Source organism: Syngnathoides biaculeatus, chromosome 2 (genome assembly GCF_019802595.1).
Source record: "Syngnathoides biaculeatus isolate LvHL_M chromosome 2, ASM1980259v1, whole genome shotgun sequence".
NCBI lineage: Eukaryota > Metazoa > Chordata > Actinopteri > Syngnathiformes > Syngnathidae > Syngnathoides > Syngnathoides biaculeatus.
This window is the reverse complement of record NC_084641.1, coordinates 9610341-9727377: the sequence shown is the minus strand read 5'-3', so window position 1 is coordinate 9727377 and position 117037 is coordinate 9610341. Positions and strand designations below refer to the sequence as shown.

Genomic DNA, 117037 nt, shown 5'->3' with positions numbered 1-117037 from the left:
ACTCTAAATTGCCCCTTGGTGTGATTGTGAATGTGGCTGTTTGTCTCTGTGTGCCCTGCGATTGGCTGACAACCAGTTCAGGGTGTACCCTGCTTCCTGCCTGTTGACAGCTGCAATAGGCTCCAGCTCTCCCATGAGCTTCGTGAGGATAAGGTTGAAGAAAATGGATGGATATTTAAGTTTTTTCATCTCAACTGAGTTCTTGCCACACTACCCGTGGGACTCAGATGTGAAGAAAATTGAAGATTTAAAAAAAAAAAGTTATTTAACTTTTCTTTAATCAGGTAAAGCAAATGAGAACAGATTCTCATTTGCAACGCTGACTTAGCTGCAGACAGCAGGGTAAAACAAAGCAAAGGTACTTCTCAACCTTCTCTCAGTGAGTCACTCATCCTGTCTACTTTGCCTTTTTAACCATCCATGATCCAGTCCCTGTATCGCATAGACGGCCGAGGGCCACGGATGTGCTGAACCCCGTCCCGGCTGACTTTGGGAGAAGCGGGCTGCACCCTGAACTGATCGGCGGCCAATCACAGGGCACATATAAACAAACAACCATTCATACTTACATTCACACACATGGACATTTTAGAGTCAAGGGTTTTTGGAATGTGGGAGGAAACCGGAGTCCCTGGAGAAAAGCCACGCAGACGCAGGGAGAACATGCCAACTCCATAGAAGACAGGCGAATTGGATTCGGACCAATGACCTCTTAACTGTGAGGCAGATATGGTAAGGAGTCGAATAGCACGCCACCCATTTCGATTCAAATTTGTAAACGTCAAAGCAAGCCAACTTAATTAGAATTGGATTCATAAACTTACAAGGAATCCAAATTAACAGTGAATAAGTCATACAGTGTCTAGTCAATTTCTCCAGTCAGGCAGGAACCATGCAAAGTAATCAGGATCACAGTGAGCAAGTGGTTAGCATGTCTATGTCACAGTTTAGAGGTCGGTGGTTCGAATCTGGGCTCTAGCCATCCTGTGTAGTTTTCTGCAGGTACTCCAGCTTTCTCCCACATTCCAAACACGCCCTCGGCTGACAGCCTGTTATCACTTGAGCTAAATGGTGCTCTCATCATGCGGCTTTCACCACCATGAGTTTTCATTGGAACACTTCAACGCAAAGACAATGGCTTGATTTCTAACTACTATACATTGAAGCCTGCTATTTCATTTAATTTGTCGTGCATATTAGAACATCAGCAGCATGTACTTGTTTGGCTTTTCCACCAGGCAAAATTAAATGCATTAGTTTGAACCAACATCAAATATAGCTGATGAAAAGGAGTTGCGAAGGATATTATTATAGTTTGTTGTCTAGATTGTTTAACTACGGAGAGCAACAAAAGTTAAAAAGAAGGAATCGGAATGCTTTAAAAACAAATAATATACATACAGTCAATTATGGTGGGGTCCTCTTGAGTACGTGAACAACTTGGCTTGGAAAACCGCCACTTATGTCACCATTCTCACCAGGTCTTTGGCCATGTAACTTGATCACCTCTCTTATCTTTTAAACTAATTGTACATTCCCAAAAATTACATCATCAAACCAGTAACATTTTGTGTTTGCCAACACTCCATAACGAATCACAATGCAAGTCAAAACGAGCAGGCATTCGAACAGTTTTTTCTCTGTAATTCTTGATCAGCGAACCTACTATTTTCTGCCTTGTACCATTGTTGAGACACACCCTCACATCCTGCTAGTCTAATCAGTATTAGTATTAGTAATATATTTTGTAGACTATCGGATGATTGGTCACTTGAAACTCCTCCCTTAACACAGTTGTCATTGCACTGGTCTATCACGGGAACCGCAAACAGGTAAGGGCACTCTGTACAAACTTTACCCAATGTGGGGCGTTGACACACACTTATCTCTTACCTGTTCTCAATGAAGAGGACTTTACATCTAACGCATCTGTGACTCTTCTCAGGAATAGTCCCTATCAACAGAAATGTCTCCTGTTCTTTGTTCTTGTCACTTTGTTGTTCTTTGTTCTGAATGCCGTACCAGGGCAGCACCGACTGCCAGATAAAATTCCTTGTGTGTTTTTACACACTTGGCCAAAAAAGCTGATTCTGATAGGCCATGCTAGCAATGTAGCTGCTATTCATAGTGACCAGTGGATTTTTTTGATATGGGCAATATGGGCAGGCCCCCAGGGTGGCATTCAGAGGGCGGTGGCCCCCGACACGTTCCCCGCTGACGGTTGGCCAGAGGTGTGCAATTGATGGTGGCATACACTTCGAACTGCTCTTTGGAAAGCAAACCAAAACCAAAACATCAACAGTGTCTGCTGCCCTCTTCTTACGTTGGTCCAAAGGTGTGGACCATAGTGGTTGAATGCAGCCTCTCCGTACATTTTTTGTTCTAGCCAGAGGAATAATTGAAAGGCAGGTGCCAGAGAAGCTCAGGATTGCGAGGATGATCAAAGCATATCAGATAGACACGATGGCCCAAGACTATTGGGACATTTGAAAACTAGTAAAAGAACCATAAAATTGATCCTAATAATGTGCTCCTACCCTTTGGTCTTCGTCAGCACACGAGCAGCTGAGTTCTGTGATAATTGTGCAAGAGAGAGAGTCTTGTTTGGAAGACCAGAGGGCAGGGTATTCATTGCTCTAGTCTCAACGACAGGAGATTAAAAAAAATATGCATTACCACCTCAGGGTTAGCCTGAGAAAGAAAATGGGGAACTCTAGCAGGATTTCTTAAAATGGTAGAAATATATTTCAGTTCCATTCTTCATGTGGGGAATAAAAAAATGACACTGTGATAGTTTAAAATCAGTGGCAGTAATTGAAATGTGAAAAGTGAGCAATCACGCAAGGCAGTATTCTCGGGACTGCATTTACAATTTCTTTAGCTTGCCTTCAGGAGCATTAACTATAAACTGTTGTGTCCTGGTTGAGCTCTCAATATTTCATCGCCCTATCTAAAATACGAGAAGGGTATTCAGGTTCTTTGTCATACTCCTCCTTTCATGCACCCTCATGGCCATAAATGACGAGTTGTCCAGAGTGACTCACATGTATTAAGCTGTAACCACAACAAAGGAGATTAAGAGTTGTGAAATGGTCTCTGCTCATGTCACAGTAACTATGCAGCAGATTTAATATAATCCACTTCTCTCAGATTATAGCAGGTCAAATCATAGAAAGCCTTGTGTGTTAACATCAGCCGGCATACATTTTGCCCTATTCTAAGATTTTCATGAATCATAAGAGCATTCTTGTGGAATTTGTGCTTTACTTTCTTTGGTAATTTGAAAACGAGAAAAGCAACACTGACACTCCAGAAAACTCAATTCTTGTGTTGGTCTGTTTGAAACCAGGCATCAGGATTGTGTCTGAGGTGCAGCCCGTCTGCCCTCATTTTGAGTTCGAACTGGAATACAGTTACAACACATATAGACAAAAAAAACATTAGCACTCACCACTGTGTCTCCAGTGGTAGCCACTGTCGCACGAGATACATTTGGCGTATGACAACAGACACACTGTCAATTGACAGAATATTTTTAAGACATAAAGATATTGGATTAACAGTCACGGAATAATGAGAATGTCTAGTAATCTGGCAATGACTAAACACTTTTTTGGCTTGTGCAAATGATGCACAGTCTCGAGCATTTAGGCCAGTATGAATGGCATATAGAGCAAGTCTAGTGCAATGACCATTGCGTCAGGTTTTCAAGCAATCTAGGCAGTTTAAAGTGACTAGTCGTTGATAGTGCAAGTGTTGCAGATGCTCCTCAGTCTATTATGCGAGTGGTGCAGATGCAACTAAGGTACGAGAGGCGAGTATTGGTCAACAACAGAAGTGCAGATGGTGCAGCATGGTGAAACTACGTACAAAAGTGAGTGCATGAGTATTGTACAGTATAATGGATAATAATAATTAGCAGTTCTGATTGTCACACTCAGATTTTGCTCTTTTTTGTGGTAGGCCCAAACCAGACTCTGATGGAGGTACACAGTACTGATTTGATGACCGCTGGGTAGAACTGTTTTAACAGCTCTCATGGCAGGCCGTGCTTCCTTAGGAGCCGCGGAAAATACCTCCTCTGATGGGCCTTTTTGCGGATGGAGTTTATGTTTGTCTCCCACTTCAAGTCCTTTGAGACTGTAATTCCCAGTAACTTGAATGTCTCGACAATAGACAATTGGACAGTGTGAGGGGCAGCTGTGGTGAAGGACGACTCCTGAAGTCCACAATCATCTCTACAGTCTAATGCGCTCAGCCCCAGGTTATGTTGGCGACACCAAAGCTCCAGCCTCTCTATTTCCTGTTAATACGCAGACTCGTCACTGTCTTTGATGAGCCCAATGACTGTGGTGTCATCTCGAAACTTCTCGAAAGAGTTGGACAGCTGGGTTCATTGAGCCAGAGTCGTTTGCAGTGAGCAAATGAGAAATAATTGATCAATAAAAGTACTGAAGTGTTTTTCTGATCTCATCAACTCCTTTGACTCCAAAGCAGGTCCTTATGCACAGGTGAAACCTCAGGCCAACATCTCTGTGTGGAAATGAGCTTCCAGCATTGTAGGAGTAGAGTACAGTGACAGTGAACCCCCAGAAAAAAAGCCACCGGATCCATACGATTCACAGAAATAGGCAATTTTGAGCGCAAAATGGTGTGCAAAGCCAACTGGCACAGACCAAGAGACGCAGCTCAATGTGACTGAACTGGATGATTGCAAATTGATTACAGTTATCGACTCAAACCTGCACACTTGTCAACTGACCCTCGCACACATAAAAACTGCTACCCCTGGTGCTCTTATCGGTTAGTAACGTTGTCAGGAACGACATACATGTATAGTGAGCTGTAGTATTTATGAAACCACAAACACCATGGCACACTTGTCAAGGAAGAAGCTAATTGCTTTGGTCGCGAAAGCTACAGTATATATTGATACAAAATATTAAAAAGGCGGGAAACTGGTGGGACTTAAAGGAGACAGTGTATCTATTTGAAAAGTCTGTTGCCAATGACAGCCCCAATTGTAACAGAGGAATGGTATTCCACAACCACTGGATCAGGAGCAGGGATGCACTGGACCCAAACTTCAGTTTGGGAATTCAGATGGAGATGCCCTGGTGCGCACTACCGAAGGCCACAATTTTCATTTTGTTCCTCCTGTCTTGCAAGAAAGTCCTGAATAATAACCAAAGAGCAGTGACCATGATTTAAGGTCCCATCTTTTTTGCAGTATCCACTCTATGCCTACCTGACATTGCCATAATTTTGGTACCTCTATCTGTTAGATCATTGCTGCTTCTTGCTCATTTCTCTTCCTTCTTCTCCAATGAGACAACCACATCTTCCTCCTCCACCTCCTCCTCCTCATTCTCTAAGACTAGAACCACCTCCTCCAAACCATTGTGGGGTAACACAGTTCCTCGATATCTTCTCTGCTAGTGAGCTTAACCCCTGAGGCTGCTGCTAATAATAATAAGCATCATCGTGATCATCATAAGAGGTTTTGCTCTTAATGCATAAAGGCAATCTGTGTAAGAAAATTCCATAAATACTATATGCACACCCTGTTGGAGGGTTTAAGCGTTCTTATGAATAGTCCTGAAATTCCCAATTGCCATCCCATGTGTGTGGGCCCCGCTCTCTAGGTCCACACACATTGTACAGAGCACTAAATAGTACAGTAGTGATGCTACTAGAGGGCACCATGACACCAGTATGGTTGCTTGCTCCAGGTTGTGTGGGGTGTGTATGCATCACTGGGCTGTTGATGGATTGTAGATTAGATCAGTGGTTGCTAAACCTTGTTGAGCCAAGGCACTTTTTCTTTTCTTTTTTGCAATATTTCTGGGCATAAGTCCAAACAAAAATATCAAAAGCATATAGACTGCAATTGTGATAATCTCATCTCAATTCAATTCCCCAATGAGAAATGTGGGCCTGTTTAGTTGAATACAAAGTTAATTTGTTGTATTCATGGATAGAAGTTGTCAAACTGGTTAAATTTTACCATCTGCCATCTAGTGGAAGAGCATGCAGTTGCTAATTGCTCTCCTTGTCAATGTACATTGCGGCCACAGATAGTTGAACAAAGACGTCATTGAAGTCAATTATTTTTGAGACCAAACACAGTAAATGAAGTTGCTAAAATTGGAATGAGTTTCCTGTGACGCACAAGAACTGAAATTGAATATGCAAAGGAGAACAGACAAGAAAACATTAGCGAGTGACTTTGGATCTTAATGATCTCCCTATGCGACGATTACATTCAATCTTGGTCCAACTGAATACAGTAACAATCATGCTGAAGTAAAGTGATTGCTACACGCCCATCTTATATTTTTGCATCTATTGGAGTCATTGAGATTTGGGTATATATTTCCTGATTTTAGGTTTGAAAGAGGAAACATAAAGCAATCCATCTTCTGTTTGCTTGAAGTTTTGAAATTTGCCACTTCCTTCAAGCTGTTAACAACCGATGCTAAGTTCATCCTCAGCGGTCATCTGAATGGCACCCAACACCCAAGTGGCCAGGTTGAGGTCAGGAACGTGCGCCTTCAGTATATCTGTCATTCTTACATTAGCTGCTTCCTGAAGTCAAAGTCAACAAAACTGCGTACAAGGAAACCGACGTTCATCGGTTACATGCAGTATGTTGTAGATGGCAATGTGCAACACGGTGCGGTTTCATCTGCTTACTACAAATGACTTTCCAAGTTGGTAGTGAAGAAATTCCTCCGCGAACATGACATCACTTAACTGCCAAAGAACATTTCACGAGTGGCATCTTTCGGTCCACTTCCCCATTTGCTCCAGACAAAAAGGTTAACGCTTTAAGGTTGCATTTAGTGTTCTCTTCTCTTGTAGCACCACACTCACAACATGGGAAATTTGGCAGCCAACGAGGGACTCTCCATCTTTGTCATTGTAAGAATGTTACCCTTTCTACAATCTGAACTCGTTGACTTAAGTCTACTGTATACTGATGTAAAAGATGCTAGTGTTACAAAGGTTTACGATATATATGTACGTAGGTTGTATATATGGTATTGTATTGTACTGTATATTGGCAGGGATTTGTGATGCAACAAAGTACACCGAGATAAATCCTTTCCAAATAATGTTTCGCTTTGATTTGTAGCTTGTAAAGCTCAATGGGTTCGAAGAAAATATATTTTTAAGGGGGAAGTGAAAATAAGCAACACTTCTCGTGTCATTGCACAAGTGCAAACACCCTCTTGGTGGTGTGATCAGAATCAACTGATCACATTCAAATTCAAACTCATGTTAAATGTGTGTCAGCACACAACTGCCACCATTTAAAGTGCCTCTGATTAAATCAAAATAAGGTTCAAATGTTCTAGTAAACTTTTCCTTTTTTTTTTTTTTGCTTTATATTAGATAGACTGAAGGTTTTCTGCTATCGGTTGGTTTCTTTCGGCTTGTCCCTTTCGGGGTCGCCACAGCGTGTCATCTCAGATGAACGCACATATGTTTGGCACAAGGGTTACAGGGAGTGCTGGAGCCTATCCCAGCTGTCAACGGGCAGGAGGCGGGGTACACCCTGAACTGGTTGCCAGCCAATCACGGGACACATCGAGACAAACAGCCACACTCACAATCATACCTAGGGGGAATTTAGAGTGTTCATCTAATGTTGCATGTTTTTGGGATGTGGGAGGAAACCAGAATGCCGGAGGAAAACCTACGCAGGCACGGGGAGAACATGCAAACTCCATACAGGCGGGGCCAGGATCGAATCCGGGTCCTCAGAACTGTGAGGCCAACGCTTTACCAGCTGAGCCACAGTGACGCCTGTACTGTTCCTAATTACACTTAAAAAAAAAATCATATATTTTATTTGTAACTGCCTTTTGTGGGCCTCAGAGGCATTGTACATCAATAAAACAACATTAAAGAGATTTATAAATAAATGAATTAAATACATATAATATATAAAAAATGTATAATGTAACTATAATCATATAATTAAATAATTAAATTAAATAAAATAAAGAAAAAAAATACAGGGCAGTGCAAGTAGTAGGCGAGATTGAACAGGTGGGTTTAAAGTTTGGAATTAAAAGTGGTGAAAGAGACTAAGTTGTACAGATCTGGTGGCAAAAAGAGTTCCAGAGCTGGGGAGCAAAGCGGTTGAGGGCTCTGCTGCCTGTGGTGCTGAGACCACCCGGTGGATGGACAAGGAGGACCTGAGGGGGTGAACGGCGATGTGGGGGAGGTAAAATAAATATGGAAACGGCCTTAAAGGTGAAAACGGACCGTTTGAAATCAATTCTGTATTTTACTGGGAGCCAGTGAAGTTGCTCAAGGGCAGGGGTGATGTCATGGAAAGAGGGGGGTTTTGGTGATGATACGAGCAGTGGCGTTTTGGAGCAGTTCGAGCTTATGGAGGGACTTTTGAAGGCGGTCAAAAAGGAGAGCGGTGCAGTAAACGAGAGGGGAGCTGACAAGGCTGTGAATAAGGACAGCGGCAGTTTTGGGGGCTAGGCAGGGGACAAGTTGGTTGATGTCACTCAGGTGAAAGTAAGTTGACTGAGTAATGATGGGAATATTGGAAAGATAGTGTGCTGGTGAGGATGAAACCCAGACTGAAGGGAAAACTTAAATTAAATCAGATGGCGAAGCTGTCAACTTCGGAAAATGTAGACTTCGTGCAACAAGCAGAACGCCTGTTGTGTTATTGTTTCATTTTATGAAGTTGGAAGCCACCCAGGTGTTAATTTCACATAAACAGGAGGTGAAGGAGGAGGGAGTAAGTGTCATGTTGAGTTGACAGGAGAGGTCCTGAACAGTTGGGTGTCATCCACAAAGCAGTAAAAGAGTATTCTGAATTTATGGAAACCCAGCACCAAAGCACAATCACATGCTTCTCTGTCCGTTTGGTGTCGTCTGTTGGTGTTTTTGTGTGTTGATTTTGTCCCCCAAATACCTTTTGAAATTAAGGGTAAAAAGTTCAACCTTGGTTTCAGGGGACCACAACACTTTTTCCCACACATTTGGGAGTTTTGGTCTGGTGAAATCTAGGAAATTATGAACAGTTCAGTGCCAACCCAAAACCTGCAGCCTCTTTCAAGAAAGGGGAAACATTCTCAGAAGAGCTTACTACAAACCACAAAACTTTATTTGGGGTTAATCAGCGACACTTTGAATGATGAAAGGTGTCTGGTGGCTCTGAACACAACCATATTATCTTAGCTTACACTCCTGGGGGGGGGGGGGGGGGGGTTAAATCAAGTGAGTTGTAAATGTTACTGGTCACATGAATGGTGGAACAAGTTTTGAACTTATTTATCCCTGTCTTTGTAAGACCAACCCGAAAAATAGCATTATAACTGGGATGTGCACAGTTTTAACCACCCCCCCCCCCCCCGAGTAACACAAGTATAGCATAAAACATGGAGCTTTGTGGTTGTCCTCAGGCAAAATAATCAAGTGTTGCCTCAAAAGGAAATTATCTGTAGCGAGACACACAAATGAACGCAGTCCAATTCATTAACAATATTGGAATGGAAAAACAGTGCTATCAGATGGACTGGAAATGCTTGTTCATGTTTGTTTCAGCTGGTTTGGCTCGGGATTAACGCCTTCCTCTTCGTCCATTTTTACATGGCCTTTCTGGTCGAAAAATGGTTCTACACACGTGTGCTGCTCGGGGTAAGTCCAAGTGCTTCAGCGCTTTAATATTTGTTCATTTTAGTATCACATCACATCTCTGATTTACAGTACTTGAACTTTATCAACACCATCCTTTCATTTTAAATGTAGTTCAAATGCAGTTGCTCTCTAAGAGAGATGTATGAAATCCAAGATGCAGAGTCGAATTTAGCACCGAAGGGTGACCACATGACACCATAAAAAAAACTAGATTGTGGATTTATTCCACAAGCAGGCATCAGACCATTTCCTGTTCGCTGCTGGTGTGATTTCACTGGAGGTAAATGGCGTCTGTGACTTGCAGCATGCTCTTTCATGGGCCCGGGCTCCAGCCGCCTGCCTCAACTTTAACTGCATGCTCATCCTGCTTCCCGTCTGCAGGAATCTACTCTCATTCATGCGTGGCTCCATCCAGGTAGCAAATATTCCAACTCTTTTCACCTTTTATGAATTTTTCTCCTAACTGAACAAGTGTTTAGTTCTGCAGCCGCACAGCCGCTCGGCAGCTGGACCGAAACATCACTTTCCACAAGCTGGTGGCATATATGATTGCCTTTCACACAGGTATTGCCTGTTCCAGATGTTAACATGATGTGCCACGTCACACCTATGACCTTGTCCTGACCTCAATTTTTAGCTGTGCATATCATTGCACATTTGTTCAACTTTGAGTATTTCATGGACGCTCAGCTAAACCGCAACAGCAGCCTCCTGCCCTTCGTTCTCTCTGAATTTGGCAATGACGACAATGCGTCCTTCCTCAACCCCATCAGGTCCAATGAAACGGTGGGTAAGACACATTTCACGAAAGGTGGTGACAAAAGCAGAGCGTTGTTTGCAAATGACGGGTTTTTTTTAGAACCCAACCATCGTCATGTTTACAACCATCGCTGGTGTGACAGGCGTGGTTATCACGCTGGCCCTCATCCTCATCATCACCTCATCCATGGAGGTCATCCGCCGATCGTACTTCGAGGTGTTCTGGTACACCCATCACCTTTTTGTCCTCTTCTTCATCGGGCTGGTATTCCACGGCTTTGGGTAGGAGAACGCAGACATCAAATAAATGTATTCTTTCTTCTGTTATGACGCACATCAATATTTGTGCTTTACCCCTTAGGCGGATAGTGCGAGGACAGACAGCCGCCAGTCTGACAACAAATGACCCACAGTTCTGTGCGGAGCAGTTTGAGCACTGGGGAAAAAATGGAACAGACTGTGCGGTTCCAGAGTTTGCTGGGAACCCACCAATGGTAAACCACTAAGGCTGCAGGCTTTAGGTGAAATTGCCTATGTCATGCTTTCATGTTGTATTTTTCCAGACTTGGAAGTGGATCGTAGGACCCATGATTCTTTACATATGTGAGAGGCTTGTTAGAATCTACCGATCTCACCAAAAAGTTGTCATTACTAAGGTGTGCACACATTAATAAGAAATGAAATGAAGAAAGTTGTGACGTTAGCAAAGTCAATCTGACAAAATGGTGCCCACAGGTGGTGATGCATCCCTCCAAAACTCTGGAGCTGCAGATGAAGAGGAAAGGTTTCCACATGGAGGTGGGCCAGTACGTCTTTATCCAGTGCCCATCTGTCTCCAGGATGGAGTGGCACCCTTTTACCCTGACCTCGGCCCCAGAGGAGGACTACTTCAGTGCCCACATTCGAATTGTTGGGGACTGGACTCAGGCGTTGTACGAAGCCTGTGGAGGAGACAAAACGGAACCTCAGGAGGCCTGGAAACTGCCAAAGTATGAAAACACTATCTTTTCTTGAAATTGTGTCTGATTATGTTTGATTGCAACAACCAGCAGTTGTTGGAGAAGGCTCATCTTCACTCAGGGAGGCCCATTGTGCCACTGTAATTGTTCCCAACTAAAGAGCGTTGCAGACGGAAGCGATGCCAACAAAATCATCAATAGGAATAATGTGATCAAAGCGGCATCAAATGGGTGTTGCGCTGCAATCCTAGTAGAAAATATCAAGCATTATTCTTTTTGGACAAGAAAACCCCAGTGATTTAAAAAGGCATAACACAATGACTCGTCTCTGAAAATCTTCCACAAAAAAAAAAAAAAAAAAAAAAACAAAGATTTAAGTATGTTGACAATTCAGCTACTTGGTAATGCTTTTAAGGAGTACATGGGTTCTTACAGGATGGCCATCGACGGGCCATTTGGCACTGCCAGTGAGGACGTGTTTCGATACGAAGTGGTCATGCTGGTGGGGGCCGGAATCGGGGTCACACCTTTTGCATCCATCCTCAAGTCTGTGTGGTACAAACGTATCCAGAACCGGGATGTCTTCACCAAAAAGGTAAGAATGCTCTCCAAGTCTACTAGATAAAATGATTTCACAGCTGCATGAGAACTTGAAGGTTTACAACCAGCATCACTGTTTGTGATGCTTTCTGGTTAAAATTCAGGCACAAGATATGAAATCAATTTATCATTGGGAAGTTAAGGAATTGGGATTGTTGACTACAATCATTTAGTCAACAGCATGAGACCAGACCTGGTGAACAAAATCATTTTTGTAGAGAAAATAAACCCAGATTATTTGCATCATTTGCTTTCCAGATCTACTTCTACTGGCTTTGTCCGGAGACACAGGCCTTTGAGTGGTTTGCGGACTTGCTCCAGTCGCTGGAGAGCCAAATGGCGGCGAAGAGTGTGACTGACTTCCTGAGCTACAACATCTACCTAACCCGATGGAAGGAGGCAGAGGTGTCTGATATAAAGCAGTTTTTCTGAACTTTCAAAGCAGAATAGTTCCTTATTCAATCATGTTGTTTATAGGCGGCCCACTTCTGGGTGCACCACGAGGCAGAGAATGACCCAATCACGGGACTCAAGCAGAAAACTCTTTATGGGAAGCCTAACTGGGACACTGAGTTTACCAGCATTGCGTCCAAGCATCCCGGGTGAGATCACATTTGCCTTGAGCAAAGTTATCTATCCGGACTCCGAGAAGGAGACTTTGCAATGAGCCACTTGAATTTGTGCTTTTACAGAACTAAAGTTGGGGTGTTTCTGTGTGGGCCACCACAGCTGGGCAAGTCTCTGGAGAAACAGTGTTTGTCACACTCAGAAGCAGATGTCAAGTTCATCTTTAACAAAGAAAACTTTTAACATGCAAATCGACACCTGGGTTTAAAGTCTTAAAGATGTGCTTTGACATGCCTGTGAATATTCTTATTCACCCTGGTTATTATAATAACGAGTCATTAAATCGATCTAAACTAGACTGGTTGTCTTAGAAGACGTTTCACCATTCATCCGAGCAACTACAGTTGTCCGACCTAGATAGAGTTGTTCTATCTAGCATTGGTGCTGAAGAAGGCTTCCCAGGAGAGAGGCTAAACCAGTACAGACAAGTTGGGATCAATTCAATGCCTTAAAAATGTACTCTTACATAGAGTAAAAACTATTACCTATCTTAAGAGTGAACTCCTCTAAGAAACTATGAGGAACAAGACTTTTTTTTTTTTTTTTTAATCTTAGTGAGCATGTAGGCAGAGTTGGCCTTGTTGTTAGGTATCACATACTTTTAAACACTGAAGAAAAAAAAAACCCTCACTCACATAATAGCTTTCTTCTACATATAATAAATGTCATTATTGTCTGTCTATTCAGTTTTGTTCATGCCAAATATGTAATTGCGCTTCCAAACAGTGACATCACTGCCAACAAACAGGATTCCTGCATAATCCAATCCAGGGGTCACCAAAATTTTTGAGGCTGAGGGCTACTTTGTGAGCACCGATCGTATGAAGGACTACATAGCCTGTTTACAGCAAACTTCCAAAATAAGAAAACTCCTTACACTTTACAAATATTGATATACTTGATACTAAACGTTATTTAAAAAATTCATTAATGCAAGACTCACGGGCACCTTAAGTGGTCCTCCCTGAGCGAATCTGTAGTGTTTTATAATTACTCATCTACAGTAAACGACAAGTAATTTGTCAACTATTTTAGCCTCTGAAGTGTCCTTTTTATTCTTTGCATTTCCTAAAATGCTTTGGGAACAGCTTTTTTTACCTTTCCAAGGAGAAATCTTGGAATTGCAGGTGTGTTCCCTGAAAATTCTGGACTTGGCTTTTAAGAATGCCATCAAGAGGAGCTAGCCTTTGGTCTCGGAGTCTTTAAGGAAAGGGACACAGAGTGAGCCTGATCTTTCTTGATTTCAATTTGAGGAAGCTCATGTCAAAACTCTGAGATCTGCCTTTACCAGATGTTTTGCAAATGTGCCATTGTTGCGCAAAAGCAGTGAAATCAACTTGGCGGTACTTTCCACGTTGACATTGTTCTGCTTTAGCGCTGCATCCATCGTTGGTTTCACAACCTCGCTTCTGTTTTTCCTCATTCAAATGCCTCTTTTCTACTCTCTTTACTCACTTATATCTCACCAGTCACCATCGATACAAAGTTCATCTGAAAGCAGCAACATTTTCACTTCTTCCTTCTGAGACGGATATACCAGAATTCACCAATTTGATGTGAACAATACATTTTTATACTACGAAACAGGTATGTTGCCTCGAGCAGCATCTTGATTATATGAGAAGCCTGAATGACCCTCCGAGGGACTTCTGGGGATTGTGATTCACAATGCGTCTCCATTTTCGAACTGAACATTTTTTTAAATAAAAAAAAAAATTGGTAAGGCTGTGCACTTTGGGCAAATTTGTTTCCTACCTAGTAAGTCTTGAACTTTTTTTCTTTTCGAGTACATTATCTAATAGAAACATGCACAAATATATTTTCTTTCAAAATACAGAAACTGACAATTTCCTGAAAACTAAACTGCAAAAAACTTTGACAGATGTAGGATTGAATCCCAACTGCTGTTTGAATTGTAGAATTTCTGTGGACATTTTTGTCATGCTGTTTCTCATTTCTGTTTAGATCACTGATATCAATCGCCAAAAAGTTTGAGAGGATCAATTGACAAGGTTACATCTGTTGAACTGTCAACTACACATTTATTCCAGTACTCAGTGCTTTTACCTCCCGATGTGTGTTTTCCAAGGTGAATTAAAAAAGAAATCTTCGTAAATGCAAGTAGTACTTTGCTTATATGTCCCCTGAGATTGCCTGATGACCACATCTTTGTGTCCTGCGCCTCTCGCCCGAAATCAGGTGGGATGGGCACCAGCGTACAGAAAATTGAATGGATGGATGATTAGGTGTTAGTCATCTGTAGTTTTTAGAGAAAGAAAAATCCAGTTTATTATAGAGCCTAATAAAATCATGATTAAATATTGGATTCACTGAATTTCTATTCATTGATAAATAAAAAAATGCATAAACCTGATAATTTGGAACACAATGATGAGACTAAATAAGGTGAACACCATCAGAATAAATACAAACATGAAAATTAAAAAAACCCAGTTAAAAACAAAACCATAAAAACCATAAACAAATAAATCAAGAGTGCTTATTCTTTTAATTGGGAAATCAGATGCATCATGACAGAAATTCCTTCTGATGTGTTTCACATCTAAGACAATAAAGACCAGAATAGAACAGAATAAAATAGAATACAGTGGGGCAAAAAAGTATTTTGTCAGCCAGCAATTGTGCTTAAGTTTTCCCACTCAAAAAGATGACTATTATCTGATTTTTAAAGAAATTACTTATGACGGTGGAAAATAAACATTTGGTCACCTAAAAGCAAGCGGAATTCTGTCTCTCACAGACCTGTAACTTGTTCTTTGCTACCTAATTGAACTCGTTATCAGTACAAAAGACCCCTGTCCACAACCTCAAACAGCCACCGTGGCCAAGACCAAAGAACTGTCAAAGGACATCAGAAACAAAATTGCAGTCCTGCAGAACGCTAGGAAGACTGAATCTGCAATAGGCGTGAAGAAATCAACTGTGGGAGCAAATGGAAAATGGAAGACATACAAGACCACTGATAATAAACCTCAATCTAGGGCTCCACGCAAGAACTCACCCCATAGGGTCAAAATCATCACAAGAATGGCGAGGAAAAATCCCAGAACCACACCGTGGGGACCTAGTGAATGACTTCCAGAGAGCTGGAACCAAGTAACAAAGACTAACATCAGTAACACACAGCCACATACAGGGACTCTAATCCTGCAGTGCCAGACACGCCCCGTCTGGAACTTTCTAGAGAGCATTTGCATAATCCAGACGAGGATTGGGAGAACGTCATATGGTCAGATGAAACCAAACTCAACTTGTGTTTGGAGGAGAAGGAATGGTGAGTTGGATCGAAAGAACACCATACCTACTGTGAAGCATGGGGTGGAAACTGTTTTTCTACCAAAGGGACCAGGGCAATTGATCCAGGTATTACAGTATGAGACTTTGTAGCCAGCCCCCAGAAAGAAGACAGTCTATCGTTGACCTTCACCACAGACATTCAGTCATCTGATGTTAGCCCCATGTCACTTCTGAGTTTGACAGCCCAGTGGGGGAAAGCCAAATTCAAACTACGAAAAGCGGTCCTACACTGCTACAGCGTGAGTGACCAAACACGACAACATACTCCAAGCGTGGCAGATCGCGAGAGAGAGAGTTCATGTCGTACTTTGGGACAACGCCCCAAACATAGCGAAGTGCACGTGAAAAGTGGGGCTCCTGACTTTGCCATGCTGAGAACCTGCCACGGCCTGGTTCCTTGATGTCGATGCCGGGTGAGATCATACAAGAACAACGGCCGGAGAAGGTGATCCAGGCATTGTCCCAGATAAATATCCACCTATCAGAGCCAGTCATCCATCGGGAGGCTGACTCACTGGCTTACTGGAGATCCAATCAGGATGGCTTTTGCAGCTAGAGTGTACCTCTCTTCACCATGTGCAAGTGTGGACAGTGAACGTCTACTTAGCACCGCATCCAACATCCTGGATGAACGTAGAAGCAGGCTTTCGGCCAGCAAAGCTGCTCATCTTTGTTAGAATCTGCCATTGATGCTAAAATTTGCATAGAAATTCGGCTCAATTAATGGTGCAAGTTTAAACCCCTTTCCTAATTTAAATTAATGTTTCTTTTGCCTGGTGGCCGTTGTTTATATTTTGTTTAGTACATGTACTATACTACTGAGTTATTGATTAGAAAAGTATATACTGCCTCCATGCTTTATTTTGACTTGATCTGGTTGTCAGTTCATTTTAGAGCTATTCGTTGTGGTGTAGCATTACTGCTCTTTATTTGCGGCAGTGCGTTAATTTCATTGTTTTGTATGAATGTTCTAAGGCAGTCTTACAAATACTCCTCTAATTTGCACATTTATGATTGATTGAGGGGCAACATTACCTTCTGTTTTCACTGCGACTGTTTGCATTGCAGTATATGATAAGAAATTTAATTACGTGAAACTAATATAATTAAGTTACCATCCATTATTTTTGTCATGTAATGTTGGCCTGACCTGACTTATAAGGATACATGATCTGACTAGAGCAGTGACTTCCAACCATTATAGATCCATGGAGGATAGTTTACAATTGGAAAATCAATACAATCCAATCGGAAAGTGGATACAATAATAATAATTAACCATCATGTTATAGAAGCAGATTTATTTCTTCTATCACTATGCCTCACTGGCATAAATTGATGAACAAAGATACATTATTTATTGCCAACAAAGTGTACATAAATATTGTGATGAACTTTTGTAACTGACCAAATATTTATTTTCAACCATAATTTGCGAATAAATTCTTCAAAAATTTGCTGTAATTTTCTTCATTTTTTTCCCTTATTGTCTCTCATAAGTGAGGCATACCTATGGTGACATATACAGGCCTTTATCATTTATTTAAAGTGGGAGAACTTGCACAATTGGTGGCTGACTAGTTTTTTTTGCCCCACTGTACTCAACAACATGGATGGATAACTTGTTTGGAGTCAGTGATAACTGTTCAACTATTGTTCAACATTTTTTGCTCCACTGTAGAACAGAACAGAATAGCTTTGTTGATTAATCATTTGTGGAAAAATGGGTGATCGGGGCTGCAGTATGTGGTATGTGGTCCAACTTTTGATTATTCTTTTCAATATTATGCATAATACAGTCCAAAAACAATACACACGTACTGTGCGCTCACAGCCTGTATGTATGGAAGTGGCACTTGGAGGTCTTCTATTCTTTCCCACGGGTTGCATTCTACGCAGTGGCAATGGCAAACACGCTGACCACACAGTACATGGTCCGGCTTTCCCATCTCACCGTGGAACTACCTATAAAGACAAGATTATATTAGAAAACATGAAAGAGTCATTTAGGTAAGACTGGCTGATTGTCCTCAAGTACCATCCATTGCCGTGTCCCAGTAGCAGGAGTTAGCTGTGTGGAGCCCGGCACCAGTTTTCTGCATCAGGGCACACGTCACTACAAACAATTTAATACACACATTTCAGTTTAGACAAAGTGAAATTCCAAAATATAAAATGGGACTACAGTATACATCCATTGTTATTATTGTATGCTGAAACAACGGCTTGGGCAGGATTCTCAAACAGTTCAATGGAACCTTGACAGACGAGTTTAATTTCCTCACGGACCATACTTGTTCCTCTTATCCTTCATAACTCAGATCAATGTTCCCCATTCAAAAGACTGGGAATGCAATTAACCCATGAATTATCTTAGCTGCTTATCCTTATGAGGGTCGCGGGAGTGCCAGAGCCTATCTCAGCTGTCAACGGGCAGGAAGCAGGGTACTCCCTGAACTGGTTGCCAGCCAATCGCAGGGCACATGGAGACAGACAACAGTCGCACTCACAATCACACTTACAGGCAATTTAGAGTCTCCAATGAATGCATGTTTTTGGGATGTGGGAGGAAACAATCGTGCCCAGCACAGAGAAAACCCACGCAGGAACGAGGAGAACATGCAAAGTCCACAGAGGTAGGGACGGGATTTGAACCCCAGTCCTCAGAACTGTGAGGCCAACACCTTACAGCTATGCCACCTTGCCGACACAAATAATATTTTCTCAACAAACAAGTAAAATGCAAACAAATGCAAAACCTATAGCTGTTGCTTAAAGCACTATAATACTGCTTCAAAGAAGTCTGTGAACCAAACTGCGGATCTTTGTGAAGTGATTTCAGTTCACCGCCAACCTAGCACTCGTATCTCACATTTTTTGGTTGTAACTCAAAACAAAGAACTGGCTGAGCGATGACTCATATCTTCAGAAACTCCCAAGTCATGTCACTTGGAAGTCAAGGTACCACTGTATAGCCTTAATGACTCCCTATGCTTCACTGAAGTTAGTAAGTTAGTACATGTGATACACGTACGAGACCAGAAACTCACTCCTTAATCAAATTTTGCCATGCAAGACAAAAAAAAAAAAAAAAAAAGAACTGATGAAGTGATTTTATAATCAAACACACCAATGAACTTAGACTGTTTTCCAAGTTTGACCAGCTGTGTGAGACAGCGCTCCACTATAGCAGAGGTCCATTTGTTCACCAGATTCTGGTTGTAATCATTGTTTCCCACCACGCTGTCGATGCACTGAAACACAAAGCGCACATGTCAGATGACTGCACCGGATGGATTGTGCAGCCACAAACACAACTTCTTTTAAAACGTGCCTCAGGCATCCTGCGTGGGGGAAAATGCAGCAACTAATCAGTAATGGAATAGTAAAGTGAAAAGCAATTAGGAAAATGTCATCTTTGCAATCCCCCTACCAAAAGAGCGACATTTTAACATATTCTCACACAGCAATAAAATCATTTTGGCAACATCCATTTCAGTGAAAACATGTTACCTCTTTGACAATGTTATCAGCTTCTTCGGTGTTGAACGAGCCCTGAAAATACGAAGGTATGATAAGCAGTGCAAAACTACTTTATTCCAATATCATTCATTACTCCTTCGGGCCTAATGTAACGCTTGGATTTGAGGGGAAAAGAGCTAATAATACAGAACATTACGCAGTAAGCAAAAGGCGCCAGAGAAAAAACACAGAATATAGATGATAATTTCAAACTACATATATAAACAGTATATTAGTAGTTGTAGTAATGTATCACTTTGGCAATTATATAAAGGACCATTGATAAAAGGGTAATAGTATGTTCAGTTGTGTACATATTCCTAAACAAGTATTACCTACTCCAACGCGTTTACGAACGATACAATTACGAACCCCGTTTTGATGTTCGTCCATCCTTTTAGTTTCCTTACTCTTGAAAACGATCACAAGTTTTTACTGTTGTTAATAATAGCAACAACAACAACAACAAAAGAAAAATCAGGGCGCTGGTTCCGATGAAATTAAGTCAACGATGTGCTCAGAAGTAAAACTTCAAAAGGGCGCTTGTATGACGAGTGCCATCTGCTGGTGGGAGGACTAATTTCCTTTTCAAATTTTCAACAAGACTTCCAAGATGAAAGCTCTTGATGGCCTTGTGGTCTGGAAAAAGAAAAGGACGACTGCAGGACCTCTCGTGGTGTGCTGGTTGAACATCTTGCCCATGATGAAGGGGAAAGAAAATAGGTTGGGTTTGAAATATCTTTTGTGACATACAATCCTGGAACCTTCAGTCGCCGCTAACAGATTACTCTTATCACGACAAGCAGACAATCGACTTGAAAAATGTCATGAAATCTGTCAGGATGAGTGACACTGTTGCTATTTGTTCAGATTTATATCGTAATGCATTACTGATCTCCCCTATTGCCAAGTAAAATTGCAAAATGTCATGACATCAGTCAGGTTGTGTGCCACTGCTATTTATTCAGATTTACTGTACAGTATAAAAAAGGCTTTACTGAATCACCAAAATCAAATGATTTGTCAAATTAATGACACTGTATATGTATAAAAAATGCAATATCTCACCAACATGCAGACAGCTCACATTATAAGTGCAAATTTGCTCAGAAAATATTGTCATGAAAAAATATTCACGGATAAACGCTCAGACGGACAGACAGAGGAAAACTCAGAGGAGGTAGCAGGCTCCGGAGCGAGGTTCTCCGGTACCACTGGTACCAGATGACTGGCTCCTTGTCATCTTTTTGCTGGAGCTGGCAAATTGAGCAGACGTAGCCTGCGGTGACCTTGATCTTAACCGCCGCCTGAAAAGAGGCAGCTGAAACAGAAAGACACAGAGAAATTCACCCCAGATTAAAGTCACATGGAATTACCATGTTTTTTCATATTCTTAAATATCTGTCATTATGTAAATGTAGCGTGTGACAAAAGTCGATACTGTATACACTTCCTTTTTCTGATTGGGTCCAGCTATCACTCAGAGGAACGTGAGGCCGTCAGCATTTGAGAGCTTAGGTTTAGCAGTTTTTGGAAGCATATGCCGATGGCTCAGCAACTGACACAGGAGCGGGGTTGCAAAATTGCCACCTGTTGCCAACTGCACTTCACATCAGTTTGAGAAGATTAATGGCCATCGCATTGCTCCCGAAATAACACTTTCATTACCCATGCCAAGTTTCTCCAAAAAATCTGTTCTTGACAAACCACACAGCGGAAGGCCTGCTACCACCACCGTCACTAATGAAAACACCAGACAGGCAATCATGCAAAGCCACTGGAAGTCTTTCTGGGAGGCTGGACTGGAACTCAGGAGACACTTTTGATCAGTGAAAGAGCTTTACCTTTATGTCATCCATCAATGTTAACTGTTGCTTCGGGAGTATGCGTTACTGAAGCCCCTGATATGGGATGTTCGGTCCAGTCTGACTGGTGTCAGAGTTTGGTCTGAATTATCGGCAGTAAATCGAAGTTCTTTCCGGGCTCAGATTAGAGCGGCTGTCCCCTACCCCCGCATTGAGAGGAGCAATAAGAGGGAGTTGGAGCATCTGATTCGTGTGCTCCCTGGATGCCCCGGCGACGACCCAGGACACGGTGGAGAAACTCCGTGTCTCAGCCGGCCTGGAAATGCCTCGGGATCCCTCTTGAAGAGTTGAATGAAGTGGCTGGGGAATCGGAAGTTTGGGCATCTCTGCTAAAGCGACTGCACCCGCGACCCGACCTCGGACAAGGGGTAGAAGATGGATGGATGCATTGGTTAACTGTGGGCCTGTGAAACCTGTTGAGACTCATTCATTCATTCATTCATGGCCCAGTCCCCTCATCTGGCTCATCTCAATGTGGAGGAGGAGCAGCTCTACGCTGAGCTCCTCCCGGATGACCGAGCTTCTCATCCTATCTCTAAGGGAAAGCCTGGATACCCTACGGAGGAAACTTATTTCGGCCTCTTCTATCCCGGGATCTTCTTCTTTTGGTCATGACCCACAGCTCGTGACCATAGGTAAGGGTACGAACGGAGATGGGCTGGTAAATTGAGAGGTTTGCCTTTCGACTTAGCTCCTTCTTACCAAAATACACTGATATAAAGTCCGCACCTGTGCAGACACTACACCGATCGGCCTGTCAGTCTTCCATTCCATTCTTCCATTACTCATGAACAAGACCCCAAGTTTCTTGAACTCCTCCACTTGGGACCGGAGAGGGTACACCACCCTTTTCCGACTGAGGACCATGGTCTCCGATTTGGAGGTGTTGATTCTCCTCCCAGCAGCTTCAAACTTGACTATGAACTGGATCACGGCTTGATCAAACCAACAGAACCACCTTATTTACAAAAAGCAGAGATGCAATACAGAGGCCAGAATACCGGACCCCCTCTATGCCTTGGCTGTGTCTAGAAATTCTGTCCATAAATGTCCTGAACGGAATCTGTGACAAAGAGCAGCCTTGGTGGAGTCCAACTCTCACCGGAAAGGAGTTTGATTTACTGCTGACAATGTGGACCAAACTCTTTTGACACCTGTTGTACAGGGACCAAACAGCCCGTAATAGAGGTGGTCCTCTAGTCCACGGCCAGGACGAAAACCACTTGGTTCCTCCTGAATCTGAGATTCGACTTCCCGACTTCCCTCCTCTCTAGCACCGCTGAATGGACCTTAGCAGGTAGGCTGAGGAGTGTGATCCCCTGTAGTTGGAAAATACCCTCTGGCCCACCTTCTTAAAAAGGGGGACCACAATCCCAGTCTAGCAATCCAAAGGCACGGTCCTCGAAGTCCATGCAATGTTGCAGAGGCGTGTCAAATAGGACAGCCCCACAACATCCAGCCTTGATGAACTCTGAGCAAATCTCGTCCACCCCCGGGTCCTTGCCACCGAGGAGCTTTTTAACCACTTCGGTGACCTCCACCCCAGAGATAGGAGAGCCCACCTCAGAGACCCCAGACTCTGCTTTCTCATGGGAAGGTGCGTCAGAGGAATTGAGGTCTTCCACGTATTCTCCCCACCGACCCACAAAGTCCCAGGTCAAGGTCAGCAGCACTGCATCCTCACTATCCAGTGTTGATGGTGCACTGCTACTGCCTCCTGAGACGCCGGATGGTGGCCCAGAATTTCCTCGAAGCCGTCTGTTGACTCTTTTGTGATTAATGGCGATACAAATAAACTCAACCAAATCCAAAAAGAGGAAGTGTATAGAGACTTTTGTTACTTTTTGTCTGCACCTTCATTTTAACCGAGCCTGATTGGCTCTTTGGGACAATTTCGGTCATCCCATTGGCAGGGTGACTGGGACCGAGTGTCTTTTCTTCAAATGACGTCTCAGCCTCGTTGACCCCAGAGACTGCGTTTGAAAGCTCCGGTGCTTCGTTGTGCGGATCCCCACAGGGAGCCCATTCTTCCGGAAGCTTGTCAACATTCTGCGGAGCTTCTTCCAAACTCTGCACAGACACACCTCCTGCATCCTCATCATAGTCATCCTGATCAGACTCATCGTCTTCATCTTCCTCACCTTCGTTGCCAGTCTGACCAGATTCTTTGGTGAAATCCTGACAAAAAGTGTGTGAATTAAACAAATGAGTGCAGTTACGGAGCATTTGTTTTCATTTGCACTCGCAGTCAAGGGCGGAGTCAAGAGGTAAAATACGAGGGAGGAAGGACATCTTAAGACAAAGTATTTCTATACCTAAGTGAGCCGAACGCAACAGCGCAGCAAGAAATCTCAGCAGGAAACGGAAATCAACTAAAGGAAGGGATTGGGATGACTAGCAGGATGATCCGATTGAAGGAACAAAACGAGTCAGAAACTGGCCAATCGCAATGTTTGTCCTGCAGCATTAGCTTGTGACTCCAGACTGAATTTTTACAATACTGCAGTAGTGACAAAGTGGACACAGTCACGTAGACAAACCTCCGAAATTAATCAAAGTATTACATACAACAATAAAAGACGGTTTATTTATAAAAAAAAAAAAAAAAAAAAATGCAGATTCAAAATCATATACAGTCCAACCAAAGTAGTACATGTGGTTATTTCAGGTTGAGGTACTGAGGTAGAACATCATCCCAGAACTCTTCAGACTCTCCAGCTCCATGGCCTTTGACTCCTGACCTGGGTTTTCTCTGAGTTTTGGCACTTTTTTTCTTTTGAACCTCTTCTTCTTCTTCTTCCTCCTCTTCACTTTCTTGCTCCTCTTCTTCACTCTCTTCTTCATCCTCCTCTTCACTTTCTAGCTCCTCCTTGTCACTTTCTTCTTCCTCCTCCTCGCCTTCGTTCAGTTCTTCCTCTTCATCCTCTTTTTCTTCCTCTTCCTCACTCTCTTCCTCATCACTCTCATCCTCCGCTTCTCCACTTTCTTCTTCATCTTCCTCCTGTTTTCTTCCTCCTCCTCCTCCTCCTCCTCTTCCTCTTTTTCTGTCTCCTCCTCCTCTTCCTCATCTTCCATGTCGCTTTCTAATTCCTCACTACTTTCCCCCTCTTCACCTTCCTCATGCACATTATCATCACTTCCCTTCGAAGACACAGAATCCTGTTCCTCGCCCTCCTCTTCATCCCCACTTCCACCATCCTCCTTTTCTTCATCACCTTCTGATTCATGACCTGACTCGTCCTCCCCTTCCTCTGTCTCTTCGTCAACTTTGCTCTCTTTCTCTTCATTCTGACTTGCCCTTTGAGCGGTCTGAGTTTTCTCACCTTCTTCCTCCTCCTCCTCTTCCTCCTCCTGAGCACTTTGACCTTCTTCTTCATCATCAGTTCCTGTCTTGTTTTCTGCCTCAACAGTGTCACTGCCCTCTTCTTCGATGACATTTTCAGAGGTCTGAGTTGCCTCCTCCTCTTCCTCACTTGCACTTCTTACCTTCCCTACCTGCTCTTCCTCTTCCTCCCCGGTTTCTGTGCTTGTCTGTCCATCCTGGTCATCCTCCTCCTTGTTCTGTGTAACTGAGTCGTTAATGCTTTGTCTTCCTCTTTTGATTGAAGGGCTGCTGCCGATACTTAGTGCAGATTGCTCGCTGTTCGATGGAGTCGCTCTGTCCCCGGTGTCATGGTGGCTGCTGTCAGATGGCGTGGGCAAGCTGAAGGCCGCCACCTCCTGGAGCAAGGAAGCAGCTCCAGCAAGCAGGTGCAAAGATGGCGCTTCTTCTTCATTTTCTGACTTTTGGTCTTTTTTGTTTCTCTTATTTTTTGATGTTTTAGGATCTTTGGAGCAGATTTTCTCAGCCTTGGATTTCCCCTTATGGTGCTGTTCTGGGCTCATTTCAAAGGCATCACTTAAACTGAAGTCTGACGAGCGCTTTGTGACTAGCGTAGGTTTTCCTGTACCCAGTTTTGAACATGTTTTATGGTCCAATTCCAGTTTCTTGCCAGCATCTATCTTCTGACATCTGGAGGCCGATGGCTGAAGTTGCCGTCTGGCTGTCACTTTCTTTAAGTCTCTTGAACCCTCCCGAGGCTCCTTCGACCCTGTGATGCGATTCTCCTTGTTCTGCTTGGTCATCTTCTGAGAGCGAATACTGGAGCTCATGAGTTTGGTGGGTGCTGCTTTGTGAGCAGCCAGAACCTCACAGTTATGCGATAGGGACGTTGAAGGGAAACCAGGTCGCTTTGAGAGTTTTCTCTCTTTAAATGGTTTCTCTTTCATTCTTGTTAAGGTCTTACCATGTTTACCCTTCTTCTATTCCAGGAACCAGAGTGCAAGAAGATAGAGAAGAGGCATGCATTAGAAAGGGAAGAAATGCAGCTAAGAATAATAATACTACAAGATCAAGTTATAAAACCTGAAGATAAAGACTACAAGCTTGGAGTCAGCAGTTTTCTGGGAGCTGACGCTTGTTAAGCATGCCATTATATATCACTATGAAAGAGAAATATTTAGTCAAATATCCAATGGGAAAATAGATTTTGTATACAACCTAAGGTACAGCGCTGTGAAAAATGTTTTGCCCTCTTCTCAAATTCTTATTTTTTGGCATAGCTTCTTCGCTTGAATGTTTAAGGTGATCGAACGAAATACCAGAGACAGAGACGTGGGTCACACCCTGAACTGGTCACCAGCCAATCGAAGGGCACGTACAAGCAAACAACCATTCGGACTTACAGTCACACTTTGGACATTTTAGAGTCTCCAAATAAAATATAGCATGCATGTTTTTGGGGATGCGGGAGGAAACCCGAGTGCCCGGAGAAAATCCACAGAGGCATGGGGAGAACATGCAAACTACACGCAGGTGGCAAGGATTTAAACATGAGTCTTCAGGACTGTGGGGCAGAAGTGCTAACCAGTTGTCCACTTTTCTACTAGAGTTTCATGATTAATAAAACAATAATTTATATGGAATTATAATTCATAATGAATTTATTTGGAAATATACTACTATCATGTTAAGAAAATACAATGGCCTTGAGTATCAATCAAGCAAAATGTAAGCACATCTTGATGGGTTGTTAACCAATGGCCACAATTTAAATGTATGGTATCTGGAGTGTTTGTTTTGTTGTTGTTGTTTTTGTGGGGTGAATAGCAACAAGTCTAAAACGCAGGTGTTACAGAAAAATCTGTGAGCAGACAAAATTGCAACCGGGAGGCGATGCGGGGGGCAATGTCAGCCAATTGTTTAGTCTGTTACAATATGGCTGCGTGTTAACATTAAAAAATGAATAGCTGTGGAAAATGAAATATGTATCTGCTTTGTTCAATCATTTATCTCAGCTTTCCAAAAAGTGTGATTAGGTACAGCTAATTCATGACTTTATAAGAGGACATTTACTTTTCACACAAGGGACCGATAACATTGAATCGTTTTTTTCCTTAATAAATAAAATCCCCATTGAAAAACTGTATTTTACGTTTATTTTTGTTTTACATGTGTTTGATGAGCTTAAACAAAGTCAGGAAACTGTGCGGGTAAAATAAGAACTCGAGAGCGGGGCAAGAGCATTGTATCAACATATCCAATGGTAATGGAAAAAAAGTCACTCACCTTGTGAACTGGAGAAAGTGTGAACGTTTTATCACCAGGGTCTATCTTCATTATATGTGTCTATTTGTCAGAAAACACGAGGGGAGACATGAGCAGAGACATGACGGTTGCACACTTGGTCACATCGTTTAGCAGGTACTTCTCTCACCATGTTGAGGAAATCTGTGGTTTCTCCCAAACCTTTCACGCTGTCTGTGTCACTCAGACTCTCCACCACGTCATCAACCTGGCCCTTAGACGGTTCTGATCATGTGGAGCACAGTGTGACAAACAGCCATCAGCCAGTAAAATCTTCTGAAAGCTGTGGAACTCTTCAATTAGGACGACATTACGAGCAAAATGCCGCACGTGGACCAGCACAGATGAAAATGTACGCATTCTATCACATCTTTTACCATTTGTGGGTGTTTGCTGGTCAATGAACTATGAACTACAGTCCACACTACAACAAAGTAACTAAGAGGACCAGAAGATAGAGGTGAGGTACCTACCCTTGTTGCCATGCCGACGAATGCTTTGGTGCACCTTTCTGTGAGCCAGCTCTGATGAAGATTGGCTGGGCAGGTTCGTGTTGTTGCTGGAAACAGGAAGTGGTGGCTGGAGATAGCCTGATGTCATGGTGGGTAATGTACAGGATATGTTGCCAAACTGCTCCGGTGACTGTTCCTTTGGGGGTAAAATTGAGAACGCACATGTCCAAAAACATATTTAGTAAAAAGACGTGCATGTGTTTCAAACTCACCCTCTCTCTACGGCGAACACGGGCCGGGTTGGAGGTGTCGCCCATGTCCCCCAGCAGCTCAACATATGGCCTCTCCAGGTACTCTTCAGACACGTCGTTGTCTTCCAGCAACACTGCACCGCTGCTCGCGTCCCTGGGTCGCGCCAGCACGACCATGTGACAACCGCCGCAAACTACCTGCCGGCGGTATTGTCGAAAAAGTTTGGCAATTCCAGCTTGTGCATGATCTAATAGGAAAACATACACATACTTCCTGGACGTTACACTTGATGAAGCGTGGACACAGAGTCGGCTTGAACTGGTTGGTGAAGTTTTCTTCGCCCAGACCAAGTTTGCCGTGTCTGCCGTCACCAAAAGTGTAAAGCAGACCACTGTCTAAAAACAGAAAAAAAAACAATAACTTCCATTTTAAAATCCAAACTTGTCACAGGAACTGAGTAACGTTTACCTAATTTGTAACAGGCTGAACTTAAGATATGGAATTTTGCACTGTCCATGTCAAATAAAGACACTAATAAACACACATTGGTCTAAAACAATGTGAGACACAGTCACAAGTACAAATAAAAAAAAGATACAGGCAACAACTTTCATATAAAACCAATCGAAGAGCCCATCCAATCCAAGAACCCAACAACAGGAAGTTGTGAGCAGGAGATTTGCTTGTGGGATGATAAAGTCCACCCATTCCTCCATCAATTTTCTTTGCCGCTTATCCTCACGAGGGTTGCGAGGAGTGCTGGAGCCTGTCCCAGCTGTCAACGGGCAGGAGGCAGTGTATACCCTGAACTGATTGCTAGCCAATCGCAGGGCACTGAGACAAACAGCCGCACTCCCAATCACGCCTAGCGGCAATTAAGAGGGCATGTTTCTGGGATGTGGGAGGAAACCGGAGTGCCCGGAGAAAACCCACGCAGTGACGGAGAGAACATGCAAACTCCACACAGGCGGGTCCGGGAATGAACCCGGGACCTCAGAACTGTGAGGCCAACATTTGACCGGCTGATCCACCGTGTCGCAGGATGATAAAGTAAAAAATAAAATGATTAAAAAACTGAAGGAAATAGAATACGTGTTTGTGTAATTCCGTAAAAGTGAGTTGTAAAACAGTGATGAAGATTATGGCCCTGATTTTACGCGAACAAACGATATGAGAAGGAAGAAGAGCAAAGCTTTCCGGCACCTGTGACGACGGCTGAGTGGTTCTCGCCGCATGCCACTTGCCGAACTCGACCCTTCTTGAAGTGCTCTATCTGGCGCGGCAGCCGAGACTCAAATATGAACGTCCCGTGTCCCAACTGACCGAACTGACCCAGGCCGAAGGCGTAAACACCATTCTCTAAAAGGCAGGGGAAGAGTGCGTGCTGCCAAATAGTCAACTCGTCGTATTTTTTTTTCCTTACCTGTAATGGCCAGAGTGTGCCCGCCACCACAGGCCACCTGGGTGACCGGCTCAGGCATGCTCTTCACCAGCTGAGGGACTCGATGACGAGCCAGCTGGTCTGTTCCCAAACCCAGCTTACCACAGTCACGCTCTCCGAATGTGTACAGAGCTCCGTCCGCTACCGCTCACAAAAATTACATTTGACAAGAAAATGGAAGGGGAAAAAAAAGTGAGGGTTGATTGACTAAAATCACAAAAAGTAGGCACCAAATTGCGTGCTCGCTCACAAACCGATCGCACATGCATTTTACAGAGGGTGTAAATGTGGTGGAAACTGCTGTGTTTAAAAGAGCCTTTCATTCTTTCGCTAGCTCAATTTGGGACATTTGGAGAGAGCATCACAAACGTGAAGTTTGAAATGAAATTTTAGTGGACATTACTGAGTTACAAAAAAAGACATATATATATATATATATATATATATATATATATATATATATAGTGACATGATCATTTCAGGGAAGCCAGTAGCCACACAATAGCCATGTTTTGTTTGACTTAAATGGGAATAGGGTGCATCTGCACATCCTGTGTAACATTTCATTTCAAACTTGGGAAAGTACACCTGAAAAACTGCTCTTGGATAGGCCAGTACCAGTTGCCACAGTGCATTAAAATGACCGACGCAGACCCAAGGAAATGCAAAGTTGATGCCGTTTGTCATCGGTGACTGGCTTAGATCATAAGAATTACAAAATGGCATTTCAGAATAAAACATGTGTCACAATAATTTTAGTTTCTGGTAATCCCAATATTGTTTACATGAACGAAAAAAAAATCTGATCTCCTCATTAGTCTGTTTTTTTGCCTTTGCCCAACAATCCCAGTCTCGGTTAAGAGCACCTGTGCCAGTTTACTGCAACCATTCAGGCACTATTTCGAAGCATAATCAGCCAGTGTAATTCATCTGGGGTCTAATAAATCACATTGCATCTGCTACATTCATCTATTTGCTGGACTCCTCGCAGAACATGCTAAATTTTGCAAATTTCTCAGTCGCATCCAGTTCGCGGATCTGTCTGCGTAAGCAATCAACTTTGCACTTGTTTTTGTACGCACAAACCTTTAGTAAATCAGGCGCATGGTGTCTACTTTAAATGCTGATGCTTTTCAGCTATTCCAGCTCACCTGTAACATAGGCAGAGTGGTAGTACCCGCAGGACACCCAGGCGATGGGCTGTCCTGCGCTGACCTCCTGTGGCGAGCAGACGTGGCTCTCCTTCCCCAAGCCGACTTGACCCTCGGAGTTGTCCCCCCACATGAACAGCTCACCGTTTTCTGAAACCAGGAGATGGAAATAAAAAAAAAAGAGCAGCGGCTACTGTTCACATTTATCTGTGTGTAGGCTCCAACACTCCCGTGACCCTTGTGAGCATAAGTGGCTGGGAAAGTAGATGTATGTATGTATGTATGAGGCCACAGTTTTGTGGGGAGCGGATCGGTATTATCATGGTACTATAACTGTTGTTGATACAGCTGTTGGCGTAGCCATTGTTCCCTTGTCACGCAACTCCTTTGTCCTGTTTTCTTTCTCTATTTACCCTTTCTCTTTATTTTTCTTTTTTTATGTATGAGGGGTGGGCTTCTTGACCTGCTCAATGTGTGACATTCATTGACGTAGCTTCTCTTGTGAATTGGCGCTACAGAAATAAAATCAACTTGAGTCCCATGAGTCATTTCAGCTGTAGCTGCCGTGAACAGCTGACACGCGTGACCTCAAGTCTCTCACCAGTGAGGGCAGCTGACGTGTTTGAACCAGCAGCAAGCATTCTGATTGGCCCGCAGGAGTCAAAGAACTCCAGTCTCTGGAAGGAAGTCCTCTCATCGCAGTCGCCGAGGCCCAGTTGACCCTCGCTGTTGCCCCCGGTGGCGTACACATTGCCCTGAGCTTGGGTGGAAAGAAGGACATGGGAAGACACAGGCAAGAAGAATTTAACGTGATCATATGATGCTGACCTGTATAAATGAGTGTATGGTTTCTTCCACAGGCCACGAGCTGTACATTCTGCATCTTCAGGGCTTGGGACAAAAAAAACACACATGAAGTGCATAAATCCGTGCACATTCATCAGTATGTTCATCACAGATGCTTGGTGAAAGGCAGACCTCTGACACAAGTGGGCTTGTTCACGGTGACTTTTGACCCGAGGCCGAGCTGGCCCCAGTTGTTGCTGCCAAACATAAAGAGTTTCCCATTTTCTGTGAAAAATAAATAAATAAATAAATAAAACCAGCTGGTGTGCCTCGATGGCTTTTCAACTCGTAAATAACAAGACTTGAGTTAAATATGCTGAAGCTACTGCTCATAATAAGAACATGTGAGCAAGTACCTGTTATTAATGCGCTGTGTTCATCCCCACAGGCTATTGTTCGCGGGGTATCATTTTTAAGCCAAAATTTACTGGGAATGTTGTCAGCAAATTTACTCTTCCCAAATGTGAAAACTGCTCCGGATTCTGCAAGACAATAAAAGAAGATGTTTTTTTTCTTTTGCATGAATTACCCATCACATTATATATAATTTATACGATGTTGTTTTTAATCATATTGATCAGAAAAGGGTTTAAAAGTAAATGAAAAACTGAATTTAGCTACGTGGGGGGGGGGTGGATCAGTTATCCGACAATAAGTTTTTACGGTGCAAAACAGTACATGATAATGTATCATATAGACGAGTTATTTGCCAGTATTTAAATGCAATTCGTTTTTATATTAAAGTTGCTTTGAAAGTATCATACTGGACTGTATACCAATGGCCACTGCAACGAGGACAGGTCATAGCGAACAGTAACTTGATTCAAACACATGTGAAAATGCGCAAGAAGCACTTTATTTACCAGGCATCTCATCCACATCCTCCCCTGCCATCTCCGCGGCACTTTAATCCGCTTTGCTCCGCGTCCTGGGCGTGTTTGCGTCCCTCTTCTTTGTGACCTGCAACCCGGAAGTAAACACAATGTCGCCTTGGCTACAGTCATGTGGTTTTTAAAGGGACAGTGCGCATTTTACCCGCGGTACTATCCTTGCGAGTTTTTTGGGGAGGTTGACGTTCGTGCAACTTAAATCAAGTTTGGTCAGGCAGGGTCGCTCATCAACGTTCGTTAACACAACGTCAGGACGAAATAACGGATAATCTTCAAAAGGTGTGAGACAATGGAACAGGTTTCGAGGGCAATACAATCATGCCGAGTTCAGTTACGCTCCAAATTAATTCACTGTAATTGTTTTTCATGTGTTTAAACATCCATCCATTTTCTTTTGCCGCTTATCCTCACGAGGGTCGCGGGAGTGCTGGAGCCAATCCCACCTGTCATCGGGCAGGAGGTGGGATACACCCTGAACTTGTTTCCAGCCAATCACAGTGCACATGGAGAGTCTCACTCACAATCACACCAAGGGGCCATTTAGAATTTCCAATGAATGCATGTTTTTGGGATGTGGGAGGAAACCGGAGTGCCCGGAGGAAACCCACGCAGACACGGGGGAGGGCATGCAAACTCCGCACAGGTGGGTCCGGGATTCGAACCCCGGTTCTCAGGACTGTGAGACCAAGGATCTAACCAGATGATCCACTGTTCCGCCCTGTTTTGAACAGTAAATTTCAGGTTAAAAATGCATTTTGACTCAAGTATTTGTGGACTTGTGCTTGGATTATTTTAAATTTAATGGAAGGGGTTTAAAAAAAAAAAAAGTGTTTTCTTCCAATTCTGGAATTCTGCAATGGTCATTGCACTGGACTATTGCTCTAATAAGCAGTCGAAGTGGCCTGAGTGCGAGATCTTTAATGGGAAAAAAAAAAGCATCCCGATGTCTCGAAAAAATTCTCCATCACCTGACTATACGTCTGCTGCCGTACTCAACATGCATGTCATACTAGGGTGGCTCCAACTACGGGAGACAAATTTCTGGTGTTATTTGCATACTTGGCAAATAAAAATGTTTCTGATTCTGCTCTTCTTGCATTTGGACGTGGTACAAGAAACCCAAATCCATCCAACCATTTTCTTCACGGTTAACCTCACAAGGGTCACGGGGAGTGCTGGAGCCTATCCCAGCTGTCAACAGGCAGGAGGGGGCGTCCACCCCGAACTGGTTGCCAGCCAATCGTAGGGCACATTGAGACAAACAGCCGCACTGACAATCACACCTAGGGGGAATTTAGAGTGTCCAATTAATGTCGCGTGTTTTGGGGATGTGGGAGGAAACCGGAGTGCCCGGATGAAACCCACGCAGGCACGGGGAGAACATGCAAACTCCACACAGGCAGGTCCCGGATTGAACCCGGGACCTCAGAACTGTGAGGGCAACGCTTTACCAGCTGTTCCACCGTGCCGTCCAACGCAAATTTCTCTTTTAAATCACAATGTCCATCTGAGCCACTTATCCACACAAAGGTTGTGGAAGTGCTAACTTCGCGCAGGATGCGCAGTACAGCCAGATAGTATCATTATTAAAAACCAAGACATGAAACGCAAAAAGAATTTGAGAGGATTTATTCACAAATACAAACTTGTGTTGGGGAGAGACGGAGGACGGCAATTAAACAATTCATGTTTCATCGTTCTTGTGGGCTCTCACAGGTCACCTGGCAACTGAACTTGTTGGTTCACCTGAGCTGTGGTTTGAGCTTGTTGTTAAGAAACCTTACAAGTGGAGGAGAGCAGGACAAACATGAGATTGCCTTTTGCATCAGTTAGAGGTGACGCCCTACAATATGTCGAAAACTGAAACATTTAAATGACCATTTCACATGTGACAGAACAAAAGAGAGAATGTTTCATAGTGATTGCTTCTACATTTAATACTCTTCCCCGTCTTCCTCTTCTTCATCCCCAATAGTGTCTGTGCCCACCTCCTCGTAGTCCTTCTCCAGGGCAGCCATGTCCTCCCTGGCCTCTGAGAACTCTCCCTCCTCCATCCCTTCGCCAACGTACCAATGCACAAAAGCCCTCTTGGCGTACATCAGGTCAAACTTGTGGTCCAGTCGGGCCCAGGCCTCTGCGATGGCGGTGGTGTTGCTCAGCATGCACACGGCCCTCTGGACCTTGGCCAGGTCTCCCCCGGGAACCACAGTGGGGGGCTGGTAGTTGATGCCTACCTTGAAACCGGTGGGACACCAGTCCACAAACTGGATGGTCCGCTTGGTTTTGATGGTGGCAATGGCAGAGTTGACATCTTTCGGCACCACATCACCGCGGTACAGCAGACAACACGCCATGTACTTGCCGTGGCGAGGGTCACATTTCACCATCTGATTGGCTGGCTCAAAACAGGCATTGGTGATCTCTGCGACAGACAGCTGCTCATGGTACGCCTTCTCTGCCGAGATGACGGGGGCATAGGTCGCCAGAGGGAAGTGGATGCGCGGGTAGGGCACCAGGTTGGTCTGGAACTCTGTCAGGTCCACATTCAGAGCGCCATCAAAACGCAGCGAGGCTGTAATGGAAGAGACAATCTGACCAATCAGCCTGTTGAGGTTGGTGTACGTGGGACGTTCAATGTCCAGGTTCCTGCGGCAGATATCGTAGATGGCCTCGTTGTCCACCATGAAAGCGCAGTCCGAGTGCTCCAGGGTGGTGTGTGTGGTCAGAATGGAGTTGTAAGGCTCCACGACTGCAGTGGACACCTGGGGAGCAGGATAGATGGCGAACTCCAGTTTGGACTTCTTGCCATAATCCACTGAGAGACGCTCCATCAGCAGAGATGTGAAGCCAGAACCGGTTCCTCCTCCGAAGGAGTGGAAGATGAGAAAACCTTGGAGTCCAGTGCATTGGTCCGCCTACCAGAGTTTAAAAAAAAAAAAAAACAAGAAAGAAAAAAAACCCTTCATTAGTCGGAAAGCATAAATGTGTCATCAAATTATCCAACAACGCTCACCAGTTTTCGAACCCTATCCAGAACCAGGTCAATGATCTCCTTGCCGATAGTGTAGTGACCACGGGCGTAGTTGTTGGCTGCATCCTCCTTTCCTGTGATGAGCTGCTCAGGATGGAAGAGCTGACGGTAGGTTCCTGTTCGCACTTCATCTAAAAGGCAAATATTGACAGGCACAGATTTTGACGGTTAGTTGTACTGCGAAACTACTCGTGTTAGTGTTGTCTCACCGATGACTGTGGGCTCCAAATCCACAAAGACCGCCCTAGGAACATGTTTGCCAGCTCCGGTCTCGCTGAAGAAGGTGTTGAAGGAGTCATCTCCTCCTCCGATGGTCTTGTCACTGGGCATCTGCCCGTCCGGCTGGATGCCGTGCTCCAGGCAATACAGCTCCCAGCATGCATTGCCAATCTGGGCCCCAGCCTGGCCGACGTGGACGGAGATACACTCACGCTGCAGGAAGATGTTCAGAAGTTAAGAACTGGAAGCAGAGTGCACACTTTTGTTCAGCTAACACAATCTTAAAATGATTTATATATGTGAATTGATCAGAATGCTTGTGTTGATTTCTCACCATGACTCGACTTGCAGAGGTCTCTTGTTCACCTGAGATGAGAGCTCGGGGATGTTGTTGGCGTGCAAAAGCAGGATGCTGCTTTATATTGCAGTGTTGCCTGGCAACAACTTGGCATGTTGTGGCAACCAAGAGGAGCTACTGAGGCAAACACTACTCAAGGGGAAGCACAGAAAAGCTCACATAGGTCGGACCTCTGACAATGGTTGTTGTTAGCAACCGGCCGTGAGTGGACGTGCTGTGAAATGTGACACGCAACTGATGGATCTCCTCATGTTTCACTTCTTGCAAATGGTCAGAGTACAAATAGTTGTGTAAAAAAATATATCTAGATACTTTTTTTAATGACATCCTGTGGAGCATCCCAAAGTTATAGATTTCATTTTAGGGTTGGGAGGCTTTTGGTTGTGGAAAAATCCACATTTTCTACGAGACTTTAGTATAAGCAAGCATGAAAGGTGAAACATTATGTATACAGCGGCACATTGGTTTTCATATGCGATAATTTTTTAGGCCACTCCAGTATCAGCATGCACATCATCGCAAATTATTATTCTCTTTTTAACCCTTGACGGATAACTTGACATGGCAAATAGGAGTAAAATATAGTTACATGAGGCAAATTAAGGCCAATTGGAAATTTTTTTTATCTTGATTTTAAAGTGTTATGACAAACAATGGTTACATTATCTGTACATGTCCATGGTTAACAATTCAAAAGTGACTTAAAAATGCGGCCCGTGACATCCACCCCTTTTTTTTGGCTTTGGTTACCCGATGGCTCGCAACCTCACCTTTGTTAATTTTCCCCTCCAAAACATGAAACCCCATTTGTAATAAACACACAGCATAACTGTTTTCATCAATCTTTAATGATAAGAATGTGAATAACATGACCGCTTCATGGAGATTTTCCACCTGATTGAACATTGCCCAAAATATTTTATGTCCTTTAAAAAAAGGAAAGACAATCCACGGAAGCAAAGATATCAACGTGACAAAACATGATCAAACTAAAGACGAAATATCAAAAGGTTATATGAGATTTCCCCCCCCCCCATCATTGGCCAATCTCAGTTATTCTCACTCTTGTGAGGTGACATCAGCATCACACAAGTGTGAGCTTTACTTTCCATGCCACTGCCACACATATATTTTTTATTACGGTCTTGTTCATTTGTCACCAAAGCTTGTGTGTGAACTCTCCACAAATATAAAACAAGGAATGAGAACTCCCCCCCAAAAAAGTGACTCAAGATTCCTTGTAACAAATCAGATACCTTCAGTTGACTTCAATCTTATAGAAGTTCTCCACTTGATAAATGTCAAAGACTCACAAATAAATAATTTGACATTTCATGTTTTATTCCAAATAACTCAGTGAGCACCTTGCGGACGACCATGTGAACTTTAAAGCTTCTGCGTGAAGTTTTCAGGGAAGACACCTTTGGATGAAATATCTTTATTACGTATCCAGAGAGATTCCTGCACCCCCATGAGCCAACCGTCATCCTATACAACACACACACACACACACACACACACACACACACACACACACACACACACACACACGACAGTAGTCACACACACTGACAAATCAGTGCGCAAATTCTGGTGGGACATTACTGACTTGCTCATCGGGGTTGTCAAAGGCCAAAACGAGGACAATGTCTCCAACATTGAGTTCCAGCTCATCCCCATCAGTGGAAGCATATTCGTGGACGGCTTTGACCTGGAGCAGGACGTTTGTGTCAATAAATAAAGGTAAAGTCACGCGTTTCATCGGAAGTGTCATGGCACACCTTGTAGAGAAATCCAGGAGGGAGCTTGTATTCTGAGCTGTTGGATTCAGAACCCTGCCAAGAGAGGAAAAAGTCATTTGTGAGTTATTTGAGAAGAATATGTGAATCACATTGTTCACCCCCCCACCCCCACCACCACACACACACACAAAAAAACAAAAACAAAAGTCAGATAAAAGCACACCAAGCTTAGCAAAAATCACTAAGTCATTAACGGCCACCTACAAAAGGTTTAAAGTGAATTCACACACTTACAGTTCGGCATTGACAGTTCCACTGAATTTATTTTTTTTTTTTAAACATGTCCTCAGGCGTACTTTTTTTTTTTAAACATGTCCTCAGGCGTACTTTTTTTTTTTAAATCATTCGTTTGCCATTTTGCGCCATGGCAAAGTCGAGAAAATGGCTCATTAAGATATTGCTTTGGCGCCATCGTGTGGCAATTACATATTGAACCCATGCTACTGGTGTGAGATCGCGACTGAGACCTACCACAAATCATGAAAAATTATTGGTAATTGGCACCACTCAATGACGTAGCATAAAAATTAGACTGCGCACAGACCCCTTTCACGTAGTAATTCGGTTTTAACTTCCGGTCAGGGCAAAACATTGCTTTGGGTACTACTTCATGTCAAAGTTGACATCCTTCGCTATCCATACAATTGTACATTGTGAAACATAATACTGGAATACGTTGGGTTCAGCTTTTTTGGTGTCAATATGGTTAATTCTTTTTGCCTGTTAGCTGTCAAAACTGTGCAGGCGGTCGCAAAGCAGTAACTTTTCACCGGTAAGTGTGTTTCAGTTTAACCATGGGAATTATTATAATTATGAATGTGGAAAATATATCATTACAATATTATGAAGGTCTGTACCTCCTATTACATATGTACAGTGAAGAAAATGAGTATTTGAACACCCTGCTATGTTGCAAGTTTTCCCACATAAAAATCATGGAGGGGTCTGAAATTATCATCTTAGGTGCATGTGCACTGTGAGAGAGATAATCTAAAAAGAAAAATCTAGAAATCACAATGTATGATTTTTTTACCATCTTATTTGTGTGATACAGCTGCAAATAAGTATTTGAACATCTGTCTATCAGCAAGAACTCTGACCCTCAAAGACCTGTTAGTCCACCTTTGAAAATCCACTTCCACTCCATGTATTATCCTAAATCAGATGCACATGCCTTCATGGGCCACATAAAATCATGTGGTGAGCCGCATCTGGCCCCCAGGACTTGAGTTTAACACCTGTGGTCTAAATGAATCTCCTCAACTCACTTCAACATAGTTCCTTGACACAGAGACAGCAGTAAAGCACTATATTAAGACCCTCCTCAGTTCACTTCAATTATTTTCCGAAAAACCAAGATGGTGATACAATGATCGCATTACTTTTGTCGATCAGAAGCTGCTCAATGCATTTCAACTAAGTTCCTTGGAACCGAAATGGCAGCAAAAGAACACTTTTGTATAAAAGAAGCTCCTCCATTCACTTCAACTCACTTTCTTCAACTCAAGATGGCGGCATGTAGCAGCAAAGACAAAATGAGTAGCTTAATAAGCCCATCTAAGCTTATTGAGGCTAAAGAGCACCAAATACAGTTAAAGAAAAACAACAAACAGAAGAGATGTGGGTGGTATTAATATCAGATTTCAGTGGTGGGAAGGGAACAAACAGAGTGTGCAGTATTTATTAGTTCTTTCCAGTTGTATCTGTGTGTGAGTGATGGAGCCACCAATGCAGCCATGTCTTTCACCTAAGCCCCACCCACATGGGGACCACATGGGAACATGTGATGGGTTGTAAAACATCCAAATCCAGCAGGCTGATCTGGGCTCACACGACCTCACACACATGTGGACAGACAGGTGTCCAACTCAAGGCTGGGGGGCCAGATACACCCCGCCTGCTCATTTAATATGGCCTCAAAAATTATGGCATATGAAAACCAACGTGCCGCTGTATACATAATATGTTTAGGCAATTATACGTTTATATGATTTCTCAGACAAAACAGCCCTCTGTGGTGAACCATAACTACAATGTGGCTTTCAACTAAAATTACTTTGACATGACTGCATTAAGGTTACGGCAGTTTACTAAACATCTGGCATTTTATGTAGCCTCAGTCCAACCGCCAGCTGACCTGAATTCTGGACTCTTTGTTAATGTCAGAGGTGTCGTCATCGAGCGGCTCATCATGCTGCGGAGGCCGGCTGGGCAGCGGGTTGGGCCTCTTCCAAACACATGCGTGAGCACACACTTCAGCACACAGTGGTAACTTGACTTATGAGCGAAACTTGTACCTTGATGAAGCTTGTAAATCAATTTACTCGTTTGTCAAATCAATTTCGCCCATTTAAACGTATTGAATTGCCGCTAATCTGTTGCAACCCCACCCAAGAAGAAAACACATTTTCCTGTTTTTGATGTCTAAATAATATAGCACTATTATTGTATGTAAAAACAAAATGTAGTAAAAGAGAAGGTATAGAAAATAATTTTATCTATGTATTTATATTTAGCTCTTGATTTAAAAAAAAAGAATAAATAAAGAACATTGGGACATTCCTACAAGTGCTGGTACACCACAATAAATAAGAGTTAAAAGATTAATTTTTTGAGGTAGTTCAATTCAAAAATGGAAACTCATATGTTAGGAATGCACTATACTTGCACAAAATGGAAACTAGAATATTACCGAAATAATGAATATTTTAAATGTAGAAATTAGGCAGGTTCTTGCACTCGGATCAGAAAAATTGTCGTTTTCTCAAGTGTTGAATGAATCTATATAATGTATGAGTAGTGAAATAAATTGACTTTTCAACGATATTCTAAATTACTGAGATGGTCCAGTAAGTCGGGGTACCACTGTACACGCATAACATCGGACTGAGGTGTTAGGAGAAATGAAGCCAAAGTACAAAGAGGGATTTTTTTTTTTCTTGTTACCGCTGGTGGCAAGCTGGCTGCCTGGTTGTGGTTGGCTTCCTCACTGCAAGACACAAAGACAAGTGGGGAGAAGTGACAAAAAGGTACAGCATGATTCTGCAAAATGAAGGGAAAGATGACTTGTCTAATCACAAAATCACTCCCATGTCTGATCCTGTTGTAGCATACAATGGAAATAAAGTAGACGGTCACAAGTCCCGACGAAGCTGCAGGAATATTACTTTTCTTGTTGTTGTTTATAGGCTGTATTTTACAGAGTCTAAAGAATAACTGCCTCCGTTTGTTGTTAAAATATCTGCCCAAATATCTGTTTAAAATGGTTATAAACAGCAAGATTGATGATATTCGCTGGCCTCTCAGTGGAGTTTTACTTTGACTTTTAGCATTAAGTAGGGCATGTTTGTTTAAGGCAAAGTTATGTGATTATTTTAGATAAACATGGAATTCTTTGTTTTATGTTTAATATGGCAGTAAACTTCAACCGATGATGGCATTCAACAGTTTGAAGAAAGCACTATAATCTATTTGAAGAATTATTCACTCGCCGTCAAACTGCTGGCAGGGAGACCATGCAAACTCCACACATGCAGGGCTGGGATTTGAACCCCAATCCTCAGAACTGTGAGGCGGATGTGTTAAGTAGTCGGCCACCATGCTGCCATTGTCTAATTTTTAAAGACTTTATAAGGAAATTATGGAGGAAAAAAGTATTGGGTCAGATTTCTGTTTTTCACAGACTTGGAACTTCTTTAAGAGACATCTCCATCCTCCACTTGTTACCTGTAATAATGGCACCTATTTGAACTTGGTATCAAAACAAGAAACACCTGTCCAAAACCTTAGTCACACTACAAACTCCAATATGGCCAATACCAAAGAACTGTCAATGGACATCACAAAAAAAATTGTCAACCTACACCAGGCTAGAAAGACTGAATCTGCAATAGATAAGCAGCTTGGTGTCAAGATATCAAGTGTGGGAGCGATTATTACAAAATGGAAGACTGATAATCTTCCTTGATCTGGGGCGCCACGCAAGATCTCAAGCTGTTGGGTCAAAATGATTACAAGAATGGTGAGTAAAAATCCCAGAATCCCCCCAAAACGAGTAGAGAGCACCTACTATGGAAGATCCAGAAAGCAGCAGTTCGTTTTCGTGGAAAAACTCCACCAGACTATCCTCAACAGCCCGGTCCTGGATCCTTCAATCCTTTCTCTGCTTCTTTTGTCTCTTTGTCGGACCGTCCTCACTGGGGTTTGCAAGGTGTTTAGGGTTCCCAGGGGGTGTCACATGGTGCGTGACTTCACGGATGTGCTCTTCCTCCTGCTGTTGTTTTTCCTCCAAACACATTGCTCGTGATGAAAGAGGTTTAGCTTTTTAACTTGCAGCGCTAGTTGCTGAAGTCCGCGTCCTAACTTTTTTTTCTCTTCTCGGCGGCATGATGCTCACTGTTCTAACTCACGACAACAACTGAAGTGACTATGAACTTTCCAACGTTTTAGTGCCGGTTCCACTGTAAAAATTACACACCAGCAAAACGCTTTTCTGTCGTTATTCACCCATTGGTCACACGCTCAACACACTCGTCTTACGTTGACAAATCGCTCGTCGCGCCCCAACGACGCGTTTGCACACGCTAATGGTTTTTAGGGGCATCTTATTTGGTCGCTGTTACACGCTTTTCGTGCGTTAGACACGCTTTTCGTGCATTAGACACACGTTAAGTCATGCATTAGACACACGCGAATCACACGCCACATGTGTCATCCGCGTTTGAAAACCCTGAAAAATAGAACAATTGAAATGTTCAGAGGACGTTGACCAGAACGTCATGGTGTGACGGAGCCTTAACATACTACCCCGCTAGGTACTCAAATCCCGCAATGCCAGACATGTACTTTTGCTTAAGCCAGTACACGTCCCGTCTGAAGATTGCTAGAGAGCATTTGGATGATCCAGAAGAGGATTGGAAGATGAATGAAAAGGAGAAAGAATGATGAATTGCATCCTAAGAACACCATACCTACTGTGAATCACCAGTGTGGAAACCTCGTGCGATGGCCTTTGCTTTGCTCTCTGCAAAGGGATAAGGATGACTGAACCGTGAAATGAAAAGAATGAATGCGTTGCAAGAGTTTCAGTGAAAACCTCGTTCATCAGCAAGGGCACTAAAGATGAAACATTGTTGGGTCCTTCAGGATAACAATGATCCAAAAACACAGCTGGGGCAACGAAGAAGTGGCTTTGTAAGAACCATTTCAAGGTCCTGGATTGGCCTAGCTGGTCTCCAGATCTTAAACTCATAGAAAATCTTTGAAGGGAGTTGAAAGTCTGTGTTGTCCAGCGACAGCACCAAAACATCACTGCTGGATAACTCTTCAATTAGTCTTCAACGTACTTTAAAAGGGGTTTCGTAACAAACAAGCTCTCAGTACCTCAAGGTTTGTTATTATTGTTGACCATTTAAAATTTTGGTAACTATTTTAGCAAGAGACATGGAATTCGACGCAACAGATTTGCTTTCATGGGCCACAAAAAAAAAAAAAAACGATGCGGCAGGACCAAAGTGGCACACGTCTCTGGATGACACACCCAAACGTGACTCAGTTGTTGAAGGAAAAAAAACATGCAGCAGCCATGCCAGTTACCTCTTTGCGTTGTCTCCAGCCTTGGCTGCTGCAACATCTTTTCTACAGTAGGGGGTGAGGGACATTACTCTGTGGCTCAAAAATGTTACTGTGATCGCCTCTAAAACCGGACCGACTTACTTGAGCTGCCTCTGCTCTTCAAGTTTGGACATGATGTCATTCAGGTTTTGACTCAGCTGAGGATGAGGAAGGAGGATCATAAAGAATCACGGATTAACCCATGGACAAGGAAGTTCCAACTGTTAGCCGACTGACTCACCTTGCTCATCTCCTTATGAAACTTCTCTTGGTGACTCGCCAGACTCTGGAATGCGTTAACATAGACGCCAACACGACTATCCATGTGTACACAGACATACACCAATACACACAGTCACAGGTTGAATGGTTATAAATACTGGTACCTGGTAAGTTCAGCTTCCACTGTATTTATGGCTTGAATTAAAAAAAAAAAATAATTGGTGTAACATAAACAGTTGTTGTCCCAATGTACAGTATAGTCATTGGATTGATAAAGTCTGTTGATTACTTTGTTTTCCTACAATCTGGTGCTGTTCTTCTTTATTAAAACACAAAGAAAAATGGTAGTGTTTTTTGGGGGTACTGAAATGGATTACAGTGGACCCCTGTAAATACCTGGGGATAAAAATGTGGGGATAATTGCATTACCTTGAAAAAAAATAAACATATGGCTGAACTGCAAGCCTGTAATGGTATTGAATTAATTTCAGTGAGGAAAACTGATTTATGAGTACAACGAACCCCTGCATAATGATGGTTTAGCATTTAAGAATTTGCCTCATCAATTTTTTTTTTAAACTTGTCCTCAATTATTCACATTTTTAACAACAGTGTCATTTGGCGCTGCTGGCGTGCCGCCCCGTAGCAAATGTCGCCCTGGGCAGCTGTCCATATCGCTCCTGTGAATAGTTTTAATGATGAGGCATAAATTACTCGGGGATTATTGTCTATTTGCGGCAGGGCTGTGCCCCGCCAATAGAGGAGGTTTCAATTGAGTTTCCAGACCAGTCCCAGAACAAACCATTCTGTCATGTTTGAATGTCGTGATGTCGTTTCACCTGTCCCAAAGCACAGGAAGCTGGTCTTGCAATTCCACGTTCAGCTCTTCGAAAACCTTCTGAGAGCGACCGAGCTCCTCCTCAGCCTGCAAGCACATGAACATGCAAACAAACGATCATCCATAACTCAGGTTCAACATGATCCTGTCATGTGCATGCACATAAAAATGGAGTCACATCGATTCACAATGACACGCCGTCAGCTGACATTTCCACAGACCCAACAAAGGCTTAAACACGAGACATTTCATAATATTTAGAAACAAAAGACTCCAGGATACTTATTGGTGGCAGAACATACATGACTACGCCTACATTAAATCAATTTACCAGTCAGAATATAAGTTATTGCCGCCATTGGGCATCACGCCAAGCAGCCTACCTCACGTGACATCTTTTTAAATGACATGTTACACATTCGAATGAGGCGAAACTCCTTCTTGAAGCCATTTAGCCCGCTTTCTCAACAGGTCTGCCTTGGTCAAACTTTTGTATATTTCCAAGCTTGGGTTAAGTACGTGTGACGTCACGGTGAAATGTCCTTTACATTCGTACATAGGGTCAGTCATCACCTGGTTGTAGGAGAGGTTAGTCTGAGCCACCTGGTGGGCTGAGAGCAAACCCTGAGCCCAGCTTGGCGCCGCCATCTCCAACAAGGCTGCAGGCTGGCCACGCACACCATGCAAATGAAGAGGAGCAGGAACAGGAGTGGGGACAAAGGTCAAGGGATCAGGAGGGGGAAAGCGGGAGCATAAAGACGAGCAGGAGGAAGCAGAAGTGAAGGAAGAACAGCACCAAAGCCAGAGCCGACAACAGCAATTGTGTTAATTCGTTTTTGGTAAGTGAACAGCAAGCTAGTAACAAGGCAACATTCAAACATAAATCCCAAAGGCCAAAATCTGGCCCCAGGATGGATTTGAAAGAATTGGAGTAAAAGATGATCCATTCATCCATTGTTTTCTGTAGCTCTTAGTGGGCTGGAGCCTACCCTGGTTGACTTTGGGCAAGACTCGAATTTGGGTCAGAGGACCCTGGGCCGGTCCCCAGTTAATTGCGCCACACAAGGAGACTGAGGGGGGTAGTAACTCGCTACAGTTACAGGGGTTTGTTACATTTACTCAAGAGATATTATGAGAAAATTATACTTATATAAGTTGGAGTAGTTTGACTGTACCATAGTTTGTGCTTTTCCTTTCGGATTCAAGTGAAAGAGAATGGATACTTTTACTCCGCTACATTGATAATGACATGGTGCTCTCCAACTTTGTTTATCCATTATTGTGTGCACGATCGGGATTTGAACCCCGGTCCTCAGAATGTTCTATTGGCAGTTGCGCCACTGTTCCCCCCTTTCTTAAGTAAATATTTGGAGGATTACTTTTTATTTTTACTTGCGCTGTATTATTCTACAGTAACATTATTCTTACATGAGTACAATAGTTGGCAATGTTACCCACCGCTGCAAATAGACAAACATGTTTCCTGTAAAAACACCACACGCTCACGGAGTTACCTTCGCGATCTTGGCCTCATCCTTTTTCTTTCCTTTCTGCAAGGAGGCAAAGTGGTGCCTGGCGCTGTCAAAGTCCACCATTTTACGGTCCCGCTTTGCAATTCGGGCCTGTAGGGGGCCGCAGACGAGTCAGCAGGTGCTTGTTAGCCACTGGACTCACCAGGTGCTCAATTACACAATTTCTTTCACGGTATTTACAGTGAACCCATGTCTTAGTACATTATAATGTTGATAAATCCATTAAAAATGATCTTATTGGAGCTAGGCGCAGTCCAAAAAAAACAAAAACAACCAAAAAACGTAGGTTTAAACGTAGCTGGGCCGTGAAAATTGAACCGCAAAATGTGGCTGGAGACTGGGGGTCACTGTACAGCATTATCTATGAACATAACCTCGATACTGTATGGGGGCAATAATGCACATTATTCAGGATTAGCTCTCACACTTTCTATTCATGAGCTCTCTCACACAATCCTGAAAGGCCTCCCAAACACTCGTCACACACGCTTAAGAAAACATGTCAAATGCTCTTACAAACGCTAGTTAAACACTTATCATACGGATGACAGAAAGTCTTTTTCTCATAAACACTAATCAAACGCACTAACACAAGCGCGTCACTGATACTCACAGACAAGTCAAAAACGTTCATGTGTGCGTGACAATCCTGCTCACGTGAATACGGTCAGTCTTATATTAGTTAACTATTGCAATTCCTAAAGTGTGTTGTGTTATGTGTTATTTTAGCTTGTATAGATGGGGGATATGCTGTTTTTGTTAGCTATGAGCTACAATCATCAAAATTATATGTACATATTTTGAATATGAAGTATTTCACTCTGTGTGTGTGCCGCGCATCTCAATGAGTTTCACATTTTGAATGGAAATATGCAACGAGGCGGCACGGTGGATCAGCTAGAAAGCATTGGCCTCACAGTTCTGAGGTCCAGGGTTGAATCCCGGCCCCGCCTGTGTGGAGTTTGCATGTTCTCCCCGTGTCTGCATGGGTTTTCTACGGGCACTTCGGTTTCATCCTACATCCCCAAAACATGCAACATTAATTGGACACTCTAAACTACCCCGAGGTGTGATTGTGAGTGCGGCTGTTTGTCTCTATGTGCCCTGCGATTGGATGGCAACCAGTTCAGGGTGTACCCTGCCTCCTGCCCATTGACAGCTGGGATAGACTCCAGCACTCCCCGCGACCCTCGTGAGGATAAGCGGCGAAGAAAATGGATGGATGGATTATGGAACTGAATTAAGATTTAAAGTCCAAGCTTGAGCATAATCGACAAACACGTGACATCCGCATGCCCGTGTAAACTTGATTGACGAGCGTGCATGAGTGTCAATGACGAACATGTGACCACCTGCGCGCGTGAGCACCAATGAAATGCTTCTGTGACCACGTTTGACTAGTATTGTAAGAACAAGACTTTCAGTAGTAGGCATGAGTGTTTGACATGTGTTCAGGAGAGTGGTTCACTTGCGTTTATCAGAGACTTTGAGTGGTTTGTGTGCATGAGAGCGTTCGAATAGTAAGTGCGAGAGCTAATTCTGAATATTGTCGCATTTAAACATAACAACAAATAAGTACCCTGATTTCAGGGAACTGAGCCAGGTAAGAATCAATGGAGAGCATCGAGTTGTCGGTGATATTCTGATGGAAGTCCAACCACAGTGTGTCTGTGTCCTACAACGCACACACAAACACACAATACAACAAATAAAAGCACAAGATTTGCATTTGGTGTACTGCATTAGAACTCTGTCTTCTCACTAAAACCCCTACAAACAAAAAATCACTGTTGCATGTTGATTCTGCTGGACCGACTTTCTGGTTGTGACATTTTCCAACCAATCTACATTTTACCTCCAAGTTATTGTCCATCTCCTTCTCTATCATCTCCTTCAGCAGGAAGGACACACGCATGCAGTGAAAGCAAAGAAAGTAAAACAAAAATGGGGTGATGCCCAAGTTACAAAGAAGAAAGTGGGGAAATTCATCACAGCCGCAGAAATATCCGGTGAGGATCTCACCTCCACCATGGCATCCATCTCCTCCTTGCCGAACCACTCGGGCTCGTACATGTCAGCCAGGCAGTCCTGCAGCCTCCGTGACGCGTCGTGCAAAGCTGAAACACGTCAGAGAAGAGCAGGTGGCAGACGCAATCTTTAAAAATATTCGTCTGATGTTCTTGGACTCAATTAACTGCATCCCATCCCACTTGAAACCAGGACAAATGCATTTTGTCCTGTAATTGAAATGAGTTCGAACAAAGTGCCGCTACAGAATTTTCATGTTTCTGCACTTTATGGCAACCTTCACCTTTACATCAACGTGTCCTTAAATTAAATTAAATGATGGGTGATGTATGCCTGAACAGTGGCACACAAGTGGAGGAAAGATCCTGCCCGCCAATAATGAAGCACGCAATTTACCCCCCGAGGAGTACTGACAACTTTTGACAAGACGGAAACACCTGCTGCTGACTCTGTCACTCACACAACATCAGCAGCAGACGACGACCAAAACGACCACAATGTTGAACTCGTGAGGATAACTTTACACACTTATGGGCATATATACAGGAAGGCTTTTTGGCATGGAGAATGTCCCCATCTAACCTGAAGAAGTACATGGATGTAGATTAAACTGATATTAACCACTTTCTTTAAGAACACCTTTACTTCAAAGCTTGTGTACGGTACATTGAAGAGAAATCAGTTATATTTTACAAGGGGACTTTTACTTCAACCCAAGTTATTTTCTTCTAAGATACAGGGAGTCCTCGGTCTACGACTGACATCCGTTCCTACAGTAGCGACTTAACTCGAATTTTGACTTAAGTCGGATTCCACCATCAAAGTCAGAATTGACATCAAAATACTTTGTATAAAAAAACAAATACATTGAGATAAACAAGATGATGTACTTAGCATTACTGCTGAGAGGTGGATGGAGAAGAAGAAGGGGAGGCTGCGATTGGCTATTGCTATCTCAACAAGTACCAGAACCTTGTTTTGTGATCATTGTATCCGACACAGCAACGGAACCCCTCACATGCACTAAAATATGGGCTTTGTCTTTAATAACTGTCACCATGACTGAAGCCTTGGTGGTCTTGGTGTCTCTCCTTCTTCCAATCGTTTTATGATCATGAAGTTTGTTTCCATGGATTTTCTTTCGGCTGCAGAAACTTTGCAAAAACACACAGCTTTCTTCTTTGGGGCCATAATATCTAAAAAGGAGGGCAAAAAATGCGAAGATACTCCCGGCGCACAAGCACAGAGAAGAATTAGCTAGACAAAATGGCGGCCGGGGGGTGGGGGGGTGGGGGTGTAAAGTTCAAACGTCTTAGGTCGAGACCGTCTTAACTCGAGGACTCCCTGTACTTGTACTTTTACCCAACAATCACATCCAGGTACTTTATACAAAACTCCGATAAGCATTTATAAGGGGGGTGGGGGGGTGTACTCTGTCTTACTCTTCACTGCTGTCAAATACGCTTTCATATCCTTCTGCAGCTTGGTGCCTTCTCCCTGGTTGTGAGAAAGTTCAGAGAGCAACAGCAAAGTGAAACAAGATTCTATTTGAAGCGCAAAGGTGGCAAACAAGTGTTAACAACAAAAAGTGTATTGTGACAAAGTACTCGTGGTAATGACCATCTGTTTGTTGAAGTTGGCCACCATTTCCTCAAAGACGACATCTCTGGTCTCGTCCGCTTTGCCGAGTTTCTGCAAAACCTGAAAAGCACAGACACGTTTTACGATGGTGGGACAGGGAGTTCTCGGGGCGGGGGAGTGGTCACTGACCTTAAACCGTTACATAGTATCATGAGCGAGTTGCAACAGAGAGACCAGAGGGATCACAGAAAGGCATAGAAGTGGTTCACCATGAAGCTGAATATCCATGAGTTTTAATCAGTAGTTTCATTAATTAAATTAATTTGGCGCTAATATTCACACGAATGGACCGTTAGGACTGAAGTACTTTCATGTGGGAGGAAGCTCGATTAGCAAGAGAAAACACAGGGAGACTCCGCACATGCTAACTGCTATTCCATCATGCTACCTCACACAAAAATAAGAATATTAAGTTTGGTTTTCATGTCGAGTCAATTTTATGTAGGTGGTGTCTTCAGTTTGCTTGAGGATTTATTATTTCATGAAAAATACATTTAAGATAATGAATGAGAACATGGCCACCGGATAAAATAAGGGCGCTTGGTGTGTATATAGTGGAGGAGGGCCACACCCCCAGCCCGGTGATGTTACGGGGCGATCTTTTAGCCTTTCCCGCAAAATAAAATCCACCCCAAAGGGATGAAGAACAAGATTATTGAGCAATAGCTCAACAATGCAGTGCTATATTGTTAGGCCTTTGCTCTTTTTCATCCCTTTAAGGATCTATCCATCCATTTTCGGATCCGCTTATCCTCACAGGGTTCGCGGGAGTCCTGGAGCCAATCCTGGCTATTTTAGGGCAGGAGGCGGGGTGCACCCTGAACTGGTTGCCAGCCAATCGCAGGGCTGATAGAAGCAAACAACCATTCGCAGTTACATTCAGACCTCACACAATCTAGCCCTCAATTAACCTCCAATGCGTGTTTTGTGAATGTGGGAGGAAACCGGAGTGCCCGGAGAAAACCCACCCAGGTAAGGGGAGAACAGGCAAACTTCACACAGACAAGGCCGGGATTTGAACCCTAGACCTCAGAACTGCGAGGCAGACGCTCTTACCGGTATTTAAACATATTTAATGTATTTAGAAACAAAACGAGGATATGAGTCTGGTGGCACTTTAAGTGAAACCCAGATGTGGTTGTTGTGAGTGTGACCATGTGGTCAGATGACCAATGCCACGAGCTTCCCCACAGCCTGCTCCACGAGCTCATATTTCGTCCTCTACCGCCACCGTGGGGGTTGACCTTGACGTTGCAGGTAGGCCTTGAGCCAACATTCGTCCATCCATTTTCTTTGTTGCTTACCCTCATTCAGGTCACTGTTGACCTGGAGCCCATCTCAGCTGTATTGGAGCGAGAGGCGGGTAACAAGCTGGACTGGTCGTCTGCCAACGGGATGGCAAATACATTACCCCCAAAAACTTCATGATATTTGGCTTTCCAGAGGAATCTAAAATGCAATAAAACCTTTACACTTCATTTTACCTTATGCAAAGTTCTGAATGCACAGGTCCAACTCAATATCTATTTTGTTGGATTTTTTTGCAAGACTTCTACAACCAAGCATTGAATGGCAAAATTTACAAACGGTGTTTGATCACTGGACAGATCAATACATTTATTGGTTCAATTAGACGTGGCATTTAAAGTCTTCATCATGGGGCTCATATTTTGACATGATGAGACTAAGTCGGCGTAACAAAAAAGACAACGCTTGAAACAGGAAGTGGCCGATGAGTTTAGAGTCTCACAAAGTGCTGCGATAGAGATACAAAGGGACTGTACACTCCTTTGTAGAAAAACAGCGAGTCCAGCAAAAAGTACTGAAACACTGAAAAGAAGGTCAAATTAAGGACACCTGTAAAGATTACAGAATTCTAGTATTATTCAGAAATTTCACCCAACAGGCCAAAATTCAGACTTTTTTTTTTTTTTAAGTAGTGTGTAGACATAAATTCACACTCACAATCACACCTATACAAAATTTAGGGTCTTCAATGAAACTAACATTCATGTCTTTGAAATGTTGGAGAAAGCCAGAGTACCCAGAGAAAAGCCACACAAGCCCAGAGAGAACACTTTGAGTCTCAACACCAAGCCTGGCAGTGAGAGTCCAAAACCTGATCCTTCGAACTGTGAGGCAGACATGCTACCCACTATTGTGTCGGATGTACAATTAAAAACTATTCAGCAAGATCCGTCTTATGTGGAGCTTCAGTGCCTCAACACATGCTCGCAATGTACTGGTGTCCGATTTCTGAAGCCAAAAATACGCACAGACACTTTGTGGCTATGAGAGAAATGGGGAAGCAGGATTGGGGGGGGGGGGGGTCTATTCATAGATGTATATCTCCTCCCCCAAGCCTCCCTGACACTGAGGCATACTGGGAGTCCTGGGAGAAAAGACGGACAGGTGCGGGTCATAGATTCATGTGAGGCTGGACAGACACAAAATGGCCCATAGATGATTTTTCACTCGCCAATGTACAGTCAGAGCGGTGAGCAATGAGAGAGCCTTCGTGGCTGCGAGGCGATGCCAGCGAACAAACAGCTGCAGCTCACACCCAACAGCCCCTGACGACAGCCGGGCCCCCCCACAACGAGGATGAAACTTTGACCTACCTTGCTAGCAGCATAAAGCTGCTTTTTCTGACATCCTCTAATAGGAAATGTTCATTTCGACATTATTTTGTTTCGTGGCTGACTACACATTTGCTGTATTTTATGAAGCAAATCCAATTTGTGAATCATTGTGTGTTGTCCGTACAGGGATGCGGGATTTGTGGCCCGATGGGAAAAACAAAATACACTTTGGGCCCCACTACGAATTGATCGTGCTATTTTCCGAGAGCTCCCGAGAATGGCCATCCGTTGTCCGCCCTGTGTGTGTGCACACGAAAGTTGATTTGATGCTATAACATCAGCAGGCATTCAGTTAACTTAGCACGAAGTGATTACATAGGACAGAAGAATTTGCTTCACACTGAGGACCTGGGTCACAGTGGTTTTGGGGTGTACATTTCCTTTGTGGATCAATCAATCAATCATCTCTAGATAGATAGATAGATAGATAGATAGATAGATAGATAGCAAGCTATCGACCGTCTATCTGCCTTCATTTTACATTTTAATGCTCCTTCTGTGTAAGAACCAGTTTGTATAAAAACACACACGTAGGGCATGAATATATAATGCACATAAAGTATACTGCACTAAATGTTTTTTTATATTTTTCATAGATTACAATTTCTTTTTTTTTTTTTTTTTACTGTGGAGTCACTTGCTTTTCCTCATGAGCACAAATTTAACTTGTAATTTTGTCCCAATGTAACGTAGCAATTTCCTACACTATTGTAGTTTTTTTTAAATCCCTAACATATTCCATCACACCTCATTTGTGCAAGGTTTGAGCATAAATTTCTTCCTCTTTATGCATCTCCTCGTCTCAGTGTCTTCCTCTGCTGGTTAAACAGCGACCCTGCAGCAATTTGAGGGATTTTTTTTTTTTTTTTTTTTTTGCACATGGACAATCCTCAAACAAGTTTGAAAAGCACAAGTGCACTTTGACTGGATATCAGAAACCCTTTAAAAAAAAAAAAAAAAAACTGGATGAGCAAACTTCTCGACTGACATGATTGATGTTATGTGGTTCAAATAAGTGAGTTTAAATCGAATATCTGACACAAAGTGCCTTGTAAAATAACTTGACTATAATCAATCTTTTCCACGTAAATGTGGCCAAGAAGTGACCATATGGGGTGGGTGGGGGGGGGGGGTGCTCAAAATTTTCTCGTACCTTCTCCTGCGCTCTGCTCAGCCTCTTCTGGACCGTGATGGCCAGTTTCCCGGCGGTGACCCCCTTTCCACTATTCCCAGTATCGGCCATGACTCGTTGCGTTCTGGACTGAGGCGGTACCGACCCAGTACCGTGTGACAAGTGTCTCCCGTGGGAACGAAGTGTGCGTAGAAGCCACCGGACGCCGAATTGGCTCGTTGCGAGTAACTCTAATCCCGTTGGATCTTCTTAAAGGAGCAGTGCGTAATTTAATCCCGTTTTATTTATTTTTTTGTGTGTGTGAGTGCACAAGAGTAAGAGGGGGGGAAAACTGGAGGTGGAAAACAGCCCTTCTGGTCTCCTAATTCATGGAGACTTGCGCTCTAAATGTGGACCTATTAGGTTTCCTCCTCGTCTTGCTCTTAAAGGCGTAGCGCTGCCCGCTGGTATTATTAGGCGACACCTGGTGTGAGGCAGCTTTCGGGCCCATGCTGGATGTTTATTTGTGTCCGCGCACTTTTCCACTTTGATGGGAGTTTATGTAAGCAACGCCACCAGAGGGCAGTAATGAAACAATGCATTCCTTTTCACAGATTTATTCCCCCCAAAATAAATATTTTCTCCAACCACGACTTCATGTTGACTTTTCTGTAAACAAGAAGATATTAAATACATTGGCAAAACATATTTAATTGTTGCATACGAGTTTTACAAAAGGTATCTGCCGCATATCACTGGAAACAGTATATTGACCAAAAATTTAAATGCACTTTTGTTTTTGCTCCTATTTGCTCCATGAGCTGAACTTGAAGATCAAGACTTATTCTATGACACAAAAGCCTTTTTATCGGAAATATTGTGCACACGGTGGATCAGCTGGTGAAGCGTTGGCCTCACAGTTTTGAGGTCCAGGGTTTGATCCCGGCCCCACCTGTGTGGAGTTTGCATGCTCTCTCCGTGCCTGCATGGGTTCTCTCTGGGCACTCGGGTTTCCTCCCACATTCCAAAAACATGCAACATTAATTGGACACTCTAAATTGCCCCGAGGTGTGATTGTGAGTGTGGCTGTTTGTCTCTATGTGCCCTGCGATTGGGTGGCGACCAGTTCATGGTGTTCCCCGCCTTGTGCCTGTTGACACCTGGGATAGTCTCCAGCACTCCCCGCAACCCTCGTGAGGATAAGCGGCTAAAGAAAATGGATGGATGGATATTGTGCACAAATTTGTCTTGGTCAGAGTTTGTGAGCACTTCGGCTTTGGCAAAATCCACTTTGTCACAAAACGGCTCAGTATCTGCTGTGACGTCATGCAGTGTAACACGTTTATGCCTTTTGTTGTCTACAAAGTGTGGCCACTCGAAAATGTGCAGTTTCATGGATTAGGGATGTGGGTGTGTTCAGTGTAAGGCAAAATAAAGGTATTATGAAAATAGTGGTCACACCAGATACTGATGGGTTTTCTAGCAAAGTAGAAGTGCTCACAAACGCTGATTTAAACTGATTTGTGAACAAAATATTTAAGATAAATGGGCCTTTTGTGCACATTGATAGTCAATCAAAAATGCGAGCAGAGACAAAAGCGCTCATATTTTTGTTCAGTGTGTTTAGTGTGCAACCTTTCCTTTCAGTAGGACTCCATAATAGATAGTATTATAAATACTGAAACTACGCTTTTGTGATGACATTTGTTTTCATCTGTCAACAATGCTTTTTTTTTTTTTTCCATTCCTCTACATCAGGAGATTAAGACCAGTTTACATGTTAGAACATAAGCGATAGTCAGTCTGTCTGATGAATTGGGACTTCCGGGCTGTTCTGTCGCAACCCAGGCGATACTCCAACGAGGCTTAGCAGCGATCCAAACACGCGTCACAAAGTTCTATTGTCTGATCTTTTTTGCAATTTTCGTCCTCACCTGTGGGCTGAAGTCACGCCCAGCGGGTGGAGGTGTCCGGAGTCCAGCAGCATCTCCCCGAGCCGGTGTAAAAGCTCAGCGTACCAGTGGACCCCGTCGCCACGGTAACAACTGGTGCCAGTCCAGCTGTGCATCAGCCTGAGTGGCAAGAAGGCCCAGTGAGCCAAGGAATGCTGTCCCACCACCGCATAGCAGGATGCCGCCACCTCATCCACCACCAGAGTGCCCTGTGCCGTCAGAGGGGCGAACACCCCCCTCCTCTCAGTCACAGTGACACTCGAGATCCGAGAAAGGGTTCCCAATCCGCCACGGGCCACCAGCACGCACTGGCCCGGCCGAGCCTCGCAAGCATACGCCGTCCTCAGGGAGCTAGGAGTGGGCTGCCCCCCCTCTGAACAGTTACCCTGAGACACAAACAGCAAGTGGGCGGCGGTCAGCGAAAGGTGCGCCCCACCTTCGGTCGTGAGGGTGTAGAAGAGCTTGTGTATTCCTGGGTCACGGTCCAGAAAGGTCAGGACTTGGCTGTACACCAGTTCAGCGCGACCTTTTTCGCCGGACAGAGTCAAGACTCGTTCACCGGGCCGCAGGTCACGGATGGACTTCCGGATGCCGTTTTCCACGATGACCGAGGCGTCGCCCGGGAAACAACCTCCAGACTTGGCTGCCACTGAGTGGTCTGAAAGGCAGGAAGATTCAATGATTGCGATTAGTCGGGGATTTATAGCTTATTGTTTTGATTCAATTTTTCCAGAACAGGTGACATCGTACCCTTTAGAGGATTTTCTTTTTTTTTTTTTTTTTTTTTTTTAATCTCTGGGCTCTATGCTGGCAATTTGTGTCTGCCTCGCTTCCATTTTTTTCTTTCTTAAATTAAACTTCTTTAGCTGTGTTAATGTAAATGCATTAAAACTTTTCAAGAGTGGGATTTTTTTTTTCCTTTAGATTTTAGAATTTCCAACTCCAGCTCTGTCATTATTTCAATAATACACCTTTACATCAAACTGTAACTGCGTCGGCGGCATCGTGACCACAGTTGACCAATTGAAACCCAATAGGACGCCATTTTTCAATTTCTCATCATTTACTGGACTTAATCATACAATTTGTTTCAATCTAGATCAAACACATTTTTTGTGTGTATTTTAAAAATTCCATCATTTATAAATTTTGGGGTAAGGGGGGAATTTCATGTACCATTCTTGATTTCCAAAAGAAGTGTTTACTGGCTTTTGAATGGCAAAGTTCTAATACACTTTGTTGACCATAGAAAAGAATTATATTATTATATTATATTAACTTGGGAAGTGGAAGTGTACTCTGTTGGATGTAGAAGATGATACAGCACATAATGAATACATTGTATATTAAGAAAAAAAAACTGCAAAGGGTTGAACAATAAATTTGAATGGCTATTTTATACTTATTACAATAACTGATGTGAATTTAATACTATGCAATAAAAGAAGCAAAACTTATTATTATTTTTTTAAATGTCAGAGTTTCTAATTATGACAATAAAAAGAGCAGAGCAACATCAGGAGTGACTCTCAGTAAGGTCCTCTTCAAAACATTATTTGCTGGATCTTGTTCATAACAAAAATGATTTCTTTGCCGGTCTCAGTTTTAGGAAAATAAAAAGAGAACCCAAAAAAGATACCAACTTGATTGGTTGGCCTTGTAATCAGGTCAAGGACTGCACCCTCGCAACCCGATCTGGGAGGGAAGGAGAGAAAAAAGGAGGAAAAGAGGGAGGAAAGAAGAGGAGAATCTTAGTTACTACTCAAAGTATACGGTGGTGTACTTGGGCTTCAAGTGGTGTATCGGCATCTGTTTTTCACAGCACGTTTGGGTCTCACACACACGGCACGGGTCAGTTTGGCAAAGCCGCTGCGTCATGATCATCATCATGAAGAGGTTAGCGAGATGGAGAAAGGGAGGGAGGGAAAAGACGACAGTGCAGATATGTTAGTGAGGAGAGACCGTGAAACTAGGGACAGGACAGAGGAAGCAGCGGTCGGTCCAGGTAGTCTTGCGTCGTCTGCGTGTTGCTCGACTGACTTTCAAGGTCACACCTGTTTTATTTTTTGTTGTTTTTTTACTCAGCGGGCATGAAGCGACATAACATTCAGTGCTGACAATTGTGACAGGGACAGCCTTGAGAAGTACACGAGTGCAGCCCATTTCGCGCTAAAGGGGCTTCCTTTATGTACTGTTGGCATTTACGGCACTTGGGTCACTTGGGTGTTTAGGGTGCTTTCACACAAGCAGGCTTCAGTCTATTCTAATTCAACTCGCCCCGACCTCCTTATTGTGATCCATTTGGGACGATGTAAACGGTTATCAAATGGTTTGGGGGTTATGACCACATAAAACGATCCACTGAGGACGAAACCGAGCTAAATCTGTTTAGTCATTTTTAAGATAAGACATCTTTATGAGGAACATCAAGGATTACTTCCAATTTGGACATGGGGGGGCCAGTCCATTACCGCATTCATCACATTTCCCGATTCATCATTACAAGGGGGCGGCACGGTGGGGGAGCTGGAAAGCATTGCCCTCGCAGTTCTGAGGTCCCGGGTTCAATCCCAGTCCCGCCTGTGTGGAGTCTGCATGTTCTCCCCGTGCCGACGTGGGTTTTCTACGGGCACTCCGCTTTCTCCCACATCCCAGAAACATCCAAAATTAATTGGATACTCTAAATTGGCCTTAGGTGTGATTGTGAGTGTGACTGTTGTCTGTGTCCATGTGCCCTGCGATTGGCTGGCAACCAGTTCAGGGTGTACCCCGCCTCCCGCCCGTTGACGGCTGGGAAAGGCTCCAGCACTCCCCGTGACCCTCGTGAGGATAAGCGGTGAAGAAAACGCATGGATGGATTTCTAAGATTACTGCGGTCCTGAATCCAAACTTCATCCCCTGCAAAAACATCCGAGGAAGTGAGTTTTCCATGTTCTGTCTCGTACTTTCTGCTTATTGCTGTTTCTTCTTGATTTTTGTTGGATCACGTTTGAGATGCCGATTTCTGTCATGGTAGTGTCCAGATCGGTGGTGGAAAAGAATGTTTTTGGATGTTACGCATGGTACTGCCAAGACTGTTGAAGGCCTGAGTTTTTTGGGGTTTTTTTTAACCTTCAAACGTGTTTAAGGATAAACAATCTATTCACATGTAAAAAAATCCTTTTTGTGTGTACCAGCCGCAAGTTGTGTTTTACCTTGGGTGCCAGTGGGAACTGGATATTATTAATCATCTTTCATGATCTATTAATCCATTCGACTGATGTTTGGATTTGAAACAACATCAACAAATGATCTGATAAAACCTGTGAATTCATTTTTCGATTGGCATAAGTATGCTGTCCATGCCCTGAGTAAGAAAAGCACCCCCCTTCCACCATGTTTCACAGATACAATACGGTTTTGATGTTGGTGTGTCCTGTTCAAACATTCATTTCAACTTTGGTTTCATCTGTCCACAGAATATTTGCCGTTAGTGCTGTGCTCCTTAACAAATGTCAGACATGCACCATTTTTTTTTTAAGACAGCAAAGGCATCCTCTTTGGTGTTCTCCCACAAACTTCTTCTTCTTTAATGTTTTATATACAGTAGATTTGTCAACAAAGATGCTGCCATGTACCGGTGATTTCTTTAAGTCTTCAGCTGACAACTATAGGATCATCTATTTATTTATTTGACCTCATTGAGCATTCAATACTGTATTTTTGCAATCATCTTTACAGGACGCTTGGTTACTCCTTAAAAGAAAAGCAAAAGTGCTGAACATTATTCATTTATATTTAAAAAAAAAAAAAAAGTCCAATAAACATCAAGACTTTAAAACTTTTTTACATTTATACAATTCCATCCATCCCCCTGTTTTCCAAGCTGCTTATCCACACAAGGGTCACAGGAGTGCAGGAGCCTAAGCTAACTTTGGGTGAAAGGCAGACGACACCCTGAACTGGTCACCAATCAGTCGCAGGGCACATATCGAGAGCATCACTGAGCGGGAATTGAACCCACACTGACCGCACCACAGTCAGGCATGTGTACCACGAGTGTATACAAATCAACAATTCTTAATCATCTTTTAGGTCTACTGAGAGCGAGGCAAGGAACACATCAGCCAATACTTCTTGACAGAAGACAATTTGAACCTTGTGTGTTTTGTCCTGGCAAAGCAGCTTTAAACCACACCGTGAATTTTAATGAATTGATTGGATTAGAGGCAGCACGCTGAGTGACTGGTTAGCATATTTGCCTCACAGTTCTCAGGACCGCGGTTCAAATCCCGGTCCTACCTGTGTGGAGTTTGCGTGATTTCTTGGCAAAAGATGGTGTGTTTTCTCCTGGCTTGTGAGGAGAAGAGACTCAGAAAATGGATGGATGGAACTACATTCCAACCCTCATCTGCGATCACAACCTGTGGGTCGTGACCGACAGAAAAAGATCCCAGGTTTGAGTGTCCAAAATGAGTTTTAGTTCACAAGGTGTCCGTCCGGTCACTCTCTTAGACAGAAAAGCCTGGTCAGAGTGGAGCCAGATGAGGGGGGAGGGGCTTGGGGATCTGATTAGGATGCCTGCTAGACACCCTCTTGATGAGGTTTCCTGGGCATGCCCCGGCCGGAGGAGACAATGGGGATGACCCAGGGCACATAAGAGATATTATGTCTAATGGCTAGCCTGGGAATGAGCTGCATGAAGTGGTGGGGGAAAAGGAAGTCTGGAGGTCCCTGCTAAGGCTATGTGGAAGAAAATGGACGGATGGATTACGTACAGACTGTTAGTACTTTTGTCACCTCAGAAGATTGGCGTGTGTGTGTGTGTGTGTGTGTGTGTGTGTGTGTGTGTGTGTGTCTGTACACCACGTTAAAAAAGGGTTCTGGTTTCCCCTGTAGTGTACTCAACAATATGCTGATGTATTGTGGCGCGATAGACTGTCTGGATGTTTATGTCCATCCATCCATCCATCCATTTTCTTGGTTTCCAGCCAATCGCAGGGCAAATTGAGACAAACAGCCACACTCACAATCACACCTAAGGGCAATTTAGAGTGTCCAATTAATGCTGCAAGTTTTTGGAATGTGGGAAGAAACCGGAGGCCCCCGAAGGAAACCCACGCAGGTACGGGGAGAACATGCAAACGCCACACAGGTGGGTCCGGGATTGAACCCGGGACCTCAGAACAGTGAGGCCAATGCTTTACCAGCTGGTCCACCATGCCGCCTGCATGTTTATGTAAGTACTGTAATTAAGTTAATAAAAACAAAACACAAGTTTTGCTTTTTTTAAATGTTTTTTTTTTTTTTTTTTGGATAAATTGTAGATCCCCATCCGTTAGAGTATCTCAAATGAACAGACCAGGTTGATAAAACCATGAACTGATTTGAATCAGAGAACGCAAACTACTGTATCGGTGAGAAAGCACGCTTGACTTAACATGTGGATCCACGTTGCTACTTGTGCTGACCCGAAACACACCTGACTTGACACTGCAGTGGATGTGGGCCTTGGACTCATAGTAGACCCAGTCGAAGCCCGCCTCCACCGCCAACCGAGCCAACATGGCGTACTTGTTCCTATCCCGGTCCGAGGTGGTGATGTCCACCGCCCTCCCCTCGTAGTGGAGCGACTCCTCCGAGTGGTGGCCGTCCTCGTCCCAGCCCTCGGTGACCCGCAGACGGACCCCGGGCCAAAGGTTCATCACAGAGATGGCCAGAGAGTTCAGCTTGTCTTTGCAGCGCTGTGGCACAGAAACACACTTTGGATTTGCCCTTATGCAGCCATCTTTTCAAATAAACTCTACATCCGTGCTGACCACACTTCAATCCAAGGGCCATGTGTGGCCCATTGTTTTCTTTTTAAATAGACATGAAGAATATATTAAAAACAGAATTAGATACAGCGTGCATTGTAATTTAAAAAAAAAAAAAAACACTACACCCAGGTTCTCAGGGTGGATGGATTAAACATTAGCCATCAAAAAAAAAGTAAGAAAAAAGTTGCCTGTTGAGCGTGATTGGCTCTCAGTAAAGTTGACGAGTGCCACTTTATGACTGACGCTGTCGGGGTTTTGTGTGGCCCTTAGTTGTCTGGTTAAGCAGCCACAAGGTGAGAGGGGCCATTGACTGCTCCCCACCCCACCCCTCATTTCCTCACTCCGAATGCTGTTAATAAAGGCGTCGTCTGCGCTGTTCATCCAGGTAGTGGGTGCCAGCCTTTACCGTGACCCGATTGTTCATGCCAAGAGCAACAAAGTCCATTTCTCCTCATGTGAGATATGATTGGCTGACAGACATTATGACAATTACCTAAAGCATGTTGCCATTTAAACACGCATAAATATGAACAAAAGGACTAAAACAGGGCTGTCCGTATTAAGGCTCTGGGACAATTTTGACACTAGTCGTCCATTTTTTTTGCATCCCATGCCACATACTAAAATTAGCAATTGACACAGTTTGTCATTTGCCTGCAATGCACTACTTACTTTTTTCACCCTTACTAGCATTTATGATAATGTTAAATTTCCAACAATATTTTGACAACATCAAATGAGCCACTGAGAACTAGAATTGTCATTTCAAGTCATCAGAACCTGCCGCCGCCGAAAAAAGGAAAATCCGCTAAGATGCGACAATATATTATGACATTATAAAGCTTTGTACATAGTGCTGACTGGCGACCAATTCTGGGTGTAGTCCACCTTTCGCTTGATGACAGCTGGGCTAGGCTTCTCACATGACCCACAAGGATAAGCGACTTGGAAAACAGACTTGGATAATGAACAAAATGTACATGTGACATGCAAGAGATTATTTTTATCCACTTGAGGTGACTGAATGTGTGTAGCTCTAAAGGGCGGTGCCTGGTCTGCTGAGGGACAAGAGAGTCAGCAAATGAGAGTGTAGAGTTGGCTTGGCGTCATTTGTTTTGCGTTTATTTTGTTACTGTTTGTCCAATGAAGTGATTGAAAGTGCACTGCTGGGTGTGTCTATCCTTGATTTACCTGTGAAGAGATTATAATTCATTGCAACTAGCCGTGGTAGACTAGACTAGATGTGTCATCTGATTATGCTTTGCAGTAAACCTTTTGCACTTTTGTCAGATCGTCTATCTTTTAAGCTGTCTTTTCCTCGTGGCTCACACTTGCTGTTACATGACCCTACAGTAATAAAATGGTACCATCAAAATCCCATGAAATCTGATATGTAACATCAGAAATGTATGATTTGAAAATCTTGATAAAGACCACAAAAATTAACCTCTACATGGCAATAAAATACAATAATTGTGTTGAATAAATGAAGATCTTCAACTAAATGCAGCACCAAGATGTCAACAAAAAAAAAAGTTTTGCCCTGAGCACCAAAAAAAAAAAAAAATCCCAAATCTGCATGGGTTCAATGGACATATATATAAAATATGCAATTAATCACATGCGGACTGGTTTTAGTGGTAACTACATTAAAAGTGAGCAATGTAAAGTTCCATTTTTCCATGGCGGTGGCTCTTGGACAAAAAAAAGTTTGGAAACCCCTGGTCTAAGATGATCAGATGATAACCATTTGGACAAAAGTTGCTAAATCTTGATGGCAAGTACTTGAATATACAGTAGGTTACAGTGTGGGGGGGTAGTTTTTGCTTTTTATTTAGAACAGATATTGTCTGTCTGTCCGCACGTTGATAATTTCGGATTAAAGCCAATACAACTCGGCGGCTGTGATAAGAATAGCCCGCCCCGGTGACCACAGTTGCCTTTTCACAGGTCCCGTGGATTCATACATCGGTGTTTTCTCTGTGCGGTAAGACTTCATAAATTAGACGCTCCATTTAGCACACACGCACAGCGGTTCGTGCACTAAACCGCTGGCTGCACAAACATTGCACACGCAGGCAGACAATCCGCACCTTTGCGCACCTTCTGCGTCTGATCAATGCGCCAATGATGGCTCGCTCTCTCAAAGTCAAACGTGTTGACAGTTTCTCCTCTGCGGTGATAACATGAATTTGACCGCAGTAAAGTTGCACGTTTGTGTCGCCACTTTGCGCCACAAAAGTGATTAAGTGTGCTTCTGGAACAGAGCTTCTGTATGTGCAGTAGCACGCAGGAAACGCGAATAAAAAAAAAGCCAAGAGGTGAAAAATTCACTTTCATTGCGCTTTGAAAGAGCCCAACTGCGATCGCTATTTCTGTCCGTGCGCGTTGAGAAAACAACCTAAAAGTAACACGGAACAGTCAAAGATAAACAGTCGGACTGTGTGCTCCGTACTGGGGCTCGTAAATTACGCGAACGTGCTTTAAAATAATATGCAGCCTAAAAATAATGTCTGCATCTGATGAATGTACAGCAAAATTGCGGGAATCGGCTTTGCGTACGTGCCAATCAACAGAGAAGGGCTCCAAGACGTGCGGTTGTGCATTAGACGTGCACTCTTAATGCACAAAGTATTTCTTGCTGTGCGCTTTTTTTTTTTTTTGGGGGGGGGGGGCGCTGATAGGAGCTCGTGTGTCCGACAGAAGCCGGCGCGATGTGAACACGGGACTGCAACGATCACCTCTCCACGAATCTCAGTTTGCGTGTCATGAATAAACAATGATTGCAATCAGATTGAAAGAGGCGACCGCGCGCTGCTTTTGGCAGCAGAGACACAACAAGACGCTCTCTCGGCCTTGAGTCAACAGGGAATGTGGAGGTGAAAAAGATAAGCGCATTCACGCGTCTAAAGACTGGTCAAAGTGCAGCATGCAAGTCCCAAGCACCTCGGAAGCTACAACATGTGGCCGGAGATCCGCGTGTCGGTCTCACCTGTGTCATCATGCGGTCTGCACCTGTGTTCTCCTCATCCTTGAAGATGATGTCAGGGTTGTAGTTAGGGGTGAGCTCCTTGAAGCGCTCGGAGTTGCGAGTTATTTTCCCTTCGTACCTCCCGCTGGCCCCTAACGTCTTCTCGGCCACGTTGGGGCTGAACTGCTTGTAGGCGAGCGGTGCCAACTTCCGCGGCGAGCGCCTCTTGCCGTAACCTCGACCCGGCCCGCAGCCCCCGCAGCCCGGCGTCAGGAGCAAGGCGCACGCGGCGACACACGTCAGCAGCCTTGGGAGCAGCATTCCAGCCCGGACCGATGTCCAGCTCCCCCGCCCCTCCCCGCCACCCTCGGGCAGGTGGTCAGAGGGTCAAATGCCGAAGCGAGACACTACAGTATGGACCTTCAGAATGCTGGAAGAAGAGCAGGAGTCCCACCCGAGTCCCCCAAAGTTGCCATTGCAGGCGCGTAAAAAAAAAAAAAAAAAAAAAAGGTGCGCGCCGCAGACGAGATGCAAAGAGGGAACCTGCCAGCCTGCTGCCGACAACCTCGTGTCCCGAGGCCACATGGAGGCAGGGGCATAAATAGGCGAGGTGAGTTTGTCTTGGCAGGCGCGTTCAAAGCGCTCTCTCAGTCAGACGCGGAGGCGCGAGGCGGTCGAAGGGTGTCCCCGCGTACAACTCAATGTTCCCCTGTGGCCCCGTCTCCTCCCTGCGTCAGGTGCTGCAGGTGAGTCACGTCGTCACTTCGATTCCTATAGCTCGGTCTCATCTTGAGTGGCACCAGATGGCTTGGAACCTGTCCTCTCCATGTTTTAATAAGTGTCAATTATTTCCCATCAATCCCCAAGACCCCAAAGCCCCACCCTGTATCTCTTCTCCAGAGGGAGAATCCACAAGCAGGGGGCAAATTCCTCATATAAACGCTAATGACTGACACGACCTTCCCAGTTCAAGCGGCATTTTTTTTTTTGGGGGGGGGGGGGGGGGGGTTTGGGTTTTCCATAATGCACTTACCAGAAACCACCACTATGTACCCCCTTACCCTCTCTTGAGTAAAGGGGCAGGCCAAACTGGCTGGACAGCTCCTTTCCTTGGGCAAGTAAGTGTTAGTTTAAAAAAAAAAAAAAAAAAAAAAAGCACAACAAAACCAGCAAGCATTCTCTTCTTCCGCCTTTCACCTTGTTGAACATTTGACTTTTTTTTTTTTGAAATAGTGAAAGCTTGACATTTTGCTTTTCTCTTTCGGGACATTGTTACTGTAGTTCTTGTTGCAATTCTACATCATTTGCACATTTGTTGATTACTATTCTGCATCATTGGGCACTTCTCTATTGCTGAATGACACTCCATACTTTGTTAAAGTCCCACTGACATCCCTATATAAATTGTAAAATAGATATTGTACTTAAAAATACATATAACATTGTTCAATTCAATGTCTATAGAAAAAAATAAATATGAGCGGAGAGTGTGTCATCCATGCGCAAAGTTGTGGAAGTCTCACTCGACTCCAAGTGGTAGCCATATTGCCTGCTACATCATTTACAGCTGTCACACTGGTACAGTCGCCATTGAGAAGACACTGTTCCACCAGCTATTGGAGATGAACAACAGACATTTTCAGATTTTTCCAACACCCGTCTGAGACTGAAGCTCTTTTCGAAGAATTTAGTGAAGTGACCAGGGCAATATTACCCTATCATTTCGAGCCATATTTAGATGATATGCGGATCACTTCTTACTAACAGACTCCCCAACAGTATGTATGACAGTAAGTAGTGTACTCAGGAGGACCCATGCGCAGCCAAACCACCTCCCCGCCCGATCCGCCTCTGCGGCGGCGATGAACATCGCCGACACCGTTGGCGATAAACAACGCAGATACCGCGATGAACAATGGCGATGGTGGCGGCCATGAACAACACCAATGGATGAACGTCGCCGCCGTTCCCCTTAACAACGCCAACATGGTCAATGTGAAGACTGAATCCATCCTTGTGAGTGTTGGAGTAATATCCAGCAATACAAGCAGGCATTTTTGGTTAACATGAAGGAACAAAGAGCTACTTTCCCGCAGGTAAAACTGGTATGAGCACACGAACCCGCCTGATTGGGCGTCTAAAAATAACGTCACTTCCTGCTTCTTCTTCAAAACAAATCCCTCGAGAGGATTTTCATGGCGCTAGCTACAAAAAGCCACATGTCAAATTATGTGTGGTTAAAAAACAGATGGGTCCATTCCAGCTGCCATTTTTTTAAAAACGTACTAAAAATCATGCTTTTGGTGTCAGTGGGACTTTAAACTTGTGTTGTATGTAGAGAGGGGGGCCAAACTGACAGTGGAAAACATACTGTATATGCATTATCAACTCATTATATTACATATACCCCAGCAATTAATTGTTGTATATTTTTTAGCGATAGATTAGATTACATAGCGCTCTCAGTGCCACAAGGCACACTAGGATGCATTTGCAAATTCTGTAATCCTTTATTTTAGTTATTTATTTATTTTGCACAAGCAGGGGATTGGCCTACCGCCTATGTGGTTTCCCATCCAAGTACTAACCAGGACTGACCCTGATTACCTTCCGAGATTGGGCATTCTCAGGGTATTCGCTGGCAAAAAGCAAAGAAAACGTGCACAGAAGTCAACTGATCTTCTGCCGAAATGAAAAGGATACTGAAGCAGAAACATTAAGTAGACAAACTATTTGCTTTAGTGGGCTACAAAAAAAATGTGGAGGAACATACTTGGCCCCTGGCCTTCAAGCTTGACAGTAGTAAAAGAGTGACTCCAACTCCCAGGGACAAATTTCACGTGTTTTCACATTCCTGGACAAAACAATGATTTTGATTCCTTCATTTGTGACTGACTCCTGTATTAAATCCTGCATAGTTCCAGGGTGATGAGTGATAAATAGCCACTGTTATCAGCTCTTATTGTCACCTGAACCTCAGCAACACACAAGAAAATGTTTTCAAAATAAATAAATAAAAAGGTACCAAAGCCACAGTATCTTTTAAATATTATCCATGTGTTGAGTCTATGCTGGCCATCTGTTAACCCCCCCAAAACATTTTAGCTGTGTTAAATGCACATGAAATGAAACTTCCCAAGAGTAACAATTTTTGCCTGCATTTGCCATGCTAACTTCAGCTCTTTAACCATATCAACAGTTTTACATCAAATTTGTACCTTTGGGCTCTATCGTGGCCATTTTTTGGCCAATTAAAATCCATGAAAAGTAAAAAAAAAAATTGAAAAAAATCCTAATTAAGTTGCCTGTGTTATGGGGGAAATGGGCTGTATTCTAGACTCAACACTATGTTTTTGCTGGGGTTAAGTTGTTTTATGAGTATTTTTGTTTGCACCACATTCAGCAAATATGATTATTCTGACAGCTTGTATAGTTCAATAGAATAATTTATTTTAAAAACGCATTTACAGATAAAAGCCCAAGCTCCCACGATAAAAATCATTAAAATCATGGATTGAGTCTAAAAGTTTTAAAATCTATCTAAAAGCATTTCATTTAAATTGTCCATGCATTTAAAATGGCATTTTCCTCTCCTGCCGCTCATCTGAACAAGCCCACCACTTTCTTCTTCTTTGCTTTGGAAGACGCTCGCTCAGCACGATCACAGGCAACGAGCTGTGGAACATTTACAGATCAGCATTCAACACTATAAGCTTCTTTGTTTGGCGCGTTCAAAGATCGGAACAAACGCTGAACTTCACAGGGTAACATCCAACGTGTCCACACTAACACAGGTATTTTATTTGAAGTCGTTGTTACTATGGCTGGAGTTTTCTCAGAAATAAGTAACATGCAGTTCATGTGCAAAGTGAAAGGTTAAAATATGTCTCCAAATAAAATATACAATGTTTTACCTGTGTTTGCCTGGACGTGGCCGTGAGACAATTCTCACTTTTATGACAAGACTGCCATACCTGCGGTGCCTTGGCGGTGTGGACCATGTGGTCTCCAACTTCCTCCACTGGACTTATGTGGTTCGACTCACTGTCAGCTTTTCCACCCTCGGCACCGGCTTCAGCGCCTGGATGTTGTAGAATTAAATGGTTTTAAACCCTCAGGCCATGTAGGAATTTACCACCCTTTCAAGTCGTACAAAAACAATTAATTTGAAAGATTTAAGATTTAAAGCTACTTTTACTGTTGAACATTTTAACCAACATCAGTTCTTGAGAGTATAAATTAGAGGTATGGACTTGAGTCATGAATGACTCGCAGCTTCTCTTGGACTTGAAACCATTGGCTTGAAAGACTTTCTACTTTGACCAAAGCACTGAGAAATCAGCACTTTGTAACCTTTTGAAAATTATTTAATTTTGTTAAAGGCCGCAATAATGAGAGAGAATTTAATATTTATCAAAGGTCAAAAGTTAAAATACGCAAAAAATATCTCCTGAAAGACCGTGGGGAAGCCCAGATGATAAGGTCATAGCTTTGGAAGCTCCCTATAGGTTAATTGATAACATGCGAGTTAGTTGATGGCACACCTGGAAGTACAGTGAAGAAAATAAGTATTTGAACACCCTGCTATATTGCAAGTCCTCCCACTTGGAAATCATGGAGGTGTCTGAAATTTTCATCGTAGGTGCAAGTCCACTGTGAGAGAGATAATCCAAAAATAAAAATCCAGAAATCACAATGTATGATTTTTTTAACAAATTATTTATGTGATACAGCTGCAAATAAGTATTTGAACACCTGAGAAAACCAATGTTAATATTTGGTACAGTAGCCTTTGTTTGCAATTACAGAGGTCAAACGTTTCCTGTAGTTGTTCACCAGGTCTGCAGATACTCCAGGAGGGATTTTGGCCCACTCCTCCACACAGATCTTCTCTATATCAGACATGTTTCTGGATTGCCGCTGAGAAACACAGAGTTTCAGCTCCCTCCAAGGATTTTCTATTGGGTTTAAGTCTGGAGACTGGCTAGGCCACGCCAGAACCTTGATGTGCTTCTTTCGAAGCCTGGCTGTGTGTTTTGGGTCATTGTCATGTTGGAAAAAAAACAGCCATGACCCATCTTCAATACTGAGGGAAAGACGTTGTTCCCCAAAATCTCACAATACATCGCTGCAGTCATCCTCTCCTTAGTGCAGTGTAGTTGTCCTGTCCCATGTGCAGGAAAACACCCCCAAAGCATGAAGCTACCACCCCCATGCTTCACAGTAGGGATGGTGTTCTTCGAATGGAACTCATCATTCATCTTCCTCCAAACACGGTGAGTGGAATTATCACCAAAAAGTTCCATTTTGGTCTCATCTGACCACAAAACCTTCTCCCATGACTCCTCTGTATCATCCAGGTGGTCATTGGCAAACTTAAGACGGGCCTTGACATGTGCTGCTTTAAGCAGGGGAACCTTCTGTGCCATTCATGATTTCAAACCATGACGGCTTAGTGGATTACCAACAACTTTTTTCAGGTCATTGATCAAGTCCTGTCATGTAGTCCTGGGCCGATTCCTCACCTTTCCAAGGATCATTGAGACCCCGCAAAGTGATATCTTGCATTGGGCCCCAGTCCGATTGAGATTGACCGTCATGTTTAGCTTCTTCCATTTTCTAATGATTGCTCCAACAGTGGACCTTTTTTCACCAAGCTGCTTGGCAATTTCTCCGTAGCGCTTTCCAGCTGTGTGGGGTTGTACAATTTTGTCTCTGGTGTCTTTGGACAGCTCTTTGGTCCTGGCCATGTTACAAGTTTGAGTCTTACTGATTGTATGGGGTGACAGGTGCAATGTTCCCTCTAAGCTGCGCAACTGCGGATTTGCACACACTCTCAGCGCAGATAAAAACAGGTCCAGCGAACTACAGCATGACTTTTTTTTTTTTTTTTTAACACGGCAACACACTGCCTCTCACAACGAGCTGCTGCTCAGCCACACCGGGCCACACACACTACTTCCTACTTTACCTGACCCTGCCCACCTCCGCTCTTCAAGTGGTATACTCATAATTACAAACACGGCCCACCACCAGTCTGGGCAATGTAGAGCAAAGAGTTAGACATTCTGCTTACGTTTACTCTCGATAATAATAGTAAACTTGAATGTCGGAGTATGTGAATAATAGAAGAAAAAGTGGTGAAACTGGATGAGATTTTCTCTTCTCTGAGAAAAAAGGTCTGGTCTAAAGCCAAAGTAGAAAGTGCAGGATGAGATGGTGTCTAATGTTAAAATTCTACCTTGGCACAGCCTGATCAAGGATGAAAGCACAGATGATACAGTGCACAAAAAAACTAATTCTCTATTTTAAAAATAAGAGGCAACATAACAACCTCAAAACTGTTTGGGAGCATCAATCAGCTTTCAACATGCATTGTGAAAGATATTATCCAAGCAATAATTCAGTTTTACGCCAAGAAAAACAGATGGGGATATCATTGTGGGTTGAAAAAAAAAAAATGAAACAAAGTTGGAAGCAACATTTGAAATTTATAGTTCATAGTCGGCTTGGTTTGGTTAGCAATGTATTCTTTAGTTTGTTGACATTTTTCAATTTTTCAAGTTTGCAAAAACACAAAATTGTTCTTAAAAATGTTCTGATGGGAATGTAATCTGAACCTTTTAATGAGCCATGTAGCTTCAATGGCTGACAATGACTGACCAGAGTGCATACGTGTGATGTTGCTCACAGTGGTCAAAGGGAGTGCTCACAGCCTTAGTGCGTTTGCTCAGACACATAAAATATTAGAGGGAACAGTGTCTTTATGCAGCTAACAGCCTCACACAGGTGCATCTGATTCAGGATAATACATACAGTGGAGTTGGACTTTTAAAACCGGACTAACAGGTCTTTGAGGGTCAGAATTCTACCTGATAGACAGGTGTTCAAATACTTATTTGCAGATGTGTCACACAAATCGTTAAAAAAAAATCATACATTGTGATGTCTGGATTTTTCTCTTTATATTTTCTCTCTCACAGTGGACATGCACCTACGAGGAAAATTTCAGACCCCTCCGTGATTTCTAAGTGGGAGAACTTGCGATATAGTAGGGTGTTCAAATCCTTATTTTCTTCAGTGTATATATGGCCACAGCTCAAACACACTGCTTCCTTGCTTGAAATCATGAGAAAAATTAAAGGAAACCATGCAGGAAATCAGAAAAAGACTAATCTGGCTCGACAAATTGGGTTCATCCTTGAGTGAATTTGCCAGAACAGAACAATCGCCAGATTGAGGGTCCCAGGTCCATCCGTTCAAAAAATATTATAAGCAGGTATAAACATCACGGAAATATCTAGCAACCACACCACACAAGAGGGAGACGGGCTCCGTGTCCCAGAGCTGAACGTGTTTTGGTCTGAAACGTGCGAATCAACCCCAGAGCAAAAGCTAAAGACCCTGTGAGGATGCTGGAGGAAGCTTGTAAGAAAGTATCATGATCCACAGTTAAACGAGTTCTGCACCAAAATGGATGAAAGGCCACTCACAAAGAATGAAGCCATTAGTCCTAAAGAAACATTAAAAAGCCAGAATACAGTTTGCAAAAATACGTACACCAAGATCTTAACTTCTGGAGACATGTCCTGTGGTCTGACGAAACTAAAGCGGAGGTGTTTGGCCATAATGACCAATGTTACATCTGGAGGAAAAAGGATGAATCTCCTAGACCTGAGAACGCCATACAAATTGTGAAACATAGAGGTAGCAGCATCATGTCTTGGAGCTCTTCATAAAAAAAGATGGCATCATGAAGAAAGACCATTACATGGAGATATTGAGGCAAAATGTCAAGACATTAGCCAGAATAATAAACGTAACTGCAACTACATGGGTCTTCCAAAGAGGCAATGACCCTAAACATACTGCCAAAATGGTTAAAAAGTGGCTTGAGGACAACAAAGTCAATGTCTTGAAGTAGCAATCACAAAACATTGATCTGAGTACCATCAAAAATTTGTGGGCAAATCCGAAAAGGCATGTGCAAGTAAGGCAACTGACAAACCTGACTCAGTTATACCGCTTCTGTCAGGAGGAATGGGCCAGGATTCCAGCAGAGTACTGTCAGAAGCGGGTGGAAGGTTACCCAAAACATTTGACCCGAGTCATGCAGTGCAAAGGAAATGCTACTCATTACTCAGTAAATGTATGTAAACTTTTGACCTCGTGGAAAATGTATTTTTATCAGAAATTCTCTCATTATTGTGGCATTTAGCCAAATGAAATCATATTGGTAACCCTTACTGACCTGAAACAGGAGCAGTTTCATCTAATTTGACTTCAGACAGTGACACAAAAAATGAAATTTGTGTTTTTGCACAGCGTATGTAAACTACTGGCTTGATGTGTATGTACACATCTTTCAGGTCAGTCAGGATCAACAACATTAAATTTTGTTAAATGCCACAATAATGAGAGAGAATTTCTTAAGAGAATTTTATATTAATTCACTACCTGTAAATTGCAAAGTAAAGAAATGATCCTACCTTTGGTACAGAATATTCATAGTTTAAAAATTTTTTTAACCCTTGAAATTCTAATTTGTTTCCACTATTTCTCTTGTGGCCATATGCATTGTGGTCATATTACTCAATAGTGCAATATATCACGTTTTGTACATTTTTCGTGGACTAAAATGCCCAGTGCAGTAGTTACTCTTAATACATTGTAAAAGTTGAAAATGTTTGAAAACTTTCAAAATGTATCCAAAGTTACCGAGTGTGTGCTGCATGCAGACAATGTTAACATACTTGTGTCCTCTTTCATGAGCCATGAAGAATAAATGCTTCCTAATGCAAACTGTTTTCATAGACAAATGGCTTCACGACAACAACAAAAAAAAAAGTACTGTCCCAAAACCTCAATATTTCAGACTCCAGAGATTTATATCATATTCTTTTGTGTAACAACGTAGCCAGCCATGTGAGGTCTGTCTGCGGCGCAGAGCTCTATGCTAGATATCCTGATATTCTCGAAATAAGACACTTTGTCAACATCAGTTTAAGTGACAAATGGAGAAAAAGTCAGTTTTATCTGATATGAATCTGTTTTATTGAGGTTTCACTATGTTTTTTTTTTTTTTGGGGGGGGTATATATGGTCTTGTTTTTGATGAATACTAATACCTACTATGCTACCGTATTTTATTATTGGTCATGATGGTGGTATTGGGAGAGGTGGGTACTTTTTTTTTTTTTTTTTTTTAGGTGGCACTAAAGTGTACAAAGTTAGAGAGCCACTGCAATAAGCCACTAAACACCCCTTTTGGGACAAAAGATGACATAAAATTGCTCCCTTGTCCAAAAAAATGGGTAAATGATGTCATCTGGTACAAAACAAAGTAACATTTTCTTGTGTTGAGTCAAAAATGAAATCCATTTTACCAAAATTGTTTTATTCAATTAAGTAAACAACAAGGAAATAATATGTCCTAATTATGGGTTTCAATTAATCAAAAGTGGCAAGGATAGAAACAAAAAGACCAATTTGATAGAAACGGTATATCATTGATACACTATATTGCCAAAAGTATTCACTCACCTGTCTTGACACATATGAATTTACTGTAAGTGACATCCCTCACCTAATCCATAGGGTTCAATATGACATTGGTCCATCCTTTGTAGCTATAACAACTTCAACTCTTCTGAAAAGGATTAGGAGTGTGTTTATGGGATTTTTTTTTTAACCTTTCTTCCAGAAGCGCATTTTTGAGGTCAAAGGCTGATGTTCGACGAGAAGGTCTCTGCTTTTATTAATCCCAAAGGTGTTCCATCAGGTTGAGGTCAGGGCTCTGTGGAGGCCAATCAAGTTCATCCACACAAAACTGTCTCATCCATGTCTTTATGGATCTTGCTTTGTGCGCTTGTGCACAGCCACGTTAATAACAGAAAAACTGTTTTCGTATTAGGAGCATGGAATTTTAAAAATATTAGCTCCTTCGTTCCAGTAAAATTAAAAAAAAAAAAAAAAAAGAAAAGAAAAGAAAAAAACTGAAGGAATAAGTATACCAAGGACTTTTGGACAGTTTACCTTTATGGGAACAAAACAGTTTGGGACGGTCCCTTCCATTTCTAACATGGCCACGCACAAGTGCACAAAGCAAGGTCCACAAAGAAATGGTTGAGAGAGTTTGGTATGGATGAACCTGAATGGCACCAACCTGATAGAACACTTTTGGGAAGAATTAGAGAAAAGACAAAGAGCCAAGCTTTCTCATTCAACGTGTGACCGCACAAATACGCTTCTGCGAGAATTGTCAAAAATTCCTCAGACACACCTGAACCTTGCGTAAATACATTTCAGAAATTTAAGCTGTTATAGGTGTAAAAGTTAGACCAATGTTATTGTAACTGGATTGATTAAGAAGGGGATGTCACTCCAGATCATATGTGAGTCATAGCAGATGAGCGTATACTTTTGACAATATTGTGTATATTTATAGCGAAGAAGTAGGAAATGACAAAGTCAGAAAAAAATCCTCACACCCTCAGAATTGTCATTAATTTTCCATTGACCAATTAAATGGTCAAGGACAAGTTTCTGATAACTCTACAAAAAAACTTGAGACACAAACCTGAGGAAGCTGTTGGGTCAGGGTCTGTGGTAACCAACTGGTCCTGCTCAGACAGCTTGTGTTTGCGTGTGATTCTGTGTGAAACAATGGCAGTGTAAAGCTCCTGGAGGTCTCCTCCAAAGTCCCAGATCCCATGATGGTCAGAGCAAACCACAGGAAGAGTCTGATGATGAGATCCAATGAGTGAGATTCCTGTTACACTGAGACCATTACTGTGATTCCCAACCAGTGTGCCAATCCCCCCCCCCCATTATGAGAGACAGCCCTGCGACAATTAATCAACAACTAATCTGTTAAATTAATCTATAACCTTTTTGATAAGTAATTAATGGGTCATTGTTTAACTTAAAATTGTACAGCTCTCTCAACTGTAAATGTTCTGATTTCTATAGTCCTCTATGAAAGTTGCTGTCTTATCTTTGGCTTTACATAAATAATTTATAAACATATTTTTGGAAAAGAATGATTAACTATTTATGACATGTCACAGTAACTAGGAACTGAAGCGTCATTACTTTATTGGGAAAAAAAATAGTTTCATCTATTGTGAAACTAGTTATTTGCAGTTGTAGGATGAATAATCAGTTATTGAGATGAACCTGAATGATCAATTCAAGAATATTCAATACTGACAGCCCTCAACACAACCCCCTCCCACTCTCCCTAAAAAAAAAAAAAAAAGCACTGCAGTGACCAAGTCCTTCTTTCCCCCCAATAGATAGCACAAACACTCCAAATTAGCTTCTCAAATATTGACCATGAGAAATTGGTGGTCCTCTGCTCACTCTCAGGGCCGTGGGGCTCTTCAGCACACTTTGGTCAGGCTTTGAGGTTTTACATTGATTTATTTTTGTGATTTGTTTGTTCAAATAGGTTGGGGTTGGGGGGGTGCTTAGTTCTGCTTTGGGCACAGAGGAACCAATGTACTGGGGGGGAAGGACGACCAACCAGAAAGCTTACCTTATACTGTATTTTTATTAACAGTGCACTTTCCCATTTACGTGCGGACCTGTTCTCCTGCCCCCCTTTAGATGACTGAGATGGTGAGCTCCATTTATTGGGAACACAATATTAACACGTACTGTATGACATTTTCTTGAGGATGATTGAGACAAACAGCGAATCACACCTTGGCTCTACCAGGTCGGCAACACGAGTCAATAAAAGAATGGCAGGACATCATCTTGCTTGCTTTACTTTTTTTTTAATCTTACATGTTTTGCTTCAGTAGCACTCAGGTAACAAACTCATCCAAGAAAGCAAGCTTCTTAACTTCTCCACATTGCAATTCACTAAAAGGATGAATCTGGAATCTCCTTCTCTTTTCTTATTATGGGACAAAGTCCTCAGAGGATGAAAGAAGCGAGACAAAGTGCTCACCTGGTAGCCACACCTCTCAATCCCGCCTCCTGCGGTGGAGGTGAGGAAGGCTAGAGCCTGTTGACATTTTACTATTATTAGCAAGTTACCAGCTCTGATTTTAGAAGTTGTTGTTTTTATTAAAGGGGGCCTGGGGAGGATGGTGGGGTGGGCTGGGGGTTTGCTGGTGCCAGCGAGTCTCACACTCGCTCACTTTGTCTCGTCTCTGTTGCCGACCTCATGTTTACTTTTTCCACACCATGTGACCTCAACTTCCTGCCCCGAATCAAAAAGTCATCTATGGCAAGCTACTTCATCCCTGAATTAACCATCAAATTCAACAAAGACAAAAATCAACAGACATCTTGTCAACATTTTAAAGACTGGCCTCTAAGTTTGTACTATCCAGGGGCACATTAATGACGCGCTTTCACAGGAAGTTGAAAGTGTTACCTTCAGAAAAGAAAAAAAAAATTAAAAAAAAAAATAACTTTTCACCATGATGTCACGGGTACTTTGTACATACAAACATGCATTTTGTGATTTCATGGGCTCAAGATGGGACCAAGGGCAGCTAGAGTGCAAAGGTCCTAATTTCAGATGCTCACTCACAACACGGGAGAACAATTCAGGAGCATCTAAACAAAACAATAAATGCGTCAAAAGATACTGTACATAAAGGTCTACTGTCCTTTGTTTCACTGACCAAGGGAAGAGCAATCCTGCGTAGTGTACCAAGGCAATCTTGTCAACACTTCCAATGGGGTAGTGTCAACCGCCGTTGTGTCACCCTGACCCACTCTGACCGTTAAGGCAGGATACAAGGTAGCCATGTTATTAACATTCTCACTTGAAATTGACCGATAGGGGGTACGGCATGTTAAGATCAGGCCTCTACTTCCTCCTTTTCAAAAAAATGATTTGCATTTTTTTTTGCCATCTTTTTCTTAATTGTTTCTTAAAAACATATTTAAATAATGATTCATTTATTCATTCATTCCAAAACATGTTAGCAGTTATCTTGAATCTCTTACGTTAACACTAATAATCAGGTTAACAAAATCAAGAGGTAACAATGAAACCTTCTACCATCTCAAAAACATTGCTAGAATCAAAGGTTTACTGTGTATAGCGGAGCTGTGAAATATTGGTCCCTTATGAACCATCTGGACTTCAGTCTCTGCTGCCAAGACAGGTCTCTGGTGTGCAGAATCAGAGCAAAATTTGTGAAGTCGTGTTTCAGTTCCATGCAGCTCAACTCAGGAATAGTCTTGATGATGTGAGACGGGACTTTTTTCTTACCTTTCTTCAATATTGTCAGTTCTAGTTGTCATAGTTCTGCTCTGTGTGTAAATAAGTGTTCTATCGGTGCTCTTTTTTGTTTTTTACTTTGTTCTAATGGATTAGAATTTCTTTTGATGACAAGTTAATTTTTGTAGAGCACTGTGAATTGTGGTAAACCTATAAATCGGTCACCTTGTCCTTACCTCCACAGAAATTTTTAGGTTCAATGATGTTTATTGAAACCGTTAACACCAGTCAGATGTAAAACCAAAGAAAACCAGACACTTTCTGGCACCATATTCAAATCATTTTCAGCTATGTGCAGTGGTGGGCAAAGAATGTTGGGAGAAGGGAAGTAACCGAGAATAGCAAAAGTATATTTCATTCAAAAACAGGAAAAAGAAACCCCACAAAGAATTCTGTGGGTTGCATTTGGAGGAGTTGTCGAACTGGGAATGCCTTTGAACAGTATGGTTGTGTCATCATCCTTCAAAAGGATGCATCTGTTGAATTTGAAAACAAAAGTTATTCCCAATAAACCCTTCTGTTCACTGATTTTTGCAAGGTTGAGTGTCTTTTTGGGAAGCTATTAACTTCTGGGGACGATGAACGTAAAGAAGAAGTTTGGTGTTCTGATTTTAACTTTGTGACCTTGCTTGATGAGAGAGGACTTCAGGATTTAGTTCGTCACACGTAGAACGTCAAAAAAGTTGATGTGGACAAGTGGGGGTGCAGGCTAATTCAACATGAACGTGAAGTAGGCTGCAAGATCTCACGAACCAATGCATCATGCAAAGATCCAAAGAAATTCAAGAAGAAATGAGGAAAAAAAATCATTTGAAATCCATCAGTCTGGAAAAGGTTACAGAGCCCTTTCCAAGGCTTTGGGGCTCCAGTGAACCACTGTCAGAGCCATTATCCACAAATGGAGAAAAGTGGGAACAGTGGCAAACCTTCCCAGGAGTGGACAGCCAACTAAAATTACTCCAGGATTGCAACAATGACTCATCCAGGAGGTCACAAAAGAACTACAAACCTGCTGGTCTTGCTGGGCTGAGTTCAGGTCAGTGTTCATGACTCTAGTAAAAGAAAGACACTAGAGAAAAATGGCATCCAAGGGAGAGTTCCCAGGCGAAAACCCCTGCTCTCAACAAAGAATACAAAGGTTGGTCTCACATTTCCCAAAAAACACCTTGATGATGACTTTTGGAGAACCAGTCAAGTCAAAAATTCAACTTTTTGGAAGGTGTGCTGCCGGTTATATGTGGTGTAAAAGTGAAATGAAAATTTAATAAAAGAAAATGATGCCAACAGTGAAGCATGATGGTAGCAGTGTGATGCTTTGCTGCTTCAGGACCAGGACAAATTCCTGTGATTGATGAAACAATGAATTCTGCTGTGTACCCAAAAATCCTGAAGGACGTCGTCTAGGCATCAGTTCATGCCCTCAAACGTGCCCTTGTTTATGCGTTTAAATCAGAAGTAAGAAACATTATTGAAACTACTAAAAGTTTTAGAAGTGTTCAAAATACTAAATTTCCTTTATTTGACTTCACCAAAACCTTCCTGATTGAGTACACGACCCATTTTACAGAAAGTCCTCCTGGACTACCTTTGCCACATTTTTCCCCTCACATGACTCAAAAGTTATCTACTTGAAGATCAGGTTGTAGTACACAGTCCATATTTCACACAGTACAGAGTGCTTACATTGAGAAATTATGATCAAAGGCATACTTGCCCCCATTGTGATAAAACAGCCACAAATTTAGATTTGCATTAATCTCAGACTTACGCGATGTTAATTTCATTTTGTTTCAGGTCCTACGCGTTTCATACCGTGTGTGTTAGGCAGAGAGCAACAATTACACATCACAGTGCTTGCATTGTATTTCAGTATGAAATGCTCCCAAGACTACCACCATTTGCTAAAAGTTTTCTCTCTCTCTCACATTCGTCTCAAATCGTCATCACGATCTTCCTGCTCAGTCAACCAAATAGCTTCGCTTCGGCTTCCTACTTCCCTCACATAAGTGTCATTAGTGCGTTGCGCCACATTAATGCCTGTTCGTCCTGTCCATTGAAACATTTTGGGACTGTCCCAGCAGTTCAATTAACTGAAAAATGTCAAAATCCGTGATTCACAAGGAAGCTTTTCACTGTGTTTTTATGAGCTGCAAAATGTTAATTTTTTACACAAATTGTGACGCAAATCTGCTTATTTGGAGCGTTATTGTCATTAAGTAGATTGACATCTGTATGCTCTCCAGTAAACATTCATGAAACTTTCAATCTCATGCCAACTCAGAAATGATCAGGCAAAGGTGAGTCAAAGTCACTGTTAATCACAGACCTCCTCACACTTGAGTCAGATGCACGTGGTTTGTTAGTATGGTAACAAAGACACGAACTGCGCTTGCAGAGAAGACGAAAAAAGCATACAAGAGCGATGAAGAGTTCGCCTTGATAAATATCGCACACAAACACCAAACGCCTTCCCCCATACTTGCATACGCTCACGCACAGAGCTAAAATTGGAGTGTGGTTATCTCTGTAATGCAACATTTTCATTCATTTCATTTGGGTCTCAAGTCTGAGGGCGGCCTTGTCACTGCCCAGAGGAATTTGCCACCAGAGTCCAGAAACCAAGTCTTTGTCTGTGCCTTCTTCTGTGGTGTTTACCAATCAAATGATGTGACTAGCCAAGAAGGGAAAAATAGACACCCTCTACAGTACCACATGCATTTGTCTACCACTTTGGAAACGGATGGAAATTTCCGTCCAAAAGTGTGTATCACCTGTTAATGTGATTTGCTTGCCTGCAATTTGTCTAAACCAATATTTTATCTCAAGATAACAACATTTGTTGGATCTGAGCCAGATTTTTTTTTCTAGCCGATATGCCAACGCTGAGCCCACAGAAAGATCCATAATACAGTCAAAGGCCTGAAATAAATCTGTGATACAAAAGAGTAAGTGGCACACCTTGGACATTCCTCAAGTAGATATGAAATGTTAAATCACTTACACATATGCATGCATGCACGCATGAGGAGTCAGGGGTCAACAAAGGAAAATACAAGAAATTCCACACCTCAACACAGTAAACAGACAGCTGCTAAAGATTTGAAGTAAAGCGACACCACAAGGTTCTTTTCTGGGCCTTGTGAGGACAGTGATAAAAAGACATGGCAATACCATAACGTGTGAGTTGACCTCCCACCTTTTCCAGGAAGCTGTCTTTGTAAATGTGCCGCTCAAAAATGTCCGTCTGCAGGCGTGCTGCACACAAGAACAAACATTTTAGCTCTAAATTTCACCAAGACGTCAAATGTACTTTTTTGGGTGGCAAATGTCCAAGCATTCTCCAATACCGTAACGAACTAACAAACCCATCCTTCTCATTTGACCAAGGTGAAGCCAATGAGAAAACAGGAAATGGCTTGAATTATTAGTGAAGCTGGCTAAAATTATGATTTTAATTTTGATTCTACAGTCGTAGTTTGAATGTGTGAAGTATCAATGGAAAAAAAAAGGTTAAAAAAAAGGCTACATGTGCTATTGTGGTAGGTAGACAGAACACCAGCCATTATGAATTTTCCTTTTTTGCTGAAATGGATAGCTCACTGTCGAGGTGACATGAGCTAGCAGGCTAGACTTTGTTTTGATAAATTACTCAAAGACAAGCCAAGCACAATTTTATAAACAAAAGTCAGAAAAAGCCTTTCAAAAACTCGATGTAGGTTTGATTCCCAGTGGCTATTAAATCTTTTTCATGTTTCCTAAAAACATCAGTATGATACAAAAATGTTTTTGCACTTTTTTTCGTGGCCTAAGAACACCCAGCAGAGTACAAAATAAATGGATTTAAAAAAAAAAATAAATAAAATGTTTGAAAAGCTTTAAGTGGGAAGGAACCTCAAATTTCTTAATGGAAGAATACGTATTATGTGTAAGCACTAATCAAAACACGGTATTCTGGTTATTGTATTCATGAGATAAGAATCAAACTGAATAATTCAATCACCAGCAAACTCAAGGCACTGCCATTTTAGGGAATATCAAGCAACGCTGAACTTAATGTCAACAACATTTTAGCAAGTTCAAATTTATGGGAGGCTGACGAGTTATGTTGAATTCTTATTCCACTAATTCAATATTAACTAGAATACCATGTTTGCATGAATGGTGGCACAAACATTCTTGCAAAAAAATAATTCAGGGTTTCCTTCTCTTTTTAAGTTTATCCTGACTTACTTCACTGATGAATGAGGTGAATGTGACCAATTTTGAGTTTTAACTGGAAACTAATTTCTAATTTATATGTGAGGTCCTTTAAATTCTGTTTTTATTGTATTTACCACATCGACTCCAAATATCCTCCTCACCCAAAGGTTCCACTGAATTATTATTTATATATTGTTTTTTTGTTTACTGAAAACTGAAACAAACCTTTTGAGGAGTATAGAGGAACCTTGTTTTTCATGATTTATCCAGTCTTTTAAAAAAAAAAAAAAAAAAAATTCAAAGTTGTGCATGGACGCTATGAGAAGGCGCTTAATTTCAGGAAATGAGTAGCCATGCAGATGAGTTTGGTATGGACCATTCTCTAATTGACAAAAACTGTGTGTGTAAAAAAAAATGCGGCTGAAAGTTTTGCGAAAAAATAAGTTGAAAACTGAATCTTCTAAAAATCGACGCAAACGTCAATTTAGGTTTCAGCTTCAGTGCAATTATAAACAATTTTTTGTTATGGGCTCAAATCACATCCTGCCTCCCAGCAATATTATGGTCTATGCATAATTTGAATGAAAGAACAAAGCATAGACCTGAATTAAGCAAATAAATATAAATTTGTGTTCAAAATTAGCAAGCTGTGTGTACCTCTGCTGAGTGTGGCTCCATTCTCCTTGTAGTCCTGGATCTCAGCATCCTTCCTGCTCACCAAGTCTCCCAGCTGCTCCACCTGGCGGTTCAGCACGTGGCTCATGGACAGCAAGGGCTGTACCAGATGAAGACACACCTAGAAGAGAAACCATCAAAGCGGACCACTCATATTCTATCATGTGAAACGTTCAAACCTTTAACATGCTTACTCGGGAGTTCAAAATAAAATGCCAAGTGTACCACAGTGACGGGAGCAGGGGTGCAGCGAAACTCCCAATAGAAGGGAAGCCCTGCTAGCTTGCTCTTCAGCCTCAAAATCAAGTCACCGGCATCCAGTTGCATCACAGAGATCGCAGCTTCACCTTTGGGAGGCACATCACTGGCAGACAAACACGGCTGAACCACCTCGCACAGGTGCGAGAAGAATGCTTTGACTGGGGCTTGCAGACGCTTGTTCAGCTCCTGGCACAACCAATTAGCAAACAACCATGTTTGTAAGATGGGAAAAGCACAGTCATGTAATCCATATGTTGTATAAATTATATGCTTGGAATTTGTTTTAACGTCTTTACAACAGGTGCATAGTCTTTACAGCATATGGTGGGTAAAACTGCTTTAAAATTGTTTTTTTTATCGTCTCTCTGTATTGCTAATTTGCACATATTGTTGGTGGCTCTGGAACATATCTACCCACACACAACAATGTTCACTGTAATCATCCAAAATTGCCCTGTGAATAAATTGTTCTGAATCTGTCCACCTGAGCACGGGTCTGGATGCCTGTCGAGTGCAAAGTCTCCTCCCACACGCAGTGCAGGTCAGTCAACAGGATGTGGTACCTTGTCTCCCCAAAGAAACACTTGGCAAGCAGTTGGCAGCTATCAATGGCAACAGGAAGCCAAGGTTTCTGCAGAAGAACATCTGTGGATGCTCCAGTGGCCTCCATATTGAGCCAGGGGGCCAACAGTTGGTGCTAACAGGCTGCAACTCAGAGATGAGAGGATTAAGTATTACAATTAAAATAAATGTCAAGAAATGACAGCAAAGGCCCACACCATTTCATCATTTCAAGTCAATTGAATTTTTGTGGTACCAAGTCACAACAGAAGCTCTCTCAAGAAACCTCACACAGTCTGGTAAAAAAAAAAAAAAAAATATTCAGAGAAGGGTTGAGACACAGCAGAGAGACGGGGAAGTTGGGCGATGAGTGAATATTGGGAATCCCATTACGATAACCAACAGCCACCTGTACTATAGAGCTCATGCACCTATGTCATCAAATCACGTCACTGGCCGGAAGTGTCGGTCAAACAAACCATTCTTAATGCTAAGTCGATTGGATACAACACGAAAATATGTCTAATAGCACGGAGCCCAGAGTTTTGTCCAATACCATTAAAAATTTAGAAGGTGATAATAAACGAAGGTACGTGGAAAAATGAGAAACACTTGCCATAGAGGACCCATATTTAATGCCGAAGTTGATGTTTTCGCCGATAAGAAATTGGACTATTACGCCGCTTACGCTTGTCTTGGACAACTGGATCTACACATGTCGAGATTTACACGGATGAGTTTGAAAGCGTAGAAAGAAAAAAAAAGACAGCGAGTCGGCTCCTCTGTACACGAAGCGTGTTGGGGCCACATGTTAAACTTCGGTATATATCTCCATTCCAGATGTTTTTTGTTTTTTTTTTAAATATGCATTGTTCTCAAATGAGTCCAATGCGTATTTAAAAAGAGAAAATAAACCGCTGGGATAGGCTTCAGCCCCCATAGATGTAAGCAAGTTGCGGCCACACGAACTTCAGTAAACCTCTGTGTGAACGACGGTTTATTTTCTTTTTTTTAAATACCCATTGGACTCATTAGAGAACAATGCATATTAGAAAAAAGGAAAGAGGTTTACCGAAGATTAACGTGTGGCCGCAACACACTTCGTGTACGTTGGAGACAACTCGCTGTCATTTTTTTTTTTTAAACACATTGTTCTCAAATGAGCCAATTTAGCATTATAAATACTTCTTGGGAATTTGAGATTGAGAATAATTCCCACCTGAAATGAAGTGATCCCTACACAGTCGTGTGTAATGGGCACCAGCCATCACATTTAATTGCCAAAATCCATCATCTTTTCTCATCTTTTCAGCTGGTAGTCTATAGAATGATCTCTTTGAATATCTGTCTCGTCTGTTGTAACAACGAACAGCAGAAGTCTCGGGCACTGTGAATATTGTGCTCCAGTTCAATGTCCCCCACACTGTCGAGCAGCTCTTTTTGACCGGCAATATGGTGCTGGGAAAATTGTGACGTCACATGCAGGGGCTTTACATATATTCAAAATATCTCACGACACACACATAAAATCCAAAATACTGCTGCTCAAAAGACATTTAAAGGTGGACTTCTGTGACGCAACTCAATCACATTTCAGCAAGTGTCTCTTTTAAATGGTTATTTGCCCTTGAGTGCAATTGTGACTCAGCCAAATCAATGGAATAATCTTTTAACCAACATTTATCCTCTACTCACTGAACTTTTAGGAATGCACGTTCAAATTCCATGCAAAGATGTGTACATGTCGTGGCTGCTTTCAGGTGGTGGGTCGACGAGACACTTCCTGCGAACAAGACATCTCATTTCATTTCTAATTTTTCACTACTGTGAACACAAAACAAGTTCACCTCCTTCTGGTTTGAAATGAGCAAAAACAAAGTGCGTAAAAGCAAACGTAGGGCCATACTTACAATTCCGGGTAGAGGCAGTCAAAACAGACGTCACTTCATTGAAGACAAAATTCCAACATTAAAATTAATTTTGCCGGCTGATAAGGCAGGTTTAGCTATTGCTGTTTATTTTTCTAACGTAAAGGCATCCATTACAGTCATAAAAGTAGCTTAAACAGTTGTGAATACAGCAGCTTGTAACAAAGTAGGCAAAACAACAACAACATTAAAAAAAAAAGCCTTTCGGCTAATGAAACATGAGCTCCAGCCGCAGTTGCTCCTCTATTCCTTTTTGTACTGTCGAGTACATACACCGACGTGAAACAAGACAATCCTTTAGAGTTCCGCTGTCATCAAAAAGATCGCGAAATTTGGAGTTTCAACTTGTATGCGGGGGCATAGGAGTCACTTTACACGTATTGAGGGAATTTTTTTTTTCGGTTTAATGTAAACACTTCCAATGCATAATGTTATCAAACAGAATGCACTTTCAGTGTTGGTTAGATTTATTTGTTGATTTAATATTTTTTTTTAAGAAAGGAAATGGCAGTGAGGGGTGCACGGTGGGGTAGCTGGAAAGTGTTGGCCTCAGAGTTCTGAAGTCCCGGATTCAATCCCGGACCCGCCTGCGTGGAGTTTACATGTTCTGCCTGTGCATGCATGTTTTTTCTCCGGGCACTCTGGTTTCCTCCCACATCCCAAAAACATGCAACATTAATTGGACACTTTAAATTGCCCCGAGGTGTGATTGTGAATGCAAGTGTTCGTCTCGATTTGCCCTGCGATTGGCTGGCAACCAGTTTAAAGTGTACGTGCATGCATCGTGGACTTTTACATTATTTAACCACAAAGACAAATTGATTGCAGCACTTAAACACGAAAATATTTATTTATAATTTCACAGTTATAAAATATTTTCTCATTAATATTTCTCTTTTTTTCATTTTCTTAATTGCATGAGGTATACGACAATATAACCAGTTTAATGGCACACAGAATAATGACAGCTCTCCAGATGTCATGGGTGGTGTCAATAATCCTCAGAGCACTATCCCTCTAATCATATACTTTACCAAGTAGTAAATTATTTGAAGTAGATCCATTTTTTTAAAGTTTAGCTTCGTCCAGCATCCACTTCCCAAAACATAAACATGATGTATTCAACACCACAATTTACAACAGGTCACCACATGAGCATAAGCTGAAAGGAATCGACTTGAGGCTCCCACAAGAAAACCGTCACATGATCTTCAGGGTAGATTTGTGCAGGTACAAGTCATACTGGAATTGTAACTTAAATAGTGGCACATCCAAAAGTTACGAGGAAGTAGTAGGGCGGGACACGGCATCTTAAAGGTCCCATATTTTGCCAAGCCACCATTTTCTGGAATTTGCCATATAATATTGTATCTATGGTGCCTGAGTAAACATGAATTAAAAAGGTCTATGCATTCCTGCGTTTCTGACACTTTTCCGATAAAGAGGTTTGTAATCAGCTCATTTGAATTTCTTGAGTTTATCTGTATCACTAGCAAAAAGCCAGCAACCCAGCGCTGTCAACAAACATGTGCGCTCTCACAGGAGGGGCTTCTGCACAGAGGCAACCAATCAGAAAAAATGGGGCGAGGGGGCGGTCTCAGCCAAATATGGACACCGCAGCTACAAAACTGGGTCAAGCAGAAGTAGCTGGCAGAAGGGCCTTTTTTGGACAAAACCAAGTTGTTGTTTTGTTTTTTATTAAATTGACACATTTATCCATGTCAGTCAGTCTATGGAGGTCTAAATAGCTAAAATATGTGACCTTTAAAGAGTATATGTAGTATAGTTTTTCCAAGATTACTCATGCAGCTGTGTTATAATATGAGGCAAATATTATGCCGTAAATAATTCAACATGACATACGGCTTTGTGCCTGTACAAATCCTCCCCAAAGGTTACAATTACAGGCTTTTTTTTATTTTTTCATGGCGTGACATCACTGTTAACTTTCAAGGCAAAAGGCAATCAAGAGAGAAACGAGTTCAGAGGTCGTCAGACAGTGGTCGAAGACCACTTTACTGAGGCAGAGCTTTAAGGATGGCGTTCACCTCCTCAGCCACAGCAGTCAGGGCAAATTCAAACTGGTCCTAAAAAAAGGTGAACATTTTTTATGACACCTATCTTGAAAATGTTCCTTGTACACAAATGTTTACCTTGGTGCGAACCATTCCAGGCCTCTGGTCACGAACGTGCTCCAGTGTCGCAGCAATGTCGATTTCCTTCACACCTACAGAACAGAAAACAAAAAACAAAAAAAAACAATCTTGCTCATCAATTTGGATCAGGACATTTTTTTTTAATGTTAACACTCACCTTTAGCCATACGATTTAGAACCATATCGATCAGGATGTAAGTACCAGTGCGGCCTGTTCCGTTACTATGGAGACAGTGACAAAATGGGGAAACCAGCACTCACAGCCTTTAGTGTCTTTCGGTGTATACACAGGGATTGAAATGTAACTCCCCATTTGAAAATACAGTACTTACAGTATGTGAATGGTTTGATGTTTTTCTCTTTGCTTGTATTTGTTCTTTAATGCAAGAGACGTGGCAGCACGGTGGCGCAGACCTAGCTTAAGGCTAACAAACAATGAAAAACGCCATAGATGGACTAACCAATACCCTGCCTCCTGCCCGATGACAGCTGGGTTAGGCTCCTGCACTCCCGTAACCCTTGTGAGGATAAGCGGCTAAGAAGATGGATGAATGGATGTGGGAGAAGTCAATGTTTTTTTTTTTTTGTCTGTTTAGGATTTTGGAGTCATTCACTAGATCACAACACCACGAATGCAGAAAGATAACTTCCCATGATGCAAGATGAAATCTGGTGCATCGTCAATGCTTGGAGGAATGTTGAAGATTCGATGTTCACGCAAGAAAGAGTCCAATGACATTGACAGTCGCATTCACAATCATTTTAGAGTTTCCAATGAATGCATGTTTTTGGGACGTAGGAGGAAACCGGAGTGCCTGGAGAAAACCAACGCAGGCACGGGGAGAACGTGCAAACTCCACACAGGCGGTGCCGAGATTGAACCCATGTCCTCAGAACTGTGAGGCCAACGCTTTACAGCTCTTCCACCGTGCCGCCCCTGTTCAATACATTTAAAGCTGAATTATTAAGTGCAGTTTTTATCTCATATGTGACCAGCGTAAACATTTAAGCCTTTAGTAATGTTTCACGGCTTACCATCAGGTACTCTACATTTTAGAAATAAAAACATCTCTTGTTTTTGGCCCATCACGTTAGTGTATTTCAGTGTTGGTAATGACAATGATACTTGCAGAGTTAACAACTTTTTCACTTGACTTTAAGAGACTTCAGGACCACTGATTTGCGGCCTCTTCGTCAGCATTGTATAGTGACCCGTTGAAACATTCAAAGGCTTTTCTTCATAACAGAAGCCAATTAACCTGTGTACAGTAGTGCACACCGAGTAAGTCAATTTCTGAGTAAACTGAGACATGATCATCATTACTTCATTATAGATAGTTCTTGTGACAATTTAGTTTGGTGTTGTGCTGTGATTTTTCTCGTACTTTATATGTCTTGCTTAATAAAAGTTGGGAAACACTGCATTAAAGAAAATGTGACAATGTCAAGAAATAGATTATTTATACGTATTTTAAAAAGGGGAGTTTTAAGATGAACATCATATCAAACCTGCAGTGGACGATGATGGGGCATGAGCGTCCTCGGTAGCATTTATTCACCTTCCTGACGAAAGACAAATAGGAAAATGTCATTCAGTGAGAAAACATGCAAGGTCAAAGTTCAATATTTGAGTGATGGGCTTCTTGCTGCAGCCACATCAGTCTGTGATCATTTTTGTGACTATGCAACTGGACTCAGATTACTAGCTGCAAACCACAAGAATGACACAGACAGATATGTTAAACAATAAACCACTGGCATGAAGGGTGGAGCGGAGGACAAAATATGTGTACTTCAACACAGTATTGTTTCTTTTCTGGGTATTTTTGCAATCACCTCTTTGTTTCTAGACTCAACAGGCCAAATTCACCAACTGTGGGGACACACAGATTAGTGCTTTAAGTGTGCACAAATCTGTGATTCACCAACACTGTTGCTGCAGTTACCTTGAAAACGTAACCTAGTTACTTCATTGATTACTTACTTGACTTTAAAAGTAATGTTGTTTATTGATGACATGATTTCAAAAGTAATCAAGTTAGATGACAAGCAACGTTATTAACAGCACCTGCAGAGTGGCAGTGTCATTTGTCCACAGTACCAAAAGAGCATTAGCCTAACTGTACACATTACTTGGTAATACACAGCACAAGAGTCACGGAATTACATCAACATGAACCCTAACCCTGAAATTAAATACATAAGTGTCCCAAAAACCAGCCCACCTCCTCCCACCGTCCTAGAGTCAATACTTTGTTACACATCACTGTGATCATTGTTCGTCATTATGATTGTACTTGTTTTTGTTCATAGTCTCTGAACGGATTTAGAAAGTCCTCAGACGCTGCGTCGAAAAACTTCCAACCTCTGCGCATTGACTGAGGTGCATCACACAGATGTCCTTTGATTGATAAATACGGGTACGGTTTACACAGATAGCAGCTCACAGGGACAATATCGCCATTTAGAGGTCATTTGAGTTAGCCAGTACACACATCATGAATTTGACCATTTTGCATACACACTCAATGTGTCTGCGAAGCGAGAACATTTCTACGTATTTATTAGGAACGCCATGGTAATTTTTGGGGACCTCACTGGGGTTGTACCTGCGGAAGTCCAGTAGAGGACGTGTGGAGGTGGGGATCCCGTGAGCCGGCCAGCTGAGGAAGTGGAACTGAGTGAGGGTTCGGGTCTCTTGCGTGTGAACATTTTTCAGGTAGAAGCTTCGCACCAGAAAGTCATTGCACCAGATGTGCTCGGACACCAGGTTCACCTGCAGATGTGAGTTGTGGGAATTAGTCAGGTACAAGGACTTAAATACATTCTTCAGGTATCTACCTGCACTTTTTACTTTTTCTCAAGTGAAGGACCTTAATCAGTACTTCTACTATTGACAGCGAAGCCCTTGCTTGTTTTCCATTCAAACAACTCAAAGGTTTAAAAAAAATGTGATGAAAAGTAAGTTTGCTCAAGATGTTGCGGGCAAACAGGAAGGCTTGATCACAAGACAGTTTTTCAACGAGTGGGTACACAACATTGTGTCCTTGAGAAAAACAATGGCAATTGAGGTGGACAACAAAGACATTGAGGAGCTGGTGTAGGCCCATTCAGCTGAGTGAATGACTCGAGAGCTGTTGCGCCTGCAACACGAGTAGCTGGAGACAATGGTAAAGGAAATGTCATCCAAAGAGGATGAGGGAAGGGAGGAAGTTCAGAGTTCTGCCATAAAATAAGTGTTCACTAAGTGTGTGTGTGTGTGTGGGGGGGGTGATTGGAAAGAAATTCCACCCAGGTACAGCAGTGGTGAAGAGAACAGTGAACATTGTTAATGATGTCACTTTAGGAAAATTCTGCAATGAATGCTGAAACAGTTAACATTTGGATGTGTTTTTTCCTTAGAGAGAGAAGTAAAACGACTTCAGAGAGAGATCTGGTTGAAGTAAAGAAACAGAAGGGGGAAAAAAATCCCAGAAGGAGAATTACCCAGTCAAATCGAGGGGCTGACTCCGCTTCTAAGGAGTAACCCTTTCGCCTTCCCTCCCTCCACATCCATCCACTGATGCCATCGCACCGTGACCAAAAGCTAAATTATACACATTAAATTGATTTAATTTTTTCAAGTATGTTTACAATTAATATGCACTTTATTTTTTAAATACAGGTTGTACATGTTTTTACATAAATGGCAATTAAGTAGGAAATTTACTCTCTAGCAGTTGGGAACGGATTAAACTCATTTGCATTATTTCCTATGGAAAAATATGTTTTGGACGGTGAACAAAATTGGACTTTGAACACTTATTAAGAATAAATTGTATTCACTTGAGAACGTCCCACTTTCCCGACACACTGTAACGATGCGGATTGAGGGTCTGGCTGGAAACTTGGAGCTTCAACTGAAGAACAGAGCGGCCAACTTTGACTATTTTTCTCTGGCATTGGATTAGAGCTGCGATGCATGTGACACTGCCCGGATGCTCATCTTCTTACATGGGATAACTGCAGACTTTCAGGCTGAAATGGGACGAGTTGGGGTGTGTGACAATAGAGGGTTGTCCAAATCTGACTGGGAAAAATGTTGGACTTTTGAAGAGAATGAGGGATAAGGTAACAGAAATGAACCCTGTGCAGAAATTGAGATGCTTACATTGTATTACATCAGGAGGTTTTGTGTAAATCAATGCTAAAGATGAACCTCGTTGTCACTAGAAAAGTTCATTTCATCAGAGTGACAGCATTAAATCACAGACAGTTTGTTGCACTTTTGGAGGAAAATTAGAGACAACATTGTGACATAAGCTACCGTCAGGTGGCTCAGTCTAGGCAAATGACTGAAAAGTATTTGGGATCTGAGAGACCAGATTCAGGATTTCTGTGTGAAGAAAGGACATGACTTCCCACAGTTTACAGATGAAGATTGCGTGGCAGATTTTGGATTTCGTGTGGATGTGAATGCACCATTGAATGGTAGTAATGGTAGTCATGGGTCACGTTAATGAATGAGGAAGTGGCAATTGTGCTGAACGGCTACCGCACGGGACAAAAAGATATGAGTTTGATTGTACTTTAAGTACTGAGCGTTAGGATTTGCCACATCTGGCAGATACAGACAGGCAGGCAGACAGACAGAACAATAAAGCCATTGACGTGACATTCAGGATGTACGAGCTGCTGAACTCGCCTCATAGATATGGTAGAGCGAGGAGCCTTCATCTGGCCAGTAGCGGTCACATTGTTTCTCTCCCTCTTCCACCAGAGCGGTCATCATGACGATCACCGTGCAGCCAGTCTCCCACACCATCTGCACACCAACACATAGTGAGGCACTATAACCATGTAAAAATTATTTAATGCATTTAAATAGTTTTTGTAGGTATCTGCAGTCAATTCTCATATTTTTTTAATACTTTTTTTGGCTTACATTTGTCAAAATCTCATTACTTCTTATCTTGGCACAACATTCAGCCATATTTCAGCCATTGTTAATGAACACGCCATAAAAGTATTTGAACTCCAAGCAAAGTGTTGATCGAAGTGTGTCACTGACCTGCCAGAAGTCAGAGATGGTATGGGACAAGGGGCCCTGGGTGGCGATATAGGCCGGCATCCGAGGGTCATGGTCAATCTAAAGTGAGGGAAAACCACGATGAGCTGATAGCCAAGTGTCCATGCAAACCTTGTGCAAAGATGATTTTGATCAAAGTTTCTCAAAGTAGGGTCTCACTATAGTACTGGCGTTGATGTAGTCAGTCCGAGAAGGGTTGATCTCTGGTTTAAGCTTCACCCTGGCGTGATCATCTATAGAAGAACCAAGATACTGTATGAATCAAATATGATGTGTTCCATTGTGACGACAAAGCTCTTGTGAGGACTGACAAGGCAGGGAGTGATGAAAGCGGTTCTTCTTGGTGTTGGGCTCACTCTGAGCCACAGAAACACTGCTGGGCTCCGCCTGGTAGGAACAGAGTGCATCCCACTCTTTCAACAGTCGGTCTTTGTTTCTCAGGTGGTCCTCCATGTATGCCTTTTTTTTAAAAAAACAAGTCATGACAGTTAGTGTCTTTCACAGACACTAATCTGAAAAAAGTTCCTGAAATCAGGCTTTGTTTGGGGGCAAATTTTAGGATGAAACTAAAATAACCTTGACAAGTGATCTTTATTTGAGATGCTTTAAAACTGTTTGAATCAACCTGTTCAACATTTCAGTTTTTCTTCCAAAACTTGATGTCCTCTAACAAGGAGCTGAATGTCAACATTGAAATCCAGTTTGATTTGCCATGTCCTCTTCATCATGTTGGTCACATTTTGACATCATGAAACCAAGATGGCTGTACTTAACCTACCAAGACTGATCAACAGTACGAGGATTCTAATAGGAAGTGGTCACTAAGCTTATGACCTCAAGGAGTTTCTTTTAGCAGCTTGGAACAGCAATTCAGAGAAACTAAAATAGTTACAGAAAGGCGCAGAAGGGGACAGCCTTAGAAATTGAATATTATTTTAGGTTCATCCTGATAATAACCCAAAACTCATATCCGTTCCTTTTTGTGAGTAGTGTAGTTAGGCATTCATTACTAATGAGCTGATTATTGGACACAACTTTGATGACTTCAAGCACAAAAGAAGACTTGTAGAAGTTACCAGAATCATGTGCCCAGTGGAGATGTCCATGTTGGCCTGTGCAGGCTCCTCGCACCACGACGGCGTGCTGCTGTGAGAGCCGGGACTCGGCTGCGCTCCGTCACTGAACTGGGACGACACGCTGCTCACTCTTGAGTCAGTCCCCCCGACTGCGCCGGCTCCTTTCCCGCCACCAGGTGCTGTTCCTCCGTTCGGCCCCGCCACAGCACCCAGGGCGGCGGCTTCCAGGCGTCCGAAGGCACCTTTGGACGCCATATGCTGGCGACACAGGTCCTGGTGAGCCAGTTATGCGTGTGTTTTGTTGTTAACCAGTTTTAAATTTCAAAGCCCTGGCAACATCCTGCCTATCATTACCGGTGTTTCCCAATCTTTATTAAGGCAAGGTCACACCAATTTATTTATTTTTAATCAAATCTATTAAAATTCCCAGGTTTTGCATGATATCAAACAGCAGAACTGATCTACGTTGTCAAATGACACAAAATACCAGAAAACATTCAACGTCACATTTTATGGTCTCTATATTCTGTGGGGTTCCTCACCTGGTACTCCTGATGGCTAAAGCTTCCACCCTCGACCCCTAGGCCCAACTTCTTGGCTGCCAATCGGTGGGCATGGTGACGCAAGCAGGTGACGCTCAGGGCCGCCACCAAGATGCCCCCTATGCAAGCGAAAGCCACCAGGGTAGAGGAAACCCAGCGAGAGCCAGGTCGGACTCTGGTAGCCAGGGGCAACGCTTTGCTGTCATTCTTCACTTGCTGAAGATGAGTCAATAGAATAAAAAAATTAAAAAAGACCTAATAACCTTGTTAGCGACCTATGCACTCATTTTCTCTATTCCTCGTTCTCGATTGCCCGTGATTTCATCATCTAAATTGCTGCATTTTCATATTTCCCATTTAAAAACTTGGGTCAAGTATGGCACCAAGCACACTAACGGCACTTCAGATTGCACAATGGCTCCTTAAACTGGGTTGAGGAGGCTTGCAATTGACAAGTGCGTTTTGTCTCTTGACATTTCCACTATGTTTTCAGACACTTTTGACTTTCACAATAATTGTCCATAGTTAGGATAGGATTAGAAATGAGCTCATTAGAGGTACAGCCAAATTTGGATGTTTTGGAGACAAGATTCGAGAGAGCAGACTTCGATGGTTTGGACATGTTCAGAGGCGAGAGAGTGAGTATATTAGTGGAAGGGTGCTGAGGATGGAGCTTGCCGGCAAAAGAGCGAGAGGAAGACCAAAGAGAAGGTTTATGGATGTGGTGAGGGAAGACATGAGGGCAGTTGGGGTTAGAGAGGAAGATGCAGGAGATAGGCTAAGATGGAAAAAGATGACACGCTGTGCCGACCCCTAACGGGACAAGCCGAAAGGAAAAGAAGAAGAAGTTAGGCTAATGCATTTGGAAAGTGTGTGTTACATATTTAGTTTCTCTGATTGTACGTACAGATTTAAAAAAAAAAAAAAACGCAAGCTGAGGCACAGTACAGTGACTCAAAAAAAGGGGTGTGTGTACGAGACATCACACAAGTTCATGTTGCTGCTGTTGTTGTATGCAGATATATTGTCGGTGGCTGCATTTCCAAAATCAAGTACCAAGTTGGTTCATTCCGTCTAAAATGGGAGACATGGTGAACGACTGGCGAGCACATCTGCCTCACAGTTCTGAGGACACAGGTTCAAATCCAGCCTCGCCTGTGTGGAACTTGCATGTTCTCTCGGTGTCTGTGTGGGTTTTTGCCGGGTACCCCGGTTTCCTCCCACAGCCCAAAAGCCTGCATGGCAGGTTAGTTGAAGACTCTAAATAGCCTGTGAGTGTGCTTGTTTTGATTGGCTGGCAACCAGTTCAGAGTGTACACCCCCTTGGTCAGAATCAGCTGGAAAAGTTTCCAGCACTCCCGCAACCCTACTGAGGATAAGCGGTAAAGAAAATGGATGGACTACCAATCGAAACAAGATCACTGGAGCTTTAACATCAGCTTCAAACATGAAGTAAAAAAAAAAAAAGTAAGACTCTCTTCTCAGAGTTGTACCCACATGTGCCACTTGTTTAGCTCAGAAATTTGTCAATCTGACTGTAATGTCAATGCTTCACCAGCCATAAATCAATGAATAAATGTAAAGTATCTGTCTTTCTATGTATCCGTCTATCTATGTATCCGTCCATAGTATGTTTGTGTCATGTCACCTGGCCTTCCAGCTTCTCTTGAATCTTTAGGCTTGTCTCAGCTTCCAGGATGGTCTTATCTGCAAGTGAGCAGGTGAAGACTTTAGGACCAGTTTGTTATGGATAGATCAATATGGCAAACATGCAGTAGCGGTGCAATAGTTACCTTCTTTCTCTGATGGGTTTGGGTTGGTCCCGTGGGAGATCACTGGGGCCAATACACTGGCAGAAGGACAGAATAAAGTATTTGCTAGGAAAAGCATTGTAAACATTTTGTTCAGAGAAAACATTTGGTTGTTGACAATCTAGATATACTAACTCTTCAGGTTTCTTCTTTCCCAGCTTGGCGACCAAACCAGAGCTTGTAGCCTTTTGGACATCTGCTGGTTTGGAGGACTTCATTATTGGGAGACCGTCTGTGGCATCCATCTTGTGGTCCATGAAACCCTGTGTGATCTGATAATTTAAAAAAAAAAAAAAAAAAAACAGAGTTACTCTCACAATTAAATGTATGAACTGAGCCTGTTAAATTAATTATATATAGAGGCTTTGGAAATCTATATTTCATTTAGATGAGTGGTCATGGCAGCCTACTTTCTTTTGGAGTTATGAACTTAAACCTCCTGGAGATTTGTACCCAATTTGCTTCCTTTTTCCCCCCAATCAATCAATGCAGTGTCAATGCAAATGTAATTCAAATTCCCAAAGGTGGGGATTTTTGCCTGATTTTGTAATTCCCAAAACATGGTTGTAGCCCACCACTTGGCCAGCAAAAATTTCAAAAAATATACAGCCTCAGAAACGTGCCTCTGTATGGTGCTGCTCGTCGGTACATGGAGAAAGACTTTCCTAGATGGTGGGCGCACGTTTTTAATATGGAGGCCTTTTTTGGAAGAGGACGGCTACGCGTACTTCTACAAGGGCCGTGTTTACGGTCATCGTGGTGCAATGCTGCAGGTGAGTGAACTTAAAGCCTCTACGAGGCTCTCCTTCACCACGTGCGTGTGTGTGTGCGTCTCCCCTGCGTTTCCGAACACAGTCAGGTGACTGTTGCATGAAAGATTTGCAAAGGTTTTATAATTAAAGATTTAATTAATGTTGTAATCTTAGTCTTAAATATTAACACTGTCTACATATTTTAATCATTCTGCAACCCAGTTACACATCCATGAAAATTCCTGGTGTGTGTGTGGGGGGTTGGCAGTGGTTGGTGGGGTAGGATTTGTTCCTACTTTGCAGTTTTTCACATTTCGCAGGGGGTTCTGGTCTCCATTGACTGCGAAAAACAAGGGATTACTGTATATTAGTGTAATGTTGTAATAATGACATGTGTCACACTCACCTTCTTCCCTGAGCCAACATTGTTTCCATAGTTTTCTGAAACAGACACATCACAACAAGATAATTATTTGCTTCAGATTATTTTAGGAAACAAATATGCATCAAAATGATCATGAATCATGTTTCTTTGCTGAAGTACGAGATAATGCATCGAAAGAGTCTGCGAGGAGCACGATGCTGAGACCTTTCGAGGCTTTGGGGCTGAAGGAGCTCTCCAGGTGAAGCTGCTTGAGCAAAGCTGGAAGTTTGTCTCTCTGATCAGGGGACAAATCCTGGATATTCAGGCCGTAGCGGTCCAGCAGCTGATCCAGACGCTGCACAGACCGTGCTGGAAAACAGTTCAGTTCTACAGTGGTTATGACTGCATTTCTTGGGAAAAGTCATTTTTGTCCTTAAATCTATATTTTTATCGTTGAATACAATGGACCTTTCCGATGGCAATCTTAAGCTCCGCCCCCTTAGCCATGTCCCACAAGCTTCCAAAATGGAGATTGAACAGAACATGTTTGAAGTTGATTCTCTGTTGCGTATTCCTGATAATATTGCGGTATGTGTTTTGCCAAATGCGTCAGACTTGTCCTAGAGAGTGTTTCAGAGAGGTCTCAACTATTTCACGCAAGGATATGTAAACGGAATTAAGATTTTGGACGGAATAAGACGCAATGTCAGAGTTACAGCGAAATGTTGACAATCAATGCAAAAAAAGTTTGACGCCTCACAAACTTCATATTGAAATCCAACAGGATAAAATAGTGGAATCGGACTGCGCATGTAAAGCAGGGTGAGTACTTTTTACTTGGAAAGATAGTAATATCATTGAGTGGGTATATTCATTTTACTTGGCTCATAATGGAACCCAGTGCTCTGTCTTAAAAGTCTCATGCGATACAAATGGGCAAATAGACATTTCTCTTGCATGACATCGCGCATTTACGTATCACTAACTCGACTCTTCGGCATAAAACATTACACACTTCATTCAGCAGGTCAGTGATATGATAAAGTGAAAGTTGTTCTCCTGCAATGTATAAAGCACTGATAATGGTTGAATCAAAGTCAGAGAAGATACTTCTCCCTCACTTACGCATCTAAGAAAATGGATTCGTAATTTTAGGAATGGATTAATGGCATTTCCATTTGTTTTATGTGAGAGAGCTGATTTGCTCAATAAGCATAGTCCCAAAATGTATTGAACTTGTAGAGTATTTCAAGGCACCGCTGTATTTGGGCAAAACGATTGGTCCATTTGACTTTTCTCACCATCCAGTCCTGCCAGAGCATCATACTTTGGAACCACCTTGATCTCCGGCTGATTGCTAAGATGTTGAACATGGGAAACGTAGTCTTGGTCATAGTCCAGCGGGAATTCGAGTTCTGTGAAGGAGGAGGCTAATGGGAATGATACTGCAGGTGCCCCCCTGTGGCGGGGAGCAGCCTGGACAGAGGAGGACAAGGAGGAGGATGGCGAGGCGAGGTAATTGGACACCAGGTTCTGGAGAAGTTGCTTGTCTCGATCTAGAGCCTTTCCTCTGGACCTGGAGCGAGGGGCGGAGAAGCGGAGGAACGTGGAGCTTGGATTATCTTCCAGGGAGTTGAGGGATCGCTCAGCCTCATCCTGATGATGATGATGATATGAATAATAAGATTAACAACAAGAAGTATAAGTAAGTAAGTAAGTGTGATATATATATATATATATATATATATACACACACACACACACACACACACAAGTGGAGTTCATCCTTAATTTTGCTGTCAAATAACAATTTGTTTAAATTAGAGCAATTCAACATGGCTCGTACTCCATCTGCCTGGAAATTACTGTATATGTAAGGCTGGTGAAATGGTATCGGTGTATTGGTTGCCTTTTTTTTTCGAGCCCCAATACGCTACAGACATTGAGTGTCAGCATTGATCTAGATACAGGTATCAGTGCATCAGGACAAGTTGACAGACAGTCAACAGTCCATACATACTGTATAAACATACTGTACATTAGTTTTATAGCATGAAAACTGCTAATGCTTTAAGAGTAAGCAGCAAAATCTTAAGATCAATTCTAAAACAAGCTGTAAGCCAATACAGCGATGAAAAAACATCCATCCATTTTCTTCGTCTTTTATCCTCGCGGGGAGTGCTGGAGCCCATCCCAGCTGTCAACGGGCAGGAGGCAGGGTGAACCCTGAACTGGTTGGCAGCCAATCGCCAGGCACATACAGACAAACAGCTGTACTCACAATCACACCTACGGGCAATTTAGAGTGTCCAATTAATATTGCACGTTTTTGGGATGTGGGAGGAAACCCGAGTGCCCGGAGGAAACGCACGCAGGCACGGGGAGAACATGCAAACTCCACACAGGCGGGTCCGGGATTGAACCCAGGAACTCAGAACTGTGAGGCCTACGCTTTCCAGCAGCACCACCATGCCGCCTACAAGCGTAACTGGTCACCAGCCAGTCGCAGGGATGATATCGACACCATTGAATCAAACCCAGGCAGCCTGCACTAAAGGCGGGAACGTGTACTACGACACCATCAGGGACTTATGGAAAAACATCTCAACAAAATAGCAAAGAGGGAGGAGCAGTAATAATCTAACGTGGTGAAAATAAGAGTGTGGCTCCTTTGTGATGTAGTTTGACACTTGGGCCTTTTATTTTGGCTATGGTGTATATGATAACCAAACTCCAGCTTCTGCGACAACATAGATGCACTTCAATGACTTACTTAAACGTCACTGATATTTCTCTACCTGTTGATAGTTGTACGGATCCAGCGAGGCCACCTGCCCACGTACGGAAGGTGGAGAAGGGTCGAGTGTCAGGTAGTTTATGTACTGTTGGATCATTTGTGGGTCAACTGTTTCCTCAGGTCTCAGAATCTTCAGTTGACTGAGCAGCCTGGAAGCGCGGGTGAGAAAACATGGATTTCAAAACGCTCTTCCGGGATCTTGGTGATCAGGTCGTGCTGCTGCGACATTTCTTTTCTTACCGTTTGCGCTGGTGAAGCTGTGAGGAGCTAATAGAGGGAATGTGACTCAGCTCCCGCCCAATTGCTGCCTGAGTGACGTCATCCCTCCAGGTCATACCTGCTCAGCCCACACCGCCATTAAAAGGGGTTTCAGCATTTTATGCAGGTTGATATTGATACCTTGTTTCATCAGGTCTTTAAGGACCTCCTGCAGCTTATACAGAGCAGGAACAGACACCAGGTATTGGACCGGATCGTGGTGAGGAGCCCAACACTGTCCAAACAAACCATCTGCAGAGGGACAGATAATGAGAAGAAGCTATGTCGCATTCGCATTAAGCCTCTGTGACAACAGATCTGCAGAGGATCCTGCAGGAATCCTCTCAGGAGTGCACGAAGTCTGTCACAGATGTCTGAGAAACTACAAAAGCCTAAAGAGGATTACCTACGAAGGGAAAGCTTGCAGTGTGAATTTGAATACTGTATGTTTTGTGACAACAGTCCTAGACTTTTTCTGACATCCCATATAATCCAATGACTAATAATCGGGCACGGCTGCAGACGTCCCGCTGCACTTTCACACTTCTTGACGTATCAAGAGTCACTGCAGACGTGATGTTACTCCGCATGTGCGTGTGCAATGTGCGTCTGTGTGCACTGATGAGTCATCGCATCTCCCCTCTCGCTATCGCTGATCAAAACAACCTCACGCACACACAGTTGTCAGGCAGGTGATGTCAGTGTCGCCATGGTAACGGCTTCCACAGCCCGCAATTGGTGGGGACCGTGTTTACGTTGCACTTCCTCCCACTTTCTCTTTCACTCGTAGCTTTGTATGTGTGATGCATTGAAATCTCATAGAGAGAAAAAGACACATACTTTGTTTGGTACTCCATACTGTATAGTATATATATGTAACATACACAGAATGTTACATAGTGCTTACAGATGAGTATTTATATAGAACTCCTGGAATAACATTTACTTTGTCTAGCTTTATACCCAATTGCATCCTCCACTCTAATGGAAGCATAAATCATCAGCAATGTAGCCATGAAAGCCATAAATTTGTGCTGAGTTGTAATGACATCTCATTATGTGTGAGAAAAGCAATGGGCTCATTACGGTGCCAGGGATATTATATTTGATTATGACAAGAAATAAGCGGCAGGTTGTAAAAGCACCACATACAGTATGATGGCGGCTGTACAAACTCACCATTACTGCACGGCTGTTCTCTGGGACATAGCTTTTTCTCGAATAAACAACCTGTAAAAAAAAAAAGAAACAAACTCATCCAGTCTTCTCTTGAATTTAAAAGTGTGTGAGTATGTGTGTGTGTGTGTGTGTGTGTGTGTGTGTGGTGTGTGTGTGTGTGTGTGTGTGTGTGTGTGTGTGTGTGTTCCTCTTGACATTTCCAAATCTTGCAAAGTGGTAAACCATCAGATGCTGATGCCACTCACTCTTTTCTATTTAGGTACACTTCGCTGACTTCATTAAGGTTCTATTACAATCCTGTGTGTAAAATGCAGTGACTCTATGTCCAGATTGTAAAGAAGATATTCTGCCAAGACATCATCACATTGACATGAAGACAATAGCTGCAGGAATCTCAGTGAAATGGGAAAACTGTGGCTAAACAAACGGGAAGAGTCCCTGCATGCATATCCCCAAAATGATTGATTGCATGAATCTACAGATTTCACGTAACTCTTATAAATGATGACCAAGAGGCTCATCAGTGCTTACTTTTCCCCACAATAAACTATGTCTTGTTTTGTGAAGAACAGTTGTGGTGAAAAAATGCAGGAAATTCCTTTTCGTGGGATAATTAGAGTTGTTGCTGGAGCTGTTGTTGTGCCCATTGTTCTCCAATCACTCAACCCTTTGCCACCCACCTGGCCAAGACAGATGGTCGCCCCACGAAACCTGGGTTCTTCCTTGCAGGGAGTTTTTCCTTTGCCTCTGTCACCAAGTGCTGGCTAACTTGGGGTTCTGTCAGTTGTCTTGAATGTATGAATTAGAGTGCATCTTGACCTCCTCAATATGAAAAGTGCCTTGAGATAACATTTTTGTCAATTGACATGGTTGGAATTAAGTTTTACTGTTGTTGGACTTGACAGAGACTGGATAGGAGGCCGGATGCTTGATGAGGATTCTAAGGATGCTCAAGATGCTGAGAAAAGCACCGGCGGGGACGGTGCTGCTGCTGCAACTTGGGCGGCTCAGCTAAACATCAGACTGTGACGCCCTCATCACTTTGACTGCACAAATGTAAAAGCAGCCTAATGAGGCTAAAGACATGGGCAAAGATTATTGGCTCTCCCGTGAACACAGACAATAATACCTCCTCCTCTAATGGACCGCTAAGCGGCTCACTTCCTCCATAAAGATCATGCGCTGCAGTCGCTCAGGCCTGCACTGGCTTTTTATGTCATTTAAAGCCACAAGAAGAATAGATGAGAAGATGCCTGGTGCCATTGACTGGCAGTAATCTTCGTCGCTGAGTCAATGGTGAGTTCATGAAAGCTGTGGAAAGTCACTGTTATGGAAGATCCGTTTCTTGTACCTGCGCATGATGGGCATGCTTGCACATGAAGCAACATGACTGTCCGTGATAGGCACATTGCCAATTCGTGCAAATGCTTGATTTCAGCGGTGCTGAGGATGGTCTAACCGGTTGAGGTTAATTCGATTCAGGGGGCCATTACTTTTAGGGTCAGGTCACTTTGCATCTTTTTTGCACTTTGCATATAATTTTTCTTTTCTTTAGTGAAATCCCCTTTTAAAAAGAGCATTTTAAGACCACTTGGATAATATTTGTCTGGTATATTTGAAGGTCTTAAACAACAAAGTGGGGAAACTAAGCACAAATCTAAGCATTTGAGAAGGGAGCCAATATTGTTTTCACAGCACAGTTCAAATTTAATTTGATCAAATCACATATAGCTACATAATTGATTTCATTTACTCGTTGTTGATTTTCACGGGGAGAGTCCACAATTAACCAAAATTGGACCAGAGTTAGTTTCGAGCTCACTATATTTTACTAGAGTCTTAAGTGCCAATTTACTTATTTTAGGCTATTCTGCCCACCTGTGGCCACCTACAATGTGGAAAACTCCCAAAACCAATTGAGCCATGAAGGGAGGCAGGGGGGGGGGGGTGTAGTACTATATATTGACTTGTTGTAATTAATGAGGAAACTGCACGTTCCTGTCGTCGTGCAAAATTGTCACAATTTTAAAAACTGCAATTTCTTCTCTTGGTTCGCCTCCCTGCTTGTGTTCTCTATGTGCATTTCAAAATCATCCAACCGCACACGCCAGAAGCCACCATTTGCACATCTTGACATAGACTTGGCCATTTGAAATCGACCGTTTACATCAGCTCACAGCGCGAAGACAAACTGTTCGGCAAGTGAGTAATATGTTGTAGGAAGTAAGCATGGCTGTTGGATGAGCGAGTCACTTGGTGGTGTTTGGAAGTGTGTGCGCCGGAGCTCCTCTTACCGTGTCGGGCGGCCGCACCGAAGCGACCGGGTGCGGTGAGGAGGAGGACGAGGAGGAGGAGGGGGCACACGGCCACCCGCGGCCGACGAGGCTTCATCATACACCCGAGATCCGCTGCCCACTGCGACCGGGAAACGAGTGAGCCGCTGCCGGCGGTAACGTCTAGCAGCTGGACATTGTCCACGAGATGCTGCAGTTTGTTCTGGTGCCGGGATGGACTCGGAGGGGGAGACGGATGGGGAACATCACCAAAGGGCGGCGCCACAGCAACACGCCACTCTCCCACGATTGCGCTGGCTCCAGTCAAAGTAGACGCAACAAGTCAACACTCATCATCATTCGGCTTTGATTCCTTCTGTAATATTTCAAACATCAAAACACACAACAGCGACAAGGTTTCCCCACATTTCGATTTCGGACAGAATACGTGGTTAAAATTAATATGGGAGTTTTTGTTGTTGTTGTTGTCTCGTTTGATTTGGAGCAGATGACAATTCCTTCAAACTCGTTTGTTTGTCCGTGAAATAATATGCCACATAAATCATAATAGAGGCTGTCGTGGCTTTCACTTTCACTTTCGTTTTTCAAAAAATATACAACTATGGGAGGGGGGGGGGCGTTTTTTCAATTTTTATTTTCAGCGAGATTCAGTTAAAACGCATAGTTTGCTCTCTCATTGGCAACTGAAAATTCAAAGCAAAATTGATACACAGATTCAGTCATTCCAACTACGGTACAACTTTTGCATTCAGTCCTCATCTTCAAGAAATATGTATGAAGGTGTTTTAGGACGTTAGAAAATCTCCCGTTTACAGCGGGAGGATAAAAGTATGTGAACCCTTCAGAATTAAATATATGCATAAAATGGTTGTAAAGTGTAGTGAGATCATCAAACTCAAGAATCAACAGTTTGTGTCAATTAATATCACACAATTGTTTTCATATTGAACATATTCACAAAACAAGGAGGGAAAACGTAAGGCTACGGCTTCTCCCGGACCTAATCAGAATCAGGTCTAATCAATAGCAAAGATTGGAGGTATGGTTTAACGCTCCTCTGGTCTCTGGAGAACACACACAACTTGACAATTGTCTCTTGTAAAGAAGCATTGTCTGTGTATCCTGTCTTGCTCAAGAGTTCTCAGAAGACCCATGTTGAACAATTGCTGACTTGACCACAGCAAGTCTTGTTCGTGAGTCCACAGTTAGGCAAAGTGTCTATAAATTGAGGGACAGTTGCTTCTCTTCCAAAGAGAATCGGATAAATTAATGATGGAAAAAAAAACTTCACGCTTCACCTATCGCCTGTGTTCTCTGACCTCTACGACACACAAAATGGCGTAATAGGAAATCTATCCATACCAGCTGAAAAGACCAGAAAACATTGATGGATTTTAGCAATTCAACTTGACGGATAGTGCACAACTAAAATACACACACCCCTGTGTAGGAATCATTTCACTTCAGGTAGGAATTATTCTTCTCAATCTCAAAACCACAAAGTATTTCTGATGCCAAGTTGACTCATTTGAGAACAATGCGTATTAAAAAAAAAAAAAAAAAAAGAAAAAGGAAACGTCAGTCACAGAGAGGTTTACGGAAGTGTGTGTGTGTGTGTGTGTGTGTGCGTGCGTGCGAGAGTGGCCGCAATATGCTTCCGTGTACAGAGGAGACGACTCCCTCTCCTAAAATGTTTTCCCAATCATAATGAATGCGAGTTTGTGTAAAACCAGGGGTCATTTATTTAAATAGTATTTGTATTTAAAAAAAAAAAAATTGAGTGGGTATATCACGAAGTGGGATTGAGAACAGATCCAGCAACAACTCCAGACTTTTATATGCCTTCAAACTTTTCCTTGTAAATCTCAACGACTTACTCACCAGATACTTGTGTAGCTCCAGTTGTCCAAGACAAGCGGAAGTGGGTTAACATTCCAGTTTCTTATCGCCGAAAACATCGACTTTGGCATTAAATATGGGTCCTCTATACCAAGTGTCTCAAATTTTTCCACGTACCTTCGTTTATTATCACCTTCTAATTGTTTAACGGTATTAGGCAAAACTCTGGGCATCGTGCTTCAAGACATATTTTTGTTTCGTCTCAACAGATTTAGCATTGAACAATGCCTTGTTTGACCGGCAATATGGCCAGTCACGTGACTTCGGTGACGTAGGTGCACAAGCTCTATTGACACCAGATATCATAGGAATTTTACTGAGCTGCAAGAGCTTTTTAAAAAGCCATTGTCCAAATTTCATCTACAACTACAGGAAACGTTTGGTTGGGGTTATTGCTCCCAGACAGCCAAACAGTTATTCAATCCAAGGGTTCATTTAATTCTTCATCTGTCCTGTTAATTTTACCTCTATAAAAGTGTCACAATATAAGGTGTGTTGGACTCAAGCAGACTGAGGAAAAGAGTAGATTTAGAATGGTTTATTGCAGGTTATCACACGGGTGGGATATCCAAGGCAGTATGATGAGCGAGCAGGTGACCAGCTGGAAACAGTAAAGAACACATTTGAGTGAGTACAATCATAGGTTGTAGGACAGTTATTGTCACACACCACAAAAAGAAAAAGAAAAAAATTCATTCAGTCAAGTGTCAATACTCAGGCGGAGGCTGCAGGACTTGACAGGCTTGAAGTGCAGGCAGTAATCAGTACTGATTGAAAATAGGTGCGCCGCACAGGTGATGCTGATTGCAGTGAAGACAACTTGGAGAGGGAGACACGAGGCACCAGACCATGGCGTACCCCACACACAAAAAAAAAAAGCACAAACCAGGATTCCAAAACACATTCGAACTCCAACCTTGAGCGTGCGATAAAGCAATGCAAACCGCATGTGCTACTGTGGTGCAGAGTTTCATTTCAATCAAGCCACTGTGTACAGAACTTAAGCCCAGCCCCTTCCTTAAAGAGAATAAAAGAAACAACCTGTACAGTACTTCCATCTTTGAATGGCCTTTATTGCAGGTATAATTACAGGTGTGTCCAAAGGATATGGATTTCACATCAACAAGCCTGTTCTGCAGTGTCTCCACCACATGCTGGTCATTCCCATCTAATCGACCACCAAGGTGTTCCTCACGTGAGGAAACAACTCAAAGAAAGCCTGCAGAAAGACACATACAGGATCAGCAGGCATCATGACACATTTGAGGCAACTGCAAAGTTGTGTTTAGAAGAAAAAAAAAATTCCCCTCAATTATCATTTGTTCTTTTTAATCATTCTATATTAACATTTACTGCAGTAACCAGCTAATTCCTTCAATGTGGGATCAAAAAGGTCTTTAAATGTGAATTTTTAAGCGTATGGTTAACTAACTTTTACATAATTATTCAAATACTCAGTTTCTGCTGTGTGTGTGTGGGTGGGGGTACCTTAAAGAGGGTGATGCTTTGCAATACACTGGAGGTACAGCACATCTCCCGGATTGAGTGCATGGAGAGCTGGGGAGCACCGATGTCCGCTACAGGCACCCCAAGCCGAGCTGCAAGGATGGGTCCGATAGTGGATCCACACGCGCTGTCGTTACGGACCATCACATCCTGCAGGAGGAGGAGGCGAGAGATCAAATTGGTCAGTGGAACGTAGGTAGGTAGCATACACTGTCGGATGTTTCACCATAATGTCACGTGTACTTCCAGGCTTCAAAAACCGAAGCGGTCTCCAATGGCACTACTAGTAAACAAAACCTTCTATCATTTGGCCAAGGCAGAAACATTGACAAAAGAGCGGAAATGCATTGAATGATGGCCAACATGCCACAAGGCAGTCCTGCCATCTTTTCTACAACCATTTATGCCGACTCCATTTATCCTCCCCACACACAATTCTGAAGAAATGAAAAAAATCCAGAGCTTTGGGAGTATATCTGGCAGCGCAAAAAATATTTTTTGTCATGTTTCAGTTCAGCTCAGCAGTCATCAATAACACTCCCCCTCTTACTATTTCCTAATATTATGTGTCGAGAACATTTGACGGTGGACGGGCTGACAGCCCTCTAGAGTAATTCAAAAGACGAAGGACTTTCAATGGAATAACGTCTTTTTTACTTTTCATTCCAAAGTATTCTTCCTCTCTCAAATCAGAATCAGAAGTCACTCACTCTCCACGTAACTACAAAAACCTAAGGCTGCAGAGGTGCCACAGCTCAGACACGACAACACAGATGATCGTACCTGGAGAGGAACGCTTGCCTGGCTGGCGATCTCGCGGACAACTGCGGCAGTCACAGCGGTGGTGGCATAGCGCTGGTTGCTGTTGAACTTTATCACAGGACCCTGAAATCACACCAAATGTAAACGTCGGGACAGCAGTACCTTGACTCCTATTTTGTAGTCACAAGCGGTCGTTTGCTCCAAGTATTTGCTTTGAATTGCAAGCCTCTAAAAGACGCTTTGACACACAAATACTGAAGTGTGTGTGTGCGTAACTTCCTGCTTAATTAGTTTTTAAAACCCACTCCATTTCTTTGTCTCGTTTCTCTCAAACTGATTCACGGCATTTCAATTAATTTCGATATATATATATATATATATATATATATACAAACCGTAAATGTAAGTCAAGGTGCCATTGTAATTCTAACTGATACATTGCCGTCATGAATCCAGTGTACAATTTGTTCGGAGACTCTACCTTGTGAAACGCTGGCCGATGGTTTTCCTCATGCTTCTCCCTGGGAAGATTTGACGTTTGATTAACTGGGCCAACTCTAATCCAGCTGCCACCAGTAGTTTCCATATTGCTGCATCACTTGTTCATCATTTGTTTTCTTGTGTTCTTTGTGATACTGACTGGTAGTTTGGGTGCACAGCATGGGCCATGTCAGCGCTAATCATGAAAGAGAGCGGCGCCGCCTGCTGGAAGGCGGTGGTGTTGGAGGGGGAGCTGGCTAGCCGGCTGAGGATGAGCTCTGTGAGGTTGGACTGCGCCCCCTGAGCGCTCCCTGAGCCCACCTACACAACACACATTCGTGAAGAGCTTATTCGCCATTGTTATTACCCACTAAAGATACAAAAATTCAGGAATTTTCCAAGTTGGAAACATATCATGGAAATTCACAGGAATTCACAAAATTGATGATTGGTTCTTAACAGGGAACTTAAGCATAGTTGAGGAAAATATATTTCCTTAAATGGAGAGGCTAGGCCTTGAGAAACTTGCTTTGCATGATAAGCATGACTTTTCTGGAGGAAGGGGGGCTCTTTTCACTGAACATTTGAATGCGACGGTCTTGAATTAGTGGTGCATTTTTGTTAAGTGAGCATTCCTTCTTGTGCCAGATGATGACGTATGCCTACGCTGGCCAGGAAACTACTCTGCTGCTGCACTTGCAACCTTAAAACCTCATTGGTTAGCGGCGTTGTGTCATGGACACTCTGTACTGCAAGTATAACATGAATTTCCCCTAAGGTGATTAAAATGGGGAGACAGTACAATGAACCCTTGCAAAATCTTTTTCTATATTTTGAACCATATGTTTTATGGGACGTGCAGCATAAAATATGAAGAGCAACAAGGAGAAGCAGAGAGGTTCCCCAACTAAACTCCAGTAATGGTTGAGAGAATATCACGCATCTGTGAATCATCTTGTCAAAACATTGCTATGCCATATATGTTCTGGAGTAGCAGCTTCTTTCAGGGTTTTTATGTACCATAATATGCTAATGCATGCTAGCCCATCTATAATGTTTTGCATTATATGTCAGCTTTTGCTGACTTTCGTTATATAGTCTGGTTGAAAATTTGGCCTTTAAATACAAAATGTTCAGTTGTACTTTGTTTCACGTGTCAATTTTACTGTAAATTTAATCTAGTAGTGACAACAGTTCAAAGCAAGCGGCTTTGCTTTTTAATTGTGCTTACACTGTGCAAGCAAGTCTTCCTTTTCTCTCTTGTAAAGCAATAGTATATGATAATCTTACAATTCTTGAAGGTGTTAAGGTATTTGGTTAATTCATATGAACAAGTTCAAATGTGTTTAAAACAATGTGGAGGAGGAGTTACACTATTTGGGGGAAAAAATTGTAATTGCTGTTGCGGGTGGGTTTGAAAGGTTTCCCGGTGATAAGTGGGGATTCATTGTAATTAAACTAACTAAAAATACATGAAAAAAATTATGATTCATAAGAAATTATGATTCATCCATCCATTTTCTTAGTCGCTTATTCTTACAAGGGCCAGAAGAGTGCTGGATCCCAGCTGTCAACGGGCAGGAGGCAAGGTACACCCTGAACTGGTTGCCAGCCAATCGCAGGGGACATCGAGACAAACAGCCGCACTCACAATCACACCTCGGGGCAATTTAGAGAGTCCAATTAATGTTGCATGTTTTTGGGATGTGGGAGGAAACCGGAGAGCCTGGAGAAAACCCACACAGACACAGGGAGAACATGCAAACTCCATGCAGGTGGGGCCGGATTGAACCCTGGACCTTAGAACTGTGAGGCCAACGCTTTACAGCTGCTCCACCATGCCGCCAGATGACTAAATTAATGTGGGAAAATCTGAGTATAGTAATATGACAGAAGAGGCAGTTCAGATAACCGCACTGAGTTCACTTTGCTCACTAACCTCTTCATTGTCGAATAGCGTCACCATGCGGATGTTGGGATCTTGGGCCAGCGTGTCTCCCAAGCAGGATTCAATCAGTCCCTGCACAAATCACAAACAATTGGATAACATTAGAACATGATCAATGATGATTCATTACAACAAAGGGCGGTGCAAAACGGCTGTATAAAATAGATATTAATTTTTTACTTCTCATTACAAGCGATTTTCACGTCCCTTGACAATGACATTATTCAACATTTAGCTTTTTGGATTTTCTTCATTTATGCTGGAAACACAATCTTTTAAAACTGTTATTTTTTTGTCCAAGAATTAACTGTATGATTCTCCACAGAAATATTTTTTTCCACCTTGACAAATAATGCGTTAAAAAAAAGTGCTTGCTATTGTTGACTATGGCCCCTTAAACACAATCCTAATGAATTTTAATCAAACATTAAATATTTGACAATTTAACATTATTAAAATCATCCCAAGAATACTCCTCTTGAGATAAACGCAACAACAGTCGCTGACGATAATGTAAATAAAAGGTGATACTTCCATATAAAATGAACTTTTTCCCGTCAAAATGCAAACAAAATCATGCAAACAGTTTATAGCACTCAGGGTACATGCCAGTTAAATGCCTTGTTTCATTACATATTCTGAGCAAAAAAATAAATAAACCCGCCTCCAATACAACATTACGCAACCCCTAAATTGACAACACTCTATGATGAGGTGCTTGTATCCTGGAAAGAAAGCAATTTCTATGCTACAGGTTTATTATCACTCAGCGGTCCCAAATTTATTTCATGCTGCTCAACACATTTGAAGTGGATCAGCATGTGGCTACATCACGACCATTACCAATGACCCAAAAAACCTTTAATCAATCGACAATAGCTACTAATTGCCCGGCTGTTTTACAATGTCATCTAAACAGTCCAGAGACTGCACAGGACTGAGTTAGACCTGCAGGGCGCAGTAGCAGCTGTGCAGGTTGTCTAGGCGAGGAGAGTAAACGAACTCTTCATACACGCCTCCCAGCACCTGCACAGATGGTACAGAGAAAATGGTACATCACATCTCTCAAGTCGACAGCCAATTATTGCGGAGGTGGCAGAAATATAGGCTCACCGCCGGCTGAGTGTCAGCCAGACAGAGCTCAAAGTCAAGCAGGGCTTCAGGCTCGATTTGCAGTACCGAACACAAAACGTTCACCAGGGCTGGGTGGTGTTTGTCTGCCTGAAGGGGGAAAGAAACATATTTATGTTAGACAATCTAATCATCTTGTGCTGTGCACATAAACAAGTGTGCTCAATATGTTTCAGTACACTCTTTAGTGTGTTGGCACCACTGATGACGTCCCCTGACGACACGCTGCCTGTCTCCAGCTCTTCCTGAACAGCTGTGGCCAGAATGGGCACACTGAGAAAGAAACCATTCAGCGTGTGAAAAAGTGTTACCAAACATAATTCCATAGAAATGTCAAAAAGTCTCAAGACACCCATTAGACGTGTTGTGTTGTAATACTACAGTATATCATTCTCACCGGGGGAATCCTCACATCTACAAAGAGAACACTTTTCGGCCGTTAAAAAAAGGTCTGGCCCTTCTCTGCTAAAACTGCTACCACCACGACTTAACCCAGGGTCATCGAAACATTGAGGACTCTCTCTAACTGATTAACCTGTTATTGTTAAGACATGTTGGAAGGGCCAAAAGTCCACATCAAAGCCCGCGCTCACGCCATACCCGAGTCTAAACAAAAGTAGTTGTCTGTAGTTGCGTCATCTTACCAAAGTCTTTTTCAAAAGGTCTTCATGAGCCATGAGTGAGTCAATAAATCAAATGATGGGCTACTAAAGCGACTTCATTGGCAGAAACTCATCTACAAGCTTACTTTTGTAGCTGACCATTTCAGCACAAAGCACAATCCCTATCCATTTTAACAAAAAAGTCAAAGTCAAATATATTCAACCTATTTTTTCCCCTCATAGTCACAAAAACACTCAAGGCTTTCAATCTTGAGGTGACATGATACATGCCTCCCACAGAGTAAGGGAAGAGGCAGTTTACATATAATCACAACTATTATATGTATTACAGTACAAAGACATCAGCATCACAGCCAAAGGTTCTGGGTCCACATGTTCTTTCTGAGCTTGGGTGGGTTTTCTCTGGATTTTGCCCTCCTTCCAAAAATAGCTACGTTAACTGAAGCCTTGACTGTCTATCTCTATGTGCTACGTGATTGACTCCAGAGTGTGTATCCTGCCTCCAGCTCGCGTGACTACGGATAAGCAGCAGAAAATAAAAGGATGGATAGACCGACTATGTCATAATGACTGCCGTGAGGGTCATTAAAATAAAAGGAGAGGTGCTCTAAGACTTTTACCAAGGACTGTACAGAACAATTATCGTAATCACTCAGAATAACTGACAGGTGATTCTCCTTGTTAGGCCCAAAGGAGTCGTTGATGTCCCTCTGGAGGTGGATGGCAAGGTGAGGGATCCTGAGGAGAGGTCGTGGCACGTGCACCAGCCGATGGAGCAGCCTGCCATCACCCTGGATGAAGGTATATGTGCATGAAAAAGTCTCGCATGCCCATTTTCTAATGTAGGATTCTAATCGCGTTGCAAAATACTGGGAATTTCCCAGGTGGAAACTTTCCATACAAATTTACAGAAAATATATGGGAATTAACTATTTGTTGTAGGCAATTCACTCATTTACCCCCAGTCTTGTGAACATTTGTGTTCATCAACTGGAGCCGAACAGCGTAGAGTCAACAACGCAGACATTCGTCAAGAAAGTTTTTCAACGGACAGGCGTGGAAGACGATCTCGGCCAGCTTGTCTGTGAAATTCTGGTTCGTAGACCTAATTTGAGATCAGCACGGCTTCTGAGTTGAAGATAAGAAAGAGCGACACATTGTAAGGCGGACATGTGTAAGCACCTGACACTCAAACAGACTGTGCATATCAATGGTATAGCGCAGGGGTCGGGAACCTCAGGCTCGTGAGCCATACTTGGCTCTTTTGGTGGTTGCATATGGCTCGTGAAGCCCTCATAAAGACTTACTCTACATATGATTTCTGTCGTGCGGGTAACGCAAATGACGCAGAGAAGGTTAAAGGTCAAAACATTATCCCAACTCTGGAGCATAATGGAGAAAGCATCATAATATTGGTATGTTTTATCAACTCGGGGGTTGGGCCAATAGCTATCAAAAATGGAAACTATATATTTTGCAGAATAACTGAAGGCAACCTGTCCAACAGTTGAAGCTCAAAAGAGGACGGGCGTCGCAACATGATAAAGATACACAACAAGAGGAAGAAGATGAAGAAAATAGGTGTTCCTCAATGGCTGTTCAAAGTCCAGACCTCAACAGAATTGAGATCCTGTGGCATGTGATCAAGGAAACTATTCATAACCACAGATATCCCAGAGACTCTGGCCTTGTTTCATTGTTTTATGATCTATGTTTTACTTATTCACAATACTTTGTTTCAGCTGTGGTTGTTTTATTTACAGCGCTCTATAAAATTGAATTGCTTCTTTGAATGTTGGCAAGGAGAGCAACAGTATCTATTTTGCGTGGGGGGAAAAAAAGAAAAAAAATCTGTTTAAATTCCCAGTTAATTTCTGTAATTCCCACAGAAAGTTTCCAATGTTGAATATTTCCAAAACTGTTCACCTTAACTTCCCACTGAAAATTAGTGGAAACTTTCCCGAAAGTTACTGTGAAATTCCCAGCCCGTTGCAAGGCTACATTGTACCAATATTACCTTAACCATGACACGGCCCGCAATGGTCAGGTCCCGGTCAAACCAGGTGTTCCAGATTCCTCCACCGTAGCACTCCACGCCAACCTGAAGGCAGCCTTGCTTTGTTTTCTTGGACCTCGGCTTCACCTAGAATACAACACGCTCTGCCATTTTAGTTGGCCTCAAACATCAGATGCACTTAATTCTCACCCGGAGACAGGGGCTGTCAGTGTGGGCTCCGATCATGGAGAAGCCATTTCCAGGTGAGTAGCATCCCCCCACAGCAAAGGCGATGACGCTGGAGAAGTTCCGGGTCACAAAGTACTGCAAAATATACCAAATTTTGAAAATGAGAGACTACTGTGAATACAAAATTACAGGACTAGTACAACCTACCTTGCTGGACGGTTGGATGTCCCACTTGTCCATCTCCTTCAACTCCTTGAACCCCGCCTCAAGCAGTCGCTTCCGGCATTCTTCCACCACTAAAGCAACACATTTATTTGAGCATACTTTCGTAATTAAGTGTAACCCCCTTACGGGTGTGAGTAGCCTATGTGCAAAGGTGAGAGACGATGAAAGATCACTAATCTTATCTCAGTCTCAAGGATGTAGTTTGACCTAAAAACAAGTTAGCAGATAGCGGTCTTTCACATCACATTGAAGTTAACACGATGATGGTGATACGGAATTACTATGTCATTTAAGACATTTAATTGTTTTGGAAAATTACTATTCAATACAAATGTATCTTTGTTCATCTTTGCCAGAGAGGTATAATGACAGGCAGAAGAGAACAGGCAGATACTAAATACTTTTCCACCATATGGTCAAGGGTATATGTTTAACCTCACCACTTTTGTGACATGTTCTTTTGTACGTGCACTATTACATTCTAATTACAAATAAAGCCTCAGCTAAACAAAGGAGCCACAAGAAACATAAGCAAAAATATTAAGTTATTGTGCAATACACGACAGAAAATACACAAGGAGGAAATATAACTCTACTCTACCGTGATATGGAGACACGCCTCTGTTGACAAACTGCAAAAACTCTTTAGCTGCTGACTGCACGGCTTCCTTGGAGCTCTTCATTACTAAGGACTTTGGAGAGGGGGGGGGGGAATAAAGTTATACATACATAATATTCAGGAATATTATCATTGTCCTTGCGTAGGACTGAATGATTGAGTCCAAGAATTTCTAAACGATTAACAATAGTGGCTAACCTTTGCTAGCAAGCCTGCATGCAACGACGACAAACCCTGTTCCCTTGTCTAGTTGTGGAAGCGAAAGCCAAGCTGCAGTCTCAAAGCAACAACTGCCGCATGCCACAGTAAACTGAGACGTTGAAAGAGATCTTACCTGCATAAATTGAACTTTGAGACCAAAATGAAAACCAATCAGGTAGGCGCCGGCGGAAACGAGGACCACGTCACTGTCGTAACCGGAAAATCGTTTCTCGTATTTTTAGTTTTCAAAATAAATGTTTCCAACACCTAAATGTATAAATATAAACGTTATGGTTTGGAATGTACATGAATGTTAAATTAGCTGTTTGCTGAACCGTAAAGATGGCTGCCTCGTCAAGATAAATTTTTTAAACAATGATGGTTGCACGAAGAAATATGATCGTTTCAGACGAATGTGAATCTGACAAAAGTATTGGTCCTTTTTTTCCATTGCCAACTGTATTCCATCCATTATCTTCGCCGCTTATCCTCACGAGGGTCGCGGGGAGCGCTGCAGCCAATCCCAGCTGTCAACGGGCAGGAGGCGGGGTACACCGTGAACTGATTGGTGGCCATTCGCAGGGCACACGGAGACAGACAACAGCCGCACTCACAATCACACCTAAGGGGAATTTAGAGTGTCCAATTAATGTCGCATGTTTTTGGGATGTGGGAGGAAACCGGTGTGCTCGGAGAAAACCCAAGCAGGCACGGGGAGAACATCCAAACTCCACACAGGCGGGGCCGGGATTGAACCCTGGTCCTCAGAACTGTGAGTCCAACGCTTTACCAACTGCTTCACCTTGCCACCATAGTATTTTAGTAAAATAATCAGAAATGTGAACATGTGTTTTTTTTTTTTTTTCATGTCTTACGTGTTCACTTACGAATATTACCAGCACCAACTGCAGATTTTTATGCACAGTACATGATTTAGTCATTTACATCCAACACTTGCCTTGGCATGGGAACATACAGCCAGCCTTAAACTTTATGCCGTATTCATGAATGAATCCCATTTATTGTCATAATAGGAAAATGTACCATGAAATTGGAGAGCCTCTCATGCAAATAAATAAAAAAAAATACAAATACATTAAAATATATGTGTAATTTGGAATGCATAAAATGTATTGCTCAAGATATTGAAAACAGCATGTTCATTCATGTTCTGAACTCCGCTCAACGTGACGAGAACATTCCCCATCAGTTATCTCGACTTTTCTCATTCATATTGGGGAATTTTTTTTTTCTTCAGTTGGTGACCACTGCGTGAATTAAAAACGTTTTCCGAAAAAGATTCCGTAAGAAATAACCTTTTTCAAAGAGCGAATGTCGGGGAGCATTCGGTTGGGAAGGTGCACCCTGGATCCGCTAGACGGCAGTGTTGCATCCTTAGTTGAGAGAGTGTGTGTTAATTTGATTCCGGACTATTTGTTCTGCTTGATGTACAGTTTAAAGAAAAAAATACATTTAAATGGATTTTTTAATTAACAGCAGTGGGCATGTATAATTACAAGTGAGGTAAGTGTTTCATGTTAATAGTAGATTTTAAAATATTGTTGAGCATTTTATATGGTGGTATTTTACAGTTTGGACTCTGTCCCTTATACAGGGTTTGGATATAAGAAGCTCTATCCATCCATCCATCCATCCATTTTCTTCACTGCTTATCCTCACGAGGGTTGTGGGGAGTGCTGGAGGCTATTCCAGCTGTCAAGGGGCAGGAGGCCGGGGTACACCCTGAAATGGCTTAAAATATAATAGAATTCATGATTTCTCCTCAGATATACAAAACATTTAAAATTCTGTATTTTATCTTGACTAAAATATGTCTTTCCCCTAAATTTGCTGTCATTACCACCACATTGACCATTTTCAGATCAATATAGTTTATTCAAAATCTTTGTTATTGTTGATTTTTTTTTCATTACTCAAGCACATAGTCATAATCAGAGATTCTCAAGACAAATGACATGTAGTGTTAACATGTTTTTTCCCGTGAAAACTTGATAATCATGTAAAAATGCTGCACAGGACTAGCTAGCTAAAAGAAAAATCTCAACTAATTCTACCAGCGTTATACAGTTAGCTATAAACTTTGAAATGTCATTACCATCACATAATGCAGTGTGGTGATGATCACAGGATACGAGGTTGGAATGACAAAGCGCCACTTTTTTCTTTTAGTGGCACAGTTTATCGATGCATATTTCAATGCCTTTTGTAGATTTTTTTCTATCTTTCATGGAAATGTGTGGGCAGCACGGTGGAGCAGCTGTAAAGCGTTGGCCTCACAGTTCTGAGGACCCGGGTTCAATCCGAGCCCTCCCTGTGTGGAGTTTGCACTTTTCTCCTTGCCTGCATGGGATTTTTCCGTGCACTCTGGTTTCCTCTCACATTCCCAACACATGCAACATTAATTGGACACTCTAACTTGTACAAAAGTGTGGTTGTGAGTGCGGCTGTTGTCTGTCTATCTGCCCTGCGATTGGCTGGCAACCAGTTCAGGGTGTAACCTGCCCGTTGACATGTAGGATAGGCTCCAGC

General features: G+C 42.6%; 9 protein-coding genes and 1 long non-coding RNA gene across 21 annotated transcripts; 2 read left to right on the top strand and 8 right to left on the bottom strand.

Moving 5' to 3' along the window:
* The first annotated feature begins 6775 nt into the window (after window positions 1–6775).
* On the top strand, window positions 6776–12915 carry LOC133507227 (cytochrome b-245 heavy chain). The gene is made up of 13 exons (XM_061832067.1): window positions 6776–6924; window positions 9580–9672; window positions 9977–10087; window positions 10152–10236; window positions 10310–10458; window positions 10532–10713; window positions 10793–10925; window positions 10995–11087; window positions 11167–11420; window positions 11826–11985; window positions 12249–12395; window positions 12468–12592; window positions 12683–12915. Exons 1-13 carry the CDS (start codon window positions 6880–6882, stop codon window positions 12798–12800), a joined length of 1695 nt encoding a protein of 564 aa, XP_061688051.1. The 5' UTR covers window positions 6776–6879; the 3' UTR covers window positions 12801–12915.
* A 2192-nt stretch (window positions 12916–15107) lies between these two features.
* LOC133507236 (dynein light chain Tctex-type 3-like) lies at window positions 15108–19989 on the bottom strand. Its single transcript, XM_061832077.1, has 5 exons — window positions 19830–19989; window positions 19449–19490; window positions 19066–19189; window positions 17974–18051; window positions 15108–17900 (listed from the first exon to the last, which is right to left on the bottom strand). Exons 1-5 carry the CDS (start codon window positions 19848–19850, stop codon window positions 17827–17829), a joined length of 339 nt encoding a protein of 112 aa, XP_061688061.1. The 5' UTR covers window positions 19851–19989; the 3' UTR covers window positions 15108–17826.
* Window positions 19990–20060: 71 nt separating this feature from the next.
* LOC133507245 (uncharacterized) lies at window positions 20061–27408 on the top strand. The gene is made up of 4 exons (XR_009796778.1): window positions 20061–20180; window positions 24931–25072; window positions 27002–27065; window positions 27136–27408. It is a non-coding gene; the product is annotated as an uncharacterized LOC133507245 (long non-coding RNA).
* On the bottom strand, window positions 23931–32067 carry rpgrb (retinitis pigmentosa GTPase regulator b). Its single transcript, XM_061832053.1, is given in 15 exon segments — window positions 23931–24328; window positions 24331–25624; window positions 26931–26990; window positions 27079–27173; window positions 27422–27596; window positions 27673–27849; window positions 27923–28047; window positions 28856–29011; window positions 29076–29234; window positions 30245–30394; window positions 30846–31004; window positions 31073–31135; window positions 31223–31315; window positions 31447–31572; window positions 31954–32067. Coding segments are annotated over 15 exon segments (3210 nt in total). The 5' UTR covers window positions 31985–32067; the 3' UTR covers window positions 23931–23981.
* A 1847-nt stretch (window positions 32068–33914) lies between these two features.
* On the bottom strand, window positions 33915–35582 carry LOC133507216 (tubulin alpha-1A chain-like). Its single transcript, XM_061832039.1, has 4 exons — window positions 35565–35582; window positions 35221–35443; window positions 34994–35142; window positions 33915–34895 (listed from the first exon to the last, which is right to left on the bottom strand). Exons 1-4 carry the CDS (start codon window positions 35565–35567, stop codon window positions 33915–33917), a joined length of 1356 nt encoding a protein of 451 aa, XP_061688023.1. The 5' UTR covers window positions 35568–35582.
* A 903-nt stretch (window positions 35583–36485) lies between these two features.
* On the bottom strand, window positions 36486–53547 carry bin1b (bridging integrator 1b). 6 transcript variants are annotated; one of them, XM_061831987.1, is made up of 16 exons: window positions 53060–53546; window positions 49244–49324; window positions 49066–49120; window positions 47618–47712; window positions 47175–47270; window positions 45578–45685; window positions 44637–44729; window positions 44065–44150; window positions 43245–43320; window positions 43106–43161; window positions 42986–43027; window positions 40337–40379; window positions 39528–39643; window positions 37370–37423; window positions 37198–37299; window positions 36601–37076 (listed from the first exon to the last, which is right to left on the bottom strand). In XM_061831987.1, exons 1-16 carry the CDS (start codon window positions 53147–53149, stop codon window positions 36890–36892), a joined length of 1380 nt encoding a protein of 459 aa, XP_061687971.1. In that variant the 5' UTR covers window positions 53150–53546; the 3' UTR covers window positions 36601–36889. The 6 variants fall into 6 exon arrangements, with proteins under 6 accessions (XP_061687986.1, XP_061687978.1, XP_061687971.1 ...); XM_061832011.1 differs by having other exon boundaries at window positions 36604–37076; window positions 39528–39617; window positions 53060–53543; XM_061832002.1 differs by lacking the exon at window positions 44637–44729 and having other exon boundaries at window positions 36486–37076; window positions 53060–53547.
* A 110-nt stretch (window positions 53548–53657) lies between these two features.
* LOC133507166 (indian hedgehog B protein-like) lies at window positions 53658–64136 on the bottom strand. The gene is made up of 3 exons (XM_061831965.1): window positions 63760–64136; window positions 60431–60692; window positions 53658–55627 (listed from the first exon to the last, which is right to left on the bottom strand). The coding sequence occupies exons 1-3, from the start codon at window positions 64057–64059 to the stop codon at window positions 54948–54950; spliced, it is 1242 nt and encodes a 413-aa protein (XP_061687949.1). The 5' UTR covers window positions 64060–64136; the 3' UTR covers window positions 53658–54947.
* A 3030-nt stretch (window positions 64137–67166) lies between these two features.
* nhej1 (nonhomologous end-joining factor 1) lies at window positions 67167–85234 on the bottom strand. The gene is made up of 9 exons (XM_061831976.1): window positions 84594–85234; window positions 84379–84466; window positions 82607–82827; window positions 82087–82308; window positions 81844–81982; window positions 80183–80241; window positions 74317–74479; window positions 67713–67819; window positions 67167–67413 (listed from the first exon to the last, which is right to left on the bottom strand). The coding sequence occupies exons 3-9, from the start codon at window positions 82790–82792 to the stop codon at window positions 67339–67341; spliced, it is 951 nt and encodes a 316-aa protein (XP_061687960.1). The 5' UTR covers window positions 82793–82827; window positions 84379–84466; window positions 84594–85234; the 3' UTR covers window positions 67167–67338.
* Window positions 85235–85441: 207 nt separating this feature from the next.
* ptprnb (protein tyrosine phosphatase receptor type Nb) lies at window positions 85442–105084 on the bottom strand. Of its 5 annotated transcripts, none has more exons than XM_061831925.1 (23): window positions 104790–105084; window positions 102909–103201; window positions 100615–100665; window positions 99577–99687; window positions 99418–99514; window positions 99179–99326; window positions 97682–98036; window positions 96606–96749; window positions 96423–96457; window positions 95400–95536; window positions 95247–95302; window positions 95102–95160; window positions 93454–93669; window positions 92912–93169; window positions 92147–92294; window positions 91995–92068; window positions 91818–91895; window positions 91452–91571; window positions 89377–89543; window positions 88277–88330; window positions 86925–86989; window positions 86765–86838; window positions 85442–86698 (listed from the first exon to the last, which is right to left on the bottom strand). In XM_061831925.1, the coding sequence occupies exons 1-23, from the start codon at window positions 104978–104980 to the stop codon at window positions 86627–86629; spliced, it is 3003 nt and encodes a 1000-aa protein (XP_061687909.1). In that variant the 5' UTR covers window positions 104981–105084; the 3' UTR covers window positions 85442–86626. The 5 variants fall into 5 exon arrangements, with proteins under 5 accessions (XP_061687909.1, XP_061687901.1, XP_061687918.1 ...); XM_061831917.1 differs by having other exon boundaries at window positions 92912–93184; window positions 104790–105083; XM_061831934.1 differs by having other exon boundaries at window positions 92912–93184; window positions 102909–103205; window positions 104790–104958.
* A 246-nt stretch (window positions 105085–105330) lies between these two features.
* On the bottom strand, window positions 105331–114768 carry dnpep (aspartyl aminopeptidase). Of its 3 annotated transcripts, XR_009796752.1 has the most exons (17): window positions 114621–114717; window positions 114485–114532; window positions 114269–114359; window positions 113650–113738; window positions 113464–113577; window positions 113275–113400; window positions 111924–112048; window positions 110814–110907; window positions 110617–110724; window positions 110452–110529; window positions 109495–109575; window positions 107716–107876; window positions 107557–107596; window positions 107097–107198; window positions 106296–106463; window positions 105522–106026; window positions 105331–105408 (listed from the first exon to the last, which is right to left on the bottom strand). XR_009796752.1 is itself a non-coding variant. In XM_061831888.1 (16 exons), the coding sequence occupies exons 1-16, from the start codon at window positions 114624–114626 to the stop codon at window positions 105976–105978; spliced, it is 1482 nt and encodes a 493-aa protein (XP_061687872.1). In that variant the 5' UTR covers window positions 114627–114717; the 3' UTR covers window positions 105331–105975. The 3 variants fall into 3 exon arrangements, 2 of the variants coding, with proteins under 2 accessions (XP_061687872.1, XP_061687887.1); XM_061831888.1 differs by having other exon boundaries at window positions 105331–106026; XM_061831903.1 differs by lacking the exon at window positions 114485–114532 and having other exon boundaries at window positions 105331–106026; window positions 114621–114768.
* Between the last annotated feature and the right edge of the window lie 2269 nt (window positions 114769–117037).

Bases quoted from the DNA above. Each gene is read 5' to 3' on its own strand.
- LOC133507216 (XM_061832039.1), bottom strand. The intron at 35,143-35,220 runs GTGAGACAACAC...TTTGCCTTTTAG, and splicing joins TTTGGAGCCCACAGTCATCG to ATGAAGTGCGAACAGGAACC. The intron at 34,896-34,993 runs GTGAGCGTTGTT...AAACTCTGGTAG, and splicing joins TGGATAGGGTTCGAAAACTG to GCGGACCAATGCACTGGACT.
- ptprnb (XM_061831917.1), bottom strand. From the start codon at position 104,980: ATGCCCAGAGTTTTGCCTAATACCGTTAAACAATTAGAAGGTGATAAT. The intron at 91,572-91,817 runs GTCAGTGACACA...GTTGGTGTGCAG, and splicing joins CCATCTCTGACTTCTGGCAG to ATGGTGTGGGAGACTGGCTG. The intron at 88,331-89,376 runs GTACAACCCCAG...GTCTTTCGTCAG, and splicing joins CCTCTACTGGACTTCCGCAG to GAAGGTGAATAAATGCTACC.
- nhej1 (XM_061831976.1), bottom strand. From the start codon at position 82,792: ATGGAGGCCACTGGAGCATCCACAGATGTTCTTCTGCAGAAACCTTGG. The intron at 81,983-82,086 runs GTACACTTGGCA...TTTCTCTTCTAG, and splicing joins CCCCTGCTCCCGTCACTGTG to GTGTGTCTTCATCTGGTACA. The intron at 67,820-74,316 runs GTTTGTGTCTCA...TACAACATCCAG, and splicing joins TGACCCAACAGCTTCCTCAG to GCGCTGAAGCCGGTGCCGAG.
- LOC133507166 (XM_061831965.1), bottom strand. From the start codon at position 64,059: ATGCTGCTCCCAAGGCTGCTGACGTGTGTCGCCGCGTGCGCCTTGCTC. The intron at 60,693-63,759 runs GTGAGACCGACA...TCTGTGCCACAG, and splicing joins CAGACCGCATGATGACACAG to CGCTGCAAAGACAAGCTGAA. The intron at 55,628-60,430 runs GTGTGTTTCGGG...CCTGCCTTTCAG, and splicing joins CCACTGCAGTGTCAAGTCAG to ACCACTCAGTGGCAGCCAAG.
- LOC133507227 (XM_061832067.1), top strand. From the start codon at position 6,880: ATGGGAAATTTGGCAGCCAACGAGGGACTCTCCATCTTTGTCATT. The intron at 10,237-10,309 runs GTATTGCCTGTT...CTCAATTTTTAG, and splicing joins TATGATTGCCTTTCACACAG to CTGTGCATATCATTGCACAT. The intron at 10,926-10,994 runs GTAAACCACTAA...GTATTTTTCCAG, and splicing joins TTGCTGGGAACCCACCAATG to ACTTGGAAGTGGATCGTAGG.
- bin1b (XM_061831987.1), bottom strand. From the start codon at position 53,149: ATGGCCGATACTGGGAATAGTGGAAAGGGGGTCACCGCCGGGAAACTG. The intron at 43,321-44,064 runs GTGAAACGACAT...ACACATGGATAG, and splicing joins CTTCCTGTGCTTTGGGACAG to TCGTGTTGGCGTCTATGTTA. The intron at 39,644-40,336 runs GTAACAAGAAAA...TGTGTGCTGAAG, and splicing joins CAGCCAGCTTGCCACCAGCG to TGTGTGCTCACGCATGTGTT.
- LOC133507236 (XM_061832077.1), bottom strand. From the start codon at position 19,850: ATGGACGAACATCAAAACGGG. The intron at 19,491-19,829 runs GTTCGTAATTGT...TCGTATTTTCAG, and splicing joins TGGACGAACATCAAAACGGG to GGCTCGTTCAACACCGAAGA. The intron at 19,190-19,448 runs GTAACATGTTTT...TTTGTGTTTCAG, and splicing joins CTGATAACATTGTCAAAGAG to TGCATCGACAGCGTGGTGGG.
- dnpep (XM_061831888.1), bottom strand. The intron at 112,049-113,274 runs GTAATATTGGTA...ACCTTCATCCAG, and splicing joins CGGGCCGTGTCATGGTTAAG to GGTGATGGCAGGCTGCTCCA. The intron at 106,027-106,295 runs GTACCCCCACCC...GTCTTTCTGCAG, and splicing joins AAAGCATCACCCTCTTTAAG to GCTTTCTTTGAGTTGTTTCC.